Source organism: Lygodium microphyllum, chromosome 8 (genome assembly GCF_053477565.2).
Source record: "Lygodium microphyllum isolate KBCC chromosome 8, Lygodium_microphyllum_v1.1.10, whole genome shotgun sequence".
Lineage (NCBI taxonomy): Eukaryota > Viridiplantae > Streptophyta > Polypodiopsida > Schizaeales > Lygodiaceae > Lygodium > Lygodium microphyllum.
The window spans coordinates 107,450,628-107,594,806 of NC_141142.1; the positions used below are offsets into that span (position 1 = coordinate 107,450,628).

The window sequence follows — 144,179 nt, forward strand, 5'->3', positions numbered from 1 at the left end:
TTGAGGTTACTTCCTATTTTGAGGAGGTTGACGTGTCCTTCTATGTGCTTGTTACCCCCCACTATGTAACTACATTTGGGTCATTTAGAGCTTCCTCCGCAATGGCAATTGTACACTATCAAAATTGTGATGTGCCCATCCGAGCTGCTTCCCAGTTGGCACATTCTTAGTAATCCATGAAGAGATATCCTAGACAATACGGTTCGGGACTTCATGAAATACCTCGGAGTTTGCTTTCTAGGCTTGCTTTGGCATTCCCATGAGGACCGACTTGAGTTTTGGGTTCCTAATATTGGTCAAGTTATCTATCGATCAACTAGTGTCAATATTTTGAGTTCCCACTTCTCACAAGATCACTCGAATTGAAGCAGACTTGCATTACACTTAGTTCAAAGAGAATGGGAGATGAAGGGGAGTGTAGCATGTTAATCTCTCTACCCATAAGGCAAAATCCCATCCTGCCCTCTAAAATGATGCAAGTTGGGTTTTTCCTAATATCTAGTGGCCATTCATTTGCCTATTTACTAACGTAATTTTTCTTTTTGAGAAAAGCTCTCAGTTAACCGAGACCACCCAACTAAAGGTTTGGATCTGTTATTAGGGACCCATCCACCCGCTTTCCTCATTCAATAGAGTATTTTTAATTACCTAATTACCTACCACTTTACGTTTGACATATACAAAATAGCTTCTTTGATCATCTCCTAGCACAAATTTGTTACAATATTTATTTTATGACACAAAAACAATGTAAAGCAATTCTTTCTCAAACAATTCCTTTTAGAAAATATCTTTTTACAATGCTTCATATCCTAATTGGACATAATATCAACCCGAAGGTATTATTGGTACCAAGTTTAGTCCCTAGACTAGTATTGCCACTCCCAAAATACTATCTGGGCTCGAAGGGTAATCGACAGTTCGTAAGAGTCTAAGGAATTTGTGACCAGAGCCCCTTGGTATTCTCATCTTCTTTTGCCAACTAGAATTCCCTATGGCAGGACCTTTCATGTCATGGTTGGGGTCCATACTCACTAATGCAAGAATGAAAACCCCTTGGAGTAGGTCTTATTCACTCTGACCTTGGGGAGATCTAGCGCCATCAGGGAACACTGCCTCAATCGGTGTTCTATGCCTATTGGAACATTACTGCAGTCGAGTGATTTGTACTCGATTATCTATCTCTTATCTTGATAATTTAAGAAAAATCAGAATTACATTTACAACAACAAACAACTTACTTTAAAATTATTACACACAACAGTTTTAATGAATTTCCTTCCAAGATAACCATTTTCCTAGAATGACAATATTAGGACTAAACTTAGCGTAAGTGGTAATAGCTTCCAATAATCTCTCTTGGATTACTCTTCCCCTTGGTATCTAGCCCAATATAAATTTTAACAAGAGTTTATTTTTCAAAACTCCCCTCTTTGAGGGTTTGGACAACCCATCAATCCTTCTAAGATTACTAAAGGACTTCTATGAGTAAAAATTTCATGATGATCCTTTTTTTTTCTTAATAGAATTATGTTGGTCCCCTTGTCTAGTGATAACTCACTAGATTCTAGACCCTTGGATATGTTATTATGCAAAGTATTCTAATAATTTCATCTCAATTTTTCAAAGAATTAGTGTTCGTACTTATCGATTAGAGATTTCATCAGTTTAGTACAAATTGGATTTAAAAATTTTAACCAGTTAAATGTTTATTATTGCCAAAATCACAGTTTATGAATCTAGTTCTGGAAAATCCCTATATTATACAATGAAATCATAAAAAAATTTCGAGAAATGTAGTAATTTTCATGCATCCTATTCTTAATAAATCTAATGTAATCCAAATTAATTCTTTTTAAATTTGTGATTATCAAAGTAAAAGAATTCTCTTAAATAATTTTTATATGCATGAGATTATGTGTTAAATAATTTTTATATGTATGAGATTATAATAATAGTCAAATATGGCACATGGGGATTTATGGCGAGCACGTGGTTGTTGTTGGTATTCACAGCTTCGTTTGTAATTCCGGTACTTATTATTCCATTTGTAGTAGTCATACATGCAACATTATTAGCAGCTTTTTGCTTCCGTAACCTTTGTAATTTTGCTATTTGGGGCTATGGTCTCTTCAATCAAGGAATTGTAGAGAAGACTACAATAGTAGAGCTATGGGTCATCTCAATTTGATCGATCGATGGCGACAATGGGAATTAAGAAGAAATCAAGTCGAGTCTTGATTCTACAAGGGAATGAAGGTAGAAGAGATGAGATTCAACTTAAAAAGGTGGTAGATAATCCCCCTTGTCTTCGTGCAATAAGAATTATCTCTCTCTCTCTCTCTCTCTCTCTCTCTCTCTCTCTCTCTCTCTCTCTTTTCGAGAAGAGTCTCTTTCCTTGATTCAAGCTAATGTCATTTATGGCTTCTCTTGCTCCATATTTATAATTTAATTGAAGGGAGGGGAGTCTTCATGAGTTGTGGCCAAGAAGAGTTCTTTATGGAGGGTATCTTGCCAATCCAGCTATCTACAAGCTTTCAAGATGCAATCTGATGCTGGAAATTTGTTCTTTGAGGTCCAGAGAGGTTGCCAAAGATGCCATGACTAATTTTCCTGGCTTTCAAGTGATCTTCCTTCAATCCGGGCCTCTTGCCGAATGGAGAAAAGGGGGAGATTGATGGAGTTTTTTCCTAAGATTGGGAAGGGAGATATCTTTTTTTTTGTCTTTCAATTACCCGAATTTAGGGAGGAGAGGATGATGGAGATGATTTCTTGACAAAAGGGGGGGGTGCATTCAGTTCATCATCTTCTCCTCTTCATTAAGCTTTTAAAAAACTCAAATAAAATTTTACCCTAATGCTAATGGCCATATACATCGCATTTCTCGTATAGAGGTATTCGTCATTGTATCGATCTTGAAAGGTGTTGAGGTACGAGATATAGATTATTTTATTCGAGACACCGCTTTTGATAGTCTAAGCTCTTCAAAGTTAATGTATGGAAAGTCAGGAAAGTCAAAAGATCACATCCTCTTCCCCTTGGAGGAATCAAGATGTCCTCATCTCAAATGAAACTGAGGATATTGGTTACATAGTGATTTTTCATCAATCTAGGTGGCATCCTCTTTAGGATAGTCTTTCCATTAGATGAGATACTCCCTAGGGGTTTTACTTCTTAGAACCTTTTCTCACTTGTCAAGTATCCTATCAACTTGAAGTTCAAGGACTCCTTGACCTAGCATCACAAGTTGTTGGTCGTTAAGTATATGATTAGGGTTAGGAACATAGGCTTTCAATAGACCGACATGGAATACATTATGCACTTTCAAGTTTTCAGGGAGTTGCAACTTATAAGCATGAGGTCCTAGACATTTTAGCACCTTATGTGGTCCACAATATTTGGGACTTAGCTTCTTGAATTCTCCCCCCAAAAACAGGGAACTTTTCTTTTGGAGAAATTGAATAAAAACCATGTCACCTTCTCTAAAAATGCATTCTTGTCTTCGTTGATCAGCACATGCTTTCTATTGATCCTTGGCAGCTTGAATATATTGCCTAATGGGGCCTTTACTTATTGATCCATTTCTTCTAGCATTTTCTTAGATGCTTCTACCCATAGGGTAGGATAAAAAAAACTTAGTGGCATAAGACAACCTTGCCCATATAATACCTAGAAAGGAGTCATTTGAATACTTTGATGATATGATGCATTGTAGGCAAGTTCAACTAAGGTAGATATTGGATCCACCGCTTAGGTTCCATGTTGTAATAAGCTCTAAGTATATCTTCAATAACTTGATTAACCTGCTCTGTCTAACCACCATCGATTTGGGGATGGTAAGCACTACTAAAGCAGAGCTAAGTTCCTAGAGCTTCGAATAAACTCTTTCAAAAGTTTGATAATATGAAGAGAGAATCACAATCACTGATGATTCTCTGGGGTAATCCATGTAATCTAAAAATTTCTTAATGAAAAGTCTGGTGATATCAGAAGTCTTGTAATTGGTTTCTACACGAATAAGGTATGTAATTTTTGTCAGCATATCAATGACTACCATAATTGAGTTATATCCTCCTTGTACAAGGGGTAATCCAACTATGAAGTCCATGCTAATATATTCCCATTTCATTTGAGGGATGTCAAGTGGGTGGAGCTTATTTAGCAACTTGACACATTCAACTTTAATTTGCTCTGGCAGTTTAGGCATTTGGTAACATACTTAAGTCTGTTAAGGCATCGATATTCCTTGAAGAAGTTGAAGCAAGGTTGTTTTATTTGAAGGGGATTTTAGGCAACTTTTATCGGTTGTGGTAAAGGAAATACGTGAGGATATTGTTAATGATGCCCTATGTTACTTTGATTTGTGGCATTATGTGAGGGTGTTAAGGTTATCTGGGAATATGTGAGTGTCAACAACTGGTAATGTGGTGAAAAATGGATTCATTTGTTGGATGTAAGGAATAGGGGATGGGATGGCCATTACCAAAAGCAGTGATTAGTTGTGTGTTCCACTTGGCATGGTATTAAAAGAACACTCTATCAAAACCTTGATCTGTAGTGTCTACAAGGACATGTCCAATGTGGGTGACTATATAGCGTATTTCAATGAGTGAGCTATACTTGTATCACAGAATACAAAGGTGGATAATTTGAATGATCATGCATCACAGTTGATGGAGAGTTGATGCTAGGGGAGGTTAAATAATATTATAGTGCATATTTGATTGCACAGATGAGTGACTCATTTTTATACTCCATTGAGTATTTAAATACATTAGAACTTAGAGGTGGGTTTCCTCCTCATTTATTATTACTAAAGATAAATTCACCTATTATTCTTTTTAGAAACCTAAACCCAAGAAGGGTACGTGTAATGGCACATTATCATATAATACAAATGTGGGTACTTTGAATGATCATGCATCATAGTTGATGGAGAGTTGCTGCTAGGGGAGGTTAAATAATATTATAGTGCAGATTTGATTGCAGAGACAAGTGACTCATTTTTATACTCCATTGAGTATTTAAATACATTAGAACTTAGAGGTGGATTTCCTCCTCATTTATTGTTGCTAAAGATAAATGCACTTGTTATTCTTTTTAGAAACCTAAACCCAAGAAGGGTCTATGTAATGGTACATGATTGATATATAGGGCTTTCGATAGAGAGTTGATAGAGATGCTGAGATAATAACAGGGGGAATGTAGGAAAACGAGTTTTTATTCCTAGGATTACTTTTATTTTCAATGCTACACAACTACCACTTGTTATGAAACAAAGGCAGTTTCCCATCCAATTGGCATTAGCTATGACAATCAACAAGTCATATGGACAAACTCTATCCATTGTTGGGCTTTATCTAAAAGCACCAGTATTTATATATGGTGAATTGTGTGTTGCATTTTCAAGGGTAAAATCTTCACACAGTGTGAAAATCTTGTTGGATGAAAGGGACATGGATATGACCACAAACATCGTATACAATGATATACTTCGAAAGGTGCAATGATGTGCATTGCTTTTTTACAAAGTTGTAGTTATTGATGACTATGTAGGGTTATTGGTTTGGCATATTTGTGAATTGCTCTTTGTGCTATATTTGATTAGTGTATACTCTTTTGGAAGTGGATTATTTTTTATATTTCAATATTTATATGGCTTTTGCATATGCCTACCCAACTTCTAACTATCAAAAGGGGCTATAGTGCACATTCTGTGTAGTAGCAAGTAATGGTATCATAAGAAGGATGCTTGCAAGAGTTATTGAGTGTTTGCATAATGATGTCAATATAGACATTAAGCTCCCAATTTTTATTGAAGTTGTACATTCTAGATACACACAATGTTTTCAAGTGTATATGTATAAGGTTGATGACAACACATAGAAATATGCTAAAAATTGCCCAAAATTTTAAATAAAATTGTATACATTTGATATACTATTACCATCTTCTTACATTAATTTAATGCAGATGCGGTGTTCATAGTTGTTGTCTTTGGAGGTTAGTCTTCACAGTCTGGCCAAGAGATGTTGGTACAAGGAAGTTCTTGCACGAGAGGAAGGAGATGGAGCCAATGTTAATGCTCATAGACTAGTCCCATTTGGATTGCATCTTAAGCAAACATTGGCAATTGTGTGACGAAGGCTTGGTACATTTAGGAAAACAGTTGGACTCTCAAGGAATTATTAAGCCCCTTCAAATTTTCAGAGTGATAGTGAAACTATTGGTTCGTGATTTAAATGACAAGGTGTCAAATGTGTTCCGGACCTCGCTTCAAGCCTTGCGCTTATTTATCAATCTTTATTTTTTGGAGGAACCAAGCGAGGAAATCCATACTGGTGCAACATATATCATTGCAGTTCTAGTTCAGAAATTGGGACACACTCATGTGCGAACAAGAGAACCTGCTGCATAAGCTTTATTGTTTATTGCCACAATCAAAGAAATCAGTTTAAATATTGTTGCTCCTATTTTGAAGTTAATTGCAAGAATTTAGAAATAGTAATAATGAAGGTTTTAAAAAAAATCGTTGGAGAAACGAAAAGAAAGAGGTCCTGATCTTGAAAGGCGCCTTTTGCTGGGGGGCCGCATTGGAGAGACAGAGAGCTGTGGTCGCATGGGTAGTTTTGGGACAAACAAATTTGGAGGAGAGATAGAATAAATGATTCGAGTAGAATTCGGAGCAACAGCGCATGGGTGCTGGATGAATTGATTTCTTGTTATCATTGGCCACAAGCCAAGCATTGTCAATTGCAATTAGCCGGCATTTAATTAACATCAAAGAAAGAGCCAATCACAGCCCCTTTTAGTTGCATTAGTGGCTTTCAATGCAAGAGAGAGATCATAATCGTCATCTATTTGGAGAAGAAATGAGAAACGTCAAGGATAAGGGGGTGCTTGGTAGAAATTGATCTATGGGCTTTATAGAATGCATCACCAAATCCAGTAAAGATTGAAAATCACTTGCAAACAATGGCAGACCTGAACTTGATTGCAATATACCTTACTCTCCTTCATCGCCGTGTCTTGGTAGTAGAGGTCAAATTGGAGCTTCAATGTACCCACCTAAACTGAAGTGGTAGGTTTGGAGAAGAATTTCTTCTCTTCGAATCGCTTCACTTCGCTCCTGATTCCATGAAAGCATGATGGAGATCTTCAATTACTCTTTTCCCCTTCAAAAGTCGTCATCTTCAAATCTATGGATACCATAGTTTTAAATTTAAGATTAATCCAAGATAATCTAAAAGAGTTATAAGGGGTCATTCCTAAGGCAACCATGCAATTGGCAAATGAAAATATCGGATGACGAGAAATGGTGAGCTTGCAGTTCACAATGACTCGGTAGACTTCTCCTTGGTTGGACTACAAAGGACATGGCTTCCAAAGACGCAATTACGACTCTCGTACTATCACATAAGTGTCTTATATCATTTAACAAAAATAAACGATGCAACATAAATATTTATTTAGTTTATAATTTTTATAAAATATCTTAAAATCTTATTTTCAACTCTAAATAGTTGCTAGCATTTATATATGTCTAATTGTATATTTTAAAAATAAAAAAAACTAAAAATGCTTTAAAATTATTTTAAAATGGCATATATAAATTTTTATAAAATATTTGGCCGAATAATTATGAGATATAATATTTTTCTCATAATTTCTATACTATTGAAAGTCTCTTGAATTTTTTTGAATTTTTGGAAGATATTTAACATATTTTAAAAATAAAAAATAGTTATTTTGAATATTTATGGAATTTTCGTGGGGTTAAAGAAAAGAAAATTAATTTGATGTTATTACTTTGAAACACTATTAATATGAAATATGGTGTTTTTGACTTCATGTAAATTAAGAGTGTTCACAAAGTATTAAGTTATACCATATAGGATAAGGGAAACATTTAAAAAGGGAAATTAAAGTTTATGGGTTTGTGGAACGTTAGTTGATTGTTTTAAATATTTGCCGATTAGTAAATAATAAAATGAATTTATTATATAAAGGCAGAGAAGAGATAACTTATAAGGAACTTAAATCGAGATGTGCAAATAGATCTATTGGATCTATGCCCTGAAATCGATTCCCTAAGGGATAAACATCCTAGGCTTAGTATTCTAGTGTCTAGTATATAGAGACATGGCCATGAAGGTTAAAAACAAAAGCGAAGTGCAAGACTAAGTAAGCTTATTGAGTTCTAGACATTAGGTTAGTTGGACTACTATGAACGAGTGTCGTAAATATCAGGGAAGGCTGGACAGAGTTAACGAGGTTAGAGCCAAATATCACTTATCTAGTGCAACAACTCTTAGGAGTTGGCTTGACAACCTGGTTAAAAGTGGATCGGTCTTTGGCCGGTCAGTTAACCAAAAGAAGAGGTTTCAACACTCTCATACTAATTAGATATCAAGGCATTGGTTTAAGTGTGGGTTCAAGGATTTGGATTGTTTTGTGATGTTGCGTCAACATCTATTAGTACTTATTGAGTGGTTCACAAATGTTCAACCAAGTATTGCTAGTTTTGGATTGAAATGGTTTTTGTTAGTTGTTCCACTTGCTTATATTGTGATTTTGTTCAAAAGTAGGTGCTAAAAAGAGAGGTAAGCTTATTGCATTCCCCATGTTATTGCTAGCAAAAACTATGGGATTAGCTCCTACTTCGCCTTCGTATGTTTTGCTTAAGAATGAAGATTTTGCTAATGATTTCTCGAAGAAAAGGACGTCCTATTTCTATTAAACACCTTGGAGACATTGCCTTTTTTTGTTGGCACCAGCCATTTACCTGTGGTGTAGGCATGTGTGGACAAAAAATAGGATGTCTTAAACTTGGCCTCCATAGCTTGCTAACAAAAAGTAGAATGTCTTATACCTTCCCTTATGGCATGATCACTAGAAAGAAGCCAAAGATACTGATGTCAAACTCTACTTCACCTGTGAATGTCCTACTTGGAGATAAAAATGATTCCTAAAAAAAAAAGGAGATAGCTTCATTTTGACTAGGTCTCTTGGAGAAAGTCTTTTTATAGTGCTTGGTCTTTGTTCCATTTATGATCCAGTTCAGTGTAACTTTGTGTTGTTTCTAAATATCATGCAAAGCAAGCACCTGATTTCTTACATTTGTGAAAAGATGAAAGTTTATGGGTATGGTGCATAGAAGAGATTGTTAGTATATCTGACATTCTATATTACAAATTTTATAAACTACTCTTGTATGTGTCATCTTTTGTCCCAAAATCCCCAATCCTTCCCCCTCAAACATTTATGGAATGCTAATCAACCCCCAAATTCGAACTCCCTATTATGGAACAATGACCCCTCCATCCTCCCACATCTCAACACTCCATTGAAAATGCTATTATGACCCTGATTTGCCTACCCTATCCTTAAAACCTAACCCTTGCACCCAAAACCCAAACTAACACTTTATCCTAAAACACCCTAACCTCACATCCCCCTCCCAAAATCAACTTGCACTTAAAGAACAAACATTCTACCATATTGATCTCAAAATAATAATATACATAAGGCTGTATAAGTTAGGAGACAAGTTTTTGATGCAAAAACTATCTAAACTTTAACTTAAAAACTATGAATCCTCCTACTCCAAGTCCTAATGTTGTCTTTCCTTAGGAAACCTTGATTTCTAATGCATACTTTCACATTGAAATAAGGTGTGGATAGAGAGAGAGAGAGAGAACCCATGTGTGTGTGTGTGTGCATGCAAACATGTACATATGTTGGGCTACGTTACAGAGGGTGATGAAGTGATGGCCCCCAAAAGGTGTGAGTTAGTGAACCATTTCAAAATATTACGTGAAGCAAGCATATGTTTTCTTATAGTCGTGTATAGATGAGATTATATGCATATTTGGCATTCTCTGTTTTACAAATTTTATAATGCAAGAGAGAGGGAGGGATTAAGGAGATGAGAGAAAATAAAATAAAACAAAAGGTGGAGAGAGAGAGAGAGAGAGAGAGAGAGAGAGAGAGAGAGAGAAAGAGCAAGAGAAATGAAACAACTTAGAAATGGAGAGGGAAAAGAGAGAAGAGAAAGAGGAGAAATTGATTATTGAGTAAAGTTCGCTTGCCGATTCACGACAACTTTGTGCTCGTGAAGCTGTCTAGTGTTCTGTGCGTGCAAAGCATGTATAGAACGCTAATTAGGCTTATGGAAAAAGGATTTAGTCTATCCATCCATTCATGGGCCTTTGAAAGCGTGATTTGGCTATCCATGACCAAAAGCAAGTCATTCCATTTTTAAAAATATAAAGAATAAATAAAAACAAATAGATCAAGACAAAGCCTTGACAAACAGGCTTGTCGGCCAAGGTCAACAAAGGAAAAGTACTTTTGTTGGCTCTTTGACTCCTCGACCTATCCAAACAAGGACAAACGAGAAAAGAAAAGCATGTTTGATGGTCTTCTTTAAGCCTTAGCATTATTAGCCTTGTCGACCTTGCATGGACTATATGGCTTTCGTTTGAATCATCATGATCTTGGCACTTAGCATCCAAATTGTTACACCATGATCTTCCAAGTTAATAGGAACTCTTGTCCTATTCATGATGATGTGTACATAGGCTTCAAGGCCTATGGAAATATTGTTATCCAATTTTGGACTCCATGCATATTGACATAAAGAGGCATTATAGCTAATGCTCTTACAAGATATTGAGAGAGAGAGAGAGAGAGAGAGAGAGAGAGAGATGGATGCAACAAAACCTGTGTACCAAACAAGCAAGAGGTCATTCGTCTCCTTTGCTCTCCTTCGAGATGCTCCCATGTGTGCCATCTTCTCACCTATCTCTTCCAACTCTCTTTCTTCTACTACCCCTTGCGACAAAAGCACAAATGCAAGAGCAAAATGCAAAAGTGAATGCCAAAAGCAAAAGCACCAATCACATATTCAAGCTTAAAAAGCCAAAAGAAAAGCCATCTTACGAACTTCTCAAGGCCTCGGCTTGTAACCCCCTTACTTCTGGTCATAGAGATTAAGAGTTTTATTTTTTTAATTTTCTAAAAGCTATTTCAAACCTAGTTTTTAATGCTTCTACCTTCACACACAAATCTAAATCTACCTACAATCCACAACAAATCAATCATGTAATGGTGATCACAAATCTAACACTCAAATGCAAATCAATAGCCTCTCTTCATCCTATACTAATCTGTGCAACAATTTGAAATACAAGCCTCTATTTCATCACTCAACCTAGAGTGCACACACCTACTTTCTCCAATTTGTAGCCCCAACAATGAAACTAAAATGTCATCGCTCTTGCGAGCTAGACCATTAGGCTTACGAACTAATTATTGTTTCAAGTGTTTCCAGCAACACAACTATGGCTACCTCTCACATAGCTATTGCAAGGTCTCCAAATGAATGTAGTGAACTCACCGATTTACCTTATCATTGTAGTCTATCTATGATTGCAATGACCATTATCACTATCTATAGAGCAACCAAGCCAAGTGGGAGGACAAACTATAGCAACCTAGAGCACCATCTAACAAGAGACAATAACAATTAGTGATAAATCTACAAGAAGCTTGAATAAAGAATCTAAAATTGGTGAACTAGATTTCACTCCTTATTAGAAAGAAGAAATACAAGAGGAATATGGAGTAGAAACCCAAGCATCTCATAAACCTTCACAAAGAAAGAAAAATACAAGACAAACATCACAAAGAGGAGAGCAACCAAAAGAGGAACCACTATGGAAGATAGAGTACTAGTACCTAAGAACCTCTTATGTGCATGAGAATACTACAAAGGTAGTTGCACCTTTTGGCTACCAAAGATTGGACCACCAATAAATCTTAGGTAATTATTAGATAGTCAAGAAGTGAGAATATGTGAAGGCACTAGTTGCAAGACCAAAATACAAAAAGGATGATTCCCCTACAATACTAAACACACCATTGATCACTAGTATAAAATCTTTAAAAATGGTGTCATTAAAGTTGAAACCCATATACTAAGCTAAACCCTTACCTACGACACCATCAATTTCATGACTAAATGAGAGATCCAAGAAAGCCACAAGAACAAAGAAAAAATATCAACAAACTAAGGCCTTCAAATGTTAAATAGCTAAGCAATGTTTGCTTCTCAAAAATTGAACCCCCTATTGGATTGGTAATGCTAGGTATAAAAAGAGATTCATAGTTAGCATGGTTGAAGATCTAGCTAAACATCTGACACCATGTGCCTTAAGCAAATTGACATCATAATTAACCTACTCTCACAAACATTTGAGCTTGTAGGCATGGGAGCAACTGATGAGACCATGGTTAAAATAGCAAAAGCAATGCTCGTTACGTGGGAGGAGCAGGAGCACATCTATGCAAGCATCCACAAATAGTTAAAGACTTATGTAATGCACTTAAAGAGTCAACTCAATAGTTTAGGAGGTTGATCCCCCCTTTCTAGACAAAGATACACACTAGAAGATACAAGCAAGATCAAGGATAAGATGTTATTCAAGTACCCTTTCTTGACAAAGATACAAAGAGAGAAGAGTGAAATCTAAGATAAGATGCAATTCGAGTACCCTTTCTTAAAGAAGTGGTATGCACATATACTGAAGCTAACACAAACAGGTAGTAGGATCATGGCCAACATAGAGTGCACAAAAGCTAAAAAGACATATTTTATGATCTTACCTACATAACCCTAGCATCTCTCAAGGTTACTAACTCAATCATGGACCAAGACCTTCAAAGATGAGCTATTGTGATCCTTAAGGAAGGATAGTTTCACATTACAAGTCATATCACAAGTCCATATGCAAAAGGAATGAAAGGGCATCTTGATTGTTTCAAACCCTAGTCATAGCTAGGAGGGGAAAATGCCTACCCACCTTCCTTTATCTTCATTAACTAACATAGTCAAGACCCATAACACAATCCAACCTTGCAAATTCTTTAGAAAGGATTACCACCTCACTAGCTTCTCTTCAAGAAAGGAGTTAGCTTGAGAATCCACCTCACTAGCTTCAAAGTTATTCAAGTTGAGATGTTTCATTTCTTCTTCCAAGCTCAACGATCTTCATTAACACCATTTGTAATAAGCTTGATTCTTATTCAACAATGACATCATCATCAAAGGTTTTCAATGAAAATCATTGTCATCTTAGCCTCATTATCTTGTACACGCTCATGTGTATGTAATTAAATTGAGCATCAAATGCATAAATTTCATTAGCCTTTGTACTTTAGATCCAATGTAGGCAATGATAAAGCTTGATATAATGATACTATACAACTTTGTAAGAAAATATAATGCAACAAAGTATAGGAAATTTATAAGCAAGTGATGAGCAGACAATATGGACAATCAAAAACTTTGGTTATTGTAGTTGATTACAATAGATAGCTAATTCTTCCCTATCATGTGCTTTTATAAGCAAGTGATGAGCAGACAATATGGACAATCAAAAACTTTGGTTATTGTAGTTGATTACAATAGATAGCTAATTCTTCCCTATCATGTGCTTTTATTAGGAAGCTTTGATACCACACAAGAAACATATGAGAGCAAAGGCTATGTATATAGAAAAGCACAACTATAGCAACAAAAATGAGTCACATACTACTATGCTAAATACAATGTTAGATATATGCTTTTTAAAATATACATCCAAAATTGATCACCGAATGTATATTCGATAGATCCATAAATTGCATATGGTATTTACTATAATGGTCCATTGGGCCAAGGGGGGATGAGCCCCTTGAGACCCTTGCAAAGAGGGGCTCCACCCCCCACCACACCTACCCCCAAGAAGGCTAGTGGGAAAGGCCATGCTGCTATAGGTCCTCCAATGAAGGGCCTAGTATAATAATGACTCTACACATGCATTAGTCAAGCTAGCAATGTGCCAACCCCCATAATGGCTTGTCTCTACAAGCTAACCACATTAGACCACCATCCAATATTGAAATTGGGAACCTACTAGTGAATGTGTTGCTTATAAATGTCTTCTCCTCATATGGGCCTCACAAATTTAGTGTGAAATTATGTACATAGTTGCATGAAAGGTAGATCATTGATCTCCAACGCCCCCTCAATGTTCATTGCAAAGATGAACTATTTCTTTGGTCTAATATCAAGTTGAAGGAGGTGTCAATCCAAGGTACTCCTCCTAAGGGCTTTCGTGAAAATGTCTACACAATTGTGTCTCGTATGACAATACTCCAAATCCACCTCTCCATCCATAAGAAGGTCTTGCACAAGATGTTGGACCTATGTGTTTTGTGTGAGCGTGGAACACAAGGTTCCTTGCAATCACCATGCAACTCTAACTATCACATAGCAACTTTGTAGGCTTTTTCTACACTACTCCCATATCTAGCAAATCCCTCTTAACCATAAGGCCTCACGTGTGATAAAGCATGCCACTTTGTGCTTAGCTTTGGTTCAAAAAAGAGCAATTGTAGGTTGCTTCTTGCTAGTCCATGAGATGACTCCATATCCTAGTGAGAAGTTATAATCTATCACTAATCTTCTACCATCTATGTCTCCTACCCAATCCAAGTCACAATAGCTAATTAAGGTGCTCTCACCACCTCTAATGTATGTGATATCGTATTTCAAAGTACCTGTAATATATCTTAGAACACATTGCCTCTATTGAGTTTCTTTTGGCTGATCAAAGAACTTGCTTAAACACGTGTAGCTTCATTAATGTCTAGGTGTGTATTACACAAGTAAAAAAGACCTCCCACAAGTTTTATAAAAAGCTCACTATCTAAAAACATAGGTACATCTTCTTTTGAAAGCTTCAAGTTGACTTCAAATGGAGTAACAATTGTCTTACAATCAACTATAAAAATATCTTTTAGTTGCTCACTAGCATATTTCCTTTGAGAGATGAAGATCCCGTTTGGTTCATGCCAAACTTCAATCCCCAAACAAAAGTGCATAAGTCTAATATATGCCATCTCGAACTCACTATATAGAGTCTCCTTTGTTTGATAAATCTTCTCATCATGGCCTTTAGTAAGTAAGAGTGAGATCATCCACATATCCTGTAATCTTAATAGAAAGGAGATAGTACTTGAGTCTTTTGTTGGACATTTTGCATCATTGCCCACAACAACCATGATGTCATCTCCTACTGGTTGTAGCGAGGAATACCAATCTTTGAGGCTAGTCATGTGTCAAGTGGCACCATTGTCAATGATGATCATCCACTTTTGAAGAGTGAATTGCTTTTGCACAAATCTCTTCAATAGCAACCCACAATTGAAGCTCTGCTTGAGCATTGTTGCTAGATGCTTTCTTGGCTAGTCCATTTGCAATTTTCTTTCTACATTTACTCAAAATGTGTCGAGTCTTCTTGCAATAGAAGATATTCATCATTTTCTTCTTCTTATCTTTTGAAGCATATAAAGAGGGGTTACCAAAGTCCTTTCCTTTGCCTTTCTTTGTATTTGTAGGGAATGTTGCATCCTCTCCTTGCAATTGCTATTTCACCTTTTGTTGCAGTTCTTCCTCTTGCACGATTGAATAGAAGTCCTCAAAGTTGAGTGGAGGAACTTTGATCAGCATATCAAAGAAGTAACTAGACTATCTTGGAGGTAACATGAGAAGACATCTTTGTGCAAGATCTTACAGTTGGAATAGGTATTCCAATAGCCACCATTTGATCTCTCAAGTCCTTGGCTTGAGTGATGAACTTTCTAGTAAATTCAGTCTCAGAGATCTCTCAAGAGCTTGATGATATTAAAGGTTTGGCTTGCTTGTCTCATTTGTTGTTTTATGTTGGGCTTTGAGAATTGCCCATGCTTCTATTGCAATATCAACATGTTGTATTAGCATCAAGATTGAGCCTTTGATGCATTGATCACGATTTGATACAAGGCATGTGCATCCCTTTTTCTCCACACCATCACATCATCCAAGTTGGGATGAATTGTCACATGTGGATCATTGGGATCTAGTATGGAACATGCTTCACATCCCAACCTTATACAATATCCCACAACTTGTAAGCACTTAAGATGGCCTTCATCTTAAATCCCCGCAGTGTGTAGTTTGTGTCATTAAGCTTCCATTCACTCCTTCGTGCAAAAAGGCAAACATAAGAAGGTAGGTCATGCAACAAGTTGTGCCATCTCTCCAAATCCCTCACAAGTCCACTTGCTTAGAGCCTATGTTGTGTTACCATGTAAGAAAACCAAATGAAGCACAGTACATAAAATTTTTAAGCAAGTGATGAATAGAGAATATGGAGAAACAAAAACTTTGATTATTGTAGCTAATTAAGATAAATGGCTAATGCTTCCCTGCCATGTTCTTTCGTTAGGAAGCTCCGATAACACACAAGAAACAGACATAGCAAAGGTTGTGCATACAAAAAAGCATGGTTGTAGCAACAAAAACGAGCCACACACAACTATGCTAAATAAATCGTTACATGCATGCTTTTTCAAGCATGCATAAAAAACTAACCATCGAACTTATATTCAAGAGACTCATAAATTATGCATGGAATTTAGTGTAAGGTCCCTTCAATCTTGGTGGGGATGAGCCCTCTGTGATGCTCACATAGAGAAGGGTTCCACCACCTTTGCACCTCCTCCAAGAAGGCTGATGGGGGAAGTGTTGCTATAAGAGGTTCTCTAATTAAGGACCTAATTTAGTAATGACTCTACACATCCAAATATCTCAGCTATAGCAATGTGCCAACCCTCACAATGGTTTGCCTCTAGCTATATGGCAACACTTGACCACCATTTAATATTGAAATCGGGACCTACTAGGTGAATGTGCCACTCATAAATGTCTTTTCCTCATATGGGGGGCTCATGAAGAGAATTGGCAATTACCTACATAGTTGCATGAGGTGTGGAGCATTGATCTCAACGAACTCTTCAAAAAGAGAAGGAAAAAGGAAATGAAGCATGCATGAACATTCACCTACACTACACCTAGGGATTCCCAAGTGAGAGATTACAAGTGGCCTCACTTAATAGGCTCCATATCTAACATGGTCAAGCCTATAATGTAATGATTTTGTAGGACGCTTCCAAAAGTAAAAGAAAAAGATAAAAGAAACATGCACAAACATTCGCCTATATCGCACCTAATAGTTCCTAAGTTAGAGATTCCCAATGGCTTTAATGAATTAGCTCCATGTCTAAACCCCTAGCCCCCCATTTTGCATTTATCTTGTCTTATTCAAAATCCCATTTTTTGCATCATTGATAGTGCTTTCTATCCCTTGTCAATGGATGTTACCCTTGCTACAACAACAATCCCTAACAAGAAGCAAACAAAAAGAAGTAGTCCTTTGTACTTATGTATTAGCTTAGTAAGCCTATGTCCTTGCATATTATTCATACTACGATCTATACATGAATAGGGTCCTCAAGTGTCGGGCATACCTGGGAAGTTTTGGCTTGCCTAACATTAAACCCATCTTTCCATCCAACATTACATGCCCTATGCACAAGAAGACTGGCATTCCCCATAGAGAAATGGCCATATGTGAGGCTTTAAGTTGTAGGCACCAAAGCTCATGGAGAACCATAGCTCTTCATCTCTACTTTTGATAACAACTTCTTCATCCTTCTATCAAGATTGTGGGAGAGAAGGAAGGAGTCTCACTTGTAGCTTTCTTGCTTGCACAATGGGGGAATACACATAGAGATGGAGGCTGAAAACAGTTTTCCTCTTCTTAGTTGTGTAAGCCAAAAGAAAGTCTCATACAAAGAAATAGAAGAACCCTATATATGGGTCTCAAACCAAACTCAAATAACTAAGGTGGCATACTAACTGAACCACGAACTAGAGTAGATAAGGATAGCTATCATCTAGCTATTATTCATGGGCGGTGTACCAATCGCATCTACAGCTAACAAGTCGATGACATAAATGCACAACGGTCACCCTGGAATATCACGAGTGGAGCTCAATATCTCAACACTCCCCCTCGAGCTCAATCCCAATTCCTGCACCCCAAGCAGGTCTCTGAACTTGCGCAGCTTCTCTGTGCCTAATGCCTTCGTGAATATGTCAGCTATCTGATCCTCTGTGTTGACATAAACTAGATCAATAAGACCTAGTAAAACCCTCTCCTGCACATAGAGATAATGCACCTCAATGTGCTTTGTTGTAGCATGATAGACTGGGTTATTTGCCAAGTGTATACTGCTCATGTTGTCACAATAAATGACAACTGGCCCATCTGTAGGCTGATGCATATCATAAAGTAGCTTATGCAACCAAGCTACCTCACATGCAGCCATTGCCGCACCCCTATACTCCGCCTCTGTGTACTCGACAAGGCAATTGTAGGTTGTTTCTTGCTGCTTCAAGTGATTGCAGCACTCCCAAAAGATAACACGTATCCACTAGTAGATCGTCTATCAGAAATACTACCAGCCCAATCAACATCAGTGTATCCATGCAACTGTATCTGAACCCTAGTCTCATAAAATAGTCCATACTGCAATGTGGACTTCACATACCTGAGTATGCATCTAGCCGCATCCAAATGCGGTTTCCTTGGAGCCTGCATAAACTGACTTACCAATCCAACAGCATAGCTCAAATCTGGCCTGGTAATAGTCATATAAATCAAACTTCCTACTATGCGTTTGTACATAGTAGGGTCTTCGAGAAGCTCACCTGCATCTGCGCTTAGCTTCACATTCTACTCCAAAGGAACTGAAATAGGCTTACAGCCTGTCATCCCATATTTGGACAGCATGTCCAATCCATACTACCTCTACAAGAGCCGTATCCCACTTGGTGATCTAATCACCTCAATGCCCAAGAAATAACGCAGCTCTTCCAAATCCTTCATCTCAAACTTCTGCTTCAATAGCATTTTCACATGAAGGATATGTTCATCACTATCTCCTGTCATAATCAAATCATCAACATAAATGACAAGTAGCATAATACCTTTCTCTGTTTTTCTCACATAAAGTGAGAAATCTGCCTTGGAAATCTGAAAGCCAATAGTGACAAGATACTGTCCTATCTTGTCAGACCATGCTCTACGTGCTTGCTTCAAGCCATACAAGGCTTTCATCAACCTGCAAACAAACTCAAGATGAACAGCATGCACATAACCTGATGGCTGCTCCATATAGACCTCTTCTTGTAAATCACCATGCAAGAAGGCATTCTTTACATCCATCTAATGTAAAGACCATTCCTTTGATGTAGCCATAGCAATGACTACTCTTACAGTTGCCATCCTTGCAACCGGACTGAATGTTTCTTCATAATCAATGCCATATGTTTGTGCATACCCCTTGACTACTAATCTTGCCTTGTATCTGTTCACAGAACCATCTGCATTGTGCTTCACCTTATAAACCCACTTACAGCCAATTGCATTCTTATCTTTAGGCAAAGGTACCAATTCCCATGTAGCATTTGCTTCCAAGGCATCCATTTCTTCATCCATGGCTTTCTCCCATTTTTATTTTCCCATGGCTTGCTCAAAAGAAGTGGATTCTGGTTCATGTATCACTTTGACCATATAGGCATAGTGAATGGCTGTAAATCCATCATATTTCAGCCTATCCACAGGATACCTAGCTCTGGTAGACCTGCGCAAAATAGGTTCACTCCCAGGTGCTCTCAAAACATCCCTGGTCTTCCTTACTCCAGGTGTAACAATAGAAGGAATACCCAACTCATCATCAATGCTCTGATCTGAGCCATTGGATTCACCATCCACATAAGAGTGACTTGCATTCACATCAAACATGGGCTGATCTACCTTCTCTTTTCCTTTTTGTGAAACCTGCATACCACTATCTACATTGTTTTGAGGAGATTCTCCTGATCTCAATCTGCCTGTCCATGGCAAAGAATGTGAACCACTGCTAGAGGACACTCTAGGTTCACTAATATTTTGTGATTGTTGCTGTGAATTCTGTGCAACATTACCATTTTGTGCATCTACATCATCAATCACATTTACTAATTTATACCAACTACTCATCTCATCAAAAACAACATCTCTACTCACTATAAACTTACGAGTAGAAGAATTATAGCATCTATACCCTTTCTGTTGTGCAAAGAGTAACCAATAAAGATGCACTTCTCAGCTTTTGGATCCAATTTGGATCTCAACTCATCTGGCGCATGAACATAGGCAATGCAACCAAAAATCTTCAAATGAGAAATATCTGGTTTCCTACCAGTATACCTCTCCTCTGGAGTCATCCCATGTATTGCTGCAGTGGAAGTCCTGTTCATTATGTAGACTGTTGTAGCAACTGCTTCAGCCCAGTAAAAATCTGGCAAGTCTTTTTCATTGAGCATAGCACGAGATACCTCTCCAATATGCCTGTTTTTCCTTTTTGCAATTCCATTTTGTCGTGGGGTATGACTGCATGAATATTGCTGCTTTATGCCATGCTCCTGCAAGAACCTTGCAAACTCATTTGAGAGGTACTCTACCCCTCCATCTGACCTTAGGCATTTTATTTGCAGGCATGTTTTTTTTTCAACCATTGCTTTAAGAGTTTTGAAATGCCCAAAAACTTCACTTTTCCTTTTCATAAAATACACCCAAACTTTTCTGCTATAGTCATCAATAAAAGTGACAAAATAATGACAGCCTCCAAGAGATGCAGCTTTAGTAGTCTACACATCAGAGTGGATTAATTCCAATGGCTTCTTACTCTCTTGAACATGTCTAGGAAATGGTTTCCTTGCCTGTTTTCCAAATTGACAGGCTTCACATACCTTATGCATTTCTGCAACCTTGAATTTAGGCAATCCTGCAACAATATTTTGGGCCTGCATTGTATTAAGTCGTTGTACATTAACATGACCAATGCGTTTATGCTAGATATCAATATCTGCAACTATACCGGTTCCATGTGCAAACATTGTTGCACTCAATTCAGGCATGTCTGCATCCAACGTAAACATTCTGCCCTTCTTCTTTCTTTTTGCTATCAAGCGATCTTTATTTTTCATATCCTCAACAAAGCATCCATGAGGATTAAATCTGACCTGCAAGCCCTGCTCAACCATTTGACCAACAGAAACCAGATTCTTGGTGATATTCGGGACATGAAATACATCGGATAGGTATTTCTTTTTCCCATCCTGCATAGACAAAGGAATTTTTCCAATCTGCACAATAGGATGTGTAGTATCATCACCAGTCTCCACAAATCCTGGTTTTTTCATTTTCCTTGCATCCTCCATCCATTCTGTATGACGTCATATGGTTTGATGCACCTGAGTCAACATACCATACATCGTTGCTTTCTTCTGCACTTGTCACAGAATTATTCATGTGCTGCACCATAAACAGATGCTCATTTCTGTCATCACCCTGTCTACTAGAGGATGCATAATTTCCTTGTTGCAGTTTTCCATTCATGATGTCATTCTGCTTTTTATAGTAGTCTTTAGCCATATGACCCATTTTACCACAGTAGTAGCATTCAACATTACTGTTTGCATTTTGGCCTCTTTGCCATCCACCACGACCTCTTTGGCTCCCTCTGCCTCTAGAGTTACCACGTCCTCCTCCATAGGACTGGTTTTCTTGAGATTGTTGCATATTCTGATTTCTACCACGGCCTCCAGATCGGCCTCCTCTACCTCTGCCTCTACCTCTTCCAGCATTTGAGTAGAAGACAGCTTCTTTTGAAGTTCCTCCTGAAGAAGATGCACCACCATTTCTCTACTCCTCAGAAATTAGAAGAGCAATCAACTCCTCAAAATTAGGAAATCTTTCACGGACGAAAATGGATGTTCGAAACTGTGCATAATCCTTTCCTAGACCATTCAAGGTCACAAAAACTAAATCATCATCTTCCACTGGCGACCCAATGGAAGTAAGTGCATCTGCAATCTTCTTTACCTGCGCAAAATAGGTTCACTCCCGGGTGCTCTCAAAACATCCCTGGTCTTCCTTACTCCAGGTGTAACAATAGAAGGAATACCCAACTCATCATCAATGCTCTGATCTGAGCCATTGGATTCACCATCCACATAAGAGTGACTTGCATTCACATCAAACATGGGCTGATCTACCTTCTCTTTTCCTTTTTGTGAAACCTGCATAGCACTATCTACATTGTTTTGAGGAGATTCTCCTGATCTCAATCTTCCTGTCCATGGCAAAGAATGTGAACCACTGCTAGAGGACACTCCAGGTTCACTAATATTTTGTGATTGCTGCTGTGAATTCTGTGCAACATTACCATTTTGTGCATCTACATCATCAATCACATTTACTGGTTTATACCAACTACTCATCTCATCAAAAACAACATCTCTACTCACTATAAACTTACGAGTAGAAGAATTATAGCATCTATACCCTTTCTGTTGTGCAGAGAGTAACCAATAAAGATGCACTTCTCAGCTTTTGGATCCAATTTGGATCTCAACTCATCTGGCACATGAACATAGGCAATGCAACCAAAAATCTTCAAATGAGAAGTATCTGGTTTCCTACCAGTATACCTCTTCTCTGGAGTCATCCCATGTATTGCTGCAGTGGGAGTCCTGTTCATTATGCAGACTGCTGTAGCAACTGCTTCAGCCCAATAAAAATCTGGCAAGTCTTTTTCATTGAGCATGGCACGAGATACCTCTCAAATATGCATGTTTTTTCTTTCTGCAATTCCATTTTGTTGTGGGGTATGACTGCATGAATATTGCTGCTTTATGCCATGCTCCTACAGGAACCTTGCAAACTCATTTGAGAGGTACTCTCCCCCTCCATCTGACCTTAGGCATTTTATATGCAGGCCTGTTTCTTTTTCAACCATCGCTTTAAGAGTTTTGAAATGCCCAAAAACTTCACTTTTCTTTTTCATAAAATACACCCAAACTTTTCTGCTATAGTCATCAATAAAACTGACAAAATAATGACAGCCTCCAAGAGATGCAGCTTTAGTTGTCCACACATCAGAGTGGATTAATTCCAATGGCTTCTCACTCTCTTGAACATGTCTAGGAAATGGTTTCCTTGCCTGTTTTCCAAACTGAAAGGCTTCACATACCTTATGCATTTCTGCAACCTTGAATTTTGGCAAACCTGCAACAATATTTTGGGCCTGCATTGATTTAAGTCGCTGTACATTAACATGACCAATGCGTTTATGCTAGATATCAATATCTGCAACTACACCGGTCCCATGTGCAAACATTGCTACACTCAATTCAAACATGTCTGCATCCAATGTAAACATTCTGCCCTTCTTCTTTCCTTTTGCTATCACGCGACCTTTATTTTTCATATCCTCAACAAAGCATCCATGAGGATTAAATCTAACCTGCAAGCCCTCCTCAACCATTTGACCAACAGAAACCAGATTCTTGGTGATATTCGTGACATGAAATACATCGGATAGGTATTTCTTTTTCCCATCCTGCATAGACAAAGGAATTTTTCCAATCTTCACAATAGGATGTGCAGTATCATCACCAGTCTCCACAAATCCTGGTTTTTTCATTTTCCTTGCATCCTCCATCCATTCTGTATGACGTCATATGGTTTGATGCACCTGAGTCAACATACCATACATCGTTGCTTTCTTCTGCACTTGTCACAGAATTATTCATGTGATGCACCATAAACAGATGCTCATTTCTGTCATCACCCTGTCTACTAGAGGATGCATAATTTCCTTGTTGCAGTTTTCCATTCATGATGTCATTCTGCTTTTTATAGTAGTCTTTAGCCATATGACCCATTTTACCACAGTAGTAGCATTCAACATTACTGTTTGCATTTTGGCCTCTTTGCCATCCACCACGACCTCTTTGGCTCCCTCTGCCTCTAGAGTTACCACGTCCTCCTCCATAGGACTGGTTTTCTTGAGATTGTTGCATATTCTGATTTCTACCACGGCCTCCAGATCGGCCTCCTCTACCTCTGCCTCTACCTCTTCCAGCATTTGAGTAGAAGACAGCTTCTTTTGAAGTTCCTCCTGAAGAAGATGCACCACCATTTCTCTACTCCTCAGAAATTAGAAGAGCAATCCACTCCTCAAAATTAGGAAATCTTTCACGGACGAAAATGGATGTTCGGAACTGTGCATAATCCTTTCCTAGACCATTCAAGGTCACAGAAACTAAATCATCATCTTCCACTGGCGACCCAATGGAAGCAAGTGCATCTGCAATCTTCTTCACCTTCATGTGGTAGTCATTGATGCTCATATTTTCTCTTTGCACATTGTGCAACTCTTGCTTGAGCTGCATTTTCCTGGCTTGCGTATTTGTGCTATACATTTTTGACAAAGTATCCCATGCCTTCTTTGGCATACTTGCATCTTGAATATGCACAATCATAGAGTCTAAAATGCTGATAGATAGCCGGTACATAACTTTCCTGGCTCTCTCATACCATGCTTTAAATGCCTGCATTTGCTGTTGATTGGGAACATCAGGAAGAACTGGTTCTTCTTCATTTCCTACAACGAATTCCCAATATCCTTTTCCCATAAGGAAATTCGTCATTCTAAACTTCCATGCTTGGAAGTTGTTCTTGTCAAGCTTTTCAGTGACAATCTGTGAAAGAGAATCAGACACCATTACAGAATACTGCAAAAAATTCTGTCACTGCAAAAAACACAGCTTCACCCTCACAAGGGCAAATCTGCAAAACTGGCGAAAGTGGTATTTGACCACACAGTCACTTCCTAGTGACGATTTTGCATAAACAGGAAACAAGGATGATTCTGTAACTCCCAATGTCTCTGCACACAAGCATACGATGCAATTTCTGTGGTAACTTTTCACCGACCTGTAGAACAGTGATCGCACAGCATAAAACAGGGCCTTTTCCTGAGTGCGTGTGTAGAAAACTTCCACCTCCAAAACAGGCCCCGAAATGGCCTCAAATAAAAAAAATAGAGCAACTGAGGGCTAAAGCCCATTCCCGCAGCATATATTGCCCTCCTGCTACACCGCAAAGGGCGTCTCAATCTGAGACAATGCACTCTTGCACTTTCCGACCGTGCTACCTGCAGAGACTTGCTCCCAAAATAGAAAAATGAAAGCAACACTGGTTCTCTTACCCAAACACCGCAAACTTGACTTGCTTTCTTGAGCTCCTTACCACGAACAAGGCTCTGATACCATGTCAAGATTATGGGAGAGAAGGAAGGAGTCTCACTTGTAGCTTTCTTGCTTGCACAATGGGGGAATACACATAGAGGTGGAGGCTGAAAACAGTTTTCCTCTTCTTAGTTGTGTAAGCCAAAAGGAAGTCTTATACAAAGAAATAGAAGAACCCTATATATGGGTCTCAAACCAAACTCAAATAACTAAGGTGGCATACTAACTGAACCACAAACTAGAGTAGATAAGGATAGCTGTCATCTAGCTATTATTCATGGGCGGTGTACCAACCGCATCGACAGCTAACAAGTCGGTGACATAAATGCACAACGGTCACCCTAGCATATCACGAGTGGAGCTCGATATCTCAACACCTTCCACACTTTGCACTTACCCATTTCTAGCACTCTAAATTACATTCTTCATGGAAGGAATCATTGAAACAAGAGTATCGATATCAATAGTGGCATTCTCTTAAGAAAAGCATAATCATCCAACACACTTCATCAACTTTAGATAACCTAGAAGATGAGCCTCTCCACAATCCTCTACTTCAACAATATCCAATAACCATCACTCATCCATTAGACATTACCACTCAAGTCCCAACATTGCATATCGATAATGCATGCTATTCTACACTACCTTTGATGGAGAGTTTTGAGGGACTGGGATTCAACTAGGACAAGATAGATCTTCATTGATTTTAATAACTCACAAAATAGTAACAACCAAAAATAATAGTTGATGAAGTCCAAAATATTAAAGAAGTTGCCAAAGACACATGAGTTGCTAAAAACACCATTGTCAAAAGTTGCAAAGATTAGCAAGTTCTAAAAATGGCAACTACTCAAAACATTAAGTGATGGCTTTTAGTTAAAGACAGTAGGAAGAGACGAAGGAAGGAGCAATGTTTAAAGATGTTCAAGGCCTGGTACCTTTTGAAATTGCATCTCTACTCATATTTTTAGTCTTTTGACCAATCCATAGCATTTTAGAGCGAGTTTTAGAATAATGGCAATATGTTGAGAAGGTTTATTATTCACTTGAGTGATGAGCTCACTCCCATGCAATTTGCATAAATCTATGGTTAAAATCAAAATCTCCTATGCAGCAAGCATTCATCTTGTATACTAAATAGAAGAACCATGTGCATGCATTTTAAAATCACTTCCAGGAAAGTTTCAAAGGCCTAGTCGAAAGATAAGGAATTATAAGTAGACAAGAGAGGGAATAAAGGGTTGAGGGTAAACCTTATGCATATAATGTGTAAAAATGAATGGAGAGCGCATTCTTGGTTTGTTCAAACTTTGGAGAACTTGTTCTTTTATCTTCTTTTCTTCTTTCCTACTCTATATATGTGTGTGTGTACATACATACATACATACATACATACATACATACATACATACATATATATATATATATATATATATATATATATATATATATATATATATATAGAGAGAGAGAGAGAGAGAGAAAGTGAGTGAGAGAGAAATCCACTATCTTTATTATTACTCTGTGTGTGTGTGTGTGTGATCACAAGTGAGAGTAGGAGATAGAGCCATTTGTGTGAGAAGTAGTTGCAAGCAAGAGAGATCAAGCACTTGAAACAGTAAGAGTACTATACATGTCCCACTATTAAGCTTGTAGAGAGCAATGTGATTTGTCCTATTACATGCATAGTGAGAGCACTTGTAGCATTCTCTTTTGACTCACCTCAGGCATCATATACACATCATATTGTTGTTAGCATCTATGTATATTTTGTGAGAAAATTCCAAGGGAAGGATGACTTTGCCAAATGGTCAACCTTCCAAGCCAAATCTACTCTACATTAGTATCACTTTATTGATGATAAGAGTTTATTCTTGCAATATTGGGATTTGCTATTTAGCATGATTTCGCACTAGGAAGTATCATCGATTATAGAACTAATCCTCTTTATGTGCTAGTATGGTTGGTAACTTCTTACTAGTTGAAGTTCTCAAGTTAAAAGGCCCAATGTGGATTTCTTTTCCAACTGGTAGGAAGGGGAGATGGGAGCACTTGTTGAAGTGCTTAGAAACAATATGTACATCTTGACTAATGAGATTGAGGGATCCATTCATAGAAAGAAGGTTTGCATCTTCTAGGATTTAAGAAAATAGATGTTGAATGTGTTGGAAAAAATCAATGTGGATTGATTGGACATTATCTCTAAAATTAGACTCTCCTCTTTTGTCAATGCATACTACAGGGCCAAGTGTAATATCTTATAATGCCAAGATGTCGAAATTGTACTTATGAAGAATGCCATGACACACTACCTCTCTTGTGCTTGAAGGGACAATTTTAATACCTTATAATACCAAGTTGCCCAACTTGTACATAGGAGGAATGCCATGACACCACCTTTTTCTTATATTCCATAATGTTATTTTTTATATACTTTTCATCATCTTCAATCAATTCATCATAGAATTCAAGGTAATCATTAACTCTATCAACCAAACAAGCATAAACGTTCCATCAATGGCTTGTATACCTTTTTAAGGGAATGATTTCGCTAATGGACTACTAGGCATCTTTTGAGTCTTGCCACCTTTTAAGGGATTTTCTAAAGTGGATTTTTTCTTGGCCAATATGTGCGACACATTTGCCTTTGGAGCTTGTTGATTAACATTCAATTTGATGCTAAGTTATTTCCCTATTGTTGTATGCCCATGACATTTTAGCCATACCTCATTGTTCTTGGCTTGTAATTCCTTCTTGTTTTCTAATACTTCTCCCATCTTTTCCTCTTGTCTTCTATAAGGATAAGCCTTTGCAAAGTGGTTCAACATGATTTATTTTTATTGAAGGTTGAGCTAGAGGTAGGGGAAGCAACCCTATCTTTCTAAATTCATTTTATAGCCTTGCTTGGCTTGGTGTGATGGTGATAACACAATCATTGCAATAATAATTATGAAGGACGAGGAGACGATTGAAATAATTATGAAGTTAGTGCATGCTGCTAACTCATAGAGGTTTAGGGCAAGAAAGTATCATTGGCCTTAGATTGGGTGGATGATTACCTCATTGTTACTTGGCCATATTCACCATAGGGATGGGCTCTCAATGGGCTTAGCTTCTTAATCATTAAAGAATGATATCAAATAGTTGGTTTAGAACCCATAAAGTTTTGTTTTAGGGGATCATGTTAGTGGATGTGACAAAGTGTGAACATGACTTACTTTGTCATTAACCTAGTGTGTGGACTTGTCTTGAGGATGTTCCCTTTAGCCTCAAATGATATATTAAACTTGAAGGATTAGAGTTGCTTCCAAGTTGATCACAATTCCCCTAGGTTATAGGTAAGCTCCTTCTCGCCAAGTAACTCCCATGAATCAAGATAGAGCCAAGTAGATGTGGACTAAAGTATAATTGTTTGAAGAATTATCAACAATTTCTTCATTAGATTGACATCAAGAGTGTCTCATAGCTTCACACTTTGATAGATTATCAATAGTATCTTCATTAGATTGACATCAGGAGTAATCATAGTTTCACACATTGATAGATTAGTATATCTATATTTGAGGGTGTAATGTAGATCTCCCATCCTAGTTTCATGATAAAAAAGAGGTATCGAGGTCAAATAGGTACACTTTAAATACACAAATATTGTTTTGTTGCATCCTCAACATCAAATATTCTCTTTAAATTTCTCTAAAACTATTTTCATAGTTGCATCACAAAAATAAGGCAATAAAGATTACAAGGATATGCTTGAACTTTATACTTAGATGGTCGGCACATACATCTATTTGAAGATTTAATAGAAAACTGTATTTCCTTCCATTCATTTTGGCATTGAAATAAGGAATTTTGAAATATACAGAGAAAAGTTTTATTTTGCGACATAACTAGAAACTATGACCTAATGGGGCTAATAATAACATTCAACAAAAATAGATGATTGTGAGGTGAATAATTATTTTCCACTATCTATACTATGATATAGAAAGTAAGAGTCCTAAAGGTATTGGCCCAATAGTTACCACTTGGACTCGTGATCTTATACTCGTGGGCTCAAGTCTCCCCAAGTGCATCACTTGGTTGGACATCTATGTCCATACGGTGTATTAATGTAAGTTCTAACACTTGCTCACTTGAACACTTGGTCGAGCTTCAGCTCTATTAACTATGCAAACAAGGCATCATGCTATCATAAAACAAGGGCAGCCATATCTTCAATGTTTGGAGCTCGTATATGCTTCCCAAGATGCATGTACACCTATGTTTCGTTGCCGGATGCTTGGGAAATCATATGTCATCGCTTTGAGATGCTATTGGACTGATTTGAGCACTCTTTTAGCTTACTTTTCTCATAAATATCCCTACTATCATAACATGGCTGAATGCTATTTGTTTGGGAAATGTCATGCTCTTGGCTTATGTGATGCTCATTTGATGCTGGACACTTGGGGAATGTTTGGCCAATGTATTTTGAGGAGGAGGGTCTGTATTATTAAGCTTCATTGTGCATTTGATGTGTGAGCTATCTTATTTGCACATAAAAAAATGCTAGCTATTCTTACATTTGGTTGGATACCTATGTTCACATGGTATGTTCATGTAAGTTGGGCTCTTACTGACTTAGATGCTTAGTTGGTTTTCCTCATTTGGTAGGGTCATTTGGCAAGTTTCCTAGTGTAATTAAGCTTTGCTATTCATTCAACATGTGGGCTATCCAATTTACACATAGGAAAATGTTAGCATGGCTCTTGCTTGCTCTATTGGCTAAAGTTGGAAGGGGAGGTGCCCCCCTTATGGGCATTCAAATACGTGTTTCTTATCTTAGGAAAAAAAGAAGTGAAATAAGACCTGAGTGTTAGAGAGAGAGAGAGAGAGAGAGAGAGAGAGAGAGAGAGAGAGAGAGAGAGAGAGAGAGAGAGAGAGAGAGAGAGAGAGAGAGAGAGAGAGAGAGAGAGAGAGAGAGAGAGAGTGTGTGTGTGTGTGTGTGTGTGTGTGTGTGTGTGCATGTGCATGTGCATGTGCATGTGAATTTCTAACTGAGATATATAAGAAGTGTAAGAAGGTAAGCCGATCAAAACTTTTTTAGCTTAATAGCAAGGCTAAGCTTAGTGTTAGGGAGTAGAAGTTTTGCAAAATTATGCACTAGTTATAACTTTGAGTACAATAATGGTAATTGAACCATTCCTCTCTCTTCTTTTGCTATGGGACCATCTTTGGCTCTTAGTTAAACTCTCTCTCTCACATGATATAAATTTTCCATTTTTTATGTTGTCCTCCTCTCCATAGAGTAGTGCTCTAATGCACTTATGTGTACTTTGTTCAAAAGTAAAACTAATGAGCCCACCTCACCACCAAGGGCTTATGGGGCATGGAAAAAAGATAACAAGTGCACAATATCATCATTATTCTACATAACATGCTTTGAACATTCAATGAATAAGATTTTGAATATTCATAGTTCCAAAAATAAAAGCATCTTTGCATAAGGAAAACTAGGGACCTTTTACAATAGGTGTTAAGGCCTTTCCTTGGGCTTGCAAAAAGTCTCAAGCTAAAGCCCATAGAAAGAGGATGCAAAATCCATTAAACATTAATAACCAACCAAATATTGCCATAAGGATGTGCTGACCAAACTTTGCTTGCTTCAATAATATTGACTAAATAAAGCACATTGTAGTGGCACGATAAGAGACACCATTTTAATGTAATGTTATTGACTGGAAAAGATAGTGGTTAAGAAACTCTCACAAATTTAAAATAACTATGTAGATTCTAGAAAATTTACACTAGGTAAGACCCCTGAGTTGGGATTCAAGGCCTAGATTGTAAATGTGGACTTTAAGCCACCATGATGCTTTTTTCAACCGACGAAAAACAAAACCACCATGTGATAAGTAAACTTAATCTTGATGATAGGCTAGGACCAACCAACAACATTAAATACTTTGTGCTTGCAAATAAAATCATCGAGTATCTCTTCTACGGTCTAGTGGTTAGGGGAAGAGGGTGACAATGATTGAGTAACCTCCAAGTAGGTAAACCATTTTGCAAATTAAGTTTTTGGATTGTAAATATTTTAAGCTCTTAGTGGGTAACTTTTAACTATCATTGACATCAGTTTTTGGATTGTAAATATTTTAAGCCCTCTGTGGGTAACTTTTAACTATCATTGACATCAATTGAAGAACTATGGTGAAAGACAAAATTTGACTCTCTTTTAGGACGAGCAAGAAACATAAGGACCTTTAAGGTCTAAAACTCATTTTGCAAAATGGTTTTGCTAATCAAAGGTTTGAACTTGCCCTCTTTCTCCAATCGTTAGACAATGAAAAGGAAACCTAACACTTCCATTGGAATTGAACTTGCTAGCTTGTTAGTGTTGATGGATTTACTATTGAGGATAAATTTGGGTATACATTTTGGTGATTGAAAATGCATGGCAATGATGGTTTAAAAGTTGGAGATTTGATCTAAGTTGTTGAGCTTGGGGTCTTTATTAGGATAGTGGTGAAGGGGCAGTAGTGGGACATTGGTATGTCCGAGATGATGAATTTGTGGCCACCACCATGGATTTTAACTTTGAAATTTGTGGGGCTATTTGGAGTCAATAGAGTGCCCCTTAAAAGGGGAGTACTTTTTTTAACCAAGTGAAATCAATATGACATGGTAGCATGAGATTGGTTGTTTGCTAGGATCTTTCTCTCTCCTTGTGGAGATAGGTTCCCTCCTCAGTTGTTTCTCGGCCCTCCTCATGCCTTGTCCAGATAATCATTACCTATACGTGGCTAAGAGACTTGCAAGTCCTCAACCAACACATGCAAGTTAATGGATCGCATGCATCACAACTATATAGCTCACCTTAAGAGCCTAGGACCAAGCATTTGCAAAGAAAGAGCATTTAACAATGCTCATGAAAGTCCAAGATTTAATGTAAAATAAATTATAAAATTTTCGAAAAAAGAACTTCTATGTTTAGAAAAAGGTTTTAAGCCTCAACTTTTACATAACTTTTTAATTTACAAAAACGACAGGCATGTAATTTGAATAAAAATTCTCAAAAAACTTGGAGCAATGGCTTTCGTTATGAAAGGATATTTTAGTATGTCTCAAGAAAAGCAGGATACAGGTTTTGAACTCATACACCCAAATAACCCAACCGGTACTGGAATCCATGGGTGAGGTAAGGGTTTTGGCATCTTTACTATTAGTTAAGGGGAGGTTAGGGGCGGGTGCCACGTGGCAGCCCCCAACCTCCCCACAAAGAAACGCGGGGCGGGTGTCACGCGTGCAGCACCCACCCTCGCTGCGAAAATGGTGCCAACGTGTTGGCAAGTTAATGGCTTTCGCGCCTAATGTGCTATTAAAAAAGGGTTTTTAACGGTGCCAAGGTGTTGGCAAGTTAATGGCTTTTGCATCTGTTATAAAAATGGTGCCAAGGCATTTGATGTTGCATTGATGTTTGGAAAGAGAGAGCATTTGATTTTGCTCTCTCTACCTACGATGAAGGAAGAAGCTCCTCTGTAGGGGGCGGGGGCGGGGAGCAGAATGGAGAAGGGAAGGATGAAGCGGACTGCAATCAAGGCGCGGCATCGTCTGCATTGGAAGGAAGAGGTAAGATTCTCACTCCATCGCTGCCTCCATTGCATTTCTGTTCTTTCTGCATGGCTAGCCCGTACTTGGTAATGGCGCTTCCCCTCTCCAGCTCAGAGAAAAATGCTTGCAAAGAGTGAAAAAGGAGCGACACTCTTTACTGTGGAAAATCAGGTCCTCCGGACAAGCACTGCCAGCTTCTCAGGTGAACTCTCCTCTTATTAACATCCAACAGTTTCAGAAGCTCTCTCAGAAAGCAGTGTTCACGAAAAACATTTTTCATAGCATATACAAAAAGCTTTAACTCCGAATTTTAGAGAGGTATTATTTGATTTGTTAACTCTAAATTTTATTTAAATCAAATAACATATTTTTTTTGCCATTTTTGTAACTTAAGGTTTTTAACGCTCAAAGATTTTGAACTTTTTTTTTTCGATTTGGAAAACCTTTTTGAAATTTTACAATTTATTTTACATTAAACCTTGGTTTTTTAACATTGTTTCAAAAATCATATCTACCACCAGTCATGTAGTAGAAAAGCTACTTTTGTGGCAATTTGGACCCTCACAATGATAAAGATTAAGAAGAAATGGTTTTAAAGAAATCTTATCAATGCAAGATAGTAGTAGAAATAAAATAACAAGGGCCAAAAGAAGGAAGAAAGTGTATATTTCTATGTCCACCTTTGAGACTAATTTTGTAAATAATAAAAAACTTTTAGTGCTTCTAATCAAAATCATCTAAAAAAAGTTTGTTTCAGGGTAAAACTTTCATGAAAGATACATTGATATATATGACATGCATTTCTATTAAGAAGGTTACAAATAAATAAAAACTGTCAACTTTACAAATAAATATATATGATTGAGTATTGTTTTGACCAATTTTCATGTGCTTTTGAAAACCCAATTTTTGTAGTCAATGAATTTCCACTTGAAACTTGTTCCAAACCATTTATTCTACTCTCTAACAATATCGGTAAAGTCCCATCCAATTTTTATATCATATGTATATGTTATTTCAAATATAGTCAAACAGGGCCTACGCCACTTAGTTGGCTTGTAGCCAATTTTGTGATAAATTGCAAGACTAGTGTGAAGATGTTATTTTTGATTAATTTAGGGCTTTTTGATCATGTCAAATTTGTTCCACAGAATAGTCATTCTTAGGTGTGCCTCGACAAGAACTTATCCTCTTTCGATTATACTATCATGGAGGGATTGTAAAACCCACTTGCAAAACTGTACTTTTTCTTGACAAAGACAACGTATATGGCCAAAGGTAATGCACTAGGTCTAATTGACACTAAGAATTTGCATTGTTGACTTGTCATTCGGGTGATGGAGCCCTCGCCTATCGTGCAAGTTCTGTAAAGCTATTCATAGTGGCATGTCATAAGATTGCGTAAGCCATGGCTTCAGCTTTTGAAGATGCCAAAGTGGTATCACCAAGGTTACATAGATGGATGAAGACCAATGCTGATGGTGGTGTAGGTGATGCGCACTCCTTTATATTAGCTTTGCTTGCTTCAAGTAGAGGTATTTTTGTTAATGTGCCAAAAGTGGTTAAAATGGTCATTGTTGTGCCACAATAGAGTTGGTCTACTACAATAATGAGTCACAATCTTCTGTCTCCAAAGTATGATGTGTTTTATATTGGCCTTCTCACCTCCAGAGTGCAAGACACTATCACATGGAAAGAGCTCGTGTTTATGATCTTAGAGCAGGATATGCACCATAATGGGACTAATTCAACTAGATTAGTGACAACTTGTCATGCTTTTGTGGTAAATACATCTTCAGGTGGTGGCAATAAAAAGTATGAATAAGGTAAGAAACTGAAGAAAGAGTATGATAAGGAGAAGGATGATAAGTGCATGGTTCTTCAAAACAAGTGTTTGCATTGTGAAAAGATGACACATTTGGCGGAAAAATGTTAAGAAGAAATACTGCCATCTTCAGCTTGGCATTGAAGGATGGAACGAAGGATTCCAAGGCTACATTGACCACGATGATGGAGTTAGCCTTTATCCATTCTATGAAGTTGATGGCACGTCTTTACATATGATCTATCATTGAGGTTGGATCTATGACCTTGATGACAAAGGGGACATTGTTACTGTAGGCGATAGTTCATCTATGCATGTTCGAGGTGTGGCCATTATCCCACTTCTTCCTGATCGATAGGTTTCATCAATTGAAGTTATTTATGTTTCTAACTTGGGCTTTTGTTGCAGTACAAGATATAACTTCTTATGAGGCTTTTGTTGGATGAAAGCCCCCTATTGCTCATTTTCGCATCTTTGTATGTGATGCCTATGTTCATGTTGATAAGAAAAAGAGAGGAAAACTAATTATTGGATCATGGTCCCAACCTCTACGTATGGTTGGAGGGATACAATTGTGTATTTCTCATTCTTTATGTTGATGATCTCATCTTTGTAGGTAGCCATTAGTAGTAGGTAGAGCGTACATGGAAGATATTGAGCCTAGAGTTTGATATGACAGACCTTGGTCTCCTCCACTTATCTCTTGATCTTGAGATTTACAAGTTACTTTAGGATATTTTTATTTCTCAGCAAATGTACATCTTAGGGCTTTTGATGAAGTTACAATATGTTGGAAGCCTATTTCTTGCCCGATGAACCCCAAGTCCAAACTTTCTTCAACAAATGACTCTTTTGTAGATGCTTCCTCCTATTGGTGCTTTGTTGGGTCACTTATTTTGGCTCATCCACGTGTGACTTGGTATCTTTTATGTGGTAGCTTTGTAAAGATTCCCCTTTAGGCTCATCAACAAGCCGCCTTCTGTGTTTTGCCATCACCACTGCTCCTTCTTGATGAAGGAGATTTCAAGACCCACCATACCTATAGGGTGCACAAAAAGAAACACCTCATGCAACAATGAGGCACAGGTGAATGGTACTTGTCACGAGGTGGTGAATTTTAACTTAAGGCTCTTTGGATACTTAATTTATGCACGTGTGGTGTACATGTGAGATTAAGATGAATGTGAGTCATGATGACAAGATTATCCTAGCTTGGGTAGTGGGGCACATTGGTAGAAGTTGTGGTGGACAAGTGCCATCGGCAAGTAGGGTACTTTGGCTATATCTGTTAGAGTGAAGCGTTGCAGAAGTGTATGACCAAGATTGAGAGTGAACAGAGAGAAAGAGACAATGGAACACAGAAAATTTGCAATGAAAAATGCTGTATATAGAAGTAGATATGTACATGGGCGCAGAGTGTATGTCTGCGTATGTCTCCACCTCGAAGATCTCATGGGCTGTGAACCTCGAAGCAGTCTCCACGATCAACAATCTAGAAACCTGTGAGATCAGAATATCTGAAAGTGTGTGGAGGTTAGGCAGAATATATAGCCCAAAAGGAATGCTAAAAATAATGCAGGTTGACTGCATTAAATGCAGGCGATTGCACAGAAACTGGCCGACTGCTCCTGTTGTGCTATGTGGCACTTGCAGAGATTGCAACCTGCTGTGCCTGCTGACGTCACCTCCTATATGACCAGATTGCCATGTGTCCTGCCTACTGCAACTGCACAGAAATCTGCAACGTGGATATCCTGCCTGCTCAACTATACAAAACGGCTCGCAAATGCATATGACTGCCTATCTAGGGGATGACAATATCTAACACCCCCTCTCAGATTTTGGACGGGGCATAAAGCTAAGGGATTTGGAATGCTATTGAAGTAAAACGTGAGGAAGTGCCTTCGTAAGCAAGTCTGCAAGATTGGTATTTGTCTTGCAGTATACCACATCGATAGTCTCATTCAGAAGCTTCTTCTGAATGAAATGGTACTGTATCTTGATGTGCTTGCATGAAACAAGGTTCTGGGTCAAGACAATGCATCTCTCATTGTCGCACTGAATAACAGTAGGACATGTTTGCAGGTAGCCAAGCTCCTTTAATAACTTGGGAAGCCACACTGTCTCACATGTGGTAGAAGACGCCGCACGATACTCTGCCTCATTCGAAGATAGGGCAACCATGGGCTGCTTTTTGCTGCTCCATGAAATAGCACCAGCACCCAAGGTAAAGCAATAACCTGTCGTGGACCTCCGATGATCCACATTGCCATCCCAATTGGAATCACTCCAGCTTGTAAGTACCAAGCCTGCATCACTTGTACATGCTGGATAATAGATCCCGAGATCAGGGGTCCCCTAAAGGAATTGCAATATTTGCTAAGCAGAGTGCCAATGCATTATCTTGGGTTTACTCATGAACCCGGCCAACACACTTACAACATAACATAAGTCAATACGAGTATTGAGAAGCCAGAACAAGGAGCTAACCAATTGCATGTAACGGGTAGCATCCGCCAAAGGAGAATCGAAATGGGATGTGGCCTTCCAGTTCGGATCAATAGGGGTTGTAATAGACTTACAACCCTCCATTTCATACGTAGTCGAGCTCTTGTACGTATCATTGCTAGAAGATAAAGATCCCCCTGTTTGATAGATCTCATGACCTAGAAAGAAGTGAAGTCGTCCCATATCTGTCATCTCGAACTTCTCATGAAGTGTTGCCTTTGTTTGATTGACCATTTGGGCATGATCACTAGTCACAATCAAGTCATCCACATAAAGGACAAACAACACATGATCTCGACCTGAGGTGTGGACATAAAGCTGTGGGTCGGCCTTAGAATGCTAATACCCCAATCTCTCTTGGAGGAACGAGTCAATCTTCTCATTTCAAGCATGGGGACCTTGCTTAAGGCCATAGAGGGCCTTCCTCAACCTGTACACCTTACCATTAGAAGAACTGAAGCTTGGAGGCTACTCAACATAGATCTCCTCCTTCAACTCCCCATTTAGGAAGGCAGACTTTACATCCAGTTGATAGATCGGCCATCTCCTATGGCTAGCCAAGGCAAGAACTGCATGAATAGTAGCCATCCAAGCTATAGGGGCCAAAGTATCATGGAAGTCAATGCCTGGGCGCTGTGCAAAACCTTTAGCAACAAGGTGGGCCTTGTGCTTGTCCAACGTGCCATCACTGCGGTACTTGGTTTTGAAGACCCATTTGACTCCAATTACCTTTTTATGAGAAGGCTTAGGCACAAGGTATCAAGTGCCATTCCTCTCAATCGACTCCAACTGCTACTCCATCTCTCTTTGCCAATGATCATGCAGTAAAACCTCCCTCATGGAGATAGGCTCTCGATCCTACATGGCACGAGTCATCAAACAATAATTAGTGTACACAAGCTCGGTGTAATGTGCTTGGTTTCGTCGAGAACGCCACGGGCCATCCTGCAGCTACCACTTCTTAGGGACCCCCATAATCCCTGCATCACGAAGAGTATCACGTGCCCAACGAGGAGGAGGCCGGATCTCTCCTTGTCGCATTCTACGTGCTGAAGTCTCGAGAATGTTCACCGACTCCTGGGACTCAATTGGAGAGGCCGGTGGTCGAGAACTAGGCTCATCATTCAAAGAAAAATCCTTAAGAGGCACAGGCTCCAAAGGGACAATCGCTGGTGCCCCACTATCTCTTGGATCTCCAAGAACGGGGTGCTTCTCACCCCCCTTTGCGGCTGGAATTTCCACGAACCGAACATCATGGTTTGTGTAGACATCTCATTTATTGAGATCATACAATTGGTAATCCTGAGACTGCGAGCTATAGCCCATAAACACTTGTCATTTGGAAGCCGCTTCAAATTTATCACGCTGTGTTTTCGAGATGTGAATATAGGCATCACACCCAAAAACCTTAAAATAAGAAACATCCGGCTTAGATTCAAAATATGCCTCATAAGGTGTCATACCAACAACAACGGAAGTAGGAGATCGATTAAGAATGTGGACTGTAGTAGCCATAGCCTTAGCCCATAGAGATTGAGATGCCTGCCTATGCTCCATCATGGTATGGACCATCTCGATCACACTGCGATTCTTCCGCTCCAATATGCCATTCTCTTGAGGTGTGTTTGTGTTGGTAAACTCCTGGTGGATACCATGATCTACACAAAAAGGAGCAAGCTCATTAGGAACAAATTCTCCGCCCTTATCCGATTGTAAGGTCTTTAGATTCCGGCCCGACTGATTGGTTCTTCTCAAAGAGTAACCAATCTGAGAAGTTGGAGAAAGCCTCCGACTTCAGCTTCAAAAAACAAGTCCATGTCATCATGTGTTGTAATCATCCACAATGAGCATGAAATACAAGCTTCCATTAAGGGACTTCGTCCTTATCGGCCCACAAAGATCGGTAGAAACAAGCTCCAAGGGTGCGGAAGACTGCCCCAAAGCCTTGCTGGGAATATTTGCTTTCCACGGATGTAGGATACACATGGTTGTTGGCTCACCACAATATCCGGCAAACCTCGAACAAGATGTCCCTTAGACGCCTTCCGAAGGGAATCATAATTGAGGTGGCTGAACCGAACATGCCAAAGCTCAGACTATGTTTGAGAGGTAAGAACAAGAGAAGTCTAGGTAGAAGAAGACCACAACTTGTAGACTCCATTCTCCTCATAACCTAAAGCAAGGACCTGTTGTGAGCCACGATCAAGAATCTGAAAGGAATCCACATCAAACTCGACCAAGAGGTCGAAGGCACAAATCTTGTGCATCGAAAGCAGATGGTATTACAAGGCCGGCACATAAAGCACGTCAGATGTATGGACACCGCCTTGCCCATCTAGAATAAGATGCATGTTACCCCGTCCCTGAATAGGGATAGAAGAACTATCACCAATGAGAATCTGCCCATGTGAAGGCCGGAAATGAGCAATACTTGTTGAAGAAGGAGTCATGTGCTAGGATGCACCACTGTCAACAATCCATTCCCGAGTGTTTCGGGCTATCAACATAGCATCAGAGACCTTTTGATGAGGGAGCAGCCACCGTTCCAAAATCCTTTGAAGATTTCTTCTTCTTCTTGTTGTAAGGACAGTCCTTCTTCCAGTGACTTGTTTTGCCATAGATGTGATAAGTGGACTCCTTGTGCTTGCCCTTCTTTGATTTGTCCTTCTTCTTCTCCTTTTGGTCCTTCCCTTTCTTTTGAGAGGACTGACCTATCAATGCCTCCTATTTAGAAGCATTGGTCCCTTTCAACTGCTCCTCTTGGTCCAAGACCACAGGAACCAACTCCTCCCAATGAAGAGTCTCCGATCGCCTTGAGGCAATCAAGGCGGAATAAAAACCACTGAAAGGAGGCGGTAATTGTGAAAGAAGAAAGTGATCACCTTCCCTGCGTTCTACACTTGCATCTAAAGTTGCCTCAGCTTGTTGATATACTCCCACATAGAAGATGACTTGTTGATACTCATGGTCCTCATTTGCACTTCCAAAGAAAATCGTTTCATGACAATCATTCGATTATACATTTGATTAAGCTCCAGCCATATCTCTCGAGCCACCGTCAAATGCTTTATATAGGATATCACAGCTATAGTGCATGAGAGAAATAAAAACGAGCGGATGCGAGCATTTTGTTTGTCCCAATGCACCTGAGTCTTTGCCAACTCCAACTTATCACTTGTAGAGAGTTTGGACTCGTCTTTCAAAGAAGGATGGTGGATAGCCTTTGTAACAAGCTCCGCCAAATCATTGGACTCCAAAATGGCAAGCATCATAACACGCTAGATGCGGTAGTTCTTGCCATTGAGCTTTTGATTTGATGGAAGAGTTGGTAACACAGGCCATGATTGCTTGAAACTCTGTCTCGGCCTCAGAAGACATCTTCACCTAAAATGCTTGCACAAAACACAAAAAGCAACTCTCTTTAATTGTGAAAATGCAGCCTGCTAGGGCTCTTCATCATTCTCCCACTCTTTTACCCGCCGGAGATGATGAAAAGGTAAAATTTGCACTTGAAGGCCCAAAATGCAGCCTTCTTCCTTCTCAAGCAGCAAAATTCAGTAGCAGCTTCTTCAGCAACTCTGCTCCTTTCTTGCACGCCCATGCTCGCCTTAGCCTTGTTTTGATGTGTAGCCCTCATGCTTGCCCTTGAACACTGACAATGCAGCCTTGTGTCGTGCTGAAATCTCCAGGTAGGTCCACCCTTAGTTAGTCCTTCAATGGTCTGATACCATGTCAGAGGGAAGTAGTGTGGAAGCGTATGACCAAGATTGAGAGTGAATAGAGAGAGAGAAGAGAGAGAAAGAGACAGTGGAACACAGAAAATTTGCAATGAAAAATAATGTATAAGGAAGTAGATATGTACACAGGCGCAGAGTGTATGTCTGCATATGTCTCCACCTCGAAGATCTCACGGGTTGTGAATCTCGAAGCAGTCTCCATGATCAACAATTTGGAAACCTGTGATTAGAATATCTGAAATTGTGTGGAGGCTAGGTAGAATAAATAGCCCAGAAGAAATGCTAAAATGCTCTCTCAAGGATGAATGAAAGGATTGAATATTCTAGCAAGGCTCTCTCAAGGATGAGGGAGAACCTCCGAAGGGCTCTCGCAAGGAAAGTGCAGGGCGCAATGTAATTCATTTTATAAGAATGCCAGGTCCCCTCCTCTACAAGTAGTAAAGTCTAAACGGACATAAGTGTAGGGATAAGGCAACTTGAAGAGAATAGGGAAAAGCTAGGTTAAGATTGCTTCGTATCGACCTTGGAGGGCGCAAGGAGGGATCTGTCCAACACCATCGTCAATTTCAAAGACAGATCTACCCACACACCATTCTCCAAGAGGGATCCGTCCAACACCATCTTAAATTTCAAAGGACCGATCCACCCACCATTAGTGTCAGCCCCAACACCATCTGCAATTTCAAGGGCAGATCCATCCCACACCATCCTCACCAAGGGCTTGTATACAAACTCAAAAAGCCATCTGGCTACACCCATCCCACCTTCCAACTACTACCCATCAATGCCATGAGACTGGCACTCAACCAGGAGAGGGATAATGTTAACCTCAGCACAAGAAAAAGCAGAAAAAGTGGAAAAGTGCAAGTTAGGAAGGTCGGCTGCATTAAATGTCGCTGATTGCACAGAAACTGGTTGACTACTCTTGCTGTTCCACGTGGCACGTGTGATGACTGCAACCTGTTGCGCGTGCTGACGTCACCTGCTGCTGTACGACCAGACTGCCACGTGTCCTACCTACTGTGACTGCATAGAAATCAGCTACATGGATATCTTACCTGCTCGACCACACAAAACGGCTTGTGAATGTGTATGACTGCTTGTCTAGGGAATGACAATCTTTAACAATATCTTGGTCAGGAACATTGAATAGTCCCTTGGAAATGACTTTGGTGTCATGTGGATTAGGGGTTTATATGATTTAATATCCTAGATTAAGATTTGTGGAAAGTTTCAATAGTTTTAGGTTCAAAGAGTTTAGGAATTGAAAGTTGGGGTTGGCAAGCATTGAATATTATTTTAAATAAGTGCAAGGCCATTAGAAAACGACTTTGCATGTGGTGGCCCTAGTGAAAATGGAAATTTGGCAAGTGTCAAGTGATACACATTCTTGGGCGATTGACCAAGATCCACAGTGGATTTTCACTAGGGCACAACAACTGATGTACATCTTGGAGCAATTGACAGTTGTTAAAACCAAATTTAGGTGTTTGACAATAGAAAAACCCTAACCTCTGTGAGAGGAAGGAGATCAAAGCTCAGCTGAGAGTACAATTGACAGTGTAGAGTGTGTGAGCACGATACCCAGTGCAATAATCTAAAGTGTAAGGTGCAAGTACAAAGTACAACCCTTAAACCTTAGGGTTGTAAGAGGGTGTTCACACCTGAAGAATGTCAAACACAATAAGTGCTTAAAACTGTGTAACATAGGCACATAAAATAAAAGAAATAAATTTGGGTGGAAAAACCTCTTGTACGGAGAGTAAAAAGTGCCCCAATGTCCTATTGAAGATCACCAACACTCCTTTGTGAGCGTAGGCGTGAGTCAAACCCAACAACCCTGGAGTGAAGAGTGATTAAGATACAAGGGTTATCCGCCAAAGGAGATAAAATTTAAAGCATTGCGAAATGCTTCAAATTTGTCACGAGGAAGAGCTTTGGTGAAGAAGTCTGCCACAATACTGGTGGTAGGACAGTAGACAAGGCTGATATCACCTGCATGTAGCCTCTCTTTGACAAAGTGATAATGGATCTCAATGTGTTTCGTCTATGCATGAAACACTGGGTTCTGTGCCACTGCAATGGCACTTTGATTGTTAGTGAACAAAGGAGTAGGCTCCGTAACAAATACATCCAAATCAGCTAACAAGCATCTAAGCCATACGCATTCAATTGTGGTATTGAAAGCCGCCTTGTATTCAGCTTCACATGACGATGTGGCAACAGTGGATTGTTTCTTGCTAAGCCAAGAGATAATTACTAGTCCAATCAGAGTCATTGTAAGCTTGTAAGTGCAGTGGTCTCCCCTTGGCATAAAGCAATCCAAGAGTCCTAGTACCCTACAAGTAACGGAAAACACGCTCGGTTGCTTGCCAATGTGACATGCGTGGCTGATGCATATATTTGCTCAGGGCTGAAACTGCAAACTGTATGTCTGGCCTTGTGTTGTATAGGTAAATAACACATCCAACTGCTGGAGCATATGTATGGATATCAAACAAGTCACTGTCATCATGCAATGACAGCTTCAGTCCAGGTTCCATTGGTGTAAAAATTGGCATTTAATCCTGTAAGCCAAACCTCTCAAGAAGTTTACCAATGTATCTCGATTGTGATAGTCCAATTCCTCTAGCCTCATGAATGAACTGAATGCCCAAGTAATAGTGCAAAGGCCCTAAATTAGACATCTCAAAAGTTTGCTGCAATTTTTTTTTGAATGCTGAAATCTGATCAGCATGTGTCCCTATAAGCAAAAGATCATCAACATATAGACATGACCAGCAAGGATTCCCCCTCTTTACATACATATAGGGTAGACTATGATGAGCTGTTTATGAACCCTTGGTTGAGTAAAAAGGCATCAATCTTCCAAGCTTGAGGAGCTTGTTTCAAACCATATAAAGCCTTTTTGAGCTTACATACCAAGTGTTCAAATCCCTCAAGTGCAAAACCAATGGGCTGCTGTACATACACTTCTTCTTGAAGTTCCCCATGTAAAAATGTGGTCTTAATATCAAGCTGGTGCACAATCCAACTGTGATGGGCAGCCAAAGCAACCATAGATCAAATGGTAGTCATACGGGATGTAGGAGCAAATGTCTCCTCATAGTGAATGCCTTTCTTTTGCACGTAGCCTTTGGCCACAAGCTTGCCTTTATACTTATCAATGGATCCATCCGCATTTCTTTTCAGCTTATAGACCCACTTTGTACCAATGGCTTTCTTCCCAACAGGCAATGTCACTAGATCCCGTGTTTGATTCTTTATGATAGAATCAAATTCATCTTACATTGCTGCTATCCAATGCACACTTTGTTGTGCATCCTCAAAACATTCAGGCTCCTCATCATCAAGTGTGTGTGCTGCCATAGCAAACTCCATTGTATTAGCACGATCATGCAGACGGGTTTGTCTTCTAGTACGATCAGCAATAGGAGCGTCCAAATGACTATCTTTCATAGTGTGCAAGTTTCTTGATTGTGTACAATCTCCTGCTGAACCTCAAATTCAGCACCTTGCTGAATATTCAAATCAGCCATAGGGTGAATTTCTGCATTGCTCAGTGGAGCAGCTGACTGAACATTGTGTTCATTTACTGAAGCTCCAGCTGTATCACTAAAAGGATGGGCAGCAGCCCTTTAAATTCATCATTTGCAGCCTGATATGTATCAAAACCAGCAAGGGATAATTCTGATCCTTCATAAAAAACCACATCCTTACTGACAAAGACTTTCTTGGAAACATGATTATACAGTCTATATCCTTTGCTCTCACTGTTGTACCCTACAAAAATGCATTTAACAGCCTTGTTGTCCAACTTCTTTCTTAGTACTTTGGGAATATGAGCATATGCAAGACACCCAAACATATGAAAATGGCCAATTGAAGGTTTTCGGCTGTTCCAAGCCTTAAAAGGCATAACATTTTTTAATACTTTGGTAGGGCACTTGTTCAAAACATGACAAGCACACATAACCGCTTCCATCCAAAAGTCATGTGGCAGACTCTTAGCTTTCAGCATACATTTGGCCATCTCCATGAGTGACTGATTCTTTCTTTCTGCAACTCCATTCTACTATGGAGCATGTGCAGTAGTATACTGATGGATAATATCCTGCTTCAAAAAATTATTTAGCAAGGAAGATGTGTATTCCCCCCCTCAGTCTGAACGAAGAGTCTTAATCTTGCAGCCAGTTTGATTTTCAGCAAGAGCAACAAAAGCCAAAAATGCATCATACACCTTTGACTTTTTCACCAATGAGTAGACCCAACAAAAACGTGTCAAGTCATCAATGAAGGTGATGAAATAATAACATCCACCCAATGACTTTGTCTGCATAGGTCCATCCATATCCAAATACACAATCTGTAATCTGGCAATTGCCTTAAACGCAACATCATGAGGAAATGAGAATCGATGCATTTTTCCCAAAATGCATCCTTGACAAATATGCTCAGGAGGTCTCTCCATGAGAGGTAAGCCATTTAGCATCTGAGTATACTGCATAAGCATCAAATTGCCATAGTTGACATGCTCCATGCGAGCATGCCATAACTCTTCCTATGACATAGCGGGAGTAAGAGTAGATGCTAAATAGACTGACTGATCAATCGAATAGGCATCCATAACATAATGTGCCAGTCAAAACCAAAGTCAAGAATTCTTTATCCCTGACCATATATTTGTTATCATCAAATGTGGTACATACCACACTTTGCTAAAGAAAAAATGGATAACAATTTTTTATTTGTGCGTGGCACATATAATGCATCCTGTAAACGGAGAGTAGAGCCATCAATGGTTTTGAAGACAATCTCCCCAACACCTCTAACAGGGTAAGATGCATTGTTGGCACACTGCATAGACTTGCCAACATGAGCTGCAATAACAGAGGAAAACAAATCCTTGTGGGATGATATGTGCTTAGAAGCACCACTGTCAAAGAACGAAGTGCTAGTATGCTCAGTAGAGCTAAATGCTCTGTCAGCCCAAGAAGAGTTATAACTGCAAGTGTAGAAATAGTAGTCACGGTCTACATCAAAAGACGCGGACTCTGTAGCAGTAGAAGGTGCATCAGAAATAGACATCCTTGACTTCTTCTTCTCCTTGGCAATGTGCTATTTACATTCCGTGATGTAATGACCTGGTTTCTTACAATAGTGGTACTTGCCCTTCTTGGCTTGTGTGCCCCCCTGTTTCTTGTTGCTTTGTGAAGTACTTGAACTTCCAGAACTCTACGGAGCATTTTTAGATTGGCTGCCCTTACCCTTTTGCCTTGCCAGACAAGCCTGTTCAAAGGCTATTTCATCCACCCCATTGTTCTTTCTTGTTTGCTCTTCTTCTAGGAGTAACCTAACAAACTGAAGAAAAGTAAGTGGCTGCGGAGAAATTCTCATAGTGAGATTTAGGACCGTATGAAAGGCCAAATAAGAGGGCGACAAAGAATTCAGAGTAATAGAGATCAATTGTGCATTTAAATAATACTCATCTACATTCATTAATTGCTCATGCAAGTCCTGAATTTTGTTAAGATGATCTTGGATGGAATCACCTTCATCCATCTTCACATTCTCAAGCTCTTTTTTCAAGAAAGAGATGCGGATCTCATTTTTTCCAGCAAATATTTGCTTAAGTGTAAGCCATGCTTCACGTGAAGAAGTTGTAGACTGTATATACGAGATTATAGACTGCTGAACTGCGATGCAATTAGTGACAATGCTTGAGCATCCCATGTGTCCCAAGTCTTTTGTGCTGCTGATCTCTAGGGAAGTGGCTGAGCGGGAGTGGGCCTTTGATCATGTCCTCTTGTAAGATGTGTTGTAGGAGCCACAACTCCAGGACGGACTTCCTCACCACTAACAAAATCCCAAAGATTTTTCGCAATTAGTACATTCTTCATTATGAAAGACCATAGAGAATAATTATTGCCATCCAATCTATCCTCCTTGGATACATAAGTGAATACATCACTTTGTCCCTGATTGGCCATAGTAAATGTCACTGTTTCAAAGAGCACAAGAGCAAGAGCTAAAGCTGGAACATCCTGGAAATCTGACAATTTCCAGAAATTACAAAATACAATACGCTGTAATTGACAAATCTGTGTCACACTTTGTCAAAACTGTCCAGTGTACATGCTGTCCAATGCACAAACAGTGTTCAGCAACACAATCAATGGAAAAGCCCCAAAATTTTGTCATCCAAAATCCACAGTTTCAGTCTATTTCAGACTGAACATATAGTACATGTGCCAATGTCTGCACTAAACCAAAAAGTCCCAAATTTCTGGACTTGCTTCCCAATAAATCAGTCCTAGTTGTTTGCCCAAGACATGAGACTTCCTGGGCAAAAAGAAGCCCCTTGCTAAAATTCAAAATTTGAATTTTTAAAAAATGTATCTTTGTTATCTTCTATGTGAGCGGAGGATGTTGGCCACAGTGGCGAGTTGTAGGCTTGGGGGGGGGAACTCACAGGCGCAATAGCAGCAAGAGCAGGTGGCGTTGGCAAGCCTGCAAAATAGGTGGCTAGGCGGACGAGCTGGAGTAGAAGACGCAGCCTGTTGAGCTGCAGGCGGCATTGTCTAGTGGTAGTGGTGCTAGCGCAGCAGCCAGGGCAAGGGAGGCACTATAGGCAGCGCGTTGGTTGTTGGTATTGTTGCTGGTGGTGCTGGCATTGAGCTGGTGGCACGGGCAGCTAACCTGGTGGCATGAGCAGCTGAGCTAGACGAGGTGGTTATAGTTGCTATGGGGGGTAGATGGGCTGCAATAAGACGAGGTGCAGGAGCTAATGAGCTTTGGGCTAACAGAACCTGGCGTAGTTGTGCTCTGATACCAAATGTGAGAGATATCGAGGATCGAAGCTTAGTTGAGAGTACACAGTTGATAGTGAAGAGAGCGAGAGAGTGGAGACATAGCACGACTCCTAATGCAATTACCAAAAAGTGTAATGAAAGTACAAAGTACAACCCTTAAACCTTGGGTTGTTAATGCGTGTTCCTACCCAAAAGGTGTAAAATGTGATAAGTGCCTGAACTGTGTAACATAAGCACATAAAATAAAAGATAATATAATTGGGGAAGAAAATCTCTCATATGGAGAGTAAAAAGTGTCCCAGTGTCCTATCACGGATCACCGATACTCCTCTGTGAGCATAGGTATGAGTTAAACCCAATAATCCACTCTCAAATTGTCACGGGGACGTGAAATTTTGAGATGCTTTAATCTTGCTAGTAACATTTGATTAAGTTACTAATCAAATGTGCAAGGTTGTTTAGCACATGTGATGCACATGGCAGTTATTTCATGGGAACGGGCCAAGGATCCCAAGGATGCAGTGGGTGTTAAAGGCAAAAGTTGTGTTAAGTTATGCCAACTGGGTTTTGGTGGTTAGTTGGTGCCAGGTTGGACCTTAGGACAATTGTTTGGCCATTAAGTGTCAGTGGCGACACTAGGGATTGGCATTAATTAATTAATTAATGCTAGTCTAAGGGTCAACAGAGGTTGGGAACCACTCCAAGTTGCAAATGGCGTAGCCAATTTCATTACAGATGGGCATGTTTAATTTTGGGTAGGATCAAAAGGGCTGAAATAAATATTTAGAATTAATTAATTCTGAAAAATTAATTTAATGACTGAAAATGCATTTGGAAGGTTGCTACTTGGCAAAACTTTCCCATGCAACTAGAGAGAAGGCTGTTGGAGGGTGGTGGAAGTGGAATGGCAGCCATTCGGAGCTTGGTGGAGGGAGAGGAAGTGATCAGATTTGGCTCTGAGAGGTGACGACGACTAATCGCGCGCCGCGATAGGACAGGGGACAGCAGGTTTTCTCTTCCGCCTCAAGAGAGGCGGCGGTAGAAGAGGAGGGCTCGCTAGTTGAGCTGGTGTGTCGCCTATAATTTGAACCTTGTGTTTGCTCTGCTGATGCAATGCTATTTGAAGCATTTCAACAGTGAGTTTGCTCATTATGGGTTTGATTTCTCCTCTCTGTTGTTTTTTTCCCTAAGAGAGAGAGATAATGAGATTCTCTCTCTCTCTCTTTCTCTCTCTCTCTCTCTCTCCAAATGCTAGTTGAAGTGTCATTTCTTCCCTCTATACCCCCCCCTGTACTTCGGGGCATTTTGACTCAATGGGACGAACACTGATTTGAAACTCTCACTTAATGCTAAATCTTGTGACAAAATAAAATAAAGCACGTCCCTTCCCCCCCCCCCCCCCCCCCGCCAAAAAAAATAAAAATAAAAAAAAATCCATTTTTGATTCCATCCGCCTTTATAGGACTTGGTAGACCCCTGGGCAGTTGACGAGTACCCTTGGTCAGATTCCCTTGCTTGTCTGGGGTGATCACTTGGTCTCCCTTATTAAGATAACCATCGCTCCTGAAGTCTTGGTAGGTCATTGGGCAGCCAATGCGCAGCCTTTGCTCGATGCCCTGGCTGCTTTGGGATGAAACACCTTGGGATAAAAGAAAATAAATACAAGGGCTTATTTCTCATGGCTTAGTTTTGGGTTGTTTTGCCTGAAGAAACCTTATTATTTTAAAAAGAAACGTGATCCTAGAGAGTTACTATGTTCCGTATGCCAAACCCTAATTTGGCCACCTCAAACTTTCTATAAATAGGCATGTAACCCACCACTCTCTCTCAATCTCGTTTTTGCAGGTTTTAGGAGTCGTATCTTTGCTGCCCACACCCTGTTCGGGGAGGACATCACGGTTAGACCTTCCCCTTGCTGTATGCTATCATTTGGCATCTGATTCCAGGCTTTGATTACTCCTGTGAGCTGTCGTTTGCATCTTGGAGTTGTCGCCTATATCCTAGAGCTGTTGCTTGGTACTTGGAGCTGTCACCTACAATTTGAACCTTGTGTTTGCTGCTGATGTAATGCTATTTGAAGTGTCAGTTTGAAGCATTTTAGCAATGAGCTTGCTAATTATAGATCTGATTTCTCCTCTCTGTTGTTTTTCCCCCCCTAAGAGAGAGAGAGAGACAATGATACAATCTCTCTTTGTCTCTCCAAATGCCAGTTGAAGTGTCATTTCTCCCCTCTATATAAACCCCCACCCATCCACCCCCCCCCCCCCCCCCCCCAAAAAAAAAAAAAAAAGGCACTAATTGGGTGTTTGGAGAAAAATTAAAATCTCTATCCTCTATTGGTTTTTCCCCGATATATATATATATATATATACGATATATATATATATATATATATATATATATATATATATATATATATATATATATATATATATATATATATATATATATATATATATATATATATTGGAATGCACGCCAGCAAAATTTCAGCCATACATGAAGGATTGTTTTTAGAAATTTGGTGTTGACTTGCATGCAATTGTTGAAGACTAATTTGAGTCCTCCAACATTCAGAAACAAGGGGTAAATTGAGGATTAATGATGTTCGTCAGTACTTAAGGCTGGACATTGGTGCTAGTCACTGTTTTAGGGGTGGAATTAAGAATTTTCCATCTCTTGCTTCTCTCTCATCTATGTCAAATGCATGCTGAATCTAGTAATGAAGATTGAAGGTTTAAGCCTCAATTTGGATTTGAAGTGTTGATGATTGGAATTGTTGATTCCAAGTCTGAATCTGGCAAGGTTTATGGTTTGCATGCATGTGTGGGGATACATACATGCGTCAGAGTTCGGTGAATGTGGTGAATGTAAATTCAGTCAGTGGATATAACAAGAGTGAGATTTTGGAGGTCTATAGGGTAGTGGATTTGTATGCAATAGGATAATATTCAATTCGGGCTCGCTTGGTTGTCGAATCAAGGGGCAAATTGAATGATAATTGTTGCTAGTCATTTGGGGCAGCAAGAGATTCTAAATTTTGTAAGAAATTGTGCTTAATCAATAGAGTGATTTGCAAATTCTTGGACATATTCCTTGAGTTTCTGGTGAGGCCCACCAAATTCTTGGGGGTTTGGCCTTTCTCTTTGTTACACAACAAGATTTTGAAATAATATGCAAAGAAATACCACAAGGGGTGCCAATGTTTGCAGGGCCAATTGGGTGTCATCTCACCTCAAGTTTCTTGAAGGCATTCTAACCCAAAGTAGTAAAGTGTTACATTTTCAAGTGATTATTTTGTGCATTTATTGCTTGCTGTAATTAGTGTAATTTAGGGTTCTACCATCCTTTTGTAAAATGGAAGGCTGGTTTCAGCATTGTTGTAAGTTGCAATGAAGACTTAGATTTGTACCAGAATCTGGGATGAGAAGGCTCTAGAGGTGGAATGATAATACTTTGGAGTGACAAGTTTCTTTTAAGGAGTTCATTTTTGGCATATCATTTAACAATCAAAACCCATTTGTCTCACCCTTTTTTGTTTTTTTCCATTTTTGATCGATTCTATTCAAGATCCTTCCTTTCACCCCTCTTCTTCACCTATGCACTTGAGGGTTTCTTTTGCTTGAGGCATGCAACCCATAGGTTCATTTTCTATTTGTTAGTTGGGGGATCGATATGCTGCTCATGGTTGTAACCCATCGCATAAATCTCAACCATGAGCTTGAGGAGTTAAAATTTATGAAAAGGGACCCCTCAAACATAGATGACAATCAGGTCGCTCTGTTCCTTGACAAGTCGCTCACACAGTATTTCCAGTTCATGCAATAGACAATATCATAGTCTCAACTATCCACCTTTTGTTAGATATGATCAATGCCCCACCCTCATTAGGTGCCACCAATGATCCATGTTGCTCAAAGTTGTAAGGCTCCCATTATGAGGAGAAGCCAAATGTGAGCCCGGACATTGGTTGAGTCCTGACTTGTATATCAGATGAGGTCTATGTGACCGGATGGCAAAAAGGTGACCGTTGTGGGTCTAGTCTTTGGGTTAGACGGAGTGGTTAAGCTGGTGGTAACTCGAGGCGTGCCCCCGGCCCGATGGTTAAGGGAATATTCCTTGGTATATTCCCTGGCCGATTAGTGGAGCTTATATGGTAGGTCGGTCAGGCCGACCTAACGGCCTTCGCGGGCTATAAAAGCTAAACCCCTTCACAGTCATCTATCATTCATCTTTCACCCAATCAGAGTTGCTGTTCCAGCTAGCCTTAAGCTCTTCACCTATCTTGTGTCTAGATCACCATCTAAGCTTCACACAGTGGAAGCGCACGGGTGGACAGAGCCATCTTTGTATCAGTTGTTTGGAGCTAAAGAATTTACTGATTCTTCTCTTATCTGTTGTGTACTCTCTCTCTCTCTTTCTCAAATTCTATTCGCTGCGCCGTGTAATTTTTTACACCTTTATGCGTTTGAGTGTTAACTCTTGCTTTTTGCAAGGATGTTTGACCAAGTGCAAAAAAAGACTTGATCATCTGCAGTGGCAAAAGATCTTTAATTGGGTGTCCAGGATTTCAATGTTGAAATCCAACACATTCAAATATTAGTGGTATAATTTACATACAAAGTATGTAGACTGCAAGCTCTGAAAGTGGTAGAGGGCATTGTTGGCTGTGCCACTGCATCCCAGCCTTGCTCCCTCTTTTTCCCCAAACCAAGAAAAAAAAAAGAAATCCAAAAAAGAAAAGAGAAAACTTATCTGGTTTGTGGCGATCTGCATTCTGTGTGAGGTGTGAGACGTATCAGAACAAACCCTTCTGTGTGAACTAACCTGATCATGATTCAGTGGCCAGAACTTGCAAGCAGACTGACCACAATATGGGTTTACATCAATGGCTGTGATGAAAGGTTAATGCACACCCAAATGCTTTGTGTGGGCATGGTTATAGGCATTACACCTTAGTTGACTTGGGCGAATCTTCTAGTGAGGCAAGTTTGTGTAATAATGAAATATTATTTACAATTTCATTGATGTATGAACCTTGTTATCCTCAAAGGAATGAAAACTCTCAGACAGGACCAAAGCCATGACTGCAAGTGTTACTAATTGCATTTGATCTCATTTTGTTATCTTTATCTGACTCAAAATTGCATGTTATTTCATGTTTTGGGCCCTTCAAGTTAATGTTGTGCTTAGATCGATTGGGGTGCACTCCTAGGTTTTTATTCTAAACTAAACTTGCAAGTATAAAATGCTCTGCTTTTATTGTGTTTATGCAATCATTGTCGACTGTTCTACTGTTTCTCCAGGATGTTGCTGACTCAACATTTCGAACCATAGTGACAGATGAGATGGGAAGAATGAAACCAACCAAGTGTAGTCCAGCTTCTCAGTCCAGAACTGATAGTGATATGACAATATGGGAGTATGAACCTTCTGAAACACTTTCAGAGTTGGATCCAGAAGATTATGAAGAGTTAATGATAGCTATGCAAAATATTCTCTATGAAGAAATACAGAAAGAAACACAACAAAAAGGTATTGTTCAAGTGTTAAAAGGTATTGATTCTTTGTAATGCTAGAATGAAAAAAAGTTCATGCTTGAAGGTAGTTTAGCAGGGTTATCAAATCATGACCAATGCAAAGCGATGGCATGCCATCAAGACTTCCAAGTATGACCCGATGTATGTGGCCCCAACCTCATTTAGGGTATTAGCCATGACAAGAAATCAACCATTAGACGACAATATCATGCTACATCCATACTTGGATAGAATTCTAACCAAGGAGGGACTCCACATCGCAAGCCAAATCAACTCAGGACGTATTGACTTACATCACACAAGTGGACATTCATCCATAAGACATGGACTGCCATGCAATCTTAGAGTATAACCCTTTTATGATTGGCTCTTGAAACAGTACAGTGCACTCAAAATGCAATGAAGGCCCTTAAACCTTGAATTTCACACTCCCAGGAAGGATTTTCATCATTTCCAAGGGGAGGTAAAAGTGAAAGATGAATAAAAAATCAAAATAGGAGTTGAACTTGAAAGAAAATGATGAATGGTTTTTCTTATTTTTGTAAATATGCTCCATGAAGTTCTTGTGTAAAATGTGTGAATTGATTGATGTGGAAATCCTTAAGTAAACCTTCTAGCTGCAGTGATATCTAAGTTTGAACAATAGAGGGAGGTAGTGCACTAGTGCTAAGAAGTATACTAAAAATGCATATGTGCACAAAGAAAGAGCACTTTGTCACAAGAAATCCTCTTGAAGTGATAGTAAGGCATGCACTTGATCCTTGTAGTGACTCTTGCTTAGGTTCTTTGTGTTTGCAAAGGACAATGGTGCTTGGGCTGATTGGCTTTTCTCAAGGACTCAACATCATTGGCATAGGCCATGGCCATGATAGGAAGGTCTTACCATTGCACTAGGCAATGGTAGTGTCTAATCCTTTACACAATGGCCAAGAAGTGCAGAAGCAAATGAAATGATGTTTACATTAATAAGTGACAGGCTCAAATGTGATTTTCAACAAGATGAGATAAAAGATGATAAAAATGGTCTATGTGCTTACAATTGGTCAAAGTGGGATGATGATACTTAAAGCACTTAATGAACATGCTTAAGGTCAGAAAACTTTCAGATTTCTAAAGATAACCAGCAAAAGCAGTGATCGGCAAATTCAGTAATAGTGCTAAGAAGCACTCATTGCCAAGCGTAGGTGAAGCATTTTGACATTAAACCAATTGCATATCAGCTTGAGGAGTCACCTTTGGTTGAAAATTCTCTAAATTTGAAGCCTTCTGATTTGCAATGAACTCCACAAAGGATTAATCAGTGATTAAAATCACTGTTAGTAACTTCAGTGAGAAGAAAACTAAAAAAGGACCAAGCTTTCAAGCTTTGGCTATGGCTGCCTGCAAATACATGGTTAGGGTTTTACTGTATGTGAACTCCAAAGAAGGAATTTTTGGGAGCCCTCTTGGGTGAGGATAGCCCACTTGGGGGGCTACAAATGCCTATGGTGGCCACCATGGTTGTGCCTTCTATAGGTCACACCATCGCTTCAAACTCCACGTTGCCAAATTTGCGCCTTTTCCTTGGTCTTGTTGCAATGCCAAGCTCCACATGCTGCAATGTTGAGGTTTGAGGTGCTAGACCATTGTGCCCTGAGTTGGAAAAGAGGTCCCAATAAGAAATTGGGGCTTGAAATGCTCTCTTTTGCTTTTCCCAGGTCCTCCAATAGAGGGGGGTATAGCAGACAACTATGGAGATTAAGAGGATAAGATAGAAAATGGTCTCATGTGCACTCAAGCTAAGATGTAGGTAGGGGAAGCTCAATGGATTAGAGATGGCTTTGATACCATGTTAGAATATCAGAGAAGCAACATGGGAAAGCATGCACAAGAGGGAAAAGAGAGCTCAAAGTACAAGAACAAAATCTTGCTTAGTAAGTTGCTCACAAGTATAATTGGGGTACTCCCTCACACATTGAGAGTAACCCTTAGGGCTATTTAAATAGCCTCTGGATGACTAGGGTTAGGGTTTTCCTTGCTCTCTAGTCCATTTATACTCATCTACCCTTATCCACCCTTGGATATAATGGGTTCACATGTCTATCTTGATTCTCTCAACACCAACATCGGTCGGGGTCCATTTCAAGCATGATCCGATTGATGCACTCCACTGCACCATTCTTAGATGGTGTGTTCAAATGGGAATACTCCATCGGAATACCGTAATCCTTGTAAAAGTGAGAACATGTTAGAACAAAACTCGCCATTGTGATATGCTCGTACACCGTGAACTTTGAAAGAGGTTTGCGTCTCCACAAACATCTTCCACCCGGAGAGGTGGTAGTATGCCTCGCTCTTGTATTCCAAGAAGTAGAGCCACACATAATGACTAAATTTGTTAGCAATCAACATGAGATATTTGGCCTTCCTAAGGGAGGTTGTGCCCATAGGTCCGAAAAGATCAATGTGAACCAACTCAAGCGGTCAAAGCCCTTTGAGTAGTAACTTGTGGATGAGCTTGTCTATGTTGCTTGCCCCTCAAGTAGCTAGGGTATAGAGTGTGAATAGGAGGGAAATTTAGAAGTCCCTCCACCACCTTCTTCCAAGAAGCTCGTTGAATATCATCAAGGTTTAAATGCCCATAATGAGCATGCCAAAGTAGTCCAAGCTTGTGGAAAGACTGTGCAAGGACTGTAAGAGTGTCAAGTCCACCTTGCTCTGTGCCTATCCAAAGAGCAGCTCTTGTAGATACATCCTCCATTGTGACTGCATCTTGGGCGAAGATGACTTGGGTATCTAGCTGTGTAAGACAGTACATAGATAAGAGGTTAAAGTTGACATTTACACAAAGAACTTTGGCCGAAGAAGTATGTTGATCGGGCAATAGGGGAATGGTCCCCACTTCTCATATGGGGGTGGAAGAGTTGTTGCCAATGGTGATTGATCCCCCTTTTGATCTCATGTCTTGAAGCCAATCTTGGTGATAAGTCATGGTGGAAGAGGCTCCACTGTCTATGAGCCAAGGCTTCTCCTCCTCCTCAGAAGAAGTAAGTGCTATATCCTCTACCTTGAACAAGTATATGAAGGTGGACTCATTGGTAGCGGGTGTAGCCTTTGAGTCCTGTACCCCTCCTAGGGCTTCAAATGGGGGTACTTCTGCCACCACTTCTCCTTTGGATGAGTGCTCTTGCCGTAATGGGGGCACCTAGGCTTCTTCTTGGAATCCTTTGAATCATCCTTCTTGTCCTCTTGTTTCTTGGCCTAGGGCTTCCCCTGGGACAAGGTCCTCCCAAAGAGGAGTATCTCGGGTCCTCGAAGTCAGAAAACTGGTATAGAATACATCAAACTTTGGAGATGGCAATTGAGGTAAAAGAATCATGGCCATGTCCTCGAAAGATATAGCTCGCTCGAGAGATGCAAGCTTATCTCTCATGTCCTCCAATTTGTTGATGTGGTTCTTCATGGAAGGAGAATCGTCGACAATGAGCATGCATCTCTCATGTCCTCCAATTTGTTGATGTGGTCCTTCATGGAAGGAGAATCATCGTCAATGAGCATTTGGAGCTTCTTTGTTAGTAGATTAGTCAGTTCATGGTTGAGTATGTACTTGTGGTACAACAGGTTGGGCTCAGAGATTATTTAGGCATTTTATTTGTCACTATTTATGGAGATTTGGCATTATTTGCAGCCAGTCGGCCAATATTTAATGCTGGCCAACTAGTCATATTTTTGGCATTTATTTGCCCTATTTATTGTCAGGCTCCCTTCTTCTCATTCCTTCATCACTTGACAGTTTTTAAGGAGAGGGAGCAGGTGCCAGTGCCTCCACAACCGGTAACTCACATTGCTTCTATACTGTCTCATATGTTTGGTATATGGATTTCATTTCCCGAGCATACATCTGAGTTCTCATCTGTATTGTGTTCTTTCTTTCCCTTTCTCTTTTGTCTTATGTTTCAACAGTTTATTACAGCTTATGTTTACGCTTCCATTGCTGCACCACTTCTGACATTCTTCTCAAGGGATATGCGGTGGGTAAACATCTTCTAATGGTAGAGACACTAGCTTCTTCCACACCTTTGCCATAGTCTTCAATTTGCGAACACGAACTAGGATAGAATTTGTCAAGCTCATAAAAAGAAAAGATCTAGCTCGAGAGTTAAGCCAATCCCTTAAGGCAACACGATCCATTGTTGATTCCACTTTGGGGTCCTTCATAGGATAAGGTACAAGATGGGAAACAAGCTTTCAAAGGTCAAAGGTGTTGAGAATACACTCCACCTTACATGACCACAATGAATAGTTGGAACAATCTAACCGGTCCTCCATGGGCAACAAAGGAGTATGGGCACCTGCACTTAGGGTGCCATAGGAGGCATCTTATGACTAGGGTGAAGGGTCTTTGGGAAACATGAAGGGAGGGGCGAGGAGAGGGCTGCCATATAAATGGACTTGGTGACCTGTTCTTCACGGTCTTTGCAAGAATCATCGTGATAATCTCACTACCTTTCAGAGGAATGATGAGAATTCGCATCCTTTGAATCATCAAAGGCTGCAAACTAGTGATAAGACATCTTCTATGACCTGCAAAATACCTAGAGAACTTGCATTTGCTGTAGACAGCCCCTCTAACACTGAAATTAGCTATAGGTTCTTGATAGAAACGATGTAGATGGTCAGTCTGCAAGAGAGCAGCTGCTGCCTGCACAAAAAACAGCAGCATTTGCTGAAAACACTGATTTAGACAAGCACTAAGAATAGTTGTGTTTCAGCAAAATGCTGATGTGACTGGCTGTGTTTGCAGTGTGGGATGGTCGCCTCAGCTCTGGTCACCTCACCGTTCTCTTGATTGGCGATGATACCATGTGAGAGTGCACAACAGAAGGAGGACAAGAACATGGAGAGAAAGGAAGAGAGAGACAGCAAGAAGGATGAGGAAGAAATCTGCATAGACTGAAGATGAATGCTGAGTACAACAGTGTGGACTAATGAGTCTTTGGATGCAGCTCCAGGTGTTAGTGAGGGCACAAGATCAGGTTGAGAATGATGACGGCAGCAGCACCGGAGACGGAGGGGTAAATTAGAGCCAGCCCAACAGCTACAAATAGCTGAAAGTATGCCAAACTAGCCGACCAGCATCTAGGGCCCAAAAATGGGTTGACCTATCAATAAAATGCTGCCGACTGCAGTAAATGCAGTCCGACTGCACTAGCAGGCTGTAGAAACGATGGCGTGGAAGTAGGGAAGCCGATGTGGCAGTTGCAGTGTGATAGGGGGCAGCAAAATGATTGGAAAACCTAGAGAACACACAGCAAAAGCACACAAAACTGTTAGAGCTCTTACGTCTCCGTCAGACGTTGATCGGAGCTCACAACTAGGAGATGACAAACTGACAAACCCTAAAATAGGCATGCTAACAAGCCTTGTGCAAAGCCTTGTTGGGAATTACATCACTATGTTGCTTGCGGTGAATGCAAGATGCACGACAGGTGGCTCACCTCAATCTTTGGCAATCTAGATTCCATGCACAAGCTGACCATGAGCTGACTTTTGAAGGTACTCATAGTTCAGGTGGTTGAACTGAGCATGCCATAGCTCAGTTTGAGTTGGAGAAGAGAGAAGAATAGAAGTAAAGGCTGATGAAGTTCACATCTTGTAGATGGCATTCTCCTCATGACTTGCACAAAGAACTTGTCAAGAATTTCTATCGAGAACTCGAAAAGAGTTCTTATGAAACTTAAGTATAAGACTAAGAGCACAAATCTTGCTCATTGAATGACGATGATATCCCAAGCTCGACACATAAAGAATTTTTGATATGTGGGCACCACCTTATCCATTCAAAATCAGTTGCATATTACCTTTGCCTTTGATAGGAATAAAAGGGCTGTCACCTATGGGAATTTGCCCTAGCATCAGACGCACACGGGCAATACTATCTGAAGAAGGAGTCGTGTGGTGGGAAGTGCTACTATCCACAAGCCACCCACAAGGTTGGGGGGACAACATCGCTACATCGGAGGCCATTGGAGGTGTCATGCAGATGTGAAATTTTTTTGATTTGCTTAGCGTTTGATTAACTTTTTCACTCACAAGGTTGGGGGGCCAACATTGCTACATTAGAGGCCATTGGAGGTGTCATGCGGACATGAACTTTTATTACTTTGCTTAGCATTCGATTAAAAGTTAATCAAATGCGCTAATGTGACTTGCACATGTGAGGTGCAAGTTTATTATTTCACAGTGTGGGACCCAGGACCTTGATTTATCAGTTGGTACCAAAGGCAAAAGTTGGATAGGTACTAGATGTTATCGGGTGTCAGAACTTGGCCTAGAATATTTAATTAGCTATTAGTGTGAGTGGTGAGACTAGGGAATTGGCATTAATTAATTAATTAATTCCAGTTCCAGGTTAGTGAGTGCCCAAGATCTCTTGGGTGATAAATTGGCCTAGCCAATTGAATTGTTGGCTAGTTAGATTATTTTTTTGGGCACTAGAATAGTTATTAAATTAAATTTCAGAATTAATATTTTAAAAATTAATTTAATAAGTTGAATAATACTAGAAAATGGGATTAGAAGGTTGTCACTTGGCAAAACTTGCCCATGCAAGTGGGAAAAACATTTTTGGGGGTTGACAGAAGTCTATTTCAACCATTTTTAGAGAGAAAAAGGTTGTTAGAGAGCAAGGAGATATTGCTAATGTGATTTGCAACCACCAAGGACCAGTCCTACAGTAGGTGACAACAGTTTGGAGTCCTCTAGGTGTTGGTGACAATTGCCTTTTTGATGGTCCTAAGCTGTAGGTGATAGGTTTCATGGTTGTTTGAGTAGGGTAGTAGTAGTTTTTTGGCATTTCTTGCAATGAAATTCTGAAATTTCTCCCTCTATAGCATTCTCTCTCATCCTGCAGCCATTTCTGAAGTTATCTCAGCAAAATCCAGCCATTTGAGCCATGAGAGGTGGTGATTTTGGTGAATCTCTACTGTAAACCCTAATTTATAGGAGAAATTAGGGTTTGACAACCACCTTGAGAAGCGTGCCCAGATTTTAAGGCTTCAGACTTGAATTTTTAGAGTTGAGATTAGTGTATTTTAGGAGGATTCAAGAGGCCAGCTAGCCAACACTGCCCCTCATAATCCACCCCAAAATGGAGTTGCAAAGCGTATGAATCGGACCATACAGGATAAGGACCATACGATGGTGTCTCATGCTGCATTACCCCATGGTTTTTGGGCAGAGGTTGTTATGCCAGCTGCTCACTTAATTAATCGGTCACCAAACAGGTCTTTGGGGGAGGAAAGTTTCCCAAGAAGCATGGTCGGGCAAGCCACCTTCATATTCTCATCTGAAAGTGTTTGGCTGTGAGGCTTTTATGCACATTTCGTAAAGAAAAACGCAGCAAACTTAAGCCAAAGTCCCGTATATGCATTTTCATAGGATATGGTGACGAGGGTAAAATGGGGTATAAATTGTGGGATCTCGAGAAAAGGAAAGTAGTATGCAGCAATGACGTTATCTTCTAGGAAGATCGTATGCACAAACAGCCCGAAAAGACTGAGGAGGTCCGTAGGGTTGTATTTCGGGAAGAAATACCTTTTGGATAACAAAATGTGCCTGCGTTAGCCAGCTATTGCCCATGATAATGAGCCACTACATTTGCAGGAACAGCCAGGACAGCAAGTTGTTAATGCTGATTTGCAGGCTGAAATGCCAGGACAACATGCTGAAAATGGAAATTTGCAAGAACAGCTAGGAAACAATGACCATTGGGTTAGGAGATCGTCTAGGGCTACTAGACAACCTGACAGATTTGTTCTTGGTGTAAACAATGACAGTCTGTGGTGAACCATCTTGTTTCAAGGAAGCATTGCATAGACAGGACAACAAGAAATGGTATAAAGCCTTTAGGTGGGAGGTTGTTGGGAATAAAGGCCTCGTGTCTTTAAATGTACTCAGGTGTGACCTAAAGATACACACTTGTCATCGTACCTAAAATCGTGCTCACTCTCTACTCTGCTCTATCTCACTCTCTTTGTCTCTCACTGTGCATAACGACTGATTGTCTCGATCTCCGTGCCTAACCTGTCACTACACTAGGGACTAGTCCTATAGTAGGTGATAGTAGTTTGGAGGCCTCTAGGTGCTGATGAGAGTAGCCAAGGTCCTTTTGGTGTAGATGACAACATACAAGATGGGGCAACATCCTTTTTGATAGTCCTAAGCTGTAGATGATAGCTTCCATGGCTGTTTGAGCAAGGTAGTAGCGGTTTTTCAGCATTTCTCGCAATGATATTTTGAAATTTCTCTCTCTACAACATTCTCTCTCATCCTACAGCCATCTCTTAAATTATCTCAGTAAAATTCAGCCATTTAAGCCATCAGAGGTGGAGATTTTGGTAAATCTTTGCTGTAAACCTTAATTTACAGCAGAAATAAGGGTTTGATAGCCACCTCGGGAAGTGCACCTAAATTTTTAGACTTCAATTTTTATAGCTGAAATCAGTGTATTTCAAGAGGATTCAAAGGGCCAGCCTGCTAGGATTTAATTTGGGGCTTATTTATTTTCCAAGGAGCACTTGTGAATGTCAATCTCCTAGCAAATCAAGGGGCAAATTGATTTGAAGGCTCGGTGGTCATTTATGATAGCAAGAGGCACTTGGATTATTGGAGGAGGTTAAGAATCTCAATTACACTCCATCCATTTGCAATACAAGTTAAAGAAACACCGCAAGGGGTACCAAGTTTTGGGGCCAACAGGTTGTCCAATGTCCAAGATTAATTGGTAAATACCATTTTCATTTTCAGTTTATGTGAATTTGATACTTGCTGTAATTAGTGTTAAATCATGTTATTTACTTGGTTTTAGGAGGAGCATCCTCAATTCTCCTTCTTGTTGTTCTTTTTGTCCTTGTCGGGGCAATCCTTCTTCCAATGACTTGTCTTGCCATAAATGTGACAAGTAGACTCCTTGGCTTTATCTTGCTTGGCGTTCTCGTTCTTCTTCTTCTTGTTATTCTTTCCCTTTTGTTGGGAAGATTGTTATGTCGATGCTTTTGACTTGGGAACATGCTAACCTTTGTGTTGTTTCTCCTAGTCCATGACCATTAGAACCAACTCCTCCCACTTAAGGGTATTTGTTTGCTTTGAAGTAATCAAGGTGGAGTACAATGCACTAAATTAGGGCAGTAATCATTAAAGAAGAGTTATTGCCATGTCCTTCAAGTAATCATCTTTCCTGTGTTCTGGACTTGCATCTATAGCTGCCAAAGCTTATTGATATGGTTCCGCATGGAAGCGGACTTGGATGGGTTTTATATTCGCATCTGTACCTCAAGAGACATCCTAGCTCATCATGGTCATTTGATTGTACTAGTCTGATTCCGGCGGCCATATATCGCGAGCAATTGTCGAATGCTGGATGTCAGCTATCACAACTGGAGTAGAGAGAAAGAGGAAACAGGGGATGTGAGCATTCGGTTTATCCCAATGTGATTGTACCTTGACCAACTTAGCTTTCTTATCAGCAGAAAGCTTGGAGGCATCACAAGTTGCAGCATGGTCTATAGCCTCGGTCACGAGCTCTGCCAAATCACATGACTCTAGGATGGCAAGCATCATTACCTGCCAAATATAGTAATTCTCCCCATTGAGCTTCTGATTGGAAGGAAGAGCTGGTAACACAGGGACCTTATAGTCCATAATAGTCTAAAACTCCATGTCAATCTCGGAAGACAACGGAACGACCCGAATAATCGACCCGCTTTCCTAGCAAATTCTCGCGGAACCGGCCCTCTTTACCACGTGAATAACCTACACAAAAACAAGGGCAGCCCTCTCTCGGACTCCGCAAATGGTCCTTGCTAAGGCTTCCTCCACTTGTGCTGAATATGTTTCAATAGTCGGAGGTGATGAAAACTCAAAATCTGCTCCCAAAGGCTGAAAACACAGCCTTTTCTCCTTCACAAACAGCAAAAATCTGCAAAAAATAGCAACTTAGCTCCTTTTCCATGCTTCATGTGTTTGCCTCAGCCTTCAAACATTGAAAACTGAAACTTTTGCCGCGCTTAAATCTCCTGTTTAGGTTTTCCCTCGATCAATCAACCCTTCAACGCTGCTTTAATACCATGCCAGAGTGCAGTGAATGTGGAAACATATGACCGGACTGAAAGAAAATGAACATGACAAAAGAGGGAGAGAGAAAAGAGACAGTAGAATGCAGAAATCTGCAGTAGATGAATGCTGAAATGAAGGAGGCAGATGTATACATGGGCTGTTGAATGTATCTCCATGAGCTGATATCTCTCTCCACCTGAAAACCAAGTGAATGATGATTGGGGTAGGCTGCCTATAAATAGGCAAGAAAAGTACACAAAATAATCAGGTTGGCTAGTTAAAAATTGGCTGACTGCTACCCAAAAAGCAATCACTGAATAAAATAATGCATAAAATACTGAGCAATAAATTTGATTGCCACGTGGCATCCTGCACAGCTTGTCCGGCCTACCCAAGTGCCCAGAAATGCTGGAAATGACCTGTAGACTGCATAGAATTGTCCAACCTGAAAATAGGAACTGTGTAATTGTGCCCAAGAATATTAATTGTACAATAGTAAACTGCCAATGCCTGTCCAGGGGATGAATAAATTGCTAACAGAGTATGCTGATGTTTGTAAGCAAAGCATCAAGTTGGAGCAGCACAATTAGAAATGTGTGCTCCTTGTTCATTATTGGGCTAGTATGGGAAATAAGAAAAATACTACCCACAATTTTAGAGAGTACAAGGATGAATTTTAGTTTAGCATTCCTTTTTGTAAAAATCACATTGCTTTTAGACTCAACAAACACAAAAAAGAATAATAATTGTCTGAGTTTCTTCATTTGTTTGTTTGACTATACCAAGTTGAAAGTGTTTTGTGGTTAATCAAACTCAATGACTTCGTGCTTCTCTCTGTTTATAATTATGTCCAGATAGTGCTGTGCTGGAGGAATTTGAGAAAGTGTGTGCAGAAGAGGATCGTTACTTAACAACTTTGTTAGAGCAATTACAAATGAACAAGGTAGTGGCTCATGAAGTCATGGTGTTTCATCAGATATGCTATAAAGGTTCTTATTAATTGGTAAACTAGTCCTTGCTAATGATTTTTATTCTTTGTTATACTTACACAGTCCTATGCTTGAAAACAGATGCACTATACCTTTTGTTCATTACAATGCTTCTGACCTATATATACTTTTTTTCTGTTATCATTTGCATACTTATTCATTGCAGTATGAGTCCTTTGTTCATCCTTCTCAATGAATGCCAAATCTTCCATGGATGGTCATTCTCTCTGTTTCTACTCTTTAGTTTGTTTCCAAGCAATTTGCCTTAGGAGTCGTGGTTAGCGGAGGTTCACGAAAACAAGAAAGAAAAGAGTTGGAATTTGTTCGTGGATGCTTAACAGCAAGATACGTGGGATGCTTGGTGTTCTGACATTCTGTTTGTCCAATTAGCAACCCACTGGAAGTTAGTAGACAGTGTTCTTTACAACATCCATGGGTTAGGCAAAGAGGTACCATGACTATATATATCATCCTAAGAAAGCCCTCATTGGTTGCTATTGCAGAGTACTCATCTTGTCAGTAGTAGAGCGTGAGATGAAGTTGTTTAATGGCAGGAATGTATGTACATATTTGCATACCTATGCTCAAAAGATGGAGTTCTTTGGGGTGGCTCAACTTGCATGGAGCCAGTGTTTTGTATGGGTCGGCGACATGAATTGAAAGCCTAAGTTACTGAATTGTACATGCAAGATGCTGACTGGATAGCTTTCAAGAAGACACCTAGGGAAGAATTTTATATAGAAGAGACCAATTTGATTACCTGCATGACTATCCAAGAGTGGGTTCTATAATCTAATAAGGGTCTTGTGGCTACAGAGTTATTAAGAGGATTTGAAAATCGGTTTGAGCAGTTAGATCTTGCTGAACAACAGCCTTTTGCAAGTCAGAAAATTGAATTGTTTCTACAAGCGGTAGATCCCAAGCTTCAAGAAAAGCTTAATGATTTGTTAGAGGATCAGACTATAGAGATAGGGCTTAAAACAAAGTGGAGACATGTTAAGGTGCTGTTACTACAGTGGTGCAAAAGCATAGGAGAAGAGAAAGATTGCATGTATCTAGCTTGCCCATTGTTACAGGCAAAAAAGTTGATGTATCTAGTAAGCCACTTGCTTCTATGGCTAACCCTATGGTTGCATCGGTTGTTCTTACTGTAAGGGATGATGCATTACATGAATTGGTTAAAGGCATGCGAGATCTTCAATTGAAGGTCGCAAAATTGGATGAGAAAGGACAAGAAGAAAGGGAACGGGCAGTAGTTCTTAAACTAGGAAAAAGATGTATATGGTGTAATAGTTTGTAGTATGAAAGGACGGATTGTGTTGCCTATTAAAAGGCCTTGGTATGACAACTCATCTTTTGGAAAGATAGCAAGATCTATGCACAAGAAACGCGATTGCCTCTTGCTTTGAATTTTGGAAAGGAAGGTATACAAAAGTTGTTGGAAGACTTGGCTGTTCAAAATGCTTATGCGGTTGTACATGCTGCTACTTTTGGTCTATAGTTGGATAGAACGTCTGGCCAAGTAATGGTTGGTTCGAAGGCTGCAATATGTACACATGCTTTGCATGTGGCTGAAAAGAGGAAAGCTATTGATAGTGAAATGCCTAATGTAGGGCAAGACATTCGTGACATAACTGTATATTCAGTGTATATATATTTAGTAAAAGTGCAAAACATGAATGTACTTGTGAAAGAGAAATGGAAGAGAGATGAATATAGTCTAGGGACATCTAAGAGAGTGACAAGAAAAAGTATTGATCAACCAAAAGTTGCAAATCGGCCATTTCCCGAGTATATTATGGAAGAGGTTGGGTAGGAGTGGAAATAGGATAGTAAACAAGAGGGAAAAAAAAAAGTAAACAGCTGAGATATAAGTTGCAACTTGATATTGAGACAACCATGGATGCCTTGGACGATCCTATAGTGGAAGAGTCAGACATTGCATTTGTGGATTTTATTAATGCATCTGCAGAGATTTACGAAGCACATGTTTACTTGGTTGTAGGGACTCAGAGGGAGATTGGTGACTTGTTGGATGTACATGATTTGCAGGACATAGTTGCTTTCTTTGAGACAGGTCATGAGCTAGAAGCTATAAAGATAGAGGATCATGTGTATGATGCTCCATAGCTGAAAAATGTTTCGGATGCTTTGTTAGAGGCCTTGATAGGCAATTCAAAGATGCTTCAAGTTATGAATTGCTTCACTATTTTCTGTGATGGTCACTATGTATTGGATGCAAGTGAGGCTCAGTTTATGTTTGATGTGGTACACAATTGTTAGTATAAGCAGGTTTCCATGCATTGGACTCTGAAAGAGCAGGCATGTTGCTATGTATTTGTTGATGAGTGCATTGATAGCATGTATATGGAGATTCAAGAGTCTCTAGTATATGATGCGTACCCAAGGCTTGATGATCTTGGAGTGGATGCTTGGTATGGTGTTGGAGTTATGCAAATGCTAATCATTTTGATCCATGATCCAAGGGGATACCTTCTTATGTGCATGATGAGCGACAAGTTCATGCTATGGGTGTTTGACCTGAGTGGTACATTGGTGGCAGATACTGGAGGATGTACAAGTTTAGAGGGCGTGGATATTGTGCTGCTATGCAGACACAATGTGAAAGACCTTGGAGTTGTTGGAGCTCAGCTGGGGATGTGCAGCAGTTCCAGGAGTGAGAGTGACGGCGAGAGAGAGAGAGAGAGAGAGAGAGAGAGAGAGAGAGAGTGTGTGAAAGTACGATTAGATTTGAGTGTACCAACAATGTGTTGGTACACAAAGAATAAAATGTATTTATACTTAGGACATATAAGGGTGCGTTCACATATACAATTGAATAGTGTGTATATACTATACGCGGAGGTGAAAACGGGCCTTTATTCCAATAACCTCCCACTTAAAGGTCCGAAGTGAGCCTCTAACCAACTCACACTAGTCGTATGTAATGTTCATGCTGAGCCTTGCTTAGACTTTTAGTGAGAACATCAGCAGGGTTGTCCTGTGTTTTGATCTTGGTCAATGTGATTAGACCATCTTTCAGAATCTGTATGATAAAGTGTATCGCACATCTATATGCTTTGTGCGTGAATGATACATGGCATTTTTAGCCAGATACACAGTACTTTGGCTATCACATCCCAAAACTGTAGTACCCATAGATATGCTGAGATCCTCTGCAAGTCTGCTCAACTAGATAGCTTCCTTAGAAGCTTCAGTAAGTCGATATGTATTTAGCTTCAGTAGTACTTAGTGGGACGATGTTCTGCAACCTAGAACACTAAGAAACGGCCCCACCAGCAAATGTAAAGACATACCTGTTGGTGGATCTACGAGTGTCCAAGTCACCTGCCATGTCTGCATCACAATAACCTTGCAAACTAAGTGCACCCTACCCATAGCAAATACACTTTCTTTGTGTACCCTTTAGGTATCGAAGAATACACTTGATAGCCTCCCAATGTGTTTTGCCAGGATTTGACATAAACCTGCTAACAACTCCCACTGCATGAGCAGTGTTTGGACGAGTAGCAACCATAGCATACATAAGAGAGCCACAAGTTGATGCATAAGGGACTCCCTTCATAGCATTTGCTTTCACGTCATCTTTTGGGCTGTTGGCTTTACTAAACTTAAGGTAAGGAGGTATGGGTACCCCAAAAGGCTTAGCTTCAGCCATGTTAAATCTGTCCAGTACCTTTTCAATGTACTTTTCTTGAGATAAAAACAACAATTTCTGCATTCTATCTCTGCGAATCCTCATGCCCAAAATATGCTATGCATTTTCCAAATCTTTCATGGAGAAGGCTGATTTCAGCTGATTTTTGAGAGCATCCAAGCTAGTCTCTCTTTTCCGAGCTAGCAATATATCATCCACATACAAAACAAGTATAATGGGACTGGCATCTGTATTCTTTTTCATGTACAAACAATGATTTGCATGGCTGTGTGTAAACCCATGAGATAGCATAAAAGTGTCAAACTTTTTGTACCACTGTCGTGGTGCTTGCTTCAGCCCATACAAGTTGTGTTTTAGTTTACACACCATCTGCTCTTTTCCAGGAACTACAAAGTCCTCGGGCTGTTTCATGTAAATTGCCATCAATGTCACCATGCAGGAAAGCTGTTTTTACATCCATTTGGTACAGCTCTTAAGTCCAATACAGTAGTCAGGGCAAAATGTCACCCTCATCTGTAAGCATCACATAATGCAAGGAGGGGTCAAACCTGTGTGGTTGCCTTTTTACGCGTGTAGACCTGCGTACCCAATGATCTACATTTTCAGGAATTGGGTCTACATCTGGAGGTATGTTATTTTTAGTATTTATTGGCTATTGTAAGCCATTTTCAGCATGCTGTTCATGCTGTACAGTACCGTCATTTTCATTACTAGGACTTGCAATTTCATAATCAGCAAGTCTATTTTGTTGTCCATGACCTCCTTGTTCTCCTATTTGCTGTCCATCATCATCTTGGCTCAAAAATAACTGGCTGATCATTAGTTTCAGCCTGTGGTACAACACCATGAGGCTCATTTTCTGTAGTAATAGGTGGCTGCAAATTCTGATATTTGACATTTTTAATATCTTCATTAGAGGCTAAAGTATCTTTCAGCAATTTTGCCTCATTAAACACAACATTACGGCTGTGAATAATTTTCTCCACACTCTATAGCCAAAACCATAGCCCATGAAAATGCCTTTGGTGGATTTTGGATCAAGTTTGTTCCTCAGCTCATCTCTAACATGCACAAAAGCATCACAACCAAATATGCGTAAATGGTCATATGAGGCCGATTTGCCAGACCAAACCTCCTCAGGGATGCCATTATTTAAGGACCTGTTTGGAGAGGGGTTGCAAATGTGAACTGCGGTTTTGAGTGCCTCTCTCCAAAATTCATGAGGGAGATTAGCAGTAGACAGCATGCACCGCACTCTTTCACATAAAGTCCTATTATATCTTTCAGCCACCCCATTTGAAGAAGGGTTGTAAGGAGCTGTAAGCTCCCTCTTAATTCCATGCAAGCTACAAAAGGACTTGAATTCAGTAGATGTGAACTTACCCCCATTATCAGTTCTCAAGCATTCCAGCTTTCTACCTATCTGAGTGGTCACAAATGCATGAAAAGTTTTAAAAACAGCAAACACTTCACTTTTCTTTTTCGAGGTATACCCAAATCTTTTTGGAACAATCATCAATAAAGGAGATAAAATATGCAGCACCACCCAACGATTTCACGGGTATACTACATACATCGGAATGCACTAAGTCCAAGACATTGGACTTACGAGAGGCACCAGAGTAAAATGAAATTTTTATTTGCTTTCCAAATTGACACTCATTACAAAAGTCAAGTTTAGAGCCTTTTCCATCAACCCTCTTCAGAGAGGTAAGGACATCAAGTCCTTTTTGGCTCATATGGCCTAATCTCTTATGCCATAACTCCAAATGACATCCAATTTCAGCAACTGCAAGAAACTTGCCATTCAAGGCTTTACAGTGCAAACAATACAAAGTGTCCTTCTTGGTTCGTTTTGCAATCAACATGGAACCCTTTTTTACTTTCCACAAACCACCACCAAACAATGTAGTGTAACCATGCAAGTCAAGCTGACCAACAGATAGTAAACTCTTTTTAATGCCAGGCACATATATGACATCTTTCAACCAGGGTTGTTAAGTACGAAAGGTACGATACAGTACGGTATGATAAAATACAGTACTAATTGATACCTTATGATTTTATAAGGTACGGTACGATATTAGTACGAAAAAAGAAAACAAAAACTTGGTTATTTTGGATTATAGATAATAGAACACATGTTTAGAGCTAAAATAGCAATGTCACTTGAGTTAATAGGATGAATACATGAGAATAACAAGGAAAAACCTCATACTATACAACATGCGCAATGTTCTACTAGAAGACAGATGGGAGTGTATATGTAATACATCAAAGAACAAAGCAAAGTTTAGGGTGGATGGACAAACAGGCTTTTCATTCTTTTGTGTGTGTCTGTGAGAGAGAGAGAGAGAGAGAGAGAGAGAGAGAGATTTTACGAAAAAAAAAGAGAGAGAGAGAGAGAGAAATGAAATGAAATATTAACGTCTACAAAAGGCCAAAATGACCTATGAGGCCATGAGTTACAATCATGTGTATGATGGTACAACTGTTTGGGCAAAATATGTATGTAGCACAAAGCAAAATAAGAAAGGAAACTAACTATATCTGTGTGTAAAACATAGAGCTCTATCTAGTAACAACGAGCTCCAAATGGTACAGTCTCATATGGGTATGGAGGACCAAGCTCTAGCCCGAGCAATAATCCCCTGTATCTGCCTATGAAGGTGTTGTCGGTGTCTGTGCCGAGGCCTAGGACGTCTGGATTGGCTAAGCTGAATGGCTCGATCAATCAATACTCCTTGTCTATGTGTGGATTGTGGCGGTGAGAGAGGCTCTCGTGTGGACTATGGCTGTAACTGCATTGAAGTCTTTTGAGTCTCCTTTGCAAAGAAGTCTATGAGTTGCCTTTGTAAAGGGCCTTGATGTCCTGGGACAGCTATTCTTGAGGCGCATGTCACGAAGCCGTCGTATCTCAAGAAGAAAGAGGCCAAGGTATCATTGATTGGTAAAATCCATGACTCTGGATAGTGGTCCAAATCCGTCTCTAAAGAGACAGTGGAAACGACCACGGACCTCATAATACTTTGGGCAGCGGCAAATATAATGCTCCTTTGTCTCTGGCTCTAATTGGCATATCTAGCATATGCGCTCCTCTGGTGGGATGGATATATATCTGCCAGTCTCAATCTCTAGCTGATGTGAGGAGGTGTGCAGTTGGCCAATAGTACATCTGATCCCATGGGAAAGGTGGGTGTCCATGTATCTCAGGCGAATAATAAATCGATCATCTGTAGTATGAAGGAAATGCACACGGTAGAAAGCCATCTTTGTCCCTAGTTCTTGCCCTGGCATCAACCATGTCCGCCTGATATTCAACTGGGTAAGATCCACCCTGATGATCTTGCGGATCTCTAACCTGCTCAGATCAAGAGATGGTGCATCCAGGGAGTACTGGAAGGGGGGTAACTTTTCCATGCTAAAGCCATGCAGCTCAAACCAGGCCAACATTTGTGCATACCAACATGAAGTATCATTCTCTCTGGCAAGCTGCTTGGAGGACTCAAGGGCCAACCATGTATATCTGTGTCTGGGTAAGTCCCATAGGCTATGTATGTATGAGATCGATCGGGTGAGGGCCTCTACCACAATCGGTGTAGCTGCTAGCTCGGCTTTGATGATCTCATGTGGTACTGAGGCCTTACATCTGATCATCTTGGATATCATGGATACTAGGGGTTTCTCCATCGACCTCCATCCGTCGTAAGTGCGCCCTGATCTGCTACGGTAGTCAAGACTAGGCCCCCATATCTGTACTCCATAAAGTAGTGTGGATGTGACCAGTGTATCGAAGAGCCATAGCTTGGTACGGGGTTCTTGGAATTGCACCTGTGAGCATATCCTCTCCAAACCACCTAGTGTTGTGTATCTGCGAGTCAGTCTAGTGTCTGCTGCCTCTCGCATATAAAAGGTGGGCCCTATGAATAAGACTCCTAGGTATGTATAAGAATCCACATACTCCAGCTCCTCAGATCCATATGTGAATTTAGGTGCTGATCTCCTGACCCATTGTGGTGTAGTATTAAATACCATCACCTTGGTTTTACCAAGGTTCACTGAAAGCCCACTGTCCAAAGTATAGGAGTGTAGTGCATCCAAGTGTCTCTGTAGACCCTCTGGAGAGTCAGCTATCAATACAATGCCATCTACATACAGTAGGAGAGGTTTCCAAGTGCCAGCTAGTGGAGCTCCTCTATCTCCTTCCTGTGAAATGTAGTCAGCAATCCTATCAATGTACAGGCCAAATAATGTTGAAGGGAGGGGGCATCCTTGCTTTATCCCAATGGTGGAGTAAATAGGTGCCGAAAGGCCCTCAGGTGTCTGGACTCTACCCACAACTCTCTCATACAGTGCCAAAATACCCCAACTGAGCTCTTTCGGTACTCCCATGGTATGCAATCTATTTATTAGCCTGTCTCTCGGTACTGTGTCAAAGGCTTTGCGGAAGTCCACAAAGCAGCAGTAGGTCCGTCGGCCATGGGCCCTTCCCTCCTCAATGATCGCTCTGAGTGTGAGGATGTGATCCAATGTGGAGAAGCCTCTCCTAAAGCCAGCTTGTCCCTGGGCTCTAAGACCCCACATCTCTGCCCACCTAATTAACTCATGCTCAAGGATGGAAGCATATAACTTAGCCAATGTATGCCCAACCATGATAGTCCGATAGTTACCGGGTAGAGTAGGGTCCCCTGACTTGAGGATAGGCACAATAGTGTTCGTGCTTCAGCTTTCTGGTAGGCCTTCACACATGGCTCTGTTAAACATGTAAGCTAGGAATCCTGCCACCAAATCTCTAGCATGGATCAAGTGCTCGGCTACTAATCCATCGTGATCTTGTGCCTTTCCTTTGCTAAGTCTGTTAATGGCCTCTCGGACCCTACTTTCTGTAAAGAAAGTGGTGGTCTCTGGATAAGGCTCAAGTGGGTCAGGATGAGGTGGTTGACCCTCCACAGTATAAAGACTAGCTACATATTCCTCCTAGACAGCGGTGGATGTAATAGGTGTGGTCGGGCAATGCTCTCTAAAAAGCCTCCAAGCCTCTCTAGAGTCTTGGCTCAAGAATAACTGATATAGGTCTCGCTTTAGCTGGGCCAAGAATGTTCTCTTCTTCCACCATGTGAGGTGTCTAAAGAGTATCTGTGTCTGTTTGTGGGTAGTGGACCCCAGTGCTATCTCTCTCTGTAGCTGTGCTCTAGTCTCACGGCACTCATCATCACACCAGCTATTCTGAGGTGTCACCCCCGGTGGAGGCTCTCTGTGTGGGTCGTGAGTGTGGGAAGGCTACACCTGCAACGATGTGTAGGGCCTCACTGAACTGTTGAGCCAGCTCTTGTAATGGAACGTCGGGGTCTGCATCATGTAACAATCTAAGGATCTCCGCCTCATAGGTATCCTCTGTCTCTCTGGAAAAGAGGTACCTTGGGTGCTGGTGAGCTGCATGATGGGTCTGCGTATTAGTGAATTGGAGGTCAATGGTGAATGATAGGTAGGCATGATCCACTGCAACTCCGAGAAGGCGTGGGGATACTGAGAGGCCCTGGATGTGAGATATCAGCATCGGTGGGGCAAAAACATAGTCTACTATGCTGGCACCATGTCGGTGAGGATAACATGTGAAGACGCCGGATAGGCAGTATCTAGCTAGGCCATTAAGAATGGCCAACCTGTGTGCTGTGGCCATCTCCACAAGGTATCTCCCATATTCGATGACTTTCCCCATATCCATAGATGTCCTCTCCAGCTGTAGCTCTGACACATCCTGCTCCTATAGCATCTCCTCAGATGCATCAAAGAAAGACACATGATGGGAGGTTGTCCAACATTAAAGTCTCCTAGTAAGATAACCTCTTCCTCCTTCAAGAACTCCCAAATATCCTCATCCAAAGCCACATATGGTGATTGCCCCTTGGGTGGGGCGTATCGAGACGTCATAGGGGAAAAATAGCATATGGCAACATACAAAGTGCTTTCCTCACTACGCACTCTCACCCATATGTATCTGGCCTGCTCATCTCTGTGGACTACCTGGATCATCTGCTGTAGCTCCTCCCTAAATAACACTGCCACTCCTGCCGACCCGCGATTACTGTGGTCTGTGCGTGTCTCCTTCCTGCAAGCTAATTCCCACCTATAGCTTGTCACCCGTGGAAGTGTAGTATGTGGTCCATGATGTGTCTCTGAGTAGAACACTATATCTCTCCCCCTGAATGTCTCCTCAAAAGCTCCCATATCCAATCGGAGGGCTCCGTTACGGTTCCAGACTGCCACTGCAAGGCTGGTTCCATAGGTCCCATAGGTCTCACGCTGTCATTTGTGGCGCTTCTCCATGACTACCACTCTCCCTCCTCTGTAGAAGGCGAGTTTGCCCTCCTCCTTGGCTGCCTTAATTTTTGGCATGCACTCCCTCATGTGGGCTAGTTGGGTTGGTGTGAGATCGTCACCTAAAAACACACCGGTCCCCTTCAATGTACGGCGTTGAGCTAGGAAGTCTCTCCTAGCCTCCGTGGTAGGGAAGCGGAGAATGAGTGCACGCTCTTTTGAGCTCTCCCTTTCTGTGCTTTTCTTGCCCACTCTCCAAGCGGAGACATGCATGTCTTTCTTAATATTCATTAACGTGTATAGCACCTTGGTGTCCTCATCCCATTTTTCATGCATCTTTAGCTCCATCACCCGAACATGGAGTGCTCGCATTTTCCTTTTTTGTTCCTCCTCCAATGTGTCATTGATTATGGTTGTTGTAGGTGCGTGTGCCAGGTGTTTCCTCTTCTTTGCAATTTGAATCCATTGCTTCGCCTCCTCTACTTGCTGTTGGGTTTTCTTGAGCATCTCTGCCCAAGAGACAGCCTCCTTCGTCGTCTCCTCCTCCTTTCTTTGGAGTTGTTGTACTTCCTCTTTGATGCGGGTGAGCTCCTCAGTCATGCTAGGTTGAATTTCCCCTTCCTTTAGCTTGGGGCTGAGCTGAATGTCAGTCAGTAGCTGCCTAAGTGATTGAATCTTCCCATCTTGGGCTTCTATCTTCAATTCCAGCTTTTTAATCATCTCCTTGACTTTGTTGATGGCATTGATAATCATCTGCTCTATCTGGACCTTCTCCATTTTGGGGGCGAACTCTGCCTTGTTGTGTCGGGCACAAGTTGATTATGACATATTGCTCCACCGGTGTGAACACAATTGAGGGCCTTCGAATATAATTCCAGTGCCCTTCCTGGAGTGGTGTGATCTCCGCCCTTTTCCTGGAATGACGTGATGGACTGACGGGCAGTGGCGGCAGACGGGAGAGCGCACAGGATGGGGCGGCGACGGGAGAACGGACGGGAAGAAGAACAAACAAACGATCAAACGGGAGAACGGAGGGAGAGAGTTGAGCCGAGAGAGAGAGAGACACACACAGAGAGAGAGAGAGAGAGAGAGAGAGAGAGAGAGAGAGAGAGAGAGAGAGAGAGAGAGAGAGAGAGAGAGAGAGAGAGAGAGAGAGAGAGAGAGAGTTGGAATTCTGAAAATAAACATAAGGACTTGGAATTATGAAAATAAACATAAGGCTTAGGAGTTGGAAGATATTGTATTGTCTAGTCTTTAGAGGCAAAAAATAGCCCATTTTTTGGTACGAAATGGTACGGATACATACCTTTCGGTACGGTATGAACCATATGGATCGAACTAGTCCGTACGTAGTACAAATGCAACTATGCTTTCAACACAAGCTCTTGCCCATTGTCTAAAGACAAGTGTACAATGCCAATCCCATCAATGCTGCAAGCATGGTTATTTCCAAGATACACCTTTCCATAACTGCCTGCATTGAACATAACAAAACACTCCAAGCAAGGAGTTACATGGAAAGAGGCACCAGAGTCTACAATCCAAGTCTAAGTGACACCATCATCAACTGACAAAAGTGCATGAATCACATCAGCCTTGGTAATTTGCATATCTTGCATGTGACATACAAGGGCATCATAATCAACTACACATAATACATCAGCCTTTGTATCCGAAAGCTCCTCTATGACCACACTGGAGGCCACATTGGGCTTTTCCTTGTCTTTGGCTACTTCAGATGCATGTGTCTTATCCTCCTCCTTCTTTTTGTCTCCTGCATTCTTCTTTCTCTCTTGTTCCTTCTTGTAATATGTGCAATCAGGTTTCTTCTGGCCCTTCCACCATAGTGATAGTAAGTAATGTCACTCTTTTATTTTCCTTTGCTCTTGCTTCTGTTTCTCTATCCTGCATTTGCATTTTTCTTTTTAGCCATGCCTCTTACATTATAAGCTGAGTTGCTGCCTTCTCCATTAGACATACGTCTAATTTCTTCATTCAAGATTGAACCCCTCACCCCATCATATGAGAGATTGGGGTTATTGCTTCTGAGAGAAACCACCAAGGTCTCCTAAGAATCAGGCAATGTCATGATAAAAAAGATCGCCCTTAACTTATTTTCAAAATCCAAATTTGCATCCTTGAGTTGGTTTAAAATGCTAGTAAATGCACTCAAGTGCTCAGCTGCAAGCTTTGACTCATCCAGTCGCATATTCACCAACTTGCGCATTAAATGCACTTGATTAATAGGTGTGGTGATCTCATAGGTAGTTTTCAGCTTCTCCCATATAGCATAACTTGTATCTAAAACCTTAATGTTTGTCAAGATGTCATCAGTGACACCCATCTTAATGTAAGCCACAGCCTCTTTGTTTACTCTGGCCCAATCTGCATCAGACATTTGTGCGGGTTTATCTTCCTACAAAGCATCCTCACAATCCTTTAGGAACGATATGTCCTACATACGGTCTTTCCAAAGGTCAAAGCCATGACCATCAAACCGTTTGATTTCCATCAAACTCTTAAAGTCTGAATTGGAAGAAATTGCAGCCATTTGATCACGAGCACGAGTAAATGCCATGGGCTGTAAATGCACAAGCTGAACCAGCAAACACACTGCTGTTCTGTTAGAATATCAAGCTCGTACATGTGTGTTTGACCGACATGAGTTGGACACAGCTAGTCTGGCTAGATCAGTTAGGTATATTAAATAAGTCGGTGTTATTTCTAGTGTGAATGGTCTTTATGACCTTAGGTTGTATATGCACTATGGGTGTGCTAAATGAATAATAAGAAGAATAGAGAGAGGAAGCATGTTGCTTCACTCCGTGTTGCTCTCATTCCTGCTTCCATGTAATCTAACATGGTATCTGAGCCATGAATGGGCTCACTGGTGGAATGCACTCAAGAAGAAGACTTGAAGAGTGACCTGAAGAGCTGGAAAAGGAAGAGGACTGACTGTCATTTCCATCAATGGTCACACAGAGGTATGTACTGTGAAGCATTGGATTCCTATTGCTTGAAGGAGGAGTTGTAGCTTGCTGAGGAGTCTTCAAAGGCTTGATTGAGTATTAGTGTGGGCCCTATCATGATTATTATCATCAAATGGTGCTGCTGTACACTCCTGGCAGACCTGCGTGTTTGCGCCTGATGAAGGCATGGCTTCTGCTGAAGCAAAATTGACATGAGCACTGTACAAGAAGTCATCAAATGCTAGTGAGCATATATTGGAAGGTAGTTCAGGGTTACAAGAAGCCATTGCTTGTGTTGGAGCTCTGTTATGAGCTAAAATCAGAGTACACAGACCTGGGACAGAAGGCTGAACTGCTGTATACAGTGTATATACAGCATATGCAATACTTTGGAAGAGCCTTGAAGCTTTCTGACATGCTTTATGGACCTCACTGGAGCCTAGGAGCACTCTGGAAGACATATGTATCAGTTCTCAAGACTTTGAGCTGAAGTTCCTTGAAGAAAATACTCAGATCTGGAAGTGTAAACAGGCTGGAAACCTGTCTCAAAACAGTGGGCAGCAAGCATTAGCTTTCATTGAAGCATTACTTGACACTTGGCTAGGATCTATCATGTGTATGACATGGGATATGTATGCTGGAGGTTTATGGATTGGGTTGAGCATCAAGGGATCATGGAAGTTGAAGTCTAAGGCTGGTGATTATTGCAGTGTCTCAGTGGTTGCAAGCAGTAAATGCAATATATGAATTGGATTCATGAAGACAGGATGCCTATAGTTACCCGAATGCTCATGTATTGAACCTAACACTTCAAAGTGAATATCTGACATGATTTGAGGATGTTTTGGAGCTGGACTGACTGTGGTTTACTGAGAATTTGCTAATTGCAATTTGTAAGCAGAAGGCTTGATACTTATACCTGCTATCTATGCACTGATTTGTGCCTCATTGGTTATGCTCAGATTGCTACATGTACTAGCAGATGTCTATGAAGGTTTGGGACATGTATGCCATGTATACTACTCAGTTTTGGGCTTGAAATCACTGTTGGTCACTCACAGAATTACAGTTTTCAGACTGCATATATGTATCCTGGTAGTGAGGTTGCAGGAGTTCAAACCGAAGTGAATACATAGTATTTGCATTGACTGCTTTACTCACAGGTTAAGCCACTTGGTGTGAGCTGTTTTGGACTGTCAGTGGGCTGAAATACCTTGTTTTTTTACTGCAATTAATTGCAGAAAACTGTCATAAACAGTTCCGGGCTGAAGTTGAACTGTTAAGAAGATCTTGGTTTGCCGGTAGTCAGGCAAGGTCTACAACATGGCAAATGCTGATAGAACTGATAATGTAGCCCAGATTGTGGGAGAAAAGATTGATAGTAACAATTATGCAATATGGAAGTTCCGCATGGAGAACTTTCTGACATGCAAAGGATACTGGGACTTAGTGACAGGTGTTGAGGCTGAACCTGAAGTTCCAGATAGGAATCCTACAGCTGCTCAAAGACGAGCGCATCGAGCTTGGACGGAAAGAGCTCGCAGAGTTTTACATTGGTTGTCATTATGTATCTCGGATGCTATGGTGATGCAGATCATGAACTGTAAATCCCCAGCAGATGCATGGAATATATTGGTCAAATACTATGGCACAACTACAAGTGCAAGGAAGATACAACTGAAGCAGAAATTCAATAACATGGAGAGGAAGAACAGATCCATACATAGCAGATCAGCTGGCATCTGTTGGCTCACAGGTAGAAGATGAGGATATGGTTGCAGTGACCTTAAATGGCTTGGGTCCGGAGTACAAGTCTTTTGACACTTCAGTATCTGTGCGGGCTGAGATGCCTGACTTTAATGAGCTGGTTGCATTATTGATTCATGAAGAGGTAAAGCTTGGCTTAGCTACAGAGTCAAGCAACTCAAAGAATAAGGATGCAGTTTTTTACTCGAATCAGCGTGGTCGTGGTAGCCGTGGTAGAGGCTATGGATCTGGCAGAGGAGGCCAGCAGAATGCATCCTATAGTAATAGCAATCAGCAATCATCAAATGCAAGAGGTGGTGGAAACTTTCGAGGCAGGGGGAGATCTAACTCCCGTGGCAGAGGCTCATGGGAGCAGCAACGTCAGTCAGACAATCCAAATAAAGATAAGGATTGTCACTACTGCGGAAAGTATGGGCATATTGCAAAGGACTGCTGGAAGAAGTAGGGAAACCAGAAGGGCAAGCAGCATGGACATTATGCTACGTCCAGTCAGGCAGATGACTCTGGTGATAGACTGTTTGCCATGTAGTATGGCTGCTGAAAAATCATCTGATGATGCAGTGTGGTACATTGATTCAGGGGCGTCGAATCACATGACCCCTCACGGTGATTGGTTCACCGATATGGTGGCTGAAAAGCATGGCTATGTATGCACAGGTGATGACATGCAGCATAGCATTGAGCATAAAGGCAAAGTGCCTCTTGTGGTCCATAATGGCAGAAAGAAAAATTTGCATGATGTATTGCATGTCCCTTCAATTACGAAGAACTTGTTATCTGTTGGTTAGATGACGCAGCAGAACTTGCAGGTTAGATTCAATAAGCATGGCTGCTTTATTGAAGAATTTGGAAATGGCTGCAAGTTGATAGCTCGTGGTCACAGGAATGGCAGAATGTTTACTCTTGATGCTTCTTTGCCAGAGCTGAATTCAGCTATGTTTGCCCATGGTTCTGGCACTGTTAGGGATTTGGAAATATGGCACAAGAGAGTGGGGCATGTCAATTTGCAAAGGCTGCAAATTATGCAAAAGAAACAGCTGGTTACAGGGTTACCGAAGTTCCAATATTCAGATATCGGTCATGTATGCGAGGCTTGCCAGTTCGGTAAGCAGCCACGATTGCCATTTGTTAGGCATGTACGACAGAGTACATGTCCATTGCAGTTAGTGTACTCTGATGTTTGGGGGATAGCTCATAATGTATCTATGGGAGGTTCCAGATATTATGTATCCTTCATTGATGACTACAGTCGATATACCTGGCTTTACATATTGAAAACAAAAGATGAGGTCTTTGCTGTTTTTCAGCAATTTAAAGCACAGGTTGAGAAGGAGTTTGAATGCTACATCTCTTGCTTGAGATCTGATAGTGGTGGGGAGTATGTATCAAATGAATTTGATGATTTCTTGGCTGAAAATGGCATTCGTAGGCAGCTCACCTGCAGCTACACTCCGCAGCAAAACGGAGTAGCTGAAAGGAAGAATAGAATTCTGATGGAAGCTGCTAGGGCTATGATGAATGAAAAGCATATGCCACTTTACTATTGGGCAGAGGCTGTTATGACAGCCGTATACATTTTGAACAGGACTCCCACTGCAGGTATTCATGAGATGACACGGTTTTAGAAGTTGTATGGTTATAAGCCGGATGTAAGTCACATGAAAGTCTTTGGCTGTCTTGCTTATGTGCATATTCCAGATGAGAAAAGGAAGAAGTTGGATCCCAAAGCACATAAGTGTGTTTTCATTGGATATTCGCAGGAGAAGAAGGCATACAAATGTTATGATCCCTCTACCAGGGAGACTTTGGTAAGCAGGGATGTTATCTTTGATGAGATGGGTTCTTGGTATGTATCACCAGTTGCAGTGCCAGCGGATACTCCTTCCACTCATGCCTCTACAATTGATTTACAGCAGAGTACTGTTATGACAGGACCTCGTAGTCAGATAGTATCCCCATGGACAGGGAGATTGAGGAGCTCGCCGTCCACTGATACCGGTATGTCAGTGAGGGGGAGACATGATATCTTGGACAGCAAAGGAAAAGAGAAAGTTATTGAGGATGCATCTGGTATGATGACACCTGGCAGAATGACTTCGGGCTATGAGTCTAGTGATACTTTAGACAGCGAACTTGGTATTCCGACTGTCTGTACGCCTGGCACAAGGCAGAGCAGGTATATTCCGCCTCATGAGAGAGGGGAATCGAGTAGTGCACCACAACTTAGACGCTCGCAGAGGGTCAGATACCCTGTTGACAGGTTGACATACAGTGGCTACTTTGCAAAGCATTATGTGTACATGACAAAAGTGATGGAGGTCAAAGAACCAAGTACATATGCTGAAGCAGTGAAAGATGAGAATTGGTGTGTAGCCATGGATGAAGAAATGAATGCCTTGGCTGAAAATAAAACATGGGATTTAGTACCATTGCCTGAAGGGAAAAATACCATTGGCTGCAAATGGGTCCACAAAATCAAATGCAAGTCAGATGGCAGTGTGGAGAGATACAAAGCCAGGCTGGTTGCAAAGGGGTATGCCCAACAGTATGGACTTGATTATGAGGAAACATTCAGTCCTGTTGCCAAGATGGCAACCATACGCACTGTGATTGCCTTGGCTGCTGCTAAAGGCTGGAAATTGCAGCAGATGGATGTTAAGAATGCATTTCTTAACGATGACCTAGCAGAGGATGTCTATATGGTTCAGCCGGAAGGGTATGTTCACCCTGATTTTCAGCATTATGTATGCAGGCTGAAAAATGCATTGTACGGGCTGAAACAGGCTCCGAGAGCTTGGCATGCTAGGATCAGCAACTACTTGTAGAGATTGGGTTTTGCTGTTGGCAGGGCTGATCATAGCCTATTTACAAAGAAGACTGACAGTGGTTTAGTAGTGCTGGTCATATACATTGATGATTTGATAATCACTGGTGATGATGACTTGGGCATACAACATGTAATGAAGATGCTGAAATCTGAATTTGACATGAAAGACCTGGGAGAACTGAAATATTTCTTAGGCATTGAGGTAATTCCAGCTGACAATGGGTTATGGCTGATGTAGAAGCACTATGCCATAGAGATGCTGAAGAAGTATGGCATGGCTGAATGCAAACCGCTAGATACACCTCTTGATCAGAATGTCAAGCTAGACATGAACACTGGGGCTGAAGTAGAGGATGTGACTATGTATAGGCAGATGGTTGGCAGTTTGATTTACTTGAACATATCTAGGCCTGACTTGAGCTATGCTGTAGGGCTTATAAGCCAGTTTATGCAGAAGCCTAGAAAGCCACACTTGGATGTAGTTAGACGCATTATGAGATATGTTAAGTCCACTGTAGAGTATGGGCTGTTCTATGTCAGAGATAAGCCCTTGATATTGACTAGATACACGGATGCAGATTGGGCAGGTTGCTCATACGATCGTAGATCTACGAGTGGATATGCATTTGAATTTGGTAGCGGCATGATTAGCTGGAGCAGCAAGAAGCAGCCTACGGTTGCTTTGTCGAGTACTGAGGCAGAGTACAGGGGTGCTGCATTGGCAGCATGCGAGATTTCATGGCTGCTCAAGCTTATGGCTGATTTGGACATACAGGTAGATGCTCCAGTGAAGTTACTATGTGACAATCTGAGTAGTGTACTCCTGGCTATGAATCCAGTCTATCATGCCAGGACGAAACACATAGAGGTACACTACCATTTCATCAGAGAGATGGTTCTTGCAGGACGAGTTGATCTTATGCATGTGAAGACTGATGAACAGGTAGCTGATATCTTTACCAAGTCCTTGGGTAAAGATAAGTTTTGTGGGTTTAGACAGCTGCTTGGAGTACATATGCTGTCTTGAGCTTGAGGGGGAGTGTTAGAATATCAAGCTCGTACATGTGTGTTTGGCCGACATGAGCTAGACACAGCTAGTCTGGCTAGATCAGTTAGGTATATTAAATAAGTTGGTGTTACTTCTAGTGTGAATGGTCTTTATGACCTTAGGTTGTATATGCACTATGGGTGTGCTAAATGAATAATAAGAAGAATAGAGAGAGGAAGCATGTTGCTTCACTCCGTGTTGCTCTCATTCTTGCTTCCATGTAATCTAACATGTTCTTCCTCAAACAGTAATAAATCTTTGCTGTTTGTACATGAACCAGCCACAACATGGGCAAAAATGCAAAAATTTATCAAATTCTGCATAAAACTTGAAAATTTCAGGTCCAAAAGTGCATAAATGTCAGCCAATCTGACCCAACTGAGCAAAATTTTACTAATACATGAAAAGCCCTAATTTTCTGGGATCCAATGTCAAGAAATTTTACTCAAAAGAGTGAAATTCTGACAAATTTGGCAAAATCCCCAATTTAATTGAGGTCACCACACGCAATGTCTGCAAATTTTTTGACTGAATGTCGCTGTCAAGCATGGACGGAATCAAAACCAGGAAAAGCCCCACATTTTTTTGGGCCAGATTCGCATAGATCTGTGACCCGGTCTTCAACGCATGAGCCTCGGTCAAAGGAAGGAATTTCAAAAGAGATTTGGAAGAAAATAAGGTTTTTGATTTGATGAAAAATGACGGGGGAAGGGTTCGTTGACACATCAGGCGGGTTGTGTGACCTGCCACGTCGCCTACCCGCTGGGGTCGGCCAGCTGGACTCCGTCTCGTCAGCTGCCCGTTGCCGTGTGCGCGTGCCACTTGGTCCCCATGCTCGACCTCTGTCGTCATGCACAGCGCCCAGCCGCTGGTCGCTCGCTCCGCTTCACACACACTAGGGGTTGGATCTTCCATCTCCGTTCTTGGTACCTTCTCCTTCTCTTCCCCATTCTCTATCTCTCTGCACCATGATACTTTGTTAGAGGGAATGCCAGCCTTTAACATAGTGCCTCTCACCTTTCCGCAAATCAACACACCCATAGCACCTGGGACGGCTGTGATGGGCATCTCCGTCACTATTTCCAGATTTACCTCTCACATGACCATTTAGACGCAGGGGATTCCATCCTCGGCTTATGGTATGTCATACCACTTACCTTGGGTTACACCTACGCAGGGATTTCCATCTTCTGCTCCATGTGTTTCCATCCCATCTCCACCATGGGCTACTCATACGGCTACCATGCCCATGTCTAGTCAGCCCATCCCTACCTATGGATCCACCTTGCACACTACCGGCATGCTTGGTGGGTACTTTGGGATTTCCAACTGCACTCCACTTTTTCATCTTACCCCCATTACACATTTTCACATTGCTCATCTCCGAGCACTACCACTCCTGTTGTAACGGCCAAGAATGCCTTCACGGATAAGACTCATTTTAACGTGTCGAATTTCACCACTTGGTTGAATTTCATCCAACAAGTGCTTGAGTCTTAGGGTCTTTGGGACGTCCTCATTGGTCTAGAGCCTATCCCGGACCCTTGACTAGCTCATCTTGACTACATCCATCAATGGAGAGCCCGCAATACCTCAACCAATGTTGAGCTAATGTAGGGAGTGCTTCTTGAGTTTCACTCTCAGTTACAGCACTTCCCACTTGCGTCAAAGCATTGGAGTCACCTTCTCGACTGCTATGCGGCCCGAGATCGTATTCGACGCATAAATCTCGACTTTGAGCTTCAAGAGTTCTCTATTATGGAAGGGGATAATCTAAAAGTCAAGCTAATTGAATATAGGCGGTTACTCGCCGAGTTTGCTACTATTGGCTCTCCAAAGTCAAATGACGTTCAGGTTACGTTCTTCTTGAATAAGTTACCCGAAAAATACTTCAATTTTATTCAGCACATCATCTCACAGCCTCGATTGCCAACCTTCTACAAGTTTGAGTGCTAGTTCTTGCGTTATGCAAGGCTGCATGATCAAGTCCACAAGAGATCCTCATCACAATCTTATTCAGAGCAGAGAGGGTTGGTTGCCTCTTCTTCGGGAGGGAAAACCAACAGTGGCAAGAACTCGCAAGATGCGAAGGCAAGCCAATCAAAGGGTGACTTCTCTTCCTCAGATGGAACCAAAGAATCTAGACCTATCTGGCAACAACTCCCTAAGAAAACCGGTTTTGCACACATTGCCAAAGAGCAGGTGATATGGACAAGGAGTGTTGCTCCAAGGTCCAAGGTCTTCCACCTAAAAAGTCTCAGCAGACCGCTGCGACTGCACAGTCCAGTGGGGCTACGCCTTCCGCTCCTGCTTCATGTGCTCCTTCAGTACCCATTGTTGCTGTTGGACATGTGGCCCGAGCATAGCCTCAGCAAATAGTCTCTTTCACTACTTCTGAGGGACTGGTTGATTGGTCTGCAGGTTCCGATCCCGTTGCATTTCATGCATCCATTTCACCTTCTTCTCCCCCTTGTTAGGCGTTCCCTTGGCAGAACCCTGCTACTGGACGTACGCGATGGTAGACACTTTCTTAGACTAGCATGCCTCTAGGTCCTTTAGGATACCCTAGGTTAGTCTAGCATTCATTTTTCGCACTCTTAGAGTCGGGCCCATGGGATTCATTGTGCTTAGCTTTTCCATTCTTAAGTTGCTCCATTAATTGATACACATACACATTCATTCCATTGTCTTTTCAATTAGATTTTCTCTCTGTTATGTTTTACTTTGGAGCATCTCATCACTGACCTCTGTGTTTGCAAATTCTTATCTCTTTTGCAAGAGTTTTGTCTTTCAGTGTAGGGCTAACTTGCAGATTGCTTTGGTCCTACCTAGGCTAGAGACGTGGGGATGTGCACCGTTCCTTTCATGTTTTCATCATCCTAGGAGTGCTTGCTCTTTTTCCAGCATGGAGGTTTCCCCTCGCGAGGCGGGTCGTACATCATCTCTCTCGATGCTATCATGGCGGTGACTTCTACCTTGCTCTTCCAGCGGGGTGCTTGATCCACTTCATCTTCATCATCTTCTTCCATTCCTTATGGTTCTCGGCACCACACGAAGACCGCGACATCAGACTCCTCTTCCTTTTTCGGCATCTACATCTAGGTTGAGATGTGGTTCGTACCCTTCTTGGTATTCTACAGGCTTTAGCACTTTGTCTTCGACATCGACTTCTTCCCCCTGTTGTACCTTCCCGTTTGCATTGCATGATTTCATCATCTTTGTACTAGGGCACTTGGGCAAGTGAACAATTTTCCTACGAGGGACACTGTCCAAGTGGCACTTGTTGCATGACCATTCTTCAGTATGTAGCATACTTTGCATCTCATTGTGGAGAGCACCACTGGAGCGGATCCTAAGCTGTTTCCACTGGCAGCTGTTGACACCATATCACCATACCCCCTCATCATATTTTCCGTCATCATCGACACCCCTGAGTGGATGGGTACGCTTGTTCTGTTTTGTGATGTGTTGGGTGTACCCTCCCTACCCATCTTCTGGGTCACTGTTACTCAATTGGCCACATTCCATAAAATTTAACTCACTTTAAAAAAAGAAAAAAACGTTCAATGTGGTTCCATCTGCCTTTGTAGGGCTTGGTAGACTACTGGGCAGCCGACATGCACCCTTTGTCCGATGCCTTATCCTCTTTGGGTTGACTACTTGGAGTCCCTTGGTAAGATAACCATCGCCTCTGTAGTCTTGGTAGGCCATTGGGCAGTCGACGTGTGCCCTTTGTTCGATGCCTTCGCTGCTTTGGGGTGGGACGCCTTGGGGTAAGTAAAAATCAAAGTGGCTTGGCTAACCTCTCGGCTCTGTTTTGGGCCTAAGAGGGGGTGTTGAACTAAAACACACTTTTCAGCTGATTAGCATTCTTAAAACAGCCCCAAAACATACTTAATTAATGAAAAACCCTCAAAAGAGGAGCAGTCCGAGAGAGTTTCAGTGGTCCTTCAAAAACCCTAATTTTTTGGGGCATCCTTTAACATCTATAAATAGACAGACTGCCCCCATTCAGCCTCATTCCCGTCTGTGCAGGTTTCACACCCTTGATTGCAGATTTCAGCCATCAGTTTACCTCTACGTGGCTGTCCAACCTTTGAGATTGCTACCACCTCTCCATCAGCCCTTGCAGTGCCCTGGTGTCTTTTTCCAAGCTATCACCCACTATTTGGCGACTTCTTCCAGGCTGCGTTTGATATCTTCCAGCTATCGGCAGCATCTTCATCACCTTCTGTAGCTTGCATTTTGTCCCAGGCTAGACTAGTGACAGTTCCTACACACTCCAGCTGCTTGCGTTTGATGTCTCTTCCTCCAGGCGACAGGTGCTAGTGGTTCTCGTCATCCAGGTGACATTCACAGTTTGTGTTTACACTCATCTGGGGGCCGCCTTCCATCTCCACCATAGTATCCCGAAACGGCATTTCGGATCTGTTGAAACGGACCGGTCGTTTCGGACTGAAACGGAAATGGCAGACTGGCATTTTGGCATCCTGCGGTCCGTTTCGGGACAGTCGAGCTTCTGCCTTCTCCTCCTCCTTCTCCTTCTCCTTCTTCTTTTCCTCCTCCTTCTCCTCCTTTTTCTTTTTCTTGTTCTTCTTCTTCTTCCCATTACCTAGGAGAAATCGAGGAGCGTAATGCGCGTGAAAGACCACTTGGCATGCACTTCCAACAAAGACATCGGGCCTTGTTGTCTAGACTACAATTGCCAGCTATTCATTGATGTTGATACTTATTACTCAATAGTTACTAGAGTCTAGAGACCAACACATAGTGCTCAGTGCTCACTGGAGTTTGGAGTTTTGACAAATTATTCACATGACGTAGTTACATGTATCATTGTATCTTGATTTCACTTATTATGCATCTTGATTCTTGTTCCATTGTTCTTGATGTTTGTCTTCATTGTTCTTGATGTCAGTCTTCACTACTCTTTAGATCATAGATGATTCATGAGTCATAAATTATAATTCATTTTATTGCCTTAAGTTTTGAAAATTAAGTCTTAATTGTATTAAGCTGTCTTAAGTTTTAACATTGAGTCTTGACTCTTCAATCTTTACTCGTGAGTCATGACATTTGTAATGAATCATGATTTCAATCATATGACATGAAGACTCAAAGTTTTGTATGAAATTTGGGTACATGTTGTTGTAGGCATTGATATATTTACATACCCACATAATATTATATTTATTTTAGTGTACAATCCGAAACGCCGTTTTCCCATTTCCAAAATTTGGCCGAAACTTCGAAACTCCGGTTTTTTCCATTTCTGTTTCCCCCGTTTTTGAAACTCCCCCGTACTATGATCTCCATAGCTTCTTCCACTTGCGTTTGGTGCTCTAGGCCCTTCTGACATCAACATTTTGTAGATTCCTCTCTCTTCACAGCTCGACTGGTGGTCATAGACTTTGGATTCATCTCTGATGGACGTCACTTTTCGACACACTGCTCTGCCCTTGAGTATGTGTACACTCTTACATTCATTCACTTTAGAGTTGTGTTCTTCTTTCTCTTCTTCGTTTGTGTTTGAGTTTTTGTGTTTGAGTTTTGAGTTTTGCGATTAGGGTTTGAGTTTTGCTTTCTGTGTTTGTGTCTATCTCTTTGTGTTTTTGTCGTGGTCGTACACTGTGTTTCCTCAGTGTCAACCCTAGCAGTTTTCTTCACAAGAACTTGTATACATGAAGATAGACCAACTCACATCAACCACACTAGTGGCAACCTTTTTACTACATGTCTACCCTAGAATAAACATCCAACACACATTTTAAACATCATTATTCACACATACACATACATGCACGTGTGTAAGCGTACACGCGTGCGCGCATACACACATACACATGTACTTATGTACCTACATACATGCAACATATAGACACCTCATAGAACATGTAAATGCAAATACTTACCAAATTAGTTTATTGTATTTACATCCACATAGAACACATGTATACGCAAGCACATAGACATAGAGGCACACACGTGTGTTCACACACACACACACACACACACACACGGGTGAGCTAAAAGCCATGACACTTGTTGATCTCCATTATCTTTGTCTATTTGTTTTGATATAATGTCCACATTAGAGTAAAATTATTTGTTGCTTAAAATGCATGTATGCTCAAATGGACCAAGGTGCTCACAAGTCTCTTGACATTTATAGTAGGCTCTAAGAAATACTCTAGCAATGTTAAAGCTCTAGTATTGCTATGCTATTAATTTTGCAATCTGCCTTTGCTGACATTTAGATCATGTACTCACCTTAAGTAAGTCATTGACTCTTCTTGGTAGGTTGATATTGCTAGATAAGGGGGCTGCCTCTCTTTTGATGAAACCATGCACCATTGATTACATCTAGGCCTCTAGCCTTGGGAGTTAAGGTTTCCCAACTTGTTCTATTCCATTGATTAAGATGGTAACTTGATTGGGATGTAGATCCCCATTTTGACTAAGCTTCCTAAAATCAATGACAATTATGATTGGATGTACACCCGCTAGTAAAGGGGGGATCTTAAAAGAGTAATGGAAATCTAAAATGGGCTGAATTATACTAGAATAGGCTTGCCTTCCAAGAGTTCTTATCAATCAACAGGTTGTTACAAGTAGATCGACCAACTTAGGAATGCACATGTGAAAAGCCTTGACTTCATGTTTATTATCATCCCAACTAAGCATACTGGGATTCTGCAGAATATGAGAAAAGATGTGTGCTTTTGCATACATATTCTTGTATGTTCAGTTTTAGCTCAGCACTGCTGGTTGTGAAGGCAAGAGGGTTTTGTGTTTATTATGTCTGTATTAGAGTTCCTATTAGTTTTCTTGATATTTATCACTTGCTTTTCTATTTCAGTTTTCTAGTCTTAGTAAACACAAAGGGGTGTATCAGTAACAAATCATCGTAATATGGAACATTCAAGTCTCAAGAAAGTTACTGCACATTTTTACTGCTGGAATTTTGTATCAAAGATTTATGATAATGGATTGTTGATGTACATTATGTTATTGTTTTTCTTATTTGCTGTGGGTGGTTGTTGGGGGTGGTTGAAGGATTTTATTGTGTGTCCTATTTGCAAGATTGGAAAACTGGAAGAGGATCAGTACACCATACACTGCAGTTGTGGTCACCTTCGGCTTGATATCCAAAATGAGAAGGTTTCATGTTGTACCTTATCTGGTCCTTTTTTAATACCTTGTGCGGTTAGCATAGTGATTTGAAACAATGGTCATTCCTGGTTGCCATTAGAAGTCAAGGAGAAATCGTGCATTATGTTCAAAAACCTATGTAAAAGTTTCTATGAAGCCTTTCTTCAATCACCAAACTTTAGGTGTGTCAGTTCAGATGCGGCACCTTTTTTGAGCTCTTGGTAGGAAGTCACTGGTTTGCTTGTTAATTAACGTTGTTAACTGCAAAAACATATTAGAAATTGACATGGATATGATGGGGCACTTTTTGGAGCTCTTGATAGGGAGTCATTAATTTGATTGTCCATCAGGATTGTTTCATAGAAACATATTGGGAATTTATGTCAACTCCAAATATTGAGATCAGATAAAGCCTGCCATCTCTTACTGAGAACAGAGCTAGCTGTTTCTTCTTCTCAAGGAAAGGTTTCTTGAGACTCTTGAAATTCCTCTTACCATGGCTGCAAAAGAGCAAGCAACATAAGGTGAAGTTTTAGAAGCAAATCCAACTACATCTTGAACTTGTTACAAACACTTGCAGCCACAGAAAACGAAACATCTCAAGGTAATAAAAATACTGCTCCTCATTATGAATATGGTCGAACATTCTGTGAAGCTATACTAGGGTATGCACATAGAAAACACAAAACGTAGAAACACGACTAAAACACAATAACTCAGACAATATCACAATAAACTCAAAACACAAAAACACAAACACAAGCAGAGAGGAAAGAGAACTTTGAAGTGAATGAATCAATACTGTAAATGAAGGAAATAATGTACAAGATAGCTAGTGGCTTTCGTGAGAGTGGGCTGAGGGACTAGTAGGAGTGTGATGTCCACCTGAGACAGATTTCAAGGTCTATAACTACTAGTTGGAGCTGAAAGGATGCTGAAAGTGGAAGGGGAGCAGGCTGGAAACCAAGGCGCAGCAGTTTGGAGAGCTAGAACTGGTAAACGCGGCAGTGTACCACCTAGAAGATGATATCAGCTGATCACCGGCAACAGATGAAGATTGGGCAACGACTCTAGAAGGTGTGTGGCTGATGCATGGCAGCCTGATTAGGCTGAAAACACAAGCTGGACTGATGCTGATGACAACAACAGCAGCAGGTGTGATCAGTGAATATATCCAATATATTATATTCAACATATCTGATATATCCAACATATTCAATTTGCATGTGAAGTGCATGTGCAAGATGGTAGCTGTACGAGGGTGAGGACTGTAATCGATGGAGGCTGGACATATGATATAGGCAGGGTTGTCTCCGTACGTAGTACGGACTGATCCGTACGGTACGGTACAATATGTATTCGTACGATTTAGTACAAAACAATAGGCACTTTTGGGCCACTCTCCTTCAAGCATATAACTTTATTTTTTTCTTTCTCCTTTTTTTTTTTCTTCTTCTTTTCTTTCTTATTTCTCTCTCTCCCAAGCCTCTCTCTAAAGCCTTTCATCTCTCTTATCTGTGTCTCTCAACCTTCTCTCTCTATCTAGCCTCTCCGTCTCTAAGCCCACGCTTCTCTTATTTGTATGATCATTCATGTATAATGTATCCACTCCCATCTATGTAGTTGTAAGTTGTAGGTAGCAGTAGTGCATGTTGCACATGCAGCATGAGGTTTTGGCATGTTATCCTCAAGTATTATCTAGAATAAAATAGTATTGTTTGCTAAACTTGCAAATGATAGTCTATATCCCGTCATTTCTTGTAGGTGTCTTAGGAAGCTCAAAGATGGAATCCATAACAAGGATTTGCCTAGATGTTTGAAATAGGCAAGGGTTACAACAAGCCTATCATCTTTTGTCTATCATGCTTGTTGTTTTGACATATCATGCATGTCTTGATAAACTGCCCAACATCATGTGCCAAAGCTGGCGAATAAAATAAGTGCTCCATGCTTTGATTGTGGTATCAATACCTCTATGTCTTGCATACGGAGGAGCATGACTTTCTGTGATCACTCTAGGCCTCAACTACTTTGTGATACACAATTGTCCATGTATTATCAAAAATCCATCTCTAAGCACAAAGTGCTCATTTCTCTAGCCATTGCAAAGCTGATCATCAACATTAGCAAAATCTAAATTAGTAGTATATTGTTCCTTCATGGCATCCAACTTAGTATGATAAATCATGCTAATGTGGCTAAGATTTGTAGCTTGCATGACAGTGCATTAGCCACAACATTCTTTTTACATCAATGTGTACAATCTAAAAATGAAACATAGAGAAAAAATTGACCCATCTCATATGCTTCTCTGACAACTTTCTCTACGTTAGAAAGTACCTCAATATTTGATGATCTATCTGCATTGTAAAATCAACCCTTAATAAACAATGTTTCCATATAGATAGTGCATGAATAATTGCCAAAAGCTCTTTCTCATAGACCTGCAAATTTCTCTTTGCACTGTGGAGAAGACGACTCTTATAAGCCACAACTCAGCCATCCTGCATTAAAACAGCTCCAAATGTTGTTTCTGTGAGAGTGCGCTGCAGAAGAGGGAATACGAACACCGAGGGGGAGAGAGAGAGAGAAAGCAGAAAATAAGGAAGAGAAATCTGCATTGACTGAAATGAATGCTGAATACAAACAGGAAGGCGGAAGGAGACTGATCAGTCCCTGCACGCAGCCCATAGCGTCAGTGAGGGCACCAAATTAGGTTGATGATGATGGCAACACCACCACGGGGGAGGAGTGTCGGAATCTGCAAGAAGACAAGTGATCAAGTGGGGAGAGGGGCTGCCTATAAATAGGCAAAAGGACAAACCCTAACCCTAACCCTAAAAATGCCCTACAATGGGTGCCCCACATCAGTGACCAAAAAAGTGGTCGGGCAGCCAGTGGCTGCCCACTAAAAGAGGCAAAAAAGAAATACACATCCTAAGACAGCCAGTCGAAAGTGACTAGCCTCCCCCATCATAACATATGACAGACATGTCAGAGCTCCTAATGTCCTCTTCTGACTTAGACTGAGGCTCACAGGCATGACAAACATGACTGCTAACACCCCCTCTCAGATCCTGGATGTGGCTGAAGGCCAAGGGAGAAACGGATCCTCGGGTGGCAAGAGGAATGCCAAGGTCGATGAAGTCCGTCGATGTAGATTGCCGTTGAAGGAGCTCCGTACGATCTTGGGAACCCCCCTCTAAAACACTAGGGGCCAGGGAATCCACAGCCGCATCACCGAGATCGCCTCCCTCTAAAAGGGATGGGGGGTACGAGGGAACCACCGGAGGAGAAGGTGGGGGATGGGAAGGAACCTGTGGAATAGAAAGTGCACAAGCGGGAACGGGTGTAGCAATAGACTGCCGCGGAGGTCCTTGCAGCAAAGAAGGGGAATGGAGCCTGTAAAGCCCACTCTCCTGCCAACCTGTAGATAAGACAGCTCCTGTAAAAGAATCCTCAATAACAACGGCATGCTCGGTGAAGATCACTCGTGTGCCAAGCCTCGTAAGGCCATAAACTGAGAGGAGGGGAAGGCCCAAATTTGGAACATGTAGGGCTTGTGAAAAGGAGCTCGAAGGTCGGTCGGTAAAGAAAGGCAATGTGCCAACACCACTAATAGGCACCGAGAAAATGTCACCAATAGTGATTGAACCCTTTGATGGACGGAGATCCTTTAACAAATCACCTCGGGGAGTCATATGACTCGAAGCACCACTGTCCACTAACCAAGGCTGCGCAGAAGACACTGCAGCCACGGAAGAAGGATCCTCCTCCAAAGCATGGATATGAAGGAACACTGACTCATGGGTAATAGCTGGTGTAGAGGTAGAAGAAGGCTTCGATGTAGATCCACCCTTTGCTCCGAGATGAAGGTGAGGGTACTTCTTCCAGCATTTCTCCTCAGGATGTGTCCCTTTCCCACAGTGTGGGCACTTCGGTCTCATTGAATCTGAGTCAGAGCCTGAAGAACTGTCCTTCTTCTTAGCCTTTGACTTCTTCTTCTTCTGTCCTCCCGAACCTGCAACAAAGGCTCTAGTGGAGTCGGATCCACTAGCACTGACCTCTCTGAGTCGCTCGTCATGCTCCAAGACAAGTGGGGATAGCTCCTCCCATAGAAGTTGGGCACGGGTCCTCGAAGTAAGAAGGTTGGTATAGAAGACATCAAACCGAGGCGATGGCAGCTGAGTCAAGAGAATCATAGCCATGTCTTCAGAAGATATCGTTCGACCGAGGGATGCAAGCTTATTCCTCATATCCTGTAATCTGTTGATGTGGTTCTTCATGGAAGGACTATCATCAATAGCGAGCATCCGCAACTTCTTTTCGAGAGATATCCGGTGGGCAAACGTCTTCTGTTGATAGAGAGACGCGAGCTTTCTCCACACGTCTGCTGCAGTCTTCAACCTGTGAACATGAACAAGGACAGAATCTTGCAAACTTAGAAAGAGGAAAGATGTGGCTCTAGAATTGAGCCGATCCCATAAGGCTGCATGATCCATAGATGTCCCATCTGCGGGATCCACCTTAGGCCGGGGAATAGGAACAGAAACAAGCTCCCAAAGATCGAAGGAGTCCAAGATACACTCCACCTTGCAGGACCATAGAGAAAAGTTGGAGCCATCCAACTGGTCCTCTTTGGGCAGCTGAGGAAGTACGGGTACCTATACAGGGGGTACCAAAGGCTGCATCTTCGGCCCACTGGAAGGGGCTCGCCGAGATACATGAATAGAAGGGGGATGGAAAAGAGGAATAGACTCCGGATGACGGTCCTCGTGATAGAAATCACGCCTCCGTTCAGATAAGTGTCGAGACAAAAGCTCGTCATTTGAGTCATCAAAGCCGGTAAATTGATGAGAAGACATCTTCCAATGTGCAAAACACCAAACACTAAAGAAAACTTTGCCGATGCCGAATAATGACCAGCAGTATGGTCACCAATCACCAAAACGCAAGCGGGGGAGGCCTACAGACACCTGGAGCTACTAAACGCAAGGTTGCCTGATGAATAGCACCAAGACAGAAACCGCTAGCACCAAAACGCAGCCTGGGAGTAGGTCGCTAGCAGGAGAAGAGCCGCCTGGATATGGAATGACAGCCAGATCAGCAAAACGCAGACTGGAGGAATGTCGCCCAGCTGTAGGAGTGGCCGCCCTGACTGAAAACGCAAGTAGGAAGTGGTGGTTGATGATGTGGCAGCCTTTGGAGGGGGCGCCTGCAGCAAATGCAAGGGTTGTGACCTCCTGGAAGGGCCGCCTTGATTGTTGGGGATGAGGCCAGCAGCAAACGCAAAGATTTTGGGTGATCTCCCGCGTAAATCTCAGCTCCGTGTACTCTCCTTCGGCTCTGACACCATGTGAGAGTGCGCTGCGGAAGAGGGAATACGAACACGGAGGGAGAGAGAGAGAGAAAGAAGAAAAGAAGGAAGAGAAATCTGCACTGATTGAAATGAATGCTGAATATAAACGGGAAGGCGGAAGGAGACTGATCAGTCCCTGCACGTAGCCCACAGCGTCAGTGAGGGGACCAGATCAGGCTGATGATGATGGCAGCACCACCACGGGGGAGGAGTGTCGGAATCTGCAAGAAGACAAGTGATCAAGTGGGGAGGGGGGCTGCCTATAAATAGGCAAAAGAACAAACCCTAACCCTAACCCTAAAAATGCCCTAAAATGGGCGCCCCACATCAGTGACCAAAAAAGTGGCCAGGCAGCCAGTGGCTGCCCACTAAAAGAGGCCAAAAAGAAATACACATCCTAAGATAGCTAGTCGAAAGTGACTAGCCTCCCCCATCATAACATATGATAGACATGTCAGAGCTCCTAATGTCCTCGTCTGACTCAGATTGAGGCTCATAGGCAGGAGATGACAAGGCATGACAAACATGACTGCTAACAATTTCTACATATATCACACTGAATCACAAATGACTTTCTTAGATTTGGCAATACAAGCATAGGATCTAAAGTCATATTTTCTTTTAACTTTTCAAATGCTACAATTTTCACTATTGTACATCTAAATGGCACATTCTTTTTCTTCAAAGCATGCAATGGAGATGCAATTTCAGCAAAATCGTACACATACTTCCTATATAAGGAACATAGACCCTAGAAACTGCGGATCTCATGTACATTCTTCAAAGGTGGCCATGAACGTATTGCTTCCACCTTGGCAGGGTCCATATACGAATACAATCAACCGATACAATGTGCCTCAAAAAGTGGATTTCATGCAGAAGATTTCACTTTTCTTATCATTAATGATTGACCAGCTTATGCTTATGTAGCTCATTGAACACAATGTTCAAATGGTTCCTATGCTTTGTCTTATTCTTTGAGTAGACAATCATGTCATCAAAGAAAGTGTCCACAAATTCCTTATTTGGCATGAAGATGCAATCCATCATCCAATTAAAAGTGACAGGAGCATTCATAAGTCCAAAGGCATGACAAGAAACTCATACAATCCAGAAGATGTCCTGAAAGCTGTCTTAGACACATCCTCCAGTTTAATGTGTATGCGATGATACCCACTTTTCAAATCTATATGGTTGAATACGGCTGCCCCTTGCAATGCATCCATAACATCATCGATTCGAGGGATCAGAAACCGATTCTTTATCATGATTTTATTCAAAGCATGATAGTCAATATACATACACTATGAACCATCCTTTTTTTGCACCAAAAGCACTGGAGAGCAAAAGGGAGATGAGTTGGGCTGAATCAGCTCTTTTTCTAACAGCTCATTCACTTGGCTCATAATCTCCTCTTGCTTGGCTGCAGTGTGTCAAAAGACGACGTACCAGTGAGACAATAGGGTTTGTGGGGAGGAACACGGAGTGAACTTGGCAAACATGAAGAAGAGAAGAGAAGAGAGAAGAAACTCTGATGAATGGAATGATGAAGTTGTGTCATCATGGAGTGAATGTGATACAAGGGAACAAGGGTGCCGTAGCACAAGGAAGATGATGAAGACAACCATGAACCAGGAACCGCAATGTCCCCTTGAAGGGGTGCGAGGGCAGTGGAGAGGCTAGAGAGAAGAGTTGATAGATTGAATGAATCGGTCGTGAAGAATGACTGACAGAGGCAGCCTATAAATAGGCAAGAGACTGTCTAGGGTGGTGCCCGGAGGGAGGGCGCCGGCTGTCTAGGGTGGTGCCCCATTGTGGGTGCCAGCCCCTTTTTGGGGCTATCCATTGTGAAACCCTAAACGAAAAACGTGAAACCCTAAATGCAAAACGCAGAATGCAAAACTGCGAGTGAAGGGTTTCTCAACAACCCCTCTCATGCCCAAAACGGGGAACAAGAGAAGAGTGAGATGGAATGCTACATTTTGAAGAATGTTCATGCAGCAGGTGTACCACATGGACAATGTCCCTTATGGGAAAATTGTTCACTTACCCAAGCGCCCTGGTATAAAGATAATGAAACCAAGGCAAGAAGAAGAGGAGGAAGAAGATGTAGAGGATCCATAGGATCCAAGATTTCCACCTAAAAGGTAACCTGTAGTAAAGAACAGTAGACAGAGTGAACTGGAAAACCCGAAACTCAACCTCGGGAGAGAAGCCACTAGCTCCGTGCATCCATGCAAGAAGGAATACGAAGGCCTCATCACCAAGTCGCGGCTGAAGCTCCAAGGCCCTGATCATTTGTAAATCCTCGAGATCCTGGGTATCAATAGGTGAGATGACCGCTGGAAGGAAGCCACCCTATCCAAGGGTAGAAGAAGAAGGTAAAAGGCTTCCACTAGGATGTGCGAAGGATTGAGCGGTGGGTGGATACCCCCTTTGAAACTGGAGGAATAGGAGCCCCCTCTGAAGTTGTATCTGGGGTGGTGATGTCTGAGGATGAAGGAAGTGCCGTCGGTTGTGCCGAAAAAGGTATTTGGGGTGGTGAAGAACTTCCAGAGGCAGCCTCTTGAACCTAAGTAGGCAAGGGTGAAGGGTAGGGCTTAGACTGAGCAGTGAGTGGGCAAAAGTCGTTGCTTCTCAATGGAGCGAACCGGGAAGGCGAAGAAGAGGAAGGAGTTGAGTAGCCACTGTCTCTTGAAGGAGCGAACTGATGAGGAGATGGTATCAAACAATCAATCTCTTGATGGAGCAGACTGTAGAACTGCAAGCCGTGGTAGCCACTGCACTCAAAAATAGGTGGGAGACGACTACCATTGGCATTGCGACGATCTCCAAGAGGTCGTAGCACCAATTGATCCTCCATGTGCTTGAAAGGACTTAGTGCGCATCGGATGCATCTTATTGTCTTGAGCATAGTACTCTGATAGTCGATGGAGAACGATCTCTGTGGCCCAGAAAGGAGAGGTGGCAAAGGTAATGCCGGGTGGGAGACGCATATACTCCGAGGGGGTGGGGAGCGAAGGGCGAAGTTGGCAAGCATCGGTGTTGTGTCCGGTGATGCCACAATAGAAGCACCCAGTACATTGGTGATTTGTTGGTAAAGAAGCCACGGGTATCAATGTGCCTTGCTGAAGAAGGAAGAGGTCAGCCACGAAGAACTGCAATGTCCGCCTCAAGGGTTGGGAGGGCAGTGGAAGGGTTGGAAGTGAGTTGCCAGTTGCAGGGAGGAGCTGCTAGCTACCAAGGAGGAGCCACCAGCTGCAAAAGCAGCCTATAGTAATGAGGGAGGAGCCACCAAATATAGAATATAACCACCAGCAGTCTGGCTGAGCCGCCACCAGCAGAGAACATGTGCTGGAATACCGCCAGGTGCAGCAGAAGAGCTGCCAGCAGTAAACGCAACAAAGTGGAAGTGGAGGCGGCAACAACAGCCCTGAACACATGTTGGAAAACATCAAACGCAGGAGGGAGCAGCCGCCAGTTAGAGTGTCGATGCAGCAAAAGAAGAAGAGAAGTGGATGCCAAACCTGCCACCGGTCTTTGCCTTCACTGGAGTGGAGAATCTTTGCCACTGTTTGAGTAGATCGAGCTCTGATACCATGTCAAAAGACGACGTACCAACGAGACAATAGGGTTTACGGGGAGGAACACGGTGTGAACTCGGCAAACATGAAGAAGAGAAGTGAAGAGAGAAGAAACTCTGATGAATGGAATGATGAAGTTTTGATTCATGGAGTGAATGTGATTCAAGGGAACAAGGGTGCTGTAGCACAAGGAAGATGATGAAGATAGCCACGAACCACGAACCACAATGTCCTCCTGAAGGGGTGTGAGGGCAGTGGAGAGGCTGGATAGAAGAGGTAATGGAGTGAATGAATCAACTGTGAAGAATGAGTGACAGAGACAACCTATAAATAGGCAAGAGACTGTCTAGGGTGGTGCCCGGAGGGAGGGCGCCGGCTGTCTAGGGTGGCGCCCCACTATGGGCGCCCAACCCCTTTTTGGGGCTGTTCACTGTGAAACCCTAAACACAAAATGCGAAACCCTAAACGCAAAACACAGAACACAAAACTGTGGGTGAAGGGTTTCTCAACACTGACTCTGTAGCATGGCCTATTAGATGGGCTACTTCCAAGAATGAGATCTATACCATGATCTTCTGGCCTTTCAGGTAGTAGCTGCCTTGGAAGTGATTGAGAGAAGCAATCAGCATATATGTCAGAAATGAGATGTGTTCCTTCTCTAACTTTGACACGTTCCCAATGTTTTCATTATTAATCTTACCCTTAGTAAAACCCAAGTACGTTGAAGGGTGATTTTTCATTACTTTAGAAATGGCAGGAGCTGATACAAGAAGGACGAATTTCCCTCTTAACTTTATATGGAGTGTATGACTCTTGCCCTTACACTAAATAGTGATCACTTTTGCATGTGAATCAATCATTGCATGCATACAATGACACAATGGTATACTAAGCAAGACATCACAACCCTCACAAGTGGAGTAATAAAGAACTCTTCGCTGTCCACATATCTTTGAATGTGCAACCGAAGCTTTCCAATAAGCGGTGTGATAGGCTCTACATGGCCCGTGTATGCCATTCCAACTTTTCCCATGGGTCCCATCTCCTCTTTGATGCCTAGATAGGTTGCCATATCTATAGAGATGAAGTTGACTTGTGCGCCATTATCAAATAAAATCAAAGCATTTTGATCCTTGATTTTGGCCCATGCTCTGCATAACTTAGTAGCATCACCATTGGGCTGATCACTAACAACATTGGGTACCAATCTAACTAAGGTTTTGGGCTTCTTACCCTTAGGATCTCCTTGATTTCTTGAATTTCTAGTGTGCTGCCTATCAGGATAGTCCTTTGCAATGTGACCCTCCTGTTCACAAATAAAACATTTATTTCTAGCAATCAATTCTCTACGTTGTGTCACTAATTTCCAGCACTTTCTTTGCTGGCTATTGCAAAAAGGGTGCATTTGCTATATTTACATCATGACCAAGTCCAAAAGAAGCTTTGACATTTTTTTCTTCCACGTGTGAATATCCATACTGAGACGCATCATCACTGCTTGATTCTATCTCATCATATGAGGACATCTTGTTGTAATTTCTTAGCTAAGTACATAAATCAATACTAGCACAAAGGTTCGGCTTGCAATCAAGTGTCTTGGGCCTACCAAATCAAAGGATTGAGTAGTATTCCGGCAATGGAACCATGAAACCAGCCTTCCTTCTCGGAGAGGGTGGTGAAACCCTGATCAAGCATTTAATTACGGCAATTAATAATTGTGCATAAACTAAAGTGCATACTTTATCATAACATTCTTGGACATTGGACACCTTGCTGGCCCCAAAACTGGCACCCCTTGTTGTAGTATTTCTTTACTTTGTATTGCTATTGGATAGAGTACAACTAAGATTTCACAATCTCCTACGTTGATCCAAAAGCCCCTTGCTATCACAACCGATCAACAAAGCATTCGGGCAAATTGGCCCTCAATCTTCACGTAGGACTTGCTCAAAAGGGACCACGAACTAGCCAAATACTACCCCAAATCAAATGGAATGGATCGACATTTGACATCTCTGATAATTCCTTGAATTTCAACAGCTAATTGCAATATATGATGCCTTTAACTAATGGCATGGGCCCAAGGTGGTTGCTAAACCCTATTTTCTATAGAGAATTGGGATTTACAGCAACATTCTCACAGCTGTCTACCAAATTTGACTGAGAACACCTTCAATTGGCTGCAAATTGTTGATGTACTCAAAGAATTGATTGGAGAAGGTGAGAGAATGCTGAGGAGAGAGAAATTTCTTATTTTCCACACGAGAAAATCTCAAAAGTGGCTGCTGCTTGCCTGAATCAGCCCCAAATGTTGTCACCTATTGACAAAGGATGCATTAAATGTTGTTGCCAGCCCTTGGCTGTTGTCACTTGCTCCAACTTGGTCTCTAGATTTTTTTAGTCAATTAATTAATTTTCCAATTCAATTTAATTCTGAATGTTAATTTCAGCCCTTCTGGCCGTGCCCAAAATTAAAAATGCCCATCCACAATTTAATTGGCTAGGCCATTTGCAACCCCAAGTGGTTCCTTGCCTTAATTGAGCCTTAGATTGGCACTAATTAATTAATTAATGCCTAGTCCCTAGTGTCGCCACTAACACTTAATGGCCAGTCCTAGGGCCAAAATTGACACCAAATGACATCCAAAATCCAGGTGGCATAACTTTTTAGAACTTTTTTCCTTTGAGACCCACTATTTCCTCAAGGTCCTTGGCCTATTACATTGAAATAACTGCCATGTGCATCACGTGTTTTACAACATTGCAGATTTGATTATTAAATTAATCAAATGTTACTAGCAAGAGCAAAGCATCTCAAAAACTTCACGTCCCCATGACATCATACGTAAATGTGTATGAAAATATTATTGGAGTGTAATTTAGGCCTTGAGGCTGAACCATATGTTGCTCTAATTTCAATTTTAAAAATAGTAAATTTGTATCTAAATGTAGTATTTTATACCAAACTTAGTAACTAAGCGAACAAGCTGAATGAAATCTAGAGTTTCATTATTTCAATAACTTTAGGTTGTACAAAATAGTCACTACCAATAAGGCATTTGATGATCAAGCCACAACATTGACCTACCAAAGAAAATTTATATTATGATTTCCAGACTTTTGAGTCAAGACACAATTGAATCATTGATGTTAGCTGGCTGTCCCCTAATGTTGCCTATACACAGATTACACATTTTTTGATGGAATTGTCCAGTTTTTTGTGCTTTTTTCAGCTATTTTTTTCCCAAAGGTGGTCAAGTCTAAAATAGGATATCGTACTCTAGATTCGATACATTTTTCATATGTTTGCATCAGCAATCAATAAAAACTATGTTGTAGATTCCTCAATCATGAAGGATTGCATGACGAAGATGGAGGAGATCCGGGATGAGCTTGTATCCCTTGGAAACAGGGTTGCATTCCGTGCATGTACAATACGTATCGTATGGTACCATATGGTTTGCGTACGTTTGTAATTGGACCAAAAAAAAAGATAATTTAAAATGTCCATAGGTGCTTTTTTTAAAATAAAAATTTGCCTATTTTTTTGGCCTGTTACACATTTAAGCTTCTCTTCATTCACACTCCTTCCTCTTCTCTTCTCCCTCACCTCAGCCCTTATAAAAGGGCAGCCTCCTCCCCCCATCTCACCACACGTATGAGCCTCCATCTTCATCAATCTCCCTCTCTGAAGCTCAACTTTCAACCGCTATCCTTCTCCCTTTTCCTCTCTATCCCTCTCCCTCTCTCTCACTTTCAAGTTTCATTCATACATATTACATCCTCTCCCTTTCCCAAATCCCTCTCCTCCTTTTGTCCTCATTCTTCTCCACAATGTGAAGGCCTCTTCATGATCTATCTTTAAGTTGCACATTTTATATATGTAGGCTGATTTAATATTTAATTTTGTATGTATCTTTTTAATGAACGTATGAAACAACATATTTTAGATGGCTGGATTGAATGTGCTGTGGAGGTGTGTTTACAGCCAACAAGCGTAAAGCAAGCTGACCTGACCAGCCATCTATTAGTGCCATGATAAATCAGCTGCCCATGAGAAAAATATATTGTAAGCTGCCATGCCATTAAACTCAGCAATGCACTCCAAAAGATAGACTATGTGCAGTGTGAACAAGTTGAGCATAGCAGTGGATACAATCCTCAAGGCTTGGAAACCCTAATCTCCACATTGTCACATTTTTTTTGGAAAAGAAGGGGAGCCTCTTGTATATTTGTAAATGCTTCAAGTTTTGTGTAGAGTCTAGGTGGATGTGTGTAAAACAAGTTGTTTGTGTTAAATGCTTGTGTATGATGCCAAATCATGTGTCAAGATGCGATGACACAAGGGCCAAGGTTCTGTAAAATGAGGATGATCTTGATTTCACAAATTTGTGGTTTGACAAGGCCTTGAGAATATATGTGTATCAAGAAAAGAAAGGGTTGAGCAGATGCCACAAGTTTATATCTTGTAAGGTTGATTCCAGTTGTTAGCATGGAGAATGTGACCCTTGGCAAGAACGAGGGGCATTAGAAAGTCAAAAAGATTTTGGTTTAAGCCTTGTGTGTGAAGGGGAGATTGTGTTAATTGAAGTTTGTTTTGTAGCCCTTGTAAGAAGACTTAAGTGAAGGAATCAAGTCAATTGTGATTTGATAGGGCTGCCTCGATGGTGTGGCACGAGGAGAAGGCTTTGATGCATTGAATAAGCTGGGAGCACTTGGCGAGACCATGAGGGGGGGTTGTTGATGATTCGGACGTCTACATGGAGGCATTGCATGTCAAGCACTTGTTTGAGCTTTAGAAAAGCAATCAATTGTACCAAGGGCAATGGATGCCTATGAGAAGGCATGGTGATGGCAAGTGAAGAGGGAGGAAAGCCGACAGGTTGTCGGTATACCCATACGACACTTCTTTTCTTTTTCATTCGTTCTTGCAAAAATGATAGTTTGTCACTGTTAAGCTTAAGCCTTAGGCTTAAGTTTTAAGCTTATGAGACCCAAGAGCTCATTCACATGGGCTAACACACTTTTAAAACTCCTAATCCACCTACCTTTCAAATGTACCAGTTAACACCCATTAGGGATGGACTTATCAAAGATACTTGTGGAGATGAACCATTGACTCAAAGCTTAGTGGATCCGAAGGTTCAACATGAGGTGTAAAGCAAGTTTTAATGTTATTTTGAGTTGCATCTCTTGGTTATTCTTGATCATTTTTGAAGATTGTGACTCATGATGAGGCTAGAGCATTGAAGACTAATGAAAAAAGGCTTGTCATGCTACCACAAGATCTTGTAAACTGATCTCAGGGCTCCTTGTGGGTTTTTAAAAAAGAGTTTTTATGTTTTGTGTGGTATGTATGGAGTGATGGTGGAGAGCATCCATGTAACAAATAACCCTTCTCATCTTTTGTATGAGTTGGCCACTCCCTTCAAGAGAATTATCCTATTGTATACATTCGTTAAAATTGTAATACCTTTCCGCCTTCCTGACAATATCATTGACATCGTACCCTTTTCGGAAATTGTATAAGTTGTATTCTTGTTTATGTTGTATCTGGTTTTGTCATTGTCACCCACGATTGTAGCTGTAATCATACAAGGCTGCCCTTGTTCTAAGGTTATATCAATGCCGTTCTTAGATGAGTGAATGCTTGTCTTAGAATTGTTAACCTATGTGGAGAGTTTGAGGTTTCCAAACGAACTTTTTGTCCTTTGAATGGTTTTGTTGTGCTATTGTATTGTAAATGGGTTGCCTTGCTCCTCTCCCTTGTAACGAACCATGAAGGAAAAGATGTCTTGTAATGCAGGACTTCATTCCCTTGTAAAGAAAGGTGCATTTATATAATGTTTTGGGCTTGGGTTTCTGTACCTATACTTCTCCTTGTACAAGCGTGTGGCTATAGGGGTATACGTTTCTTGTCTCTATTGACTCTTGATGTGTTGTGCCCATAATGGAGGAAACTAAACACAATAAACATTGAGAGATTGACAATGCCAAGTCTTCCAATGTCCTCATTTGACTCAGGTTAAGGCTCACAAGCATAGTTGTCAGGTACGAAACGGTACGATACGATAAAATACGGTACTAAATGGTATCTTAAGATATTATAAGGTACGGTACGATATTAGTACGAAAAAGAATAACTTGATTATTTTGGACTAAAGATAATAGAATAGATATTTCAAGTCTAAATAGCAATGCTATTAGAGTATATAAGATGAGTACTTGAGGGTAACATGCCAAAACCTAATGCTGCATGTGCAACATGCGCTATTGCTACCTACAACTTATAACTACATAGATGGGAGTGGATACATCATACATGCATAATCATACAAATAAGAGAAGTGTGGGCTTGAGAGAGAAGGTTGAGAGAAATTGTTTGAATCTCAAATAACCTAATCTCATGGGAGAATCATATTATTATAAGGAGCATTTAGCTAGTCCCAAAGTGCAGTTCGAATGGGAAAGATATATCCATTAAGTAGGTACCTTATGGTACTAATACGTAAGGTACGGTACCTAAAGTATGGTATAGTATGAAACCTTTTGTACATGGTACTAGTGCAACTATGGTTGAGAGAGAGAGACAGAGAAAGAGAGAGGAGAGGCTTGAGAGAAAAAAGAGGGTGTGAGAAGCTTGAGAGAGAGAGAGAGAGAGGCTTGGGGGAGAGAAATAAGAAAGAAAGAAGAAAAAAAGAAGAAAGGAGAAAGAAAAAAAGAAAGTTGCAAGCTTGAAGGAGAGTGGCCAAAAAGAGCTTATTTTTTCGTACTAAATTGTACGGATACGTATCGTATCGTACCGTATGGATCAGTCCGTACTATGTACGGAGACAACCTTGCTCACAAGCAAGAGATGTATACATAATAAGACATAGAATAAGATGTATGCTAATGCCCCTCTTAGATCTTGGGTGTGGCCAAAGGCAAGAGAAGCAAAAAACTTGATGGAAGACTATCAGTCGGTATTCACACCCTGCTAGTACTTGCTAGCCTCTGGACTGCCCAACATGCCACATCATCATTTTCCAGATTTTTCTGTGCAGTCGGACTGTACATGCAGTCCTAAGCTATTTTCAGCAGGCTGACCAGATTTAGAGGCCATTTTGGCAGGTTGGTCAGATTTGGAGACATTCAGCTACAGCTATTTATAGCTAACCCTCCTCACTTAGCACACACATCTTCTATAGGTTCCTCCTTTGACTTTGGCATTCTCCTCCGTCTCCGGTGCTGCTGCTTCTCAGCTTGATCTTGTGCCCTTATTGATCTTCTTCTCTCTCTGTTTGTGTCCTTCTTTCGTTGAGCACTCTTTGCAAGCCTTGATGATTGAGAGGATGAGGTCTCTCATGATTTCTCTAAAAGACAGAGAGATTATCGTGCTAATTCTCGTGACGGTTGTGAAGAATAGAGGGGACCAAGTTCGTTTGTACGATAGCCTTCTCCTCCCCCCTCCCTCCAGGTTTCACACAATGAAACACAACTAATCACAATCTGATAAAAGTCAACATGATTTTCGATATAGTCACCAAGTAGAGGGAAAAAGAGAAATCTATATTATAACTCGATGGAGACAACGGAGTAGCAGCTAATAGCATGATGAGAATATGCACTCCGATTTGGAGCTTGAACCTCCGGACCACCCTCGAGCTAATACTGTATACATGGAAAGGATTCCAATCTCACTCTCATTCACAATCACAATCACAATCACAATCAGAAATTTTGGGATGACAATGAAGAAGAAAACTATTCAATCAGCTTTCTACCAAAATAGCTTCACGCATCCCAAAAGAGGCTCTTCCAAGAACGGTGTGTTTTTTGAGAAAAGCACACACCAAAATTGATGCAATCTTCCCAAATGGGCACTCTATGCCAAACTGCCAAAAATGGAAAGAAAGCACAAATAGTACGACACATTTTTAAAATAAAGTGTTGAGAAGAATTATTTTTCATTTTCAGAGGCTCATTATCTCCAAAATGATGAGGAATTTGATTGAGCCTATGAGATGACAAAATATTCTCCTTTATCCCCTCTTCAAACTTCGTGAGAGAAACTTTGGCCAAATTCTCGTCAGTTTGATCACAAATCAAGCTCAAAGATAGGTCTTACACGTGTGTTAGAAAAATTTCGATTAAAAAATTGCTATCACTAAAATTTGTCAAAATACTCAAAATGACCTAAAAACCATATCCAAACATTATTTATACACGTCAGAAAAAAGCTCAATATGGCTTTATTAGGGCATATCGCACACAAGACCCATAACCATGGTCTTAAGATGCCTCCTATGGCACCCTTAGTGTAGGTGGCCATCCTTCCTTCTTTACCCAAGGAGGACTGCTTGGATGGTTCCAACTATTCATGATGGTCATGTAAGGTGGAGTGAATTCTTGGCGCGTTTGACCTCTGGGTGTTTGTTTCCCATCTCATATCCAGTCCCATGGAGGATCCTGTAGTGGGATAAACGATGGATTGTGCTGCCTTATGGGATCGGCTCAACTCTTGAGCTAGATCTTTTCTTCTTATGAGCTTATAGGATTCTATCCTAGTGCATGTTCGTAGATTGAAGATTGCAGCGGAGGTGTGGAAGAAGTTCGTGCCGTTGTATCATCAGAAGACGTTTGCTCACTGCATATCCCTTGAGAAGCAACTTTGAATGCTAAGTATTGATGATTCTCATTCCATGAACGACCACATCAACAAATTGGAGGATATGAGAGATGAGCTTGCACCTCTTGGATGGACTATATCTTTTGAGGACATGGCCACGATTCTATTGACTTAGTCACCATCTCTAAAGTTAAATATATTCTACACTAGTCTTCTAACTTCGAGGACTCGAGATACGCTTCTTTGGTAGGACCTTGCTCCGCTAGTCTTGGAGTATGACAAGCGGCTTAGAGATATAGGTACTAGTGGATCCGACTCTACAAAGGCTTTTACAACATGTTTGGGGGGAGGAAAGAAGAAGGGGAAGCCCCAGGCTAAGAAATAGGAGGACAAGAAGGATGATTCCAAGAAGAAGCCTTAAGTGCCCCCATTGTGGCAAGGGTACTCATCCGAAGGAGAAGTGCTGGTGGTAGAAGTACCCCGAATTGAAGCCAAAGGAAGGATCCTAGGATTCAAAGACTACACTTGCTACCATTGAGTCCGTCTTCCTCCACTTGTTTGAGGTGGAGGATACCACACTTGCTTCTTCTTTTGAGGAGAAGCCTTGGCTCGTGGATAGTGAGGTCTTTTCCCACATGAATTACCACCAATTTTGGCTTCAGGACATGAGATCCATAGAGGGTCCTGTCACCATTGGTGACAATTCTTCCGTCCCGACACGTGGAGTGGGAACCATTCCCCTCTTAACCTATTGGCATACTTCTTCGGCCAAAGTCCTATATGTACTAGATTTGGGATTTAACCTCTTGTCTGTTTACAGTCTTACACGACAAGGTACCCGAGTCATTTTTACCCAAGATCCATTTATAGTGGAGGATACATCTACAGGAGCTTCTCTTTGGATAAGTACACAAGAGGGTGGACTTTACACATTCACAACCCTTGTTGCGCAATCTTCACACGGGCTTGGACTGCATTGGTATGTTCTTTATGGGCATTTACATGTTGATGCGATATGAGGGGCTTCTCGGAAGAAGATGGTGGAGGAACTTCTAGATTTCCCTCCCATTCGCACTTTTTGGCCTAGCTGCTTGAGGGGCAAACAACATAGGTAGCCTTATCCACAAGTTGCTACTCAGAGGGCTTTGACACTGCGTGAGTTGGTTTACAATGATCTTTGCAGACCTATGGGCACGGCCGCCCTTGGGAAGGCCAAGCATCTCATATTGATTGTTGACTACTTCAATTGTTACATGTGGCTCTATTTCTTGGAGTACAAGAGTGACATGTAATCCCACTTTTGCGAGTGGAAGGTGTTTGTATAGATGCAAATCTCCTTTAGAGTCCATGGTGTACGAGCAAACCGCAGCAGTGAGTTTTGTTCTAACCTATTTTCTCAGTTTTGTAGGGATCGCGGTATTTGGGTAAAGTACTCCCATCCAAACACACCATTAGAGAATGGTGTGGTGGAGCTCACCAATCGAACCATGCTTGAAATGGCCCGCCGATCAATGTTAAAGCATAGGAGTCTTCCCCATTTCTAATGGGGTTAGGCAAATGCTACCTTGGTACATATTCGCAATAGGTACATATTTGGACATTGCATGATATGACTCCCTACCAGGATTTCTTTGGGAAAAAGCCTTTTGTCTTCCACTTTTGCATCTTTGGGTGTGAGGCATATGTCCATGTGGACAAGAAGAAAAGAGGGAGCAAACTCGACCTCAAGTCGAAGAAGCTTATCTTTGTGGGCTACAACACGACCACCAAGGGCTTTATGACCCGAAGACTCGAAAGATTGAGGCGAGCAAGGATGTGATCTTCAACGAGGCTGCGGAAGATCCAATTGATGGTTCTTTTGATATAGGTGGTAGGGCTATCACCATTCCTCGGTGGTATCAGAGGCTCATGCAAGATTGAGGGATTACTCAATTCCTTGAGATGCCTCTTGGTCCATGTAGATCAGCCAAGATTCAGGTTTAGCAGGATAGTTCATCCTACGTAAACTATGCCTTTATATAACCTCCTGGTATTATTGTGCAGGGGAAGGAGGACCATGTTTACAAGTTGTGGAAGGCCCTTTATGGCCTAAAGCAAGCTCCTCAAGCTTGGTACAAGAGGATTGATCGCTTCTACTTATAGAGTGGCTTCCATCGTTCTGATCATGATCCCAACCTTTATTATAGGGTTGAGGGTGACCAATGTGGTCGTTATCTTGAATGTTGATGACCTCATTATCACCGACCTCATTATCACAAGCAGTGACTCTCAAGAAGTTGATCAGACTCGGGAGATCTTGCAACAAGATTGACATGACCGATCTTGGGATCCTATACTTCTTCCTTGATTTGGAGATGTATCAGATGGCACAAGGCATCTTTATTTCCCAACACAGGCACATCTCCAAGTTACTTTTGGAGTTGTGTTGGCCTACTTTTTGCCCCATGGACCCGTTATTGGCAGTAGGTGATCCCCTTCAAGATGCTAACTGCTATAGGTGCCTCGTTGCCTCTTTGATCTGGCTGATCCACACTCGGCCGGACATATAGAGGAGAAGCTTGAGAAGCCATTTCTGCCCTTGCCTTGAGACAACTATTCAGGAGATGATGGATTGGACATGTCTTTCTTCTTTAGCCTTTGGCATCTCATCAATACAGGCCTTATTGCATCTTTTTAGGAGATCTGGTAATATGAGACAATGCCACAGAGACTGAAGGATTGATCCATCACATTTCCAAGGGTAGTGAGGACAAATCGTAGACTACTCAATGTAGATCAATCACTTTGCTGGGAACTGCTTACAATATCCTTGCAAAGCAATTAGTCTCAGTTTGGCCCCCTTCATGCCAGAGATGATTTACCTCACTCAAGACAGGTTCTGTTCAAGAGCACATCTTAGATAACATCACCTTCTAGAAGTCCATCACTTTTGCCTATTCCAAGAACTAGGACCTCATTGTGCTTCTTCTCAATTTCAAGAAGGCATGTAATTGTGTAGATTGGGTTCATGGAGGGCACCATGTTGAGGATGGAATTTTCAAAGTAGTGGGTGCAAGGAGTTGCAGTCCTGTATCCTTGAGCATATAGCCAAGTTCTTGATAGTGCAGCTAGAGGGGAGAGCTTCAATATGCAGAAATCAGTGAGACAAGGATGTTCATTAGCCCCCTTCTTGTTTCTATTTGTATCAAATCCTTTTTGAATATGCTAGTGCTAGAGGCATTAGGTTGTCCATCCCTATATTGAAGGAGCTCTTTGATGTGGAGTTTGTTTATGACACTGTATTTCATTTAAATGGGGTTTAAAACAACTTTAGGACCTTTATAGGAGTGCATCTAGTCACTAGTGCTTTAATTAATTGGCATGCACACTAGACAGCCAAACTGGTGACCTCATGAGGACTTCACTTGGGTTCCATGCAGGACTGCAGATTCGGGATATTGTGTGGGGATTACTTTAGAGCAACAGTTGGCACCTCTTCTCTTGAGCATCAGACAAGCTTCTTTTTTTGAGGTCTATGAGGCTTTCTTTAGCAAGGAGAGTGGTGCTTGCCAGCTAGGTTCTTCTCGTGACCATGTGATATGTTACTTCTTGTTGGGCATTCTCTAGGTCATGCATTGCCCACGTGAAGCATCGCATTATGAATTTTATTTGATCAAGATGAGATAGGAGCCCGGCTAGGGCAAAGGTGGCTTGGGATTATTATACAAGCTAGATCTAGAGGAGGCTTGGGGATAATAAACCCAGATTGCGAGAGCGGAGTGTTATTGGTTAAGCTCATTGTCAAGGGTCTTCTTCGTGGTGAGAAGCCTTTGGAAGAAGCTTTTGGTATGGAGGCTACAGTCTACTGCATCTATACTTGGAGGACCATGGCAGCCTAGCATTCGTTTTCCAAGACATCAGGACCAAAGGCTTGGGGAGGAGCTTTGACTTTAGATTTGGAGCTGCCATCATCGTAGCTTGGAGATTTGTTTCATCTGGCCTTAATTGGTTAACACTAACCACAATTGAAGAGAGGAGGACGCCGCCTCTTCTCTTCAATTACTGCTTGAGATGAACCCTGGCCACGCTCTTGTACAAAGGACTTATCTTTTGTGGGGAAGGTTTCCCTAAAAGTTGCTTTCTCAGTGGTAGACTGATTTGCTGTTCTGGAGGTAATATAGAAGATGTAGAGGTAGAGGCTACAGGGTCTTAGAGGTGTCAAAGCTATGGCACATGCTGTGATAGAGGGAGTTCCTTCCAAGCGGGGGACAAATATAGCCACTTCTTAGATGTAGATTATTCTCTTCTCCGAAAGGAACATCCTTCTTGGGATCGTCATGACTAGTAAGATAGGATCTTCACTTTCACTGTGGAGGATGACCACTTTCAGAGAGAGGACTTGGATCAAACAGAGTTCACAGGCTGATCTAGATAAGAGGATTATAGTAGTGGCATATTGTGAGAGGAGATGGTACATTGACTTGGACCCAGTCGCTGGTTTGATTGATAGATGGAGACACTAGGTAGGTGTGGAGGAGGGGCCTCAGAATGGTCTTTTAGAGCACAGTAGAACTATAGATACTATGGTTGCAACTCGGGGGGTAGTAGCTTGGATCACAAACAGAGGCCCAACATGCAGATTTAAGAAGGGAGCCACTTTTTTTCCGTCATTGGTCAGCATTTGAGTAGGATCCCTACCCCAGATTAGTCACAATCACATTGGATTCAAGGACATTTTCACATATAGGAGCTGGTTGCCAGTATTTGCTTGGCACATTTGGACTAAGAAGTGTAGCCATGCTACAAACCTCCAAGATGTTTCCACTTTAGAGACTCTTTTGAGGATTTGAACAGAGATCATTCATACTCTCTACCAGAGATGGGAGAGGCTGCAAGGTGTTTTTGAGAGAATGGGAGAGATGCTCTCATTCAAACTTGCCAGTAAAGGCCCAAGTCAGAAAGACCCATAACAGAATAAAATGCACAGAGCTCTTTATGTCTCTTTATGCACAGAATAAAACACATCCACACTCACACAAACAAGTTCTTTTACAGTGTCAAAGCAGTTTCATTTTCCCCTACTAAGTTCTCTTCAATATAGACCTATTGATAATGTTTTTGTACAGTTTTCTCAGTGATGCTGCCCTTGACTTGTCATTGGATTGAATAGTTGCACAGCTAGCAGAATTGAAGATAGGTGTGTAGTGTATGTTGTGCCACAAACTGATCAACAATCCTGTCTTCAAGTTAAAAGATGAGAAATTCATGAGGAGTACCATCTGATTTCATAGGTTCCATGAATCAACATAGGCACTTTCCTGAGTACACGTCACTGCTGCACTCCTAGCCTTTGGCTTTTATTTTGCTACTATGGCATCTTCATTTTCGTACTTCAGAACTCATAAATCTTTGTGATAATTATGTTCTTTTGCCTTGAAACTCTAGGTCTGTGTTTACATACTTCTTTTTCCTTGAATATGAAGTTATTAAGTTACCTTCTTTTGAAAAGGTCAATCTAGAATTCTTGCGAGGACGTCTTGAAGAGCTATTGCAGCAACATCATGATTTGGGGTGCAAAAGTCAGCCTCTTTTTTGTACAGACACAAGATTTTCCATTACTGCTCTTTACATGCAATGCAGCTCTTGTGAGATGTTTGAATTGGTTCTATGACCATTTTCTTCACTTCCTTGACAGGCAAGGCCATACATGTTTTGCGTCTCTAGACTTTTAGTCTATATATGTGTTTGCCTCTCTCAAAAAGGCATTTGGGAGCTCCTAGCATCTATTTTATATGTTTTTCAAAATTCAGCTGCTGAAATCAGTTGCTACAAATGTTTACAGAACACGTCTTATGAATTCTTACATAACTCCTTTGCAGCAGTTTGGCAATTTCCATCACATGTATATAATACAGAAAATTGATATTCCTTGTTTACAAACCCTTATTGGGCTTACAGAGGAGACTTACTGAAATGTATTGTTTGGAAAGATGGAAAGGCCCTCAATTGAGGTGATGCAAAATAAATTATTTACAACACTGGATTCAGGATAGACAGCTACAGAGCCGGTCCATTGTAGTAAAAGTGCCAATCATTTTTGTTTGTTAAATAGGCTCTTGTCATATTTCTAGTAATGTTTTAGTTTTTGTTGTATCAATTCTTTATTCAATTCAGACATCTGTCATATGTACTCAGGGCCATTATTACTTGTTTGCTTAATCAATCAAATGTAGCGTTTTTAATTGTCTTGAAGAAATATTAAAAGTTATTGCTTGCTTTCTTATAGCCATAGCGACATCACCCTTTGTGGTTACGATAGACCCACTAGTCATGGAGAGCAGACACTTTGTTCATGGAGAGCAGATACTTTGTACCTATGCCTCGTGGTTTTCTTCATTCTGGAGTGTCTTATGGTTTGTAGTTCTGTTAGTTTCTTGCTGTTTCTTCCTATGTGGTTTAAAGCTTTTTTGTATGTCAAAGCTCTCTCTTGATCCATGGAGGAGCTTTCAGTGGAATCGTATAATGTAACATCAGTATTTTTCTTCAAGTTATTTATCCTAGAAATTGTTACATTTAGAGTGGTGCTATTCTAGAGCGAGCTATTGTCAAGTATATCGGTTAGCTTGGGCTTATCTTAGAGAGTGTCTAGTGTCTTCTACCTATCAAGTAGTTTTTGAAGTGTCGTATATAAAAATGGCGACATTTAAGGCAGGGCTATCTAGAGCTCTGTCAAGTCTATTGTTAGCTTAGGCTTATCTTGCAGTGTTTGCTAGTGTTGTCTATCTTGTCCATTTAAGTTTTTTGGATGATTTGATCGAAGTGCTTGTAAATCCAACTAGCCCATTTCAAGTTCTCTAGAAACTAAAAATTTAGCTATTTTTCCATTTACTTGGAACCCATGAGGCCCTAATCAACCAATCATGATTGGCAAGCAAAATAATGCCTATTTTTATTGGGGATAATACAGAAGTAGAGTCTTTATTAGTTACGATTTTAAGGAGAACTTGTGGCAACTTGCATCTGTATCTAAGTATGAGAAAACTTTTGAGATTAGCACTGAAACAAAACTCTCTAAAGTTTTTGATTGATGGGTGGGAGGTGAAGGAAGAGGGTGCAGAGTTAGTGGTGATAGAGGAGGGAGGGGTCCTATAGTAGAAAGGAATTCATTGCCTTGGAGATAAGAACAAAGGGAGTGATGATCAAAGAGGTGTGGTGGGTAAGAAGTTTCTATAGGCAATGAACTTGCTATTATTTTCGTCATCATGTTGTTTTATGCCAAAGGTTGAAAGAAAAAAGAAATCTCAATTTCATAAGGGGGTTTGAGTTGTTTATGAAGCAAAATCAAGAGTCTTAGATAATTTATAGTCATAACAAAAGCTTGGTCGGAACAATTGATGAAGCCATGCATCATTCCTACTAGTGTTTGTATAAAATGGAGGGAGGTATTGGATCTAGGGTTGCAATAAAGCACATATTCAACTTGGAGAAGATGAAGCCTTCAGAAAGCACACAAAGTGTATAGAGATGTATCACTTGAGAAGATTTACAAGACTATCCATAAATTGAATATATATAGGGTTGATGGAAGAAAACCACCTATAGAGGGAAGAAAATGTCATAGTAGTCATAGGTGTATTCGCATATATCACTATTGAAATATGGTCACGAATTCCCTATATAATGATGTGGTGAACAAGAACCCGCACTCATGTATAAACCAAGCCCAATGGATTATGATCAATCCACAAAGGGGAGTAAGCCCAAAGCCTTTGGGAAAATATTTGCAAGCTTGTACGGTGTTAGCACATATGCTAAGCTAATCTCTTTTGCAAAGAGTCTCTTCATAACATAATTATAATGCATCTCAAAGTTCTTTGTATGAGCATGGAACACTAGGTTCTGTGCAATTTCCAATGTGCTTTGATTGTTAGTGAAGATAATAGTGGCAGATGACTATCCAACTCCGAAATAAGTTAAAAGGTATTTGAGTCAAGCATAAATAGCCATAATAATAAGAATATAATGTATTCATCTTTACAACTAAAAGTAGCCACAATGGGTTGCTTTTTGCTCAACCATGATATGTGTGAGCTACTAAGTATAGAGCAAAAACCACTTATGGATACTTACGTATAATGGCAACCAATCCAATAAGAATCTAAAAAAGTATGTAAATTTGAGGGTAACATTCCCTCTTGTGATGAAGCAACCCAACATATTGTTGGGGGTAAAGGTGTATGTGCCTACAATACTCGTGTAGTTACTACACTGATAGTACCTGCACACATGTACACTACAGGTGGCGTGCACCCATCACTATTGCTTTATTCTTGATTCTTTCAGCAACTTATAGAATAAGGGAGAGACCGATCACACATTGTGGCTATTGGAGTTCCCATATCTAGGGTCTCTTTCTCTTGCTTTCTTACTCTATTTGCCATAGCTCACACCTTTGTTGCTTTTGCTTGCTCGTGCTCTCACTCAGGCTTCTTCCTTCACTTGGTATCAGAGCCCTTGACCAAGGAGCTCTATCAACTTAACTTTAGCCTGGATTGTAAAAGCTTGAGTACTTCACTCATGGCAGCCATAGCTTCAGCTTGAAGATGTAAACATTGATGCTCTGCTTTTTCCCAGCTTCTCAAGGCTTGTCCAAAGGCTCCTTTGGAGTGTATTGAGCCTTGTCATCATTACCATTGTATCCAACATAAATTACAGACTATTAACAATTATCCACATTACTTGCACCTATTCTACAAGTTATGGTAGTACCCCAGTCAACTTCAGTAACTCCATTGCCTACTTCGATGGCTCAAGCACTCATTGGGCATTGCCGGCCCCCTCCCTAGCATTGGTAATCACCTTTGAGCATTGCCTTTGGGACCATACGCTTTAGCCATTCACTGCTTGAATAGGGATGCATGTTGTCATAAAATAGGGACAACCATTGAATCACTTTGAGAGCTTTATTTATGCTCATCTACTTATGATATGATGATGGGATTATAGATGGATGTTTGCCCAATATCTTGAGATACTTTCAACTTGATCTTGAGCTCCATTTGGGTTGGATAAGATCATTCATTATCTCACTGTTTATGACAAGTCTACTATATACACTATAGGGTAACATTTGAGTTTCATAATGCCTATATGATGGAATTTTGGTACTCTAATGCTTGGTGGATGTCTTGAGGTGTTTGTTGGATTGATTTGAGCTTGCATGGCTCAGTTTCAATAGGGTTTTCACTGCTGTAATATAGTGGGCAGCAAACATTTACATAGGAAAAGTCTATGCCTCTTGCCATTTGATGCTATTCGGATACTTCACTGGATGCATTGATGTATGACATGATGTTATGCACTCGAATATGGTTATGGAATGTCTTGAGCTTCACTTGGTTGCATATCCTGGACCTTTGGTTAGTGCGCTATAGTGATCATTCACTTACAAGCTTGAAAATTTTATTGGGTTTTATATTCCCGACTATGTACTTAATGTATCTTGGATGCTCAGATGCCATGTACATGATTTATTGAGCTTGTATTGCTCAATTGGCATTTGGTTTTGTTCCAGTGGGGAGTCACTTGAGTTACTTGGATTATTTTGCATTCGAGCTGATCTCTGGGCTTTATGCAGTTGAGCTTAGTCCATTGAGATAGTGGAACTCATTAACATATGTATATGCTTTCTTTATGCTTACTAGATGCAGTTGCCTTTTAGTGGGCTGATTTGATTCATGTCTAGGATATCGACACTTATCTCTATCAATGTGATGTCAGTGATGTATACACACTACTTGGCTATGTATTGAGCTTTGTTATCCATGCTCAATCATGCATTTGGCAATTCTCTTTTATTCTTCCTAAGACCTACTACATGTATGATATCTATGCCTACTAGATGTATGGTTCACTGATACATTGAGGTGTGACATATCTTGGTATCGGTTATTGGCACCTTCATTGCTAGAGTTGCTCTTCTATATATATTGGTTGTTTCCTTGGATATTCTTAGCAGTGGGAGATTGGTCTTTTGCTTGGTTTGTCCACTGTTGGATTCTCTTCCTGCTCCATTTATTACAGTAGTGTCATAATTGCAAGTTTATGCATTATTTATGAGAGTAGATGCTTTGATTTGACAATTTATTATTACCAGCAATTAGTGGACAGCCCTACACTTTGGTGTTTCCCTTCTTTTCAACCTTTTCTTGGCTATGATTGAGGGTTGACTTGCAGTCATTTACAATAGCCTGTCTTCTTGTACTATGTTTTTATTTATTGGCATGATGGGTGGTGGATCAAATGACAGTGCTATCTTTAACATTGACAAATTGAATGGCACTACTTATAGCTATTAGAAGGCACGTATATTGCAAATTTTGGTATCGAATTCGCAAATTAAGCCATTGAGACACGGGGTGGTCAAGCCCAAATGCTTTGATGTAGAGATTGGGATGAATTGGATGAGTTATGTAAATCTATAATCATTTTTTCACTCTCTAAGAATATGTTTTACAATGTTGTCTCTGAAGGGCAGATTGCATGGTAGTTATGAGAGAAGATCTGTTATGTCTATGATAAGCAGAGCCATGCCTCTCAAAAGTATTGGCTCAAGCAACTCATGGACCTTCGTATGGAGGGGACTTCCATATTTTCCCACTTAAATGAGTTTTATTTTATTTTCAACCACTTGTCTTGATAGGGGATTGACTTTAAGTAAAATATTCCATCATTGTTCTTGCTAGTTACATTGCTTGAATCATGGGACACATTCCATACTACTATATGTGCAAATATGCCTACTGATGGGCTGAAATTGCAGGACGACGTAGAGGGTGCATTATTGAATGGAGAGGTTAACATAAAAAATATCGATGCTTCTTGTAGCTCTCATGCTTTGATAATCAGATGTAGTAATGCTAAGAGTGGTAATGATCATCGTGGAAGAGACCCTTGGAAGTATCATTCTCAATCATGTGGACAATATCATAGTAAATCTCATGGTCATAAGTCTACATTGACTTGTCATTATTGTGGGAAGCAAGGTCATATTTAGCCACAGTGTCATAAAATGCATGATGACAAGCACAAGGAAAAGGAAAAGGGCAAAGTGCAGGAAAAGAATAATGATCACAACATTATCCCCAGTAAGTCTAGCATCAATATTGAAGAGATTAATCTCATGCAAACTAATTCTAATGATGATTATATACTTATAGCTTCTTCTTTTGATGCTTCACAGTTGACTGATGCCTCATCCACCAATGCTTAGTTTTGGTTGATTGATTTAGAGGCTTCATTTCATATTACCTCTCCTCGAGAGTGGTTCCAATCTTATTACATCATAACAAGATCTGTCAGATTGGGTACTGATTTGGCATTGGATATTGTTGGTATTGGAGACGTACAGCTGCAGTTTGCTTCAGGCAGCATCTTTACTTTGCATTATGTATTCCACATTTCAGCTTTGACTAAAAGCCTATACTCTACTAGGTAGTTGGATGGTGTATGTTACTTTGTATCATTTAGGGATTCCTCATGAAAGATCATCCGTAGGAACCTTGTCCTAGCATGAGGTGCCAAGTTTGGCACTCTTTATCCCTTTTATCTAGGTCTATCAACTATGTTTTAGTAGTGGCTGCAATACCACATGCATCATTATGGCATCATTGCCTTTGGCACATATTATTAAAGGGAATGAAAATGCTTATTTGTTTGCAGTATCTTCTGCCCCTTGACTATAAATGTTTTGATTCTTGTGACCATTGTCTTTATGGGAGGCAAACATGTAGTTTGCATAAGAAGTCTAGTATTATGCACATGGGTCTGCCTCTAGCTCTTGGTCATTCTGATGTTTGTGGGTCTATGCCTTGAAATTTGTTAGGTGACATGAAGTATTTGATTACTTTCATTGATTATTTCTCACATAAGGTCTAGGCATGCCCCATAAAGTAAAAGTGCATTAAGCGTCAGTTGACTGCCCCATACCCCCCACCCCGGAATGGTTTGGTTGAGCACATAAACAAGACGATTCAAGAGAGAGTTCATAGTAGCCAGGCAGGCTTACCCCAACACTTTTGGACTGAGGTGGTTACTACTACTACCATACATTCTATTGATTGATCCCCATGCACTACTCTTGATTATCAGGTTGAAGAGGAGATATGGTTTGGAAAACCTCCATCATATGCTCATTTGCATGTCTTTGGTTATGAGTCTTTCTACCATGTTCCCAAGGAAAAACACAATAAGCTGGATCCTAACTCCGTGAAATATATGTTTCTTGGTTATGGGGATGCAAATGAGATGGGCTATCACCTATGGGATTTGTAGGCTTGGAAAGTAATCTACAACCATGATGTTGTTTTCCATGAGGAGAAAATGCATAAGCAGCCCGAGTAGGTCATTGAAGTATGCAGATTTACATGTCCCATTGTCTATTTTGTGACAGTTTACTAGAGGTAGACTATATCTCATTGTAGAAGGTCATGAATGAACACTTCTAACCACTTCCTTAATATGCCATTGAAAGATAGCAAGGGCATTAGTCAGCCCAAAGGGCACGACTATATAAGTAAACACTCCCCATTTGGTAGATGTTGTCTTGTGGTTGTTATTCAAATAAACTTATAAACTTGCACTTGATTGTACCCTAAAAATCCATTGAGGAAGCTATAGGCTTCCTTTCTAGCAGATTGGCTCTGTTGTAGGGTTGTCGACTAGTGTTCTGGTTAGACAATGATTCTGTGTAACTCTAATTTGTTCATAGGAACTTGATAGGTCATAGGGGGTGGTTTCTTACTCAAGTTGCTAGCCATCATGCAAAGAGGTGTAGAGGGCAAGTCATTGTTCCCAAGTGCATATTCTTCCACAGTCCTCTTGTAAGTGTTGGCTTTCTCAACTGCTTTCTTGTAATCATCCTTGTTATCAGAGAATAGCAAATTGATGGTTGCAAGCACATGCATCCATTCACCCTCATTCTCTGGACATGGGATGCACTTGGGGTCAAAGGGCCGTGGTTGGGTTTTCCATGCCATCCACCCTTTAGCACTGCAGAGAATGGCATCTAGGTCGATGGGTAAGGTCTCCCAAGTGTCCATCTCTACACCTTCTATTTGATTCCCAAAGAACATCAATTGATTTCCTTAGTCTACTATCACTCTCATACCTCTCATCCAAGGTCTTTCTAGCAATACATAATAGTCCATGCCCTTCATGACAATTGCAGGTTGGAGAGGAAGGTGGCTTCATGCTAGACAAACCTTGATCATCATCATGCTCTAATATTGACTCTCCTATGTGCACTTGAGCCTCTTCTACCCAACCTTGCACTTTCTCTATGAACTCGAGTTGGTGCTTAGGATCAGGGTATTCATCTACCATGGCACTTCCTTGCTTCTCATTTTTGGGCATTGAGGTTTCAGGTTCCATGTCAAGCACTTTTCTCTCCATTGTCAAGGTAGTAGTGCTATCACGCTTTAAGTTGACCTTAGCTTTATGTCTTTTCTTCCTCTTTTTCTTGTTCTTTTTTCCAATGGAGGAGGCATCTATGTTACTAGGGCCTAGCATTGTCTCTCTGGCATGGGCTCTAGTCATCACATTTCGTGGAATGGGCATGGCTTCATCATCCAATGACTCAACTCCAAAGAGTCCTAGGGGTATTAATGGCATATTTGCTTTACTAGTGGATGCCTTTCTCCTTGGAAACTCTATGTACAAGTGTGTGACTTTACACTTTGGGCATCTAAGCTCAGCCTTCTCTTTGTTGGGTTACTCTTTTTTAGGACGTCAAGATGAAATGTGTCTAAAGTGGCCACAATTCCAATAGGTTAAAGAAACTTGGGATTGCATTCCACCATTATCTCTACTCAAGGTCATCACCAAAACTAATCTATAATCCATAAGGACTAGAATTCCCTCTTCATTATATGAGATATAAGGGTTCAAATTCAACTCTTTCTCCATTCGCTCCTCTATGTAGTGCACAGGTGCATCGCTCTATGGAAGAGTTATGTTTGTTGCAGGCAATCTGGGTATATTGGTTGGATTAATGTCTGCTTTGGGTACATTTAGTCACTAGTCATTGGGTGATGGGAGAGCTTATGGTGCTCCCATTCCAAAATAAAACTATCTATTTCACTAGTTGTGGTTGCTATATTGGTATGGTTGAGGATAAGACATGTGTCATGGTAGTCGATAATGTATAGCTTCATGCTCACACCATCCACAATTTGCACAAACCCTAGATGCAGGTTCAGACTCTCTAATGGAATATGGTTTCCTTCACAATGCATTTGACATTTTGATGGAATATGGTTTCCTCCACAGTGCACACATTGAATATTGGGTCTTGTGAGTCTTCTTAGGGCTTCTTGTAGCTTCACCAATTCCAATTTTAGGTTATACATTTACTATGATAGGTCTTCGAATATCTCCCTTGTCTTTTTTAGTTCATGTTCATGAGCTTGAAAATAAAGTTATCTACATATCCCACTTCCGAAAAAGTATTGATGAACAAGTTCTTGAGCAAATTGAACTCATTCTTCTAAACATCGTCTAGGCTAGTGAACCATGTCTAACCCTTCTCTCTTAGTCAATGTCTAAAGGCTTGAGCCCTCTTGTCAACGTTTGTAAGATTGTTTGCCTTATTCAACAAAGCTATATGGATCATCAAATACCGTATATTTGTCAACTTACTTTGTGATGATCAGTATTTTGCTTTGGCTTTTGGCCCCAAGTGTTGAGTCGTGCGGTTAGAAGTGAGGTTGCCAAGATAGCACTACCCCTCTCTATTGTAGTCTTATTCAACAATCCCTTGAGCACGAGCCCGAAGGGGGTAAGATTAGCCTTAGATGCCTTAGCCTCCCCTACTCTCTATCTAGTTGTGGCTCTTCTTGCCAAATCCAACATGCTTTGGGCTTGGTTTTAACTTTGTCTCCTTCTTAAGCATGTCTATTCTTTGGGCTTGAGTATATAAATCCACGTGCAATATAAGATTTTTTCCTAACCTTTTCTTAGCTTTCAAGTCTATCAAGTTATCCTCTATTGGCCTTCCGATATGTTCTATTCTAGTGTGTCAATCATAGGGTGAAATAAGCTGCTAGATATCCCAATGGAAACTCAGTTGCCTCAAGGTCTAGGTTATCATGGTTTGACCTAGAGCCTATCATGGTTTTTGGTGCTTTTCAGAGCTAACCAATACCTCAACAAAGCTTATGAGATCTAGTAAATAAGTGTGGGATCCTATTGGCCTCCTTTATGAATAATACTCTCAAGGTTTGGCTCTAAAACCTTGTGAGGGTGCAACACTTGAGGCGCCAAGGGATCCTTGCCTTATTATCCCCTATTGGACCGGATAGGCACTATTAACCCTTGGAATGACAACTTTGGAATGACACAAGGCACAAAGGTGCAAAACAATACAAGGCACAAAGAAGACTTATGAAGGAGAATAAAAAGACAGCTCATTGGAAAAGAAGACCAAGAAGCACATGAAAATTTTAAAAAATTAAGAACAAGGCACACAAGAAATAAAGCGCGTTTCAGCCCCTTATAAAAGAGCACCATGTTCCCTCTTGTGCAAGTTCTAAATGAAAAGGTGCATGTAAAAGAGCCATGAGAATAGGAAAAGAATATGAAAGAAAGTGAAAAAGAGGACTAAGGCTGGATGGCTAGTCATGGAAATGGATTGGGTGTCCAAGGGGAGAAGGGCATGCATAAAAGTAAAAAAGTGAATGGATAAAAACTAGCTCTCTTCTTGTTCTTGCGCTTGCTTCCTTCTTATGCATTAGAGAGGGATAGAGGGAGTGTGAGAGAGGGAGAGTGCAAGTGTGTGAGAGTGAGGGACTGTGGAGAAGCTCTTCTTCTCCTTTCTTCTTCTTCTCATTCTTCTCTTCTCTTTTCTCATGCACGCAACTATGGAGGTTGGAGCTTGGAGCATGGAGATGGAGCTTGCTTGAGCTAGTGCTTTGAATCGTGCAGCCATCGAAGGATTCAAGGGGAAGAGGATTACAACAATCAGATTCAACGGTAAGCTCACTACATCCTTGTGTGAGAGCATGCACGGCTATGTGACAGGTAGCCATTGCCACTCGCTTGAAACGCTTGACTTGATAAGCGGTCCATAAGGTCTTGGCGGTTGCTAGAGATAGGGATGACATTTTGGTTCTGTTGTTGCCTGGGACCAACGGATTCAAATCGAGCAATGGAGTAGGAGTTCATCTTTGAAACGGTGCTTGATTTAGGTAGAAAGCGAAGAAGTCAAAAGGCATTCAATCTCCTTTGCTGGATAGTTTAAGTGTTAGAAGATTTTAGGAACATTAGTTAGATTAGTGGTAGGATGTTTTTCATTAGTAGGATGCATTAAGATTTGGAAAATAAGGGAAACGAAAGAAATTATAAGTTCCTATAGCAACTAGGAAACATGGGAGCAAAGAAAGAAAATAAAATAGATTTTGAATATCTAGGAAGGAGAATAAAGAGAAGAAAGTGAGAGAGCATTAAAAGGAGAGAAAAGGGGGGGAAGAGATCATTTGAGCTTGTGAGAGATTGAGAGAGAGAGCAACAAGTCAAGAAAGAGCAGCAAGCCAAGAGAGCAGCAGCAATCTGTGTGTCATCACTCTTGGTGGTTCCAAGCATGCTCAAAATCCTCCTTGTTGACTGATGAATAAGGATAGGAACATAGTTAGGCACATGTATGATTAAGTGATTCATTGTCATCAATTTTTTGTTATTTAGTGTGTTTTTTTGCCACTCAAACAGCATCCCTAGGCCTCGAATGTTCGAAGTCCCACTCAAACGGTCAAGTCACTTAAGTCCACTCAGACACATTTACTCGAACTCGGACTCGAACTCGAACAGTAACAAGTCCATTCGAATAGCCCACTCTTGGAAGGTCAAATTGTCCTCTCGAACACGTCTTCTCAGACTCAGACAGGCACCCCTGTCCAAGTCAGTAGACCCGATCATTCAGACAAGCCAAACTCACCACTTGGATGATCGAATCTAAGACTCGAACAGTCAGAGACTTGCAACTTGTATGTCTGAATTGTACCAGGACCACAACACATTCTTAGGGACCATCTAAACCCTCCAAACATATCAAAGGCTATGAGCCAAATATCGAGTGACCCTAGCTTGCCCCAATAGGTCCAAGAATGGCCCAAATCAGTTAATCACTTCCAGCTTGCTACCCAATAGAGACACTATTTGACTGTTGGTGGGTGTGTGAATGGTCTCATTGAAGGTTGCACATTGCATTGTGGGCACTTAAGTGCATGAGAAAAGTGGAAAGCCTGATTGTGCACAGCTCACCTTGCATTGAAAGTTGAAAGTGTGATTGTGCACAGCTCATCTTGCATTGCACCAATTTGAGTGTGTGAGTAAGTGCAAAATGGCAAAGTAATTTCCTTAACAAGGAACACACTAAAGGGGAATTGAGCTAAGAAACAAAACCATGAGTAGGACTTACAACATCCGTGGGACCATGGGGACAAACCAAGACACTCCCAACATTGTGAAGTGAACAGCCTTAAACTACCTGATAACTGAGTGAAGAAGGGAATGAACCACAATTAGAGAGGTGTCCTTAGCCAACCTAATCATCCTCGTTGACACCTTAGTGGTTTAAGAGACCAATAGCATGGCAAGTGCTAGTGTAGACATAGGCAGCCAAGATCTCGACCTAGGTGATTTTCCAGTTGACATACAGCAATTCATATCACGATACGACCGTCAAACAAAAATAGCATACCATGGGAGATCCACAGATGAAATCATAGCTGATCTCGAGAAGGAGAGAAGGCTAGGAAGAGTTTTCCTGCAATGCTTAGCCAACTACAACCAAGAGCAATGTGCTTAGAGGCTACGCCAAGAAGTAGAGCTTAATGAGGTCCAATGGGTTGTAGCCATCACAGGCAGGAATAGAGCAGAAGGAAATATCTATAGGGAGAGAGCATTAGAGGTTGATCTTACATTGAATGAGCTTCTCATGAAGCGAATGTTAGATAACACTATCACATAGCAAAGTGGAGTAGCCCTAGCAACTTCGTTGCTAGTTGGACTGGGAATCGCCCCAAACGCTAGAAGCCAAACCAAGATACCTATGGTTGCAAAGAAACTTGAGAAGCATCAGATATTTAACAATCCTTGTAGCTTTGTTGATTGAGCAGTTTGAGCAAGTGTGCAAGGAAAATAGCATCATGGACCCCGCTTAGCATGCTCAAGCTTTTGGACTTTGCCTAAGAGACAAGGGACAAAAGACAAGGAGGAAATACGAGACTATGTCACTCACGTGAGAAGTCTCTACAAGAAAATTCTAGCAAGCCGAAGCAACCCAATGAGAGAGAAATCTCCAATACGTTTATCAACGGAATCTGAGACAAAGAGCTCTATAAGGCCTTAGCTACCAGTAACTCGAACTTGCAAAGGGACATGTTAGCCAGGTCTTTGAAGAGGGAATACGTGTGGATGACTTGCTAAGAGAGAGAAACTCAAGAGTTACACCACAAGAGAACATCACCTCTAGGAATACTAAGAGAACCACAATCCTTAGTGATCAGTCAAGCCATGGCATGCAAGATAAGGGAAAGAACATTGACTGAAACCAAGAAATAGCTGACTTGAAGTTAGAGTTGGCCTAGCTACAAGAGATGCTGAGAAGGCCAGTGTGACCCCACGTACAATGTGTGCATTGTGGTGGGAACCATCCCTTACCTGAATGTCTCAACCCTAGATCATGGCCTTATGCTAGCTGTAGTAGGTTTGGACATGATGCATTGCAGTGCCGGTTGCCAAGAAGGCTCCCATATCCACGACCATACCCTTAGTCTTACTATCCAAGGAATAGGCAACCCAACTTTGGACAAGGAGCTCCATTAGATCTACCAGTGCACCTAATGACTCGAAGCCAATTGCCCCTAGAATGGGCATCAACCCCATGGGAATTCCAAGACCACCTGGACCCATAATGACCCATCCACTGAGCGATGCTCTAATACACTTTGTAGAGGAGCCACTGGAGGATGAGATGTATGGGAATCCTTATGTCTCCTATGACAAGGAAGATAATCCTATATTGATGGACTTTAGACCAGTGCCGATTATGGTTTTAGGCAGGGGAAGAGGTAGAGGTCTAGGAGGGGACCCGAACCAAGAGCCACTAGCATGTTGGACTTATGGACATCCCATGCATATTTCATCTCATTGCCCTGAAAAGGAGCAAGCAAACCAGGACAAGACTGACTTGAGATGTCTAAAGTGTGGAGTTACTCATTTGTATGTTGATTTCCCTAGACGGAAATCCTCCACTAGTACATCAATTGTGCCATCAATACCACTTGAACTCTTTAGCATCAAAACACACGATGATGAATCCACACCAATCCCACTCAATGTCATGGACCGAGCTAGATCGAGCAACTTAGATGCAACATTTGAGGGAAAAAAGAGTCGGAGAAGGAGAAGGAAGAGGGTGGATGCCAAGATGACACTCAAAAAACTGATAGTGCCACCACACTAACCAAAGGGAAACATGTTACAAAAATAGAGGTAGAATCCTCTGCTCTAAGATAGTGGCAAAGGGACTTAAGTGCTAAGGTTGGAGAATACTCAAACCTTAAATACCAATTAGAAGTTGTAGACAAAGTCAAAGAGTGGGTGAGAGAAGCTTAAGTGCACTTGCAGGGCGCAGAGCTTGTCATGGAGGATGGATTAATGAGCTCTCTAGCATGAGTCTACCAATCTCCTCTACACACCTACGATCAAGAGGCACATCAATACCCCATATAGCACCACAAAAGTAGAATCCAAATGCCACGAACAAACAAACAACCCAAGAGCATTGGCAGAAGAGCCTTGGGTTAGAGAAAAAGGAAAAGGTTGGTAATTTTCTCACAACATTGATATCAACTCCTATAATCTTGCTCGAGGGGGTCACTATGTATAAATCCTATATATGACGTGCATTCATGGCATGTTTTAAATATCCCTATGTAACTTTTTTGGGGATTTTTTTTGACCCTTCTATAACTTCTTACCATAATTTATAAATCCCTTACTCTAAATTTATTTTTTAAAGGAAATAATTTAGTAAATCCTTATGTAATGAATACAAAACACTATTTTTATCTCACAGAATTGATCACAACTAGCTCTTAAGGGTTCATAAAAGAGTTTAGCTCTTTAGTGATGATGAAGATTTGTAAAATATCTTCATGATATATAACATCCAATGGTAAAATTTATAATTTTATGAATAAAGATAGGGTTTTGAAAAAATTTCCAAATAGAGACACTAGATGTACAATGCACACATACTAGTAAGCTAGTTGCTCAACTCTATCGTAGAGTGAGTATTGTGGTCTTTAATCACAAAAATTGAAATAGAAATGTCATAATACACATCTTGACCATCCTAGTACTATCCTAGGGCTCTCTTAATTGCAATATTTATCTTGGTGCTTTCCTATTGTGATAGCAATGGGCTATCGTTACATATTTTGCATCTAATTCATCATAAATTATTTTCTCCACCATTCCTACAAAGCATATCATGTGCATGTAATAAATACACATGTACACATAAATTTTGAAGATAACAAGAAAAAAATACTCTAAATTTTCCACCTAGTTGCAATATTATCAAGCCATAAAATAAGACAATGAATATGAGCTTGATTTGTAGTTAGAGAAAGTAGCTATATTAAATGAAAAAACATATTACCTTTCTATAGCACATGAATAAAGTCCAAATTTATTTGCATGACCATGTAATTAAAAGCATAATTTTTTATGTTCGCATACTTGTAAAACTTACCTGGTTTTCTCTATACAAAAAAGGTGAATATACAAAATTTTCATTTAGCCCATAAATGTGTTCTACTTAGCACCCCAACATTGTTAATGATCTAGACTCCATCCTTTTTCTCACATTTGTAGATGCATCACCATAGTCCATTAGTCATGTTCCTGAAGCAAATATAAAAATATAAGCAATTAACATCAAGCAAAATGCTAGAAAAAGACATTGACAAGACATTTTTAAAAGTCATTTTACATAGCAAGCAATATTGAAGAAGAGAAAAAATAATGTTTCTTTACCTATTCTCAATGGTCCTTTACAAATTCATTGAAAATCTTCCAATCATGTTCGTCAAGTTCATATTTGTTATTGTTGCAATCATATGTGAGATTTGCAAGGGCAATGATACTTTCAATATCTACCATATCAAGGTCTGTCAAATCATATGTAAAACTCCTTAGTCCCTTTGATTTTTGATACCATCCAAGTTGAACCTCTACCCCGGATGGCCTATCTGAGAGGCTAAACCCTCTCTTATACTCCACACAAGCACCTCCAACTTTTCTTCTCATCTTTTGAACTCGTCCCAAGTACCATACACTTTGGCTTTTGCATGGTCTCATACTTCTTGAAGAACTTGCCTTTGATGACCTTGTGATCCTTCCATTGGCATTCTCCTCAAAGAACACAGCACAATCTGAACCAATACCAAACAAGTTATCATTTGTTTGAGTTTGATACTTCTCCTCCTTACTATAGTATACCCCTTGTCGCACCCTTGTAAGCCTATCCTTGGACAATGTGGGATTGCCATTGAGTTGGCTTACCAATGTAGACTTAAAAAGAAACCTACTATTCTCAAGCTCCACTACTGGGCTCACTTCATTTGTTTCATCCAACATAGAGTCTACCACATGTCTTATCTCACTTGTAGATACCTCCTCCTCTGAATCCACTCCATCGTCGACAAGAACTAAAGATTCCTCATCTGTATCAGAATCTTGTAGATTTGAATTGACATAAGCCTCAAATAAGCCTCCAGACCAAGACTCTAGCCACCATTTCTTATCCTCTTTACCTTTTGGCTTCATTCGCAAATCTTCACAAATCTATTGAGCACTTTGTAGTCCCATTTTCAAGGCATCGATGATCTTCTCATCAGTTGAAACACATTTGTAATCACCTAAATCTGCTTTCTTCATGGTCTCTTTGAGATTTAACTCTCTCCATACATGTTCTTGCTTCTTATGGGCCCGTCCAAATTTCACACCATCCTCCTTGCATTCAAAATGTGAAAGTCTATTTAAGATCCCTATACTGTGCAACATGTCCATCAAGTCATAAGTACGCTCTTGCCCAACCATGCTACCAACCTTTCTAAAAAAGATTTCAACTGCATCAGATCCTATGAGATGTATTGGAAGCATATTATTTGGATGAAAGTTTCTAAAATATTTTATGAGCAATACAATGAAGTGACAGGAGAGTTGCACGTCTAAGAATGCCTCCTTACTAATAAAATTATTTGATAGTGTATAGGAGGCATGTTTTATAATCCAAGATCTCCAAATTTGGAAGAAGAATACCACTTTTGCTGCTAAATGGACTCTCTCCACCAAGCTCAAGTGCGGGGACAAGAAAATATCAATGTAGTCTCCAGCAATTTCAAGATAAGCCTTTGTTCCTATCATGCCCCGCTCTTTTCTATGTTTTCCATTGTTTGCTAACTCTCCCAAACACCATTGGACATGCCTACTACATATCCTTTGTGCTGCAACCCAATTTTGACGATCATCTCGTCTGATATCTCCTTCCTTAAGTATATGCTTATCAACAGAAAAAGAATCATAGACAATGGTAACATGATTCAAAGTAACCCAGACATCACCAAGAGCCAATTGACGCTTTGGTTTGTCAAGAATGTTGACTAGCTTTTTTTCATTGTGTATAAAATTGTGATCATGAATGCTTGAAACCTCTCCATTTGACAAGCTAGTTGAAAGAGGCCATCCATCCCATTTGATCTTGTATCTAGCACCATGCTTATTTACATAATCAGCCAACATCAATTTTCTTCGTCGACTATCTCCATCCGATGCATGTCCAATAATCGGACCTGCTGTCTGTTTGAGCTTCTCATTCCACAATGCCAAAATTTCAATCCATTGTTTGTGAACAAAACTTGCATCAAATTGATTACAAGTGCAATGAGCAACCACGACTAAGCGTGAAAGCTTTTCATGAAGTGGATTTGCAACAAAGACTCTTGCATAACCACCAATGATACAAGTCTCAAATGCTTCAGCAATCACATCATATCCAGCTTTTCCTTCTCCAACTTTTATCATGGATGAAGTCCCACATTCATGGTTTGAAGACTTGTATCCATCAAACCCAATCAAAGTATCATCTTTAGGGTTCCACCTACAATGAAAATAGTAAATGTTATAAAATCTAAAAGTTAATCAATAATACTTTTTACGTGCCAAAAGAGAAAATATTATACATTTACCTTATTCACTTCTTTATGGTTGTCTCATCTTCCACTAGAATAAATGGAGTACTTTCTATGATGCCATGTTTTTCTTTCTGCTTTTGATATATTTCAGCAATGGCATCAAATATATATCCATGTATCCCTGGTATAAAGTGGGTAGCTTGTCTATGGCCCCTCTTTGTCGTTGAGAGTGAAGGGCCATTTAGGTTATTACCAAGAAACTCATGTGGCCTTGGTCCACCCCACATCTTCGTAACTTCAAACAAAGCCTTTGTATTTGCACTGTATCGTTGACCTTCCTTTGATCGTACCATGTTTGTAGATATATCTTGTAAAAAGTCCCACAAAGCAGGCTTTCCACCAAATTTTCCTAATCTATGGGCTTCTATTATATTGTTACAAAATCTTTGGACATCTTTTCGATTTAAAGATTCCATGTTGGCTTCGCATAAGCTTCTCATTTTCACTAAAAGAACTACAAGCTGAGACTTACTCATCCATAACTTTAGAGTAAGTTCTTTTATATGTTTTTTGGCATCAATTGTTGTATTCCTAAGCTCTTGTCTAGTGAGATAGTCTAATCTTCTACCAAATCCTATTCCCCTATTTCCTCTCTTCTCTTGTACTAGCTTCTCCTTGTATACTCTCATCCTAAAGTCATTAAGCGTAGATATACATTTGCAATGGCTACAAGAGAAGTCTGTAAATGGTTTCCCATTAGTTGTGTTAGAATATCAAGCTCCCATTACTCTCCTATCAGTATGTATGACCGACATTAGCTGTGTCCAGCTGTATCAACAAGTGTGGGACATTAAGTAAGTCGGTGGTCTTAGACCCAGTGTGAATGGTCCTACGGACCTTAGTACTATTGTATACACTTATGTTATGTTAGTAGTCTATAAAATAATGGAAGATGATGAACGACCTGAAGGTCAAGTTGCTACTCCATTACGTTGTCTCTACCTCTCTCTATATTAACATGGTATCAGAGCCATCATGGATGGGCTCTTGAAGGCATGAAGCTGTGAGAAAGACCTGCAACGTGAAGAGTCATGGTAGTGGTTGAAGAGAAGCAGGCTGACAGTGTGCAGGCTGTCATTGTATCTGTGAAGGTATGCATTTTGTCATTTTGGGTTGTCATTATACAAGAGGGTTGTCCTGGCCTATTTGAAGCATTGTAGAGGCTTCATTGAGCACTCAAGAGCAAGCATCAACTATCCTTGTGGAGTATACTTGCTGTTGAAACCCCCAGGGCTGCTGGCGTGTTTGCGCTTGATCTTGAATGGTCATTTTCTGTTGCTAATGAAGATATTAATCACTACCTAGTTGATCTCCAGCTTGAAAATGCTTCTTGGAAGGTCCTTTGATGCCTTGATAAGACATTGCTTGGTCTAAAGCTGATGTATGAGATGGAACAGTGAGCTTCAGATCTAAAATATAGTCTAGGTCTGTTACAAACAGGGAATACACAGCATGTATGTATCTCCGACATGAGATTTGAGCATAGATATGCTTATGCAGACATATGTATTGGTTGATATGCTTATGAGCTGAAGTCTTGGTGGAAAAAATATTCAAATCTATAATTTTTTAATGGCTGGAAACTATCATTGAACAGGGCAGCATACACTAGAGTCCTCCTGAAGTTTTGAAGCCATTTGATGAGCATTTTGAGCTCTACTGAAGTGAGGGTTCATTCAAGAAGCATATGTACTAAGTTTGATGCATTTGGATTGCATTTTACTGATAAAATATTCAGATCTAAAATTTTATGACAGGCTAAAAACTGTCATAAAACTGTCATCATCATACACTCATTGACTTGAAGAAATACATGCCTTTTGTTACCTATAGGGAGTTGTATGGTACGGGATATGATTGTTGAATGCAATGAGCATTGAGATGAGCATTGAAGGCTCTTAAAAACTGAAATCTAAATCTGGAAACAAATGTATTCACATGGTATTGGCTGGTCATAAATAGTCCATGTACTTTTTGACATTACTTCTTGAAGACAGAGAGTCTGCGAATGCTTGTATGGTTATGTATTGATCCCTACACACAGTGGCATATGTATGAAGCGGCTTGAGGATCTCTTGGGCTGAAATACATCTTGGTTTGATAGTTTATTGGTTGTATACAATCTGTGAGCAGATTTATGTCACTTGTACTTGCTGGATATGCACTATTTTGTGCCCGTATGACTATGTCTAGTTGCCTACATATACTAGCAAATGTCTAGGAAAGTTTAGAGCATGTATAACATGTTTTAAAGTGGTTTTTGACAGTAAATTCACTGCTAGTTACTGAAAAATTACAGGTTTCAGACTGCATATTCTCTTTATTGCAATAAGCTTGCATGACACAGAGTTACAATACCTGCAAAGTCTATGTATTGACTGATGTACCTACGGGTTATACCACATGTTTGTGGATGTTTTTGAGGTTGTAAAGGGCTGAAATACCCTGGTTTTTTGTAGAGAATAGTTGCAAAAAATTGTCATAAACAGTCAAGGACTGAGGTTGGTCAAAGTGACTTATTGGCTTGTAGGAAGTCCAGGCAGTGACTAAATAGTGTCTAGTACAACATGGTAAATACAGAAAGGACTAACAACATAACCCAGATAGTGGGGGAGAAGCTTGATATTAACAATTATGCCATATGGAAGTTCCGCATGGAGAACTTCTTAATAGGGAAAGGCTATTGGGAGTTGGTGACTGGAGCGGAAGCTGAACCTGAGCTCCCAGATCGACCTACGGCTGATCAGAGACGATTACATCGAGCTTGGATAGAAAGAGCTCGTAGCCTTGCACTGGCTCTCTTTATGTATCTCAGATGCCATGGTAATGCAGATAATGAACTGCAGCTCTTCTAAGGATGCATGGGACATTTTGCTCAAGTATTATGGCACAACCACAAGTTCCAGGAAGATACAATTGAAGCAAAAGTTCAATAACATGGAGAGGAAGAGCAGATCTATACAAGATTATGTAACGGAGGTTAAGACCATTGCGGATCAATTGACATCTGTTGGTTCACAGGTTGAAGATGAAGACATGGTTGCTTTTACTTTGAACGGCTTGGGGCCTGAGGATAAGTCTTTTGACACTTCTGTGTCTGTGTGGGCTGAAATGCCTAATTTCAATGAGCTGGTTGCATTGCTTATCCATGAAGAGGTTAAGCTTGGTTTGGTTGCAGGATCTAGCAGTTCTAAAAACAAGGATGCAGTTTTCTATTCCAATCAACGTGGCCATGGAAATCGTGGTAGAGGCTACGGATTTGGCAGAGGAGGCCAGCAAAATGCATCCTATGGCAATAACAATCAGTAGATATTGAATGCAAGAGGTGGTGGAAACTTTAGAGGCAGGGGGAGATCTAGCCCTAGAGATAGAGGCTCTTGGCAATAGCAGCATCCATCCGACAATCCGAACAAGGATAAGGATTGTCATTACTACAGAAAGTATGGGCATATTGCCAAGGACTGCTGGAAGAAGCAGGGCAATCAGAAAGGCAAACAACATGGGCATTTTGCTACATCTAGTCAGGCATATGATACTTCACGAGATAGATTGTTTGCCATGCAGTATGTAAAAGACAAAGTTGCTGAAAAATCCACTGATGATGCAGTTTGGTATATTGATTCAGGGGCATCGAACCATATGACTCCTCATGGTGATTGGTTCACTGATATGGTGGTTGAAAAAAAGGGCTATGTCTATACAGGTGATGATACGCAGCATAGCATTGAGCATAAAGGCAAAGTGCCTCTTGTGGTTCATGATGGCAAAAAGAAAAATTTGCATGATGTATTGCATGTTCCTTCGATTACGAAGAACCTACTGTTTGTTGGTCAGATGATAGAGCAGAACTTGCAGGTTAGATTCAACAAGCATGGTTGCTTTATTGAAGAGTTTGGTAATGGATGCAAGTTAATAGCTCGTGGTCACAGGAATGGCAGAATGTTTACTCTTGATGCTACCTTGCCAGAGTTGAATTCAGCCATGTTTGCCCATGGTTCTGGCACTATTAGAGACTTGGAAATTTGGCACAAGAGAGTGGGGCATGTAAATTTGCAAAGGCTGCAAATTATGCATAAAAAATAGCTTGTTACAGGTTTACCCAAGTTCCAATATTCAGATATTGGTCATGTATGTGATGCTTGCCAGTTTGGTAAGCAGTCAAGGTTGCCATTTGTCATGCATGTAAGGCAGAGTACACGTTCGTTGCAGTTAGTGCACTCTGATGTTTGGGGGCCAGCCCATAATGCATCCATGGGAGGCTCGAAGTATTATGTTACATTCATTGATGATTACAGTCGCTATACTTGGGTTTACATTCTGAAGACAAAGGATGAGGTGTTTGCTGTTTTTCAGTAGTTTAAAAAGCAGGTTGAAAATGAATTTGACTGTTATATCTCTTGCTTGAGGTCAGATAGTGGTGGGGAGTATGTGTCAAATGAGTTTGATAAATTTCTGGCTGAAAATGGCATACGTAGACAGCTTACCTACAGTTACACTCCTCAACAGAATGGGGTAGCTGAAAGGAAGAATAGGGTCTTGATGGAAGCTGCTTGTGCCATGATGAATGAGAAGAAGATGCCACTCTATTATTGGGCTGAGTTTCTTGCAACTTTAGCCATTTTCAATGGACTACGAATCCATATTTTCATGTAAACGTCATCAATGCACATTCTACAAACTATATGGTTGCTTCAAAGTAGAGTCTAGCATATGATGGGACTACATGCATAGTCCCTTTTACCTATGTTACATATGTAACTAGCCATTAGTAGGGGGATGTAGAGGGTATCACTTTGCACCCATATGTGAGTTTCATAATGTCTCGTATCGTGATTCCACCCATAGTATGAAGAACGTTGTTAAAGGTCATTGTGGTTAACTCCTTGAGGCTTAGTCCAAGATGGTGTCCTAACCACCACTTACCTCCACATGGTATCATGAAAATGAGATGGTTACCACCAAATAGTTTTGGTCGTCATATCACCACTCCATGTGACTAGATCCACAATGATCTTGTCATAGCAACTAGTAAATAAAGAGACAATGATGATGTATGTGAAGCTAATTTCATGAGAGCTTTGTGCCATTTGAACCCCTAGTTTTTGTGTGTTATTACATTTTCTAGGATGAAAGGGCCAACAATAGTACATCTAAGGTCTCTTGATTAATAGCACTAGATAAGAAAGTTTGGACACTGCATAAGGTAATGCATCTAAGGTCTCTTGATTAATAGCAGTACATATGAAAGTTTGGTCACAAAGCTTTTGCATGATAAAAAAACATGTATATTGTACTTGCTTCAAAACCATTTTAGTGACTTTCACTCTACTTCCATTAGACCATGGATAATGAAATTTGGATGCCATGTGTAAAAACAATAACTTCCTATACATTAACATAATTGGGCTAGTAAGAGCACATCAACATTCTAGATGTTTTACACTCTTTGAGGCTATCTTTACTTGTTGGAAGGTATCTTAGTATTGGCCCTCACTAGTGTAACTTATTTTTGTCAATACTAGTCCGTGTGATGCTATTAACCCTTTATTTAAGATATTCAGCTCTTGTTTGAACAAAGTTACAAAAAAAAATAGATGCATGAGAATCATTGGCTTGTAATTGATTAGAATCAGAATTGCTTTCATGTGGCTTCCTCAAAAGAGTTTCCTCCTTGTCTTGAGATATCTCCGCTTCTTTGACAGGTTTGTTAATGTCATGCTCATTAGAAAGTTTTGAAGGGTTAGAAAATCCTTGTTTCTGATCCAAGGGCTATTTTCAAACTCTTTTCTATTACATTATGTGAATTAACTTCTCTTTGTGTGTGTGTGTGTGTGTGTGTGTGTGTGTGTGTGTGTGTGTGTGTGTGTGTGTGTGTGTGTGTGTGTGTGTGTGTGTGTGTGTGTGTGTGTGTGTGTGTGTGTGTGTGTGTGTGTGTGTGTGTGTGTGTGTGTGTGTGTGTGTGTGTGTGTACATATGTGTGTAGATGTATATAAATGTACATATATAAAGAAAGTGTGTTTATGTATATGTACATGTATTGAGAAAGTACATGTTATGTTAAAGATAAAGACAAAACATAAGGTTTTCACAATAGTTATTATTAGGAAGCTTAACATGTGCCTTATGATGATAGGGTAATATCACTTTTGAAGGCATGTGTTACAAAATCTTGTCGTTACACTGACTTACATAGCTACTTGCTAATTATGTGTCCCTTGCATCTTAAATTGGAGTGTTCTCAAAATTGGTCATACTCCTTCGAGCCTAGTTTCACATACATACATACATACATACATACATACATACATACATACATACATATATATATATAATATATATATAATATATATACATAATATTATATATATAGGAGATATAAAGGAATAAGAAAAAGAAGACAAATCAAATCGTCATGCTACATGCATAACTCATGCATAATCTATCTATTAATAATAAAAGAAGTATAAACAATCATGATAGTTGCATTTAGAGAATACTTTAGTCCTGAATGTGTCTGTTGCTTTCTCATTGCTTTTGATTAACTTCTAATAGAAGAATGAAGATTTATTCCATCTTTTTCACATCTTAGAGAGAGAGAGAGAGAGAGAGCATGCAACTCCACAAAATAATGTAACAATGACTATTTCTTCTCTTTTGGGTTGGCTTTACAAAATCTAAGTCCAAGTGCTTGACCACAATAGAGAATGACTCTTCAATCTTAGGTCTTTTCACTCATCCTCCACCTCTTGTAGAGAGAGAGAGTGTGTGTGGGTATAATACCCTAAAGATTAGGGGTACTATGATTACTTGTTGAGGTTAATCATATCCTTTTATTAAAGATCCATGCCAATTTTATGATTTAATAATACCCTTTTGTAAAAACTTTACTTGTTCAATATAAAGACCCCTTTTGTGAATAGATTTATTGCTTTTAAAATATTACCTTCTATAAATGTATATATGTAAGCCTATGTATTTTTATATTCCCTTTTTTTGAACTCACGTTACACACATTTTTATACATAGTGACCCCCCCCCAGGTAACCTTGCCATTAGGAGACTTGCTTAGGCAAAACCCCATGCTATGGCAAGTGTTGAAGTAGTGGGTGGAAAGACCCGATGAGCACAAGGTAACCGACTTGCCGAACCACGATGTAGAGACACATATACCAAGATTAATCTTAAACCCATTATCTAGATCCCTACAAGTGAATGCCTTTTGGGAAGGCACGGGAATGCACACAGTCTTACCTATTATTGCATTAGGTGATGCCACACGTAAAGGAATTGTGAATAGAGGAGGAGGAGTTAGTGTGCTTAGCCACGTAGTTCTGCAAGCTTGGGGAAACCCACCAGTGGAAACTACACGATTTAATGTTATACTAGCAAATGGAATGAAATCTAGACCATTTAGAGTGCTAAAAGATTGGCCTCTTAAGGTAGCTGGAATTTGATTCTTGGTTAACTTCATAATCATGAAGGGAGTGGACTATGATATTCTATTAGGTAGTCCATGGATGAGAAATGTTCAAGTGATAGAGGATTGGGGTAATGGCCTAATATTCTTGGGAAATAGCAGTTGAACTTGATTCTACCTCTGCAATGCTAAAGGGTGACTCACAAGGAAAGCGTGAACATGGACACTTAACTAAGTATATTCCTTGTCCTGATGAGGATGAGGGTGATCGGATGCATGTGTTGGCAACCATTAACTTGTCATTCTTAGACGATGAGGATGACAATAGGCAATCTGTAGAAGCAACTAGCAAACCCAATGGAGTCATAACTTTTGAGTTACCCAAGAATGATGCCACATCATCAATACCTCTCTGCATGATGGCCAAGAGTTCCACCAGCCACCACCACCTATCACCTACCATGTACCTTCTAATAAACTAGAACTCCATGGAATTCTTGAGTACCTGACAAGAGGGCTAGTTGGTAACCCAGCTATGCAAACTTTGAACCTCTTAAGGATCTCATGGAGAATCCAAAGTGGCAATGGACTAAGGTGCATGACCTAAATATGTTGTACAATTGGGCCCTCATTGCAAATGAGAAAAGTTCTACGAACGAGACCATGGGAATGAGGAACAGCATAAGTATGACAATTCAGATGATGAGTATGAAGATTGCAGCTCCAGTGGTGAGGAAAGTGAGAAAGAAGCCAAAACTGTAGAATACAACATAGAGGGATGAGTGATTAAGCATGTAAGAGTAGAATCTAAGCCCCGAAAGTCCAATGCTTTTAGAATGGAGATAGGAGTCATTGAGGTAAATTGTGATTGTGCCTGGCTAGAGCACCTAGACAAAGTGGACCATGAGTAAGCTAGATTAGTTCAATCGGGCACACCGCACCACTGCTTAGAGTGGAATCGGCCTCGGAGCTATGACCACCAGGGAAAACTCCTTCCAGTGAAGGTTGTGAGTCCAAGTCTGAGTCAAAAGTTATCTCTGAGAGTGACGCAAAAATCTTGTAACCATCTAGGACCAAACGCACCAAAGGGGACCTCTCGGTCCATTTGAGGCACAAGAGACTCAAGGAAGAAAGAAGAAAATAGTCCAAGCCTTGAAGTTGAACAACAAAAGAAACTATATGACTTACCTAAACACTTCACTAAGTATAAGAAGGGTGACCACATAGTTGTGCTAGTAGGAGCCAAACACGGGGGAGACGTCACCTGCATGCAAGATATATATGAAAATACCCCTTATCTACCCCCTATTTAAGGGACCTTACCTTATAAAATGTACATTTCTTCCCTTATATAACCCCCCTCCCTTACACTCACATGGTACCATACGATAAACCCTAGTGGACCGCCCGGGGAGCCAAATGAGCAAGGCCGGTTAGTGAACCCATTGAAGGACCCGCTAAAGTTAAGGAGGTCAACTTGGCAAAGGAAAAGGGCAAGCCTCGACCCGTGTACATAGCCGATGACTTAACTAAGCAAGAGGAGCACAATCTCATTAATCTCTTACGAGAGTATGTAGATGTATTCGCTTGGTTCTTAGAAGAGGCGAAAGGAATCAACTCGAGTATTGTGACTCACAACATTCCTACAACCCCCAACGCGACATTAGTCACAAACAAATACCATACGCAATGAATCCAAAGCATGCTCATGCGGTGAAGGAGAAAATAGACAAGCTGTTGAATATTGGATTCATTTACGAGTTTGAGCACACAGACTAGGTATCATCCATAGTAATTGTCTTGAAGAAAAATGGGAAGATTCAAGTGTGCGTGAATTACAAAAAGGTCAACGCAGCGATAAAGAGAGACAATTATCCATTATCAAACACTGAAGACATGCTTGAGAGAGTAGCAAGGAAGGAAGCCTACAATTTCTTGGATGGCTTCTCTAGCTATAACCAAGTGCAAGTGCACCTAGATGACATGCATAAAACGACATGCGCAATGGAATGGGTTGTGTTTGCCTACATAGTCTTGCCATTTGGGTTGAATAATGCGCCTACTATCTTTCAATGCTTTATGTGTGCCATTTTCAAGGACATGCTTAAGAAGTGGTTGGAAGTATTCATGGATGATCTGTGTATTCACTCCAGTTGGAAAGAGCACCTAAGCAAACTCCACATAGTCTTTGAATAGTGTAGGCAATATGGTCTCTCATTAAACCTCTTAAAATGCTAGTTCTAAGTAAAGCATGGATGTATCCCAGGGCATGTGGTCTCAAAAAAATGGCATTTCTATCAAGTTTTCCAAAGTTAGAGTGATTGTTGATTTACCACCAACAACCAACCAACTATAAGGGAGTTCAGTGCTTCCTCAGCTTCACAGGATACTATCAATGGTTTGTGCTGAATTATGCACTCATTGCACTTCACTTTACACATTATTGATTGTATTTGAATGGACTGAGGAGTGCCAATGCACTCATGAAGAACTAAAAAAGGCTCTGATGACCGCACCTATTCTATGAGCCCTAGATTGGTCCATTACCTTCCATGTGCACATTGATGTATCAAAGTTTACCATGGGAGCAGTTTTGTGCCAACTTGGAGAGCATAACTTGGATTGCCCAGTGGGCTTTGCAAGTAGACAACTCACTGACACAAAAATGAACTACTCCACTACAAAAAGTGAAGGGCTGGCTATGGTGTTTGCTATTAAGAAATTTTGACATTACCTTCTAGCAACACCCTTTACTTTCTTTGTTGATCATCAAGCATTGCTTTATCTTATGAACAAACCTTGTGAAACAAGATGCATTGCTCGATGGTCACTTTTGCTATTAGAATTTGACTTCTTTGTGGTAGTACACAAGGGCATTAAACATTACATGGACGACCATATGTCTCGCATAACCATAAGAGAAGCGGCTGGATAAGGCATTGTAGATTATCTACCCAATACACATATGTTCAAAATGACCAGCAAAAGAGATTTGTTCAAAGCAAACCTTACATCTTATTGGGAAAATGACATAGTCCATATCCTAGAACATGGATTACCTAAACATCCAATTGAGAAGGCTAGGCTAAAATGTATTATTCTGAGGATTCAATCCTATCAATTGATTGTCGACCAACTCTACCAATTAGGACATGATGGACTATTGAGGAGATGTGTCTGTGAGCATGAGATGCATGATACGCTTGTAGAAGCTCATGGAAGAATTACAAGAGGACATTTCAATGGGGACACTACAGCATGTAAGGTGCTCCATTCTTAATTATGGTTGCCAACATGTACTATTCCACGATGCAGCCAAGTTTGTGAAGCAATGTGGTGAGTGCCAAATAACCAAGGTCCCTATTCGTAGAATAAGATTGAGTTAACCCCAGTGACATAGCATGCCAACCCTTCGAAAAATGGAGAATTGATTTCATTGTCCAATTAGCCTTGTAGCACAATACCCACAAGAAAGGCACATAATCATAGCCATAGACTATCTCACCAAGTGGGCTAAAGCTTGGGCAACTCAAAAAAACAACGCTAGGACCACTACCAAATTTCTTTGGAAGCAAGTGATCTCACGGTTCGGATGCCCCATAGAGTTAGTCAATGATCAAAGCCCACACTTCATCAATGAAGTGATTGCCCACTTTCTATACACTTTCTTAATAATCCATCAAAAATCTTCACTATATTACCCTCAAGCCAATGGTCAAGCTAAAGCCACAGATAAAATCATGGTGACTATACTAACCAAGGTGGTCTCTCCCTCAAGCAGTGACTAGGACAATAAGTTAATAGTGGCATTATGGGCTTACAATATAGCCTATACAATGACTGTAGGACAGACACCATTTAAGCTAACCTATGGAATTGAAGCAATCTTACCAATAGAGTACTTCATTTCAAGCTTGAGAATAGCAATCCAAGAGAGATGGGATCCAAGGAAGCATGGATGAATCGCTTGGTAGAATTAGAACAACTATCTAAAACTTGACTCATTGCAACCCATACCCTAATCCATGAGAAGGCACAACACAAGAATTGGTTTGACAAGCATGTCGAACAATGTGACTTTGAGCGAGAATACTTAGTGTTGTTGTACTCTATAAAGGGTCACAAACAAAAGATGAAGTTTAGGGGGTTGGGATCTTTCAAAGTCCACAACATTAGTAGAATAGGCAATGTGGAGCTTGAAACCCTAGAAGGAGAGGGTATAGGATTTTTCAATGGCAATTGCATCAAGAAGTACAACCCTGTGTCACACCCACTACACAAGCCTCCAATGATAACACCACCCATGAATGTTAGAGTGGTAACAATCACAAGCATGGAGGATGAGGACGAAGAAATAGTAGTACTAGCCTACTTGTGCATAGCAATAAATGCTCAAAAGGTACATACCTTTGATGCATTAATCGATGAGGGGGCTAATAACAACATTTTCACATATGATCATTGGACCAGCCCCAAGTGCGGCCAACTAATGACAAACTCAACCCATTTGGGATTCAATTCTATCCACTACTAGGAAAGTGCAACGTAATGATTTCTATTGAGACTGAGAGCCTTCCAATCATCTTTTACGTATTGCCTAACAAAAAAGGTGTTGGCCAGGAATCACTTTTGGGTCGTGGTTTCAAGAAACAAACTCATTGCAACATTGACTACGACTCTCAGCGCATCCACCTTGCCATAGAAAATATTAGGATAGTCTCGGCTTTCATCAGCAAGGGTACTTTGGCTTCACCAAAACCCACAACACCACTGGTAGTGAACCCACACAGATATCTAGTAGGAAATACTCATAGCACTTAGAAGCCCCGACCAAAGCTGCAATTCAGATAACCAAGTGGATTCCCAAATGTAAATCACAACCTACCATGGACACATCTGCAAGATTTCATGGCTCTTGTATCCCATACACTAGACCTAAAAGAAAGAGATGGCATTACACAAATAAGCAAAGGACCAAATATAGCAATGGGTGCCAAAAGCCCTATTGTACGCCTAAGGCTTCTACGATGGCAACGCCCTGGTGTGGTTACCTAAATCCATAAATGGCACATTGGCCCATCCATCGCAACCTTCCAACCAACATATACGCAGCTATTAGCCATCACATAATCAAAATTAGAGTGAGTGAAAAGATGCTCAACCCATGAACACTCAATGGGTCTATCGCCCAAAAGTCACAACCCACTATCGATGGCTTTGCCCTAATACCTCTAATGTACCACCCACTACACAAATAGAGACCCACATGGCCCTTCAACTATAAGCTCCATCACAAGCAACAAACACTCCAATTATCAACTCATAGCAAAGGCCACCATAGCTCAATGGTCCAATCCAATCAAACCCTAACCACTCATAGGCCTTAAACCATCTTATTAACATCGATCAATTCTCAAATTGGCAGCAAATGATGTATGCTCTTTACCTTTCTCTTGGGAGGAATTTGAATTCATATTCACTAAAACTCCCATGATTGCAAAGGAGTTGATTGCCACTGAAATTTCGTGAGAAGAAGCCTTAAACTAGCAGTTAATCATGTCCTTCAAGAAAAGTAAAGTTCCAATGTTGCTCGATGAACTTGATGAGCTCAAAAAGCTACCTGAATCCGAATCCAATTTCCTATGAAAATAGTACTCTCTTCACATCCAATGGGAACAAGAGGGTTGTCAAATCATGATCAACGCAGAACAAAGATGAGCCATCAAGACTTCCAAATATGGCCCCACTTACATGGTCCCAACTTTGTTTAGAGTGCTGGCCATGACACGAAATAGCCCATTAGAAGACAATATCATGTTGAATCTATACTTAGATAGGATCCTAACAGAAGAAGAACTTCACGTTGCTAGCAGAATAAATTTAGGTGATCTCTTGACCGATGTTTTGACCTATATCACACATGTGGGCATTCGCCCACAAGATGTGGATCTCCAAGGTACGTTGGAGTATA

General features: G+C 40.8%; 2 protein-coding genes across 5 annotated transcripts; one reads left to right on the forward strand and one right to left on the reverse strand.

Annotated features, from left to right (window-relative positions):
• The first annotated feature begins 32,456 nt into the window (after nt 1-32,456).
• LOC148032706 (RPA-interacting protein A) lies at nt 32,457-113,581 on the forward strand. Of its 4 annotated transcripts, none has more exons than XM_087683344.1 (6): nt 32,457-32,692; nt 32,784-32,876; nt 52,863-53,091; nt 64,046-64,134; nt 89,872-89,949; nt 112,993-113,581. In XM_087683344.1, the coding sequence occupies exons 1-6, from the start codon at nt 32,627-32,629 to the stop codon at nt 113,203-113,205; spliced, it is 768 nt and encodes a 255-aa protein (XP_087539470.1). In that variant the 5' UTR covers nt 32,457-32,626; the 3' UTR covers nt 113,206-113,581. The 4 variants fall into 4 exon arrangements, with proteins under 4 accessions (XP_087539470.1, XP_087539469.1, XP_087539472.1 ...); XM_087683343.1 differs by having other exon boundaries at nt 32,463-32,692; nt 89,845-89,949; XM_087683346.1 differs by having other exon boundaries at nt 32,469-32,692; nt 112,983-113,581.
• LOC148032707 (uncharacterized) lies at nt 74,166-74,888 on the reverse strand. Its single transcript, XM_087683851.1, has one exon. It carries the CDS (start codon nt 74,775-74,777, stop codon nt 74,166-74,168), a length of 612 nt encoding a protein of 203 aa, XP_087539977.1. The 5' UTR covers nt 74,778-74,888.
• Nucleotides 113,582-144,179: the final 30,598 nt, after the last annotated feature.

Excerpts from the sequence above, each read along its gene's own strand:
- LOC148032706 (XM_087683343.1), top strand. The coding sequence starts at position 32,627 with ATGGAGAAGGGAAGGATGAAGCGGACTGCAATCAAGGCGCGGCATCGT. Across the intron at positions 32,693-32,783 it reads GTCTGCATTGGAAGGAAGAG|CTCAGAGAAAAATGCTTGCA; the intron begins GTAAGATTCTCA and ends TCCCCTCTCCAG. Across the intron at positions 64,135-89,844 it reads AGCAATTACAAATGAACAAG|GATTTTATTGTGTGTCCTAT; the intron begins GTAGTGGCTCAT and ends GGGTGGTTGAAG.
- LOC148032707 (XM_087683851.1), bottom strand. The coding sequence starts at position 74,777 with ATGACTGAGGAGCTCACCCGCATCAAAGAGGAAGTACAACAACTCCAA.